At 43.1% G+C, this 144,179-nt stretch overlaps 1 long non-coding RNA gene across 2 annotated transcripts; it reads right to left on the bottom strand.

Moving 5' to 3' along the window:
• Positions 1–34,590: 34,590 nt before the first annotated feature.
• On the bottom strand, positions 34,591–119,753 carry LOC130152690 (uncharacterized). 2 transcript variants are annotated; one of them, XR_008823083.1, is made up of 4 exons: positions 119,225–119,753; positions 119,008–119,108; positions 51,326–51,429; positions 34,591–34,816 (listed from the first exon to the last, which is right to left on the bottom strand). It is a non-coding gene; the product is annotated as an uncharacterized LOC130152690 (long non-coding RNA). The 2 variants fall into 2 exon arrangements; XR_008823082.1 differs by lacking the exon at positions 34,591–34,816 and having other exon boundaries at positions 50,651–51,429.
• Positions 119,754–144,179: the final 24,426 nt, after the last annotated feature.

The following is a 144,179-nucleotide window of genomic DNA, read 5'->3' as shown; positions in this document are numbered from 1 at the left end:
AAAGATTGTTGTCCTTCCTATGGGCACAGCCCACCTCCTTCCTGCCTGGAAAAAGAAACCCCTGTTCACTTGGAGTGAACCAAACGGGTTATCCTGGGAAGGTCATAGCTGCTCTGATGTACCTATTACAGGTGTTTATAGCAGATCAAACAGTAATGTCTTATAAAACCACTGTCAGAGGAGATGGGGCTGGTGGGGACTGCAGAAATCACAGGTATTGTCTGCTGGTCTCATGCTAAAAATTCCTTTAATGCTTGATCTAAACTGTGCCATAACTTCTTGAACTTCAAAACATGCTGCAAAGCTCTTGTTTTGGGGGTTGCAGTGGTTTTTTTGGCTTTTCCCAAAGGGTTGGAACAGGGTGAATGACAGGAAGATGATTTTGTTTATGGGTGTGATGCTAATTTTGTGGCTGGAAAGCGTAGCTGGTTATCAACAGTCTAGATAGTGAAGCTGGCTGCCAGCCTGTCATTACATGTTGATTAGTGTTTTTAAAGACAGCTTAAAAATAAAGTGCCCAGAGCTGCTATTTATTTATTTACATTGGGCTTACATTTGTAAAGGAGTAAATAACATGTCTTCCCATGAGCTGAGAAAGGCAGCTTATTGCAACACACCCAGAGTGAACACAAGTGCAAGACGTTTGGACCAAAAATTACCTCTCCCCCTGCAAAGTACAATGAATGTGTTGCTCTGTCTTTGTATGTGTATGCATGTAAGAGATTTGCAAGGAACCAAAACAAAAGGTTGCCGTGTGGCCTTGCTCCTTTGCCTGCCTGCTGCCGCTTCATTTAAAAATGGCAAGACAGCATGTCCTCTCCTGGTCACACAGGGCAGCTTGTCCCACCCTGCGAGGCAGCCAGCTTCTAATATGGTGCTTGAGACTGACCAGATATTTGGAATATATACCTTGATAGAAGTTTCTTATCTTGCTTTTGGGGTGGGGGCAGTGTTTGCCTTCCCCAGGGCTTCTTGGAGTACCCGTAGGATGTGAACTAGGTTTCAACTTGGCTCTTTGTAGATTAATCAGTGCCTATAAACATTCCTTTTCAGATCCCATTATTTATGAGAGAAGATTCCTCCCCCCCTCCTCCTTCCTCCCCACCCCTCTCTCAGGCTTCAAATCTTATTGCTGTGCCATCTAGTTTAATTTAACCCACAGCAATTAATGTCCTTGACTGGCAGTGTTTAAACAGCAAACAATTTCATCCTGTAAATGGTAGCTTGCTGTCTGGAATACGAACAGATCGTTAACAATTACATCAGACTATATTTCCCCATGGCAGCTGTAAATAAAACACTTGCTATATTTTGATGCTACATGTAGCAAAAGCCACCTGTGACATAAACATCATTCACACGGTCGTTTGAGGAATTGACAAAATTGGGTTCTCTACTGTCTGGTGCTTGGCTTTACATTCCTGTGCCTGGTATTGCTTCTTCAGCATAGTGTGGTGATGGAGCCTGACTCTGACCCCTTATTGCCAAGAAGGTGTGGGTCATGCCAAGGAAAAGCTGAGCTGCTGGGAAGGACACACATGTGACACGTGCATCCACACCACATGGAAACTATACATGGGCTGCTGCTTTGCTTGCTTCTTTGGGTCCCCAGCCTGAGAGATTGAGGAGAAAGGGTCAGTGTTAGCTCTCAGTCTCTGGTTTCTCAGCAGAGATCCCCAGTCAGGAGCTAAGAGCATTGCTGCTGCTCAGGGTTTTTGTTTTGAGTAGTTGTCTGGTGGTGTGCTTGCTAGCATCACTCAAGTCACAGCAGTAATTGTGCTGTAGCCACCTTCAGATATAATCAGCCGTGGCCTGGTTTGAACAAGCAATTCTATGTATCTTATTGTACCTGTAGCTCTCAAGCATTTTCCCTCCAGAAACTTCCAGGAATGAATCTTTAAAAATGCATCATACCTGGCTTTCAAATGTTAATCTTCCAGCTAAAGCAAAGATGGGGGAAAGGCTGATTTAGAAGAATGAGGCCTCAGCAGGCTGAGGGGACTGAGGCGCCCTTACGGAAGGTGCTATTCTGGGGACAACTGACAGAAGCACCAGTAGTGTCTCTCAAAGCATACCATCCAAGTCCCGAGATGGCAAATGCATTTGAGGAATGCTAATTACCAGCCCCGAGCAAATGAACCTATTTACTGTTGGGGCTGCGCTTTCCTCTGAGAAAGTCCTTGAGAAATGCTGATCCCTTCAGAAGCTTGATCCTCAGTGAGAAGTCAAGGCTGAAGCTATCGTGGAGAGGTTGCCTGAAGTTCACGGGTAGGGGATTTTAGGACATGGAGTTTCCATTATCCAGATTAACAGTTAACATTTTCCTACATCAGATTAAAAAATATAGGCTCATTTATTATTTATTATCTTACTCTTCTGATATTTCAGCTGCTGCCACATCTGATAAGCACCAGCGTAGCCTCCCAGGGGGCTTTTATCATAGAAGCAGATGATACCCATATTGCCTTAGATAGATGGGAAGGCGGATAAATAATCCTTCATAGTCTTTCAGGATGGTGAAACTATGACTGAAATCTCAGGGTAGACTCCTTCAACAGAAAAAGGTGCATTTTCTATCCTTTGATACCACCTTTTACTACTGCTTGAAACAAAGTAGACATAAAAGGAAAATGTTTTAACACTCTAAGGTCTTTAGCATAGTTCTGAACTAACCAGAAATCAGAAAGCAGTCACTTTTTTTTCAAGAAATGCACAGATGAAGTAAAGGTTCTGTTTTGAAGTCATACCATGTGTTTGTAGCATGTTCAAAATACAAAGCCATACTGCAGAATTAAAAAAAGAAAAATACCCATGTCTTATCAATAGAAGGTTGCTTAAAAAATATTTAGGATACCCTTTCTGTGACACATGGGCAAACATTTTTACACTCCTTTATTCACCCCTTTGTATACACATCTTCACAGAAACCCACGCTCACCCATGCCTAGCAATAAAAATGACTGGAAAGCTGTTTCACTTAGGACACTGAATAGCCAGTAAGTTACAGGGTCCTGTGTACTGCCACTTATTTCTTGACAAATTGTCATACTGAATCAGAAAATGGTTTGGGTCAGAAGTTGCCTTAAAGACCATCTAGTTCCAATCCCCCCTGCCATGGGCAGGGACACCTTCCACTGGACCAGGGTGCTCCAAGAACCATCCAGCTTGGCCTTGAAATTTCTAGGCTTTTTTTTTTTTTTTTTTTTAATGCACACATAGTGATGAAGGGCAGATAAAACACACATGAGAGTAGAGATGGGGCTTTGGCACATAAACCTCATGTACTTAGACTCATTTTTATATAGTTATAAATAATTAACGCTGCAGAGCAGTGACAACACTGCAAAAGCCAGTCAATAGAACTTTCTTTCTCAAAAGGTCAGGTGGATTAAAAAATAAAAAGGGAGAAAAGCAGCATTAAGACAACACTTCTTAGAAATATATTGTTGAGGAAGGGGCTGGTTTTGCATAGCATTTCCAGCAGCTCTGCCTAAATTGGGAGGTATGCTTGAATTCCAGTGAAACTACCACAGATCTGCATGTTGAACAGTGAAGCATCTAGCTGCAGGGTTTTCCTGGGTAGGGACAAGGTTTGGGCCATGCGTGTCTCCCTGGGTACGGATGGAGGGGCTGAGCACCAAGGCTGTGCTGCTCCAGCTGCGCTGCGGTTCTTGCTGTGCCTGCTCTTTTTTTTTCCATGGCACAGCCTAGCTCTGCAGAAATGCAATGTGCCTCCACTGCCGTGCCACAGCAGGAAGCCATGGTTTTGCCAGTCCTAAAAGCTGCTGAACTTTGAAACCTGGCAGCACATGCCTGGTCGTGGCGCCAGCAGCTCAACAGCTTAATGCCTCTCCACATCGCTGAACACCATCATTCCCGTCCTAATTATGACCTGGTCATTGTACAGAGAAAGAAAGCACAGTCAGACACAGTCCAGTTGTAATCCCTTAACTGCTGCTCAAATGAGCTGTCCTTGCACTGTTGCCAGATTATGGTAGGCAGGCAAAAAAATGGAAAATTATCAATCTTTATGCACCCTATAGAAAAATACTGCATATTTACATTACCCCCGCGGGATAACTCTGCTCTCTCAAAATGGTTCAGACCCATCACTTTTTGGAAAGTGGGCAGGTCAATCTTTTGATGTGCTCCTTTTCTGCTATAACCCACAGGTTTATAAACTCAAGCAATATGCATGGGATGGCACAGGGGGATGGCTGGTGCTCGGCTGTCTCGGAGCGTGCTAGCGCAGGAAGGATGCAGCCCAGTACCAGGGCTTTCAGGGACAGCTGCTGGCAGGTTGGCTCCTTAGCACCTGAGGTTTGGGTGTACTCACTGAGGGACAACTTAAATGGTGACCTTCCTAGCAGTGCTGACCTGACAGGCTTTTACAGCCTCCTCAGAGCAAGCAAAAGTAAAGCCTTTCTAAGAAAAGTGGAACAGGGCATGAATTTTATCCCCGAGAATATCACATCTTATATTTTCTTTGCAAGAGTGAACATTTCTGCCCTCCAGAAAGTACTTTCTCTCTCCCAAACTCCCTCAGCTCACATAATAGTTGGCAAAATGGGTTAAGGATCCTAAATTTCTCTGACAGTTAAAATACAAGAACCTGAATAATTTATGCAGCTCCACCCCAAGCTAAGAGGCAAACATCAGCCAGTGCGCAGCAGCCACCACGTTCCTTGAAATACGGGCGCAGCCTTGGGTGTTGGGTTTATTTTATTCAAGAAACACAAAAAGAGAAGAAGAGGCACATAAACAAGCATACCTGAAATCTCTTCTAATTGAAGCTGACATAAGCTGAAATAATCATGAATTCCAGCACCTCTGTTGGGTGCATTGTCCTGTTATGCCTCGGGTGTTCTGCACACCCCCCCAACTCCTGCTAAAGCACTTCAGTCCACGCTTCTATACCAGAAGAATCAAAACCTTGGTTGTACTGTGCAAATTACTCCCTAGTGTGATCTTAAATATTAATCTGCTTCAAGTTATTAATCATCTGGAAGGCAAGAAATCTGTTTAGGCCATGCAGTAGAATGGGGACTCTCTTTTGTCATCTGTGATGGAGGTGGTGGCCGTGGGCCCAAGGTGATCATCTCGCTCTGTATCTTCTTTGCACCTTTCTGCCTGCAGCCAGAGCTCTTCCGAAGGGGCTGTGCATGTTGCCTCAGATGGAATAGCTAGGGGCAGAAACTGGGCCGGGGCCAGCAGGTAAGGGCGTATTTCAGACTTTGCTTCTAGGGTACAAGTAAAAAACCCATCAGGCTCACAGCGAGGTGAGCCTCAGTAACCCTTGTGTGAGCCTGCTTTCCCCTTCCCCTGCTGCAGCAATTTACAAGCCACAGTCATGTCAGACATGGGATATGCTCACATCATATTCTATGCATAGCATCCCTGGAACTCTTAAAGATTAAAAATGTAGCAAACCATAAATATTTGAAATCCCCTGGAGCTGGCATATGTACTGTCTTTAAGCAGACCTTTTTGATCTGGTATCTGTTTTTTCTGTAAGAGCAACATGCTTTTCACAAGCTTCTTTCTTTTCTTTTCTTTTCTTTTTTTTTTTTTTTTTTTCCCTACCCCTCCCCTTTCCCTTCTCTGGCAGCAGAAAGTTTCACGATGCTCTGGCACAGCAGCAACAGCATCACGAATGCCACTGCCCAGCTGCACAGGCAGGAGCTGAGACTGCAGCCTCTTCTGGCCCCCCTGTCACCTCTTTCTGCTTTTCTTGTGTGATGATCTGATGGCATGAAGGACTGCTAAGCAGTGGGGTCACCTTCTGCATCTGAGCAGGAACAGGTCTAAAATGGGGAGACTTCTTTTTGCTAAGCACTCAGGAGATGTGGGACAGCATACATTACCTGCAGTGCAAGATAAGGACCAGATTCTGCCTGGCTGATCTGCTCTGAGCTGCAGGCTGTGACTCCTGGGCTAGTCTGCTCCTAGGTCCTACTGAAGGATATGGGAATCTCCTCCCCTGAACAGCATTTAATCTAAGGAATTCTGGTGGGGGTTGTGGTGGGAGAAGCACTGCTTAGATCTGCCATTCCTTCGATTACTGGAGACAAGCGGTATATGTTGCAGTGTTACTCGAAGCACTGTTTGAGCTTATGTTCTTGAACAGCCTGGGAAGATTGGCAAACGTTTCACTGCAGGGTGGACAGACATTTACTTGAATGTTCTCTGACTAACACTGGGAATGTGATCAGGCTATCTCTTATGTTCTCTGCATCTGCTCTAATAAGCACTCCCCTGTCTGTCGAAGAGAAGAGCCAGGAACAGCACCAAAAGAAATTCCCACTTGCGTCCAAATGAGTGTTGCCTGGGGGAAGAAAGAACATATTTCTTTTCTCGACTTATAACGAGAGGAAAGAAACAAATCAGAGTTTTGCAGTGAAGCAACACAATTTTTAGCAACACAGGATTCCTTCAGTTACCCTGTATGACTATATCTGACTTTACCCCAGGGTGTCCCAGCATTGTCCTCCCACGGTGATTCTCCCTCTGGAATTGAACTGCACACTTCGCTCTGGAGGTGTCTCTCTGGAGCCGGAGACTGGCAGCTGTACTAATCCTCATTAGTAGATTCATTAGCCTCGGATATGGATCACCCTGTAGGGGGAGATAGCGGTTCTCCCTGGTAAAACATCTTATGTGATCAAAGGCGAGGAGTATCTCACCCTCTTTTCCTTACAGTTAAGCTGAAATGCAATTATGTTCTTCCTGAGGCCAGGGAATAGATAGATAATAGCAAGCACTGACTTCCCCCTGATGAACTTCTTTTCTGAGCAGATTTTCAGAAGGATTTCCCCACCCACCTTTGCTTCCGTGATGCCACAGACAGACCTCTTCAGGGCATAACTCAGGGCATCTCATAGTTCGGTGCTTTCTTAGTCTATTGCTATTTTTAGCTTGGTTCCCCAAGAAACTAAGAATTCATAACTATATGCTCCCTCACCTTTGGTCTGTCAGCCCCTCAGTCTTCCTCTAATGGTCTGTGAATTAATTGACCAATTTCAGCCATTTTGGACAGGGGAAATTATGTCCCTTTGAGCAGAATAGGCAGCAAGATTTTACATGTTTCTGCTAAATGGGGACTGCCATGAGAGTTACCTGTGCTGGCTCAATCTAGATGGCTGGTCAGCACGTGTGCAGGACTGACACAGCTGCAACATGGGGGTCTTCTTGCCTTATACAAATGACATGGAAAAGAAATGGAAGTTGGGGGAGAACTTCAGGGATGAGATAGGATTATTATATGTGAGAGAGAATCATGAGTGAGAACTGGGCTTCTTAAGGACAGCAGAGATACAGGGCGCTGATCCACTGGAGCTTGCTTTCTTTCCTAGCTCAACTGCGCTGCTGATGGTGGTAGGAAGGATTTCTGTTGTTAAATGATGTCCTAAAGACATTGTTTGATGTCACACTGGGCACCAAAGACACCAGAGGCACTCCCCCTTTAACTCTCCCTTGGAAGAACCTAGCTAGGAGGCAGACCTCCACTTACCATCATCAGCTCAGCTCTCTCAGAGGCTTATCTAAATTTTATCTCCTGTAATTCCCAAACTTCTCTTGCAGACACCTATTGAGCAGGTCTTCAGATACCCTCCGTTGAGCCATGTACAGCTCTGCACTTTACTTGCATTGCTAACAGAGACAGCTCTCATCCACAGACTAGTAAATTGTGTTGAACCACACACCAATGAGAAATGAATTCTCTTTCTTGTCTCTCCTTAGAAAGCTAGGGATGTGCCTTCAACTATGTCCTCCGTTCAACTTGCACTTTTTTAACCTTCTAATAGCTTTTGTAATCAAGACCTAATTTTGGCTCAGGGCTTATTTGAAGTTGCAAACCTCTTTGAGTATGTTGAGAAGTTATGGTACTTCAAGGAGACAAGTGTTGCTGTTTCTTTGGCCTTTTGAAGTACTGCTAATAGAAGAGTTATCTGACTCCATCACACACAGCGAGTTAATTGAAAACCTGGCTGTCTGCTATTGGCCATGATGACAGGCTGAATAGCATGTCATTCAGTCAGAGCATCCTGAGCCCTCTCCTGCTGCTTCTTACCCCCATCAGTTTGGATTACCAAGATAGCAATTGGAGGGAAGACAAAATTTTCATGTCCTTGGGCAACAAATACAATATTCATTTTGCATGGTTTTATTATTTGTCTGGAAAACGTATCCCTCCCACATTCATTGTATAACAAAGCTGGCCAGTATTGATGGTGCCTCGCTGTACTATGCACTGGTGATAGTCACTGGGAGCAGTATCGCCAGATGTACTGGCAGAAAACCAACCACTCTCTCTAAGTGGCCAAATGCTCCGGCTTGCACGCTGCATTGCAGTGTGTTGATGTTTTTGAGTAACCACAAGATGTTCCACTGTAACAGCATCAGCAACCATTGTGTCCCAGGTGACCAGGAGCTGCTTAAATCAGGGCATTGAAATTCTATGTTGTGGTTCATAACAATGAACTTTATCGATCCTGTCTACACTGAGGACCCGATCCAGCAAGGCATCTGAGCGTGTACGTTGCTCTGAGGCAGCAAAGTGTGTACTTTCTCTTTGCTTTGCTCCGGTTTGAAATGAAAAGTACATTCTCAGTACAAATCTCAGTTATTTGTATAGAAGGGGAATGGCACTCCCCTCAGAGTGCCAACTGCAGCGACATCATGTCAGTGCGACACGGCATCGACGTATCCCAAGGGAAGGGACTCGAGCTGGGCAGACTGACTCTGGACTGAAACAACTGAGGAGTGCCTGCACAATCTGTTGCAACGTTTCAGTCAAAGGGAGGTGGGAGTGGGGATGAAGCCAGCCTCCCACTGGTGGGTGATGATATTCAGCTATGGGTGATCATTTCTGATCTTGCAGGGACATGCTGATTGTGCTGGAGGCAGCTCCATGGCTGTCCTGATTCAGGTTGTTAGTTGTATCCAACAGGCGTGATCTTTGCCAGGCTCTGAGCACGATACAGTTGAAAATGGGATTTGCAGCGTCCTGAACCTGCTCCCCACCTCCATATGCAGCAGTGTGGGTCATCAGAACCCCCTGTTAATTTAGTCTCATTTACAGCCCTCTGGGGGGTAGTTGTAAATGATTGTGGAGCACATGATAAGGCAGGAACCTTTTCTGCAAGTGTGAGGAAATACTCAATTTACAGCTGCGTGGGATATTTATAAGGTTGTGTGTAGCTTTTGAGTGTTACTCCAGTGGACATTCTAATTAGGCTAAATCTGTCTGGGAACCTTGTGCTGAGACACTCCTGTCACTGCAGGTTAGGGTCTCTGCCATTAACTGCAGCTGGGAAAGGAAGGAATACACTGTTAAGAAAACCTGTTCATTTTAGGAAAAGAGTATTTGACAATACCTGAGAGGTGAGGCAGTGGGCAGGCACATCCAGACCCTCCTGCATGTCTAGTGGCACAGCCCAACCTAATGCATTACTGGGCAAGCAGCTTTGTGCTGGCGTTAACTACAGAAGGGGATGTGCTTTGGTGATCTCTAATCTGAAGTGTCACACGACACAGCAACATCTGTAACATTGACAAGTGCGTTTTGCTCTGCTTTTATACCAGGCTGCACTTTGAATTGCAATTGTGTTTTATGGGGATCTGTGTGTTGTGTTGTGACCACTCCACATGTAGTTTTTGAGCTCTAATTTGAAGCTGTCTCTTTCCCTGGCTCCTATTCCACTCGTTGTCACACCTGCTTTGATGTATTAAGCCATCACTTGTTGTGTGCGTGCTTTTTAATCCTTTTAATTTCTTTGATTGCTGGATGTTTAAAGACAAAAGGAATAAATAACTGGAATAAAGACTGAAATGTGTGCTCGGAGTGAGTTTTCCTCCTCCTGAAGTTGAGGTTGGTTTGCTTTTCCTCACAGAATTATTCCAGTTCACTTAATCACCTTTTTTAAATGGGAGATGAGCAAAAGTTGGGATTGTCTTAAGTGAGGTTCAGCAGCTGAGGTGTTCAGGGAACTGGCTAGACTCTTGCCTGCCTTTAAGCTTCTTAATTTACTTGGTAATTAAAAAGATTTCAAAGCACTCCCCACAAAAATCAAGTCAGGGTTTTTCTTCTTTATATACAGGGGAAAACTGTTTTTTCCTTCGGTGAAAGAAACCTGTCTGGGCAGCTATTGCTTTGAATACTGACTAGAGACTCTGTCTCATCCAAATGTAAGACACATTCAAGAGGAAACATTATTTTAATCAGTCACCTCTGCTTCGCTTCCTCTTCCCTCTCAATCACAGCCCCAGCAGGACCCCGTGATCCCTTACCTTCCCTGGCTCCCTTTCTCCGTGCTCCTTCCCTTTCTCAATCCTTCATCGCCTGCCTCAGTGGCTCACCTCTCTCAGACCCTTGCTGCTGATCTGTTCATATCATCCTGCATCTTTTTCCCAGTCAGGCATACTGAACTCTATGGGGCATCATAAAGCAGAAGCCTAGGAGACACCTGAAACAAGACCATGAAGGTGTTTGGGATGTTCATGCAGAGTTCATTAGGTTTGTTGTCCCCTTAATCCTTTGTGCAAGGCTGTCACTGCTTTCCCTGGGCCCTTTTTGATAACTGCTCAGCCTAGGAAAGCAAAGCAGCCTCCTGTCCCTCCCAACGCTCTCCATACCTGTTCAGACTGATGGTACTGAGGGACTCCAGCTGGGGGGTGACCATGCTCTGCCACTTGCACTCAGACATGTACAGAGAGCTGCTGGCTAGCCCAGGCTGGAACAGCGTGGCGTAATTGAAGTGAATTTGTGATGTGCCATACAGACTGAGGGCTCTGGGACCAGAACAGGCTCAAAACTCAGAAGATGAGTGAAGAGGAGCTTTCTCATCCCAGGGGTCCTGTTGATCAGCAAGATTTACAGTTTGCTGTTAAGAATCTGAAGTCGACGATCATCAGATAATAACACATTGACAATTACTTATTGCCTGCATGTGGCTTGGGCTGGTTTTGCCCCTTTTCCCATCTGCAAAGCCCTGGGTCCCCTCAGCAGGGTGATGTACACTGCTGCAGCTCCCTGCATTTCTCTCCTGAAAATCGAAAGGGATTATTTTCCTATGCTTTCAAACGTTTCTAATTTTCTTGCCTGCTCCTGGGGCCTTAGCTTTGTTAACATTTTGGAAATGAAGCTGTGCCTCCTGAAAAAGCTTTTCATACAAAAAAAAAAAAAAAAAAAAAGCATTCAAGCAATCAGCTCTGAGAAACCAAAGTGCTGTAACTTCAGACTAACTGTGTTGCCTAGTTCATTTCTTCCATTTAATGACACTGCCTCCCCTGCTCACCTCACATGCTTACTTCAGGAGGAATAGTCAAGTGGGAGCTCCAAAACTCAGATTATGGATTTGTCCCTTTGTTCATTTTGGAGAGAAGTAGAAAAGGCTAGGCTGTGAAATTTTAAGACTACATTTTTGTCTTACTTAGGAATGTATTTTTTACCTCACGTCTCAATCTCTCAGTTGCTTTACTGAGTGCCAACCTATATCAAGGATCACAGCAATAAGACGAGGGTATCCATTTTCCATCCTGTATTTTGAAATGAGTGTCAGACCATCAATTGAAGAGGAACATTTGTGATCTAGGACCCAGAGGAGCTCAGGACTAGCATGGTCTAGGAGATGCTCCCAGCTTCCTGCTCCTTCCAGGAGCAGCAATGACATCCCACTTTTGCATGTGACTTGCCTGGATCACTGTTTGCAATGAATACTGGGCTGAGTGGCACCTTTGAGACACTGACAAGGCAGGACATTTCCTTCTTGTGGAACAAAGTCTGAGCTGTGCTGGGGTCAGACTTCAAATTTGGCCATGAGTCCGCGCCTCCTGCCACAAGGCATTTATGAACAACGGAAACATCAACTCCAGACATCTCCAAGGCAAACATCAGACCGGCTCCTGCGCATGTACCAACCTGAATCCTTCTGTCATCTTTTCCTGTCATAAAAAAGCCAAAGGGATGTCCAATGACTCTGTAGGTGTGCAACAGAAAGTGCTGCCATTCTATTTAGCCATTGAAGCTAGTTTACAGCCAGATACACACCAGCTGCAGCCTGGCTGTGGGGCAGTGCCTTCTGGGGTGCAGCAGAAAGAGCCTTGTACCTCAGCCTAGCAGCTTAACGCTGCCTTGAATCCTATAAGTGTGCTGGATGCAAGTGATGGCAGTCATGAAATGTCATAAACTTTAGACCTTTAGAGAAATAGAACATCAGATCTTTCAAAAAGAGGCATGTTGGGTCCAGCTAGGAGAAGGAATTTATCACCCAGGGAGGACAGGGAAAACCTCTTACTGGAATGTTGTATTAAAAGCAGCAAACATACATAAACCAGAAGTTCCCTTAATAAAAGATCATTTATTTCTCAACAGTTGAGTCAGCAATGCTTAACGTCTCCTGCGAGGGGAAGAGATGGCTGTCTGCTTCAGAAGTCAGAAGGAGCTGTTTTTATTTCTGCAGGGCTTGGCCATGGAACAAAGAACAGCATTAGGAATGATGTCTTTCTCACTTCTCTAACAGAGTAGTACTCCACCATTTTTTGATGTAAGCGCTTCCACAGCCTTTGGTCTAAATGTCACATGGGTTAGAAAGGGTTGTGTTTTGTGTGAGACAACTGAGAAACTTCCATTTCCCACAGGAAAGGTGACAGAGACGTTTCTGAAGAGCAAGTCATTAGGAGGAAAAGTCATAATTGTTGGTTCCATCCCCAAAGTCATTTCCATCAGTGCCACACACATCCTCTTACCCTATCTTGTCACAGCACCGCCACGTGGCTTTGCATAGCAAATATTGGGATTGTGTGCAGGAGGTTAAAATTGAAGTCCTTTCAGGTGCAACTGCAATCTAGTCTTCCAGCTGGTGTCTCAGTCCTGCTTCTACAGAAATACCCCAACCATCCCTCCAATCAAACCTGGTGCAAATAGTGAGAATCAATATTAGTTTTCTAAATTCACACACACACTCAAAAACTATTCTTGCAGTTTATTCTGAATGTGAGCTAGGAACCTTTTCAGGTACATGCTCAACCCCGAATGCTTGTTAGAATCTCCCTGATTCGTGTGGTATTTTTGCTTTTCTCATGTTGGTATTTTTTTTTCAGGCCAAAAGGTACAAGTTCTGCAAGGTATCAACCTTGTTTCTTCAAGCGAGTCAATAGCCTGGATGCCAGGCATGGAGAGCTGGTCCCTGTATGGTTCTGTAGGTTAAGTTTGACTCTAGGGGTAAATATTTAACATTTTGGGTTTGTTCAGTCATAATTTAATAGGCAAATGACAACACAAGAGGAATAACAACATCTTTGATATTAGAAAGAGTTGCTGCACTCTGTTCAGTAAAGACATAAACATTTTTAATTAATAAAGTGTTCTTCAAAAATGCATTATTTACTTGTTTGAATAGTAATGAGAAAACAATTTATCTTATTTAATGAACCATTTTAAAACATTTTTGACAGAAAGAGCAACAGCCTGTTCCCTTTGGCATTTTTTTTCTCCTCCTGTTGATACTCGATTACATATACAAACAAATACAATAGGATGATGAAACAGTGTAAGGATGATGAAACTGTAAAGCTCCTTTCAGAATTTAGGCCATGAAGTCAGGTTTAGCCCACCTCAGTATCAACGGCTGTTATGAGCTCTTTATTCCTGATGTGTCTGGGGAATGCATTAGTACATCCCAGACCAAGCTCTATCGAAGTGTATTACTGCAGAAATAAGAACAGTTGCCATTGTTGAAATGTCACCTCTTGGTCACCTCAGTTTATTCAGGGAACAAAATGATCTCTAAGTACAAATCTGGCCTGATAGTCTCTGGAGAAATCCCTCTGTAAGACTATTTAAAGGTTATCTGAAATTTGGCTGGAAAATAGACTCAAAGCTGTTAACATGACTCTGTCATTGTACAATTCCAGAAAGCTCAAGGTGTTTCTGAGTTGTCAAGTGCAGAGATTTTGGCCCGCTTAGAGCTACGCCAGAATTTAGAAATTTATTGATCAGGATGAGTAAGAGGAAAAGAATAAAAACACAACATGAAGCATCCTGAAACTGAAATGCAAAGATCAAGCACAAAAATATAATCAAAACTTATCTAACACCGTTTCTGACACTAAAATATATATTAATTAGTGTATGTTAATTCTGTCAAGTGTTTTTTCACTCTCAGGATGAAAATGTTAGATTGTTGCTGAATTTGGATTCATTATTGATCTTACATGTCTTTTTTTTTTTTTTTTTTTTTTTTTTTTTGATAAAATATGTGTATGTGAAGTGGAACAAAGCTGAGCCAGTGAAATGGGAAAAATGATGATTTTCTTGATGTTTGCAAAATAGTCAGCAGCCAGTCTGTCCCAAGTGAGTGTTCAGATGGGTATGAGGAAGCCACAGAGACTATTTCCCTTGTCTGGGCACCTGTGTTGATGTTTTGTTCAGATCTGTCTCATGCATCTTTCCTTCTCATCTTCTCCATGATAGACTTGCTCAGCCTGGTCATGCTGGGATGTGTGGGATGGGTCATCTCAGGCAAAGATAAAGGGAAAAAATGGGAAGAAAATGCGAGCAGGATGAGGTACCTGAGAAGGGGAGGGCAGAGCAGACCCACATATGTGAGGCTGGGAGATTCTTGCTTCAGCACAGTGACCAGCTAGTGAGTGAATCGAACTTTTAAAGGGAGACTACAGAAAAGACAGAGCCAAACTCTTCTCAGAGGTGCATAATAAATGGACAAGAGCTGGTGGATACAAGTTGTGGCAAAGGAATTTCTGACTGTATATAAGGAAAAAAAATGTGATATGAGTTTTTTGTAGAACAGAATCAGGGGGCCCAGAAAGGTGTGGCTCTTCATCCCTGGGGCTTTCAAGATGCGACTACAAAAGAGCTTCAGCAGCCTGAACTTGCTTTGAAGTTAGCTCTGCAGGCACTTGTACTAGGTGACCTCCAGAAGTCCCTCCCAACCTAGATTATTCTGTAATTCTAAGAAAATGAAGCTTATGTTTTATGAATAGGCACTGTATGGTACAGCAAACAAATACAACAAAGGAATGAAAAGTTTTTTGGTGGTGGTGGGGTTTTTTTGTTTGTTTGTTTTTGAGGGGGGTGGGTTGTTGGTTTGTTTTTGTGTTTTTTTGTTTAAATTAAGCATTTATTTTCCCTTGCCAAGATTTGGGTACAAGATTTCCTTAGCAACAGCAGAATGTGTTTTTTGGCAGGGAAGGGGTGATGCAAAAGTACTGTTCCGGCACAGTGTAGGTGATTGGACCATCAGCAGGTGCAGTGTGAAAAGACAGATCTCTGAACCCTAAGTTTGGCAGGTTTAAGTTTAGAAAAAAATAAGAAGAAGAAAAAGAAAAGGAAACCATCTGTACCTTGAGCTCTGCTGAAGCAGTATTTGGAGTTAAGCAATGAAAGAAAATTACCTTTGAAACAGTCACCTGAGGTTTTTCTTTTCATTTGAATGTTGCCAAGGACTAAGAATAATGTTATACCAAATGTTCTTGAGAAAATGGAGAAAATATCTGTGGTCGAGCACCATAAAGCACCTGACCAGCATTTCAAATGCACCTTCTTCCCCTTCCTCCTTTGGTCAGCAGCCTCTAGAAAATGAGATACAATCATTTTCGTGTTGGTTTCCCCAGTGGGCAGCCTTGCCTGTAAGCAATTTGTCATTCAGCGCAGTTAAATGAGAGATCATGTTTGGGTTTCTTCCCCCCCGCCCCCCCTTACCCAAGCTGTGATCCCGCTGCTCTTGCAGCAGTAAATGTTCGCCCCTCCCTCTCCCCTCTGTACCTGCCAAGCACGCACAGAAACACTAGATCTGTCTGGCTGTACGTAATGGTGTGGCATCCTGCTGTAGTTTACAGCATGAAATAGCCAGGGAATAATCGAGCCCTGGGAACGGCTCCAGCATTGGCTGAGCTGAAGAAAATAAGGGGAGACAAGGAAAATGGCGTGAAGCGAAGCCCAGCAGCACTGGTGCTCTGGAGTCCCATGCTGTCTGTGACTGTCACCTCGGAAATAGCCTCTTTCTCTCTTCCACAGGGTGGGGGTGAATGGCACCAGCCCTTCTCCCTCAGGAAGGGCTGCATAGTGCTGTGAGCTGGTTGCATAAGGAACAATTAGGCCAGACTTGCAATCGAGGGATGGCTTCTTTGAGCCTCTCAGGAGCAGTAAACAAGTCAAAACAGAGTGAGCAGATGCCCTAAATTTGGGGTTGTCCCTCCAGTGATGGCTGGGACTAAGAGATAACTGCCCGGCTCTAGCTGGTGGCTTCTGTCTGTGATGAGAGGGGAAGCTGACTGATAACTGTTCTCCCTTGATGTGTGGTCCAGGTGAAGTTCTGCATGTGGGGATAAGAGCTCATACCAGCGGCAGTTCCATTTAGCACAGGGGCCTGAATTAGTCTTGGAAAGCTGTACACATATCTCCAAACCTGTATGGTCTTACTTTCTTGTGCAAAAGGATTATTGTCACTGTGGAGGTCTACCTGAAGACAGATATTACAGCTCTTTACCAGCTACTTTAGACAAATCATAAACCTGTTCTACTTATTTTCCCTTTCTGTCACCATATGCCTGCATATGTACAATAAATAAACAAATAAAAAAAAAAGAATATGGCTGTTAGTCAAAAGAAAGCATCAAGGAGGTGAGAACATCTCTCTCTAGAATGACTAGTGCCTGGAAAATGAGCCTTGAGGGGAAAAAAATGAAGGGAAGCCATGGAAATGAACAACAGGAGAGTGCTACAAAACGTTGTTGCTTCTCAGTAGAATTTTACCCATCAGCTTTGACATAAGTACCATATTCCGGCTGTAAAACATAATTAGAGCAGTGAATCAGAAAGGAGCTGTCCATCGAATAGCACAGTGTGTTCTCAGCCAAGGAGAGGGATGTGAAACTCATGCAAATAAGACTGAGTTCCCCTGCCTCCTCCTTGGGAAACTGGGTGTGACACAATCAGCAAAAACGCTTGCAGTGAACTGCAAATTTCACATGCTCTTTGGAGCCAGAATTTGCTGTTGAGCTCTGCACTGAGTCGAGTGAGCTGCCTCCCTCCATCAGCTCCTGCTCTCAGAGCTCCCCTTGCAAAGTGCAAGTGTTCCACAGCGCTGCTCCTCGGCTCTTTTGTGGGAGAAAGCAATGCCCAAACCCAACAGATCTGTGTGTGATCAAAGCCCGGATGGTGTTCTAGGATGTGGCAAAGCAAGTCTTCCAGCTCGCTGGTCTGGGTTTTCCAGATGTTTGCCAGGCTTGATCCAATAATCCATCACTTTATCAACTATGTTGGCTCTGTGCACAGAGAACTCACAAGCTGGATCATTTAAAGGGCCCTTTCAGAAAATCAGACTCTCTCTGGTTTTATTCCTTTAGGGGTTTATTTGTGCATTTTTCATGCAAAGGTATGGGTTTACCCCTGGAGTCCCAGGGTATCCTCAGCCTGGGTGCAGCACACGATCAGCAGTTTCCCTATCCTTCCATCTGCTGCCTCTTACCATGGCAAGCCCTGAACAGTACCCTCAGATCAGGCTTCTGTTTTCCTACAAGTGCAAAATAAGAAAAGAACCATGACCAGACCGGCCAAGGGTGATCTGTTTGCCAGGAGCTGGTTGTTCAGTCACTCCTCTGAGGGAACTGTGCAACTGTTTTGCAGTGGTCCCAAACAATCGCAACTTATATGGATACTATACTTAATTGTCATATCTTCTTCCTTTGGGTGTCCTGTAGCCCCTTCAGATACCATTTGGCTTTTTCACTCCCTTTTGGGGCAGGGAGTACGAACATGTTCCTTCCTCAGGTAACTTCCCAATCCAAAAGCTGGTGATCACCTTGGAACCACAATGCCAGGACAGGTTGTAGTGTTATTCCTACTGCTTTTTCTCTTCTGGGAATGATTTCTTCTTCAGTCATAGTAGGGTTAGTATTAATTTTGCGTTTCACAATGCTATGTCTTAAAAGTTGCCCTGCTCTTCTACAGCCTTGTAGTCTGTGTCTATACTATTATGTGCTATAATGTTATTTAGTGCTATGCTCCTGATCCTTAGCACTGCCTTTGTATTGCATCACACTCTATTGTCTGGACCTACTGAATCTGTTCTCCAGGCTGGGAAGTTTCGACACTAGGATAGTCATGGCTTATACCCAAACACTGCCCCTACAGCCAACTTGCACACATGGTTCAAGTCATATTCTTCTGCAAGCTAAACTTTCATTTGATTCTAGTTATTTGGAACAGAGCAGACCTGACCATAAGTCCGAGTGCATTATGCATCCAGCTAAACAGATCGAGCCTTATAATGGCTTTTGACTGCTTAATGTTGCATTGATTTTGGAGGCACAACAGTAACACAAGTAACACAATCGGCTCTGTGTTGTTGCTGGAATTTCACTACTTGCACATTTCCTACAACAAGGACTTTCTCCCTGAGGAGTTCCGGAATCCAACAAAAAATGTTTATCCTGGTTAGTATTTAAAAATATTTAAAATGAAACACCCTCCCTGCCAGAATCTGTGATGAGAAACATCTCTTGCCCGGTTGCCAAGCTCACAGGGATGTTTGTCCCTGAGGAATCCAGCGTCCCTTTCATTCATGCAAGGGAAAATTAATTGCACACTAAATGCAGAATTCACCTTAGAGAAGTGCAGCTGGTAGCAGCGGCCTTTTCAAGTGCATCCAGCTCTCCAAAGACAGCTGATTCAGAGCTACACATGATGGTTGCTACCTTGTACTGTGAGGATCTGTACTGTAACTCAGCTGCAAAGTCTGGGTTTCTCTTGGGTACTTACAGAGTGTGTGGCCACCACTGAGCTGTGGTGTATAACAAGCGGGACTTGTCTATCAGCTTCATGTCATTTCGGCAGCCCAGAAAGGATCATTCTTTGATATGGAGCAGCCAAGGCTCTGCTGACTGGTGATAACCAAGTTGGACTGGGCACTTGCCAAAACTATTGCACACTTCAGCTGTACCTCATCAGACCCTTTGTCTTCAAGTTTCTTGGCTCAGGGATTAAATTTTCTTTTGAAAGTAAATGTCCCCCTTACATAACTGATAGAAAGCCACCGACATTTTGAGACAAAACCAGATATCTGAACATAGCTGTGGCATGCTAGGTGCCCAAGGGCAGCAGAGGCTGGCAGGTATATCCAGGACCCAGTGGACACCTTCAACTTTTTGAAACTGTTAGCCAAATGCCAGGCAGCACATCCTACAGGTGTCTTAAGGCGTTTTGGACATGATTTTTTTGCAGCTGGATCTTTCCCCTTTCAACCTCATGAGTCTTCCCATCAGGTATCGGGGTCCTTGTGAAAAAAACTTCTTGACTTTATCTTCACTAACTTGCTTCACCCAAGAAGGAGCAACAGCAAGGGCAAAATGACAGTAGAAGCAATAAATAGTATCGAATCTTTGTGAAGGACACAAATCTTTGAGCATCTGCAATTACTATTAACATCAAATGTCAACATGAGTTGGTAAACACCACAGAGACGCAAAAAGACCTCTGCCAGACCAAACAGATGTCTCAGAGATCCTACTGAAAGGAATGACCGCTGGGCTCCAAGTGCCCAGGAACACCTCCCAGAGCTTCTGTCTTTGCCTGAACTGAGATCATGGTAAAGAATGTATTTAAACAAGTAATCTTTCCTATGCTTTGATCAAGAATCTATCTTTTGCTTATGGTGGCTTCTTTCTTTCTGTGAAGTTAGAGATCCCACATTGCTCTGTCTTTCCCAAGTCACTTTTACTCTCTGCTCCCATTCTGTAACTCACAGTGGCTGACCAGTAGCGATACTGGATTGCTGTTGTGTTGCCCATTCAGGTTCATTTCATAGCATCAGACTCCTGGGCTCCAGTTAACACGCAGTTGTTTAGGAATGTAATGATGGGTTGTTCTTTCTGTCCTCCTCTTTCAATCTAACAAATGCAGGAATGTTGTCCTAACTAAGTGGAACATCCCTGAGCCTCACTGGGTGAATGAATTGAAGAAATGAGCACATTTCTAGGTTTTAACATCAAATGTATCATTTTCAGTGTAACGGCATCCCTGCTATTAACTTAGCAAGAAAAGAAGGACCTGCTGGGAATCACTTTTCCATTTTCATTTTAATCAAGAAATCAGTAAATTAATATTAGCTCTATGAAAGCAGCACAGCCTTTTTGTTTTCCCTGGTGAATATTTATTCAAGCTTTTAAACAAGTTCTCATCATCCACTTCTTATGTTTTCCACAAATTTTGAGTTTTACTGCCAGTAAGTTTCAACTAGAGCTTATAGCAGTGTTGCTTGAATGCCAGCTCCTGAAAATCTGGTACAGTAGTCAGAAATGTCCTGATCCGATTTATGTTGGGAAGCAAAGAAACCTCAACTGACTTATCAAAGCAGACTAATTTGAAATCAAGAGATGTAATAAAGCAAAATCCAGCCAAAAATAAAGGTGGAATTCATTCTTCAATTTGTTTTTCAGAAGCCAAACCAAAACCTTCAATCGATAGCAAGGCATCGAGCACTTTCGAAGAATTAATTCTTTTTTTTTCCCCTACCACAATAATTACAGAAAGTCCTTCTCATGCATGCAGCTGTGTTGTTCAAGAAACTTTTCCATTTATGTTAACAGAGTGTCAATATTCAAAGACACCAAGGGTTTATGCTGGCGGAAGTTAGAAAAGAGCAAGAGGGTAAAGCAGCTTTTCCAAGGCTGTGCAGTAAAGCCAAGAAGAATGTGTGAGTCTCCTGAAGTGTCAGTGGAGAGTTCCAGTCACTGGACGAGCGATGGTCTTTCATTGCAAACATAATTCTCATTGATAATATTGTTCTGCTTGCAGAGCAAAATACTGTCTCTTCTACTGTCTGTTTTGACTTCTGTAGCTCAGCAGCACTGTTGTACTGAAAAAAACCACATGGTTTTCTGAGAATAGCACTGACTTGGAGAAAAATGTCTGCTGAGGGACCTTCCCAGAAAAGTACCCCTTCCCCTGTGAAATCCAGTTGTTTAATGTTTTGGTTTGGGGTTGGTTTTTTTCTGGGTTGTTTTTTTTTGGTTGTTTGCTTGCATTTATTCTTTTTTTTTGGCTGTGAGTCCAGTAGTAATTATCTTTGCATCTGAAATACTCTTGCTGTGTGGCAGTGTCCATGCTGCTCACCACACAGAGCCTCAGTCAGCACGCTTTCTCTGCTCCCTCTGACACGTATCTCCATCCCAGTTTCTGGGATTAGTATTTCTTCCTGTTTGAGGATTAAACAACAAAAATAAAAATCTCCCTAGAACACAAATGCTTTGGTTGAAACCTGGAGCATGCATCTTCTCTGCTCACCTGCAAAGAGTAAAAAAGAGGAGGTAAAGAGAGAGAAGTGTTCTTAATGCTTGTGATATATGAATCACATATGGTTTACACTGCTCAGGATCAAGTCAGCACTACCAAAAACATCCCCCACCATGTCCCCCAGCCAGAAGTGCTAAACTCTTGGCTTAGATGAAGCAGTTTGTGTAGCAAAGGAGTGGCTGCAGTTCCCCTTCCAGCAAGGCAATGAGGATTCAGTGCCATGTTGCTGCTTCTTTATTTTCCTTTTTAATTATGACAGCATAAACTGACTGCTGTGATTGAGCTGAAAAATTGATCCTCCCATCCCTGTGCCCTCTTCCCACTCCCTGAGTGTCCTGCTTCTCTGTTCCAAGATACATAAGTAATAGGCAATGACCATTCCTAGGAGACCATCCATAAAGCCAAGTCCTTTCTGTGACATAATTTTGCAGGTGGCCGGCATCAGCCAACGAGTAGGTCATGCATGACATACATGCGAGGTCTGATCCATCTCCTCCTTCAAGATCTTACAGACCACATGCTTGAAGGTACATGGAGCGCAACACATGCTGAGAAACATGATTACATAGAACTGAGGCCAGAAAGACATTGCAGTTGAACGCAGACGTGATAAACTGAGCTCTCTGTCCCACCTTTTGTCCATTTGGGCATTCATTAATGTAGATGTACTCTGCTGAGATCTGTGGCGCTGATTAGGTTACCCAGCCAGCCCTTCCAATGCACCACGTCTGCATCAGTGATTTCTCCCCCTCAGAGCAGGAGCATCTCCACTTGCAGGATATTTATGTGTATGTCTGGGTGATTTTCTAGTCTGTCACAAAAATCTCTATTACTTGTACATATAATTAATAACTATAATGATCCAGCTGAAGAGCACCAGTCTAGCTCTATCATGGTGAAGGGAGGGGAAAGACAGACACCTGAGAGTGTGGTTAGGTCAGGCAGAATACTGCTGGGGGAAAAGGGCTCTCGCAGAAGCTTGAAGACAGGCAGAGTTTTGAATAGAGCAAGAAGATGGTTCAGATCTTTTGATTTCAGAATTAAAATTGGGAGCACGGGAATTGAACTGGGCTCTCAGCAGGCATTTCACAGTTTTCTGGCAATCTCTGCCTTTGCCTGTGATGTGAAAATGCAGATAGTGAGTGAATCTTGATAATTCCCAACTCACCTAATCAGATTACTTCATCACCTGAATGAGAAGTGACAAGTGAAAGGTAGAACAGGAAGGCTTGAACTGTCTCGACCATGACTCTTTACCTTTTCCAAAGCTGTGGGAGTGGTGATGGGGATATGCTGGATTTGTAGAGTTTGTGGTGTATCCCAATGGGCAGGGAATTCACCTGGGAGACAGGAAACAACTGTTTTTTTCCTAGTTTTTCCTCATCTGCTGGATGACTGTGTGGTGAGAGGTTAGGCTGCCTTGTCTCTATCCTTGAGGATCCTTTGTACAACATTAGAAGAAAAAGAGGAGCATAGATGAAACAAGCTTTACCACTGCAGATGCTGAGGCCACAGGTTCTTCTGGTCACTGTGATGAGCCAGGCTTTTGCCATCTTGCTTAGGGAGAAAAAAATCACTGCAATGAGCTCTAGAGATAGCACCAAGTAACAGTGCTGTCTCCGCAACCTCCGCCAAACAGCTGGCAATGCTGCCAGCAGAGCTGGGTTTGTTCTTTTCCCTTTTTCTTCTTTCCCCTTATTTCTTCTCCAACCTATCCCTATCTTTGCTTTGCCTTGTTAAAAAAAAAAAAAAAAGAAAAAAGAAAAAAAAAGAAAAAAGCTTAAAACAAGATTGCATCTGTGCGAGAACACCACAAAACAACAATGAATACAAAGGCAGCCAAAACCAGTATCTTAAAAATCCAGCAGTGGTAGGATTTTGCCCAGATTCTGAGAGGTTAAGGTGACCAAGATTTCAGCTGCCCTTTTCCAGCACTGGGGTCTCATTATTTGCTATCTTTCTTGCTCTTTTCTCTTGCATCACATTTCCTCATCTGGCTGATCTCGTTTTGTTTTTAAGGAAAAAATCTTGGCTCTAAAAACAGGGGCAAGAACACGAGTTTCACAATGCTTTATTCCTTTCCCCATAAATGCTACCTTTAAATCTATCTAAAAGATTGACTAAAGGGGTTATCTTACACAACTGAAGCTGTTGCTAAAGAAATAGGGAATCAGAGATCTTTTAAAATGTAAGTTTTGCATGATTTTCTACACTACAAAGACTCTTTGTGGAGATTTCTTCACTGTTTTGCATATTTAATAAAAGTATTAAATGATTTTTAATTGTGATTGCTTGCCACTAGAGCTTGTCATTGCTTACTAAACTCTAACAAACAAAAAAAGAAAGCTTCTGAAGTTCATTCAGGAATTTTTAGTGTTTTGCTTGCTTTGGATATGTTACTATCTTTGATCTTTTGTGCCCATTTATTCCATCAAAATTAGCATAGCCAATTCTTACCAATAAAGTAAAATAAAATAACGATTGTCCCTTTCTACTATTTTTGTTGCTGTAGAAGTGCAATACAGGGCTCTGTTTTCATCTTTTACTTTCCAGGGCTTTTGTAGTACAACTATAAAATTAGGGGTTTGTCCCACAAAATAATTCAAGTCCTTCAAAAGTACTTCTGTTCCACATTTTTGGAGGAAAAATCACACCTCAATGTGTTTTTTGAGACAAAATCTGAAAGAAATCTTTTGTTTGGATATTTTTTAAATTTTTTTGCAAGAGCCTGAAACATCTTGTCTTACACACAGTGATCTATTTTTTACCCTTACTAACCCACTAGCTAAGTAATGAAAACCAGGGCTTTTTGGCAAAAAATAATAAAAAACCACAAACAAATAAACCAAAGAGCCAACCCAAAAAACTCTCATGTGCAAAAGATCTTCTGAAATATTTTGAACAAAGAAATTCATCGAAACTAATCCTTTTCATGATGATTTCTTTTTTTTCCTTATATAGCTCATTTTTTTAAAGGACACGGTAAATGATCTTCAAAAAAAATATTTACCAGCTCTAAATCTAAGTCTAGAGCATACAAAAACTGGGATGAAGGATGAGCTCTCAGTCTGGTGCCTGCTATAACAGACTCATTTAAAAATAAAAACTAGAAAAAGATGCAAATATGAGCCTCAAATCCAACCTAATTCTTTGCCTGGCAGGGAAATGAACCAGGTGGCTTAATTGGTCTTTTCTGTTTTGACTGTATTTTCTAGCACTGCCTTAGAATTGCCAGGTTGTGGCGGGTGTTTTGTACTCATCTGGGGTGAGAAGTTGCAAGGATTTAATACACCATATGACTGCAGCCTGCAGCACTCCGAGGTGTGCCTTTTCTATGGCAACTGAGGGAGCAAATTTGCAGTGAAGCATGTTGTGCCAGTTGTGTGATACTGATGCCACATTTATGTATCACAGTAACTTGCCCAGAATGGTGAAGGATGCTCTGTGTGCTCCTTTGTGAAGAAGGATGGACACCCACCTGCAAAATTCAAAGCCTCTCAGTTAATATATGTGACTGAAAAACTGAAGAAGGCAGTCCTGCTTTTAGCTCTGGAAAAAATTCCTGGATGTATGATGATGTTTTTACAAAGTTCAGGTGCCCTCTCCAGTCTGAGGGTGGGCCCTGGGGGCCACCTGCTGATGTTCATGTGCCTGCTGTGCACATGCTTGACTTGTTTAACTTGCAAGAAGCAAATGGCTTGAGTACATACAGCAAATCCAGTACCCTGGGCAGAGTGTGCATGAGCACAGACCCTCTGACATCTGTGCAGTCAGCCCTGGGCTTGTCGCATGTGCTCTCCAGCGTTCCCCAGTGCAGGCTGGTCCCTGCTGCAGTAAGCTTCAGCAGCATGTACCAGACATTCAATCTCAGGCTCTCAGAAACAGACCCATCTTCAAAATCTATAATGCAATTCACAGAGCCAATTTTTCATCTGGTCTTCCATATCTGAGGTGAGCCAAGTTTTTTAAGAGTTGCAGTCTGGGTTGGGGTTTTTTATTTTGCCTTCCTGTTTTGTTTGGGTTTATTTTGGGGTTTTTTTTCCCCCGTTGCGCTCTCAGACAACTAATGTGAGTCATTGACTGGCTTTTCTGATTCTCTGCTGATTTGATTGGCTTTGTAAGGCCAAAATGAAGCCAGTCACTTGTGGAACTATTTGAAGGCCTTTGCTGATTCAATTAACTCTAAACTACTTTCTTTGTGGGAGGAAGAAATTCTGCCTGCTTAAGCTTCAGTTAGCTGTGGCACTGCACTGACCCATTTCACAAACATCCCTGAGAATGGGAGAGTCCAGGAGCGGTGCGGGGTTTAATTCTGAGACCAGTAAGGGACTATTTAGCTGTTTGAGGCATAGGACTAGGAAGGGACCAGTTCAAGTCAGCGAACCCTGTCCTTTCCATCAGAGGCAGCCATACAGGAGACACGTGTCTGAGAAATATTTGCAGAACAGCTGCTGTACCTGCCGTCAAATAACATGTCCCATCGCCCTCTGCCCCACGTCAGTGACCTGGAATGAAAAATGAAAAAAAAAAACCAAAAACAAACCCAAACCCATACCTAATCTTCACAAGAGAAGGCAGCAGGAGAGACAGAGGATGTCTCTCATGTCCTAGATTTACCAGTAGTGGTGTGGCTGTTACATCAAACTTCTAGGTGAGCTGATCAGGCAGACCATGCAGCATACCAGCAGGGACAGGAAAGCTTAGCTGACATCAGAGGAAAGTTCCACCTGATCTCACACAAAGAAAAATAACCACAACCCAAACTATGTGTCTGGCAAAATAACCAGTTTTTCTCCAGACCAGAGAAAGCCTCAGTCCTCCCCGTGGAGCTCTGTAGTTGCCTGCACAGAAATACGTGACTGGTCTAGTATGTTACTCGGTTTAGTGGTGGATGAAGAAGCTGAGCAGAGAGACCTGGATGTCATCATTTGGTCTGCAGAAGGAAAACCTGCATTTCGAAGTCTGCTCCCTCTCTGGCTGAGGGGAGATGAGGGGCTCCGCAGCAGCCCTGGCTGGGGCACTGCTTGCTATCTTCATGCTGTTTGCTGAACCGAGGAAATGGGCAGCACAGGGAAATGTTCCCAGATCAGATGACCCATTTTACTTGAGTTAAATTGAAACAATTTGCATTTCATTTTTTAGCTTTGGTTTAACCTTTAAAGGAAAAATCTGTTCATCTTCCAAAACGGGGCCTCAAAAGGTTTTGTTTAAAAGAAAAACAGAAATGAAGCACTGAGAATCTCCTAGATTTCTTCATACTACCTCTCCAGAAAAGCTGTTTGGGTGCTGACACACTGCTCACAGCATCCTTTTTTGCCCACCTTTGAGCAATATTATTATGAGCATCAAACGCTGAAGAGTCACCTGCCTAGCAATGTAGTGAGCTCCTGTCCCTCCTCTCCAGCTGAACCTGTCACATCTACCAACGCAGGGAGTTCAAAAAAGCGCCTCTGTGGTTTAAATAGCTCCCTTCAAGCTGATGCATCCTCTCCTAATCACTGGGAAGCCTTTGCTATCCAAGTTCATTGTCTATTTTCTTCCCACATGGTTCTTCCATCAGTCAATCCGGAGAGGTTTGAGTTTCAACCAGAATCATTCATGAAGGGACAGTAAAAGCACTAGTGGATTAGAAGATGCTGTGCTGTTGTTACTGTTTTAAATCTGATGTCTTTACTAAGGGAAAACATTTCCAGGTTTGCACAGTTAATGAAGATCTAAGACAAGTGAACAGAAGAAAGAAAGTGGGAGGAAGGTTTTGAAAAAACTTAGGGTGGGGGTGGGGGGGTGGAGCTGGGAGGGAAGTCAGCACGAAATGGAAGTTAAAATGAGAGCGCAATGATTTTAGAAAAGATGCTAGCTGCTTTCTTCTCTCCCTTGCCTTGCCTTTCTTCCCTGATAAACATATGGATGGTAGAGCTGAAAAAGATTTAGAGTAGAAATGCTAATGAGGTTTACATGAAGCAGCATCTTGTCTGTTCTTGCAGGGACCTGGATCCCTCCCAAGTTCCCAGGCAGCGGTTTGCTAAGGTACAGCAAGAGCAGCAGGTGCCTCCAGGCTTCACAGGCATGGACCATCCGCTCACGCAGCGAGGGTTTTGCTCTGCCAGGTGGAGTGGATTAGGAGGTAGAAAAACAGGCCTGATCCAAACTTGTGCTCGATGTGCTTTCAATTCTCAGTGACTTAGTGGCCCTTGAGGGTATCTGGTTGCTCACATGTTGTGCTCAGCATCTCATAGAAACAGGCTAAAGTTCACTAAAGCTTTGACATTGCTCCATTACTCTGTGCCTTGCCTTTACTTGGACTGTGTGCCATGCAAGCTAGGCATCCAAAATGTATGTCAAAGAGGCTTCTTGCTATGTTACCCACACCTAAAAACTTCTCCTGCATAAATTTCAGTAGAATGACTGTAGTGTCTGAGGTTTTTTAATAGTCCGAATGGCATCTTCCTCAAATCTGTGTGCAAGCTCAAATTGCCCTCACTTAGTGCTTAATGTCTAACTGGGGCAGATGGTAGCAAACTAAATCGCTCCCTGGAGGTCTTTTCACTGACTATAGAGGAGGTTACAGTTAGAGGCTAGAGTAATTTGATTGACTTGGATAAATCTGGGCTAATCTTCCCTCACAACCTGCTCTGGGCAACATCCTTTCCTTTCCAGGATGCCATACACCCCTTCCCAATGGTCCTGTGTCCATGCTTTTGAGTGAAGAGACCAAAACACGGGTGGGGAAGAAATAGGACTTGACGACAAACTTTTTGGTTTAGGGGCTTGAAAGTGGTCACATAAGCCTGACTTCATTCCCCAGGTTGGAAATGTTGTGAGCTGGTATTTAGCACAATGCTCTCTTCTCAGTGACTAAATCTCTCGTTGGTTTGGGGTGTGGGATGTGAGGGGGATGGCTGTTGTCAAAACGAAACGTTATGAAACAGGTAGATCTCAGGATTTAAAACTTCCATGTAACTTCTTGGCATTTCTTCTTAACTCTTAGAAGGACCAGATTTAATGATACACCTATCCATTGTGTGCTTGACCTCATGTCTGGTCTCCCCAGGGTGGCTCAAAAAAAATCAATGATAAGATTTTAATCAGCTGTAATAAGTTCATGGAAGAGAATCATTTACCAAGGCCCCTCTGTTGTATGCATTTGAGCCGTGGTTCCAATTGATTATTTGTGCCAATTACTAACTATGAATCAGGATTGGAAGGAAAATAATCTGTGCTTGGTCGACTTAATTCTGTCTGAGATTTTCAGATAAAATCAGCAGCCCCCTCTGCCCCTTACCCTTCTATTGCACCATTTAATTGCTGTGTTTCCCTCCTAAATAATCTGTGGTGAGTTTTTTTCTCTAGTTTTCGTAAAGTAAAGCAAAAACATGCAGTGGTTGGAGGAAACAAAAGGTCTTTTATTAATTGTGACTCCAAGGAACTTCAACCCAGACTTGGGGGCTAGAAAGTAGCTTGGATGATTTGTGCATAGATTAGAGGCAGCTTTCATACATTTCTGAAGTAAACAATTTAAAAATGAAAGTGAAAAAAACCATGGGGTATTTTTCCGGCTCCTGCAAATCTTTTGCTTGCAAGAACCTCTGGGACCTAGTAGCAGATTGTGTCCTGTGCAGGTCTCCTAAAAAGCCATAGTTTAAGGGAGAAGATAATAATAACAAATGATGCTAATAATTATCCTTAGCTCTGCTGCTCCTGGGAGTATTCGGGAGGCAGCAAAGTGTGCTCAGCCCATGGAAGAATTACTGATACTCTGTAAAGTGAAAGTCATACATTAATCTCAGTCCCCCTAAAGTTGTTATGGCAAATGTGAAAAAGGGGCTTTTGTGTGTTGCCACTCTGCAGAAGGAACTCATCTTTTGCTGAAATGAAAAAAAGTACTGCTTGGGCAAAGGATTAGGTCACTTCCAATTTTCCTAGGCTGATAGCACTGCTGAAACAAAGAAAAAAAACCCCACACTTCTCATACCCCTGCAGTTTCCTACTTCCTTGCAGTTTCCTGCAGTTTCTTGCTTTAGAGCTTTCTCTAGCAGTCCCACCACAGGCAAAGTTTCTCCTTCCCCTCGCTCCTCTGGTCACTTAGCTAAACACGCTTCACCAAATGACAAGCAGACTGTGAGAAACAGGCGGCTGGACCTTACAGTTTCTTAGTAAGCTGGGTATTTCCAGCTAGCTCAAAAATAGGAGCTACTGTGCCAGACTTCAGACCCTGATGATGCTTAGAAACACAGGTTGTACCTCTGAGAGCTTACAGGTACCAGCAGTGACATGACCATCTTGAGCCACAAGCTACGATGGTGATTCCAGATCAGCAGAGAAAGCTCTTGATGTCCGTGGACAGCCAACGACATTGTGAAAGCCCATCACAACCATTTCCATGGCAACTGGCTTTGATGGACTGCAGGGCAGTAGGAAACCAAAGAATAAGTTGGCTTAGGGCAGGGGAAATAAAACTCTGCTTATAAATACCATGTAAGTGCATGCGGGCCATATATCTGTGCTGCGGGTGTGTGTGGAGGTATTCACACATGTAAGGGTAGTAAGGTGGAACTTACCAAAGCCATTGCCCAGGGTATTTGTCTCAGTCAGGACCCAGCTTTTGCCTGCTGCCAAGCATGTGAGGCTTTATTTTCATTGGTGGCTGCTGCTTCACCGCTTCTATCACTTTAGGAAAACAAACGATAAAAATCCATAAAAAAAGACTGTATGCCAGGAGTTTCCCACCTTACCATGGCCTTGGAGTCTTCTGTGAATATTGGACCTTGGGAAGTCAACAGGACAATTCTCCATAGCTATGAGCTTTGGAGTGTACAGATCAGGGATGCACTGTCGATGGGCTTGCAAAAAAACAAGCCCCAAATAAAACATCTTTGTGAATCTGTGGCAAAACCTATATACCAGCAGTGCATACTCATGCAAAGTGAGCAGGTCAGGTGCTGGGAGAGGATTGTACTGATTTATTTTCCTGTGAACGTCACACTCAAGAGGGAGAAGCAGTGCTACATGGCACACAAGCATGGATTAAGCGCAGCTTCTATTCTGTTCCTGAAAACAGCTCTTGGTGTACTGGTGATTTAAGGCTAATTGGAGAGGGCTTGTAGTGGTCCCATTAGAGGCAGAAAAATGATTCAGTCACTCCTGCTGAGCGGAGTCAAATGCTTCCAGCTTTTGGGTTACGCTCCAAGAGACAGGATGCTTGGCCAGGATTAGTAGTTGTACTGTGAGCATCAGGGAGCAAAGACAAACAGGGAAGCTTATTCCTCAAAGAAAGTAAGTTTCTCACACGCGGCTTTTGAAGAACAGCTGCTCAGGATGGAGCAGAGCCCAGACAAGCTTTGTTCTTGCCTTGTCTTCTCCATCGAGATCAGCCTAAACCCCAAAGCTCAAGCATGAACACGCTGAGCCCTGTGCCTCAGTGAGCCAAATCTGGATGCATGCACTGACTTGGAGGCTTAGGCTTATTCTCTGATGAGAAGGAAAAGGTGCTCTTGTAACTAAGAATTCAGAAATGAAAAAGTGGGTCAGAGCCACAGAGCCTGTGAACCCATACAGCACCTCGAATACCTGATTTTCATCAGACAGGACCTGTGCTACCAACATGGACTTGTTGGAGGCTCTTTCTGTCGGGGCTCTTTAGCATCGCTAAATCAGTCACTGCCCTGCCACTCGCCTTCTCATGCAGTTGCCTCTGGCTCAGGGTTTATCATTCCCATCCCCACCCCTTTCTGTTTGGCATTCTGGAGTTATTTATTTATACCAGGAGAGACAATTGCAGTGTTTCACCGGTGGCCGCAGTGGAATGCTAAACAGGCAGGACCAGGTCCCGCAGGTACTGCGGGATATGGAGTTGATTTGGCCGTTTCTACGTGACTAATATTAAATATCACCATATGGAGCTGAAATCTTCCCCAGGAGTTTATCACTAATTCATCTAAGGGTGACTTTTGTTGTCAGTGTTAAAGTAACACTGGGGTTTTCTTTCTTTTTTCTGTGTTGCTACACTGCCTTCCCCCCCCCCCCCCCCCCCCCCCGCCTCCCAGTTTCTGTGAACTACTCAAGGCAAACAGAAATATTAATTAAACTCTTAAAAAAATAATGTCTGCAGAAAGGTTATTCTTGCACCTAGATGTGTGAATGGAAAGCATGTAATTTGGTCACAGGGGGAAAAAGAGCTCACTTCCCACCCTTCTCTTGCGAAATCAGTCGCTTAGCTATGAGCCCTTATTCTTAGCAGAGATGGAGAATTTATTCCATGTAAACAGTATCATCTATCAATGGATTTTTTTTTCTTGTTTGCAAAAGTGTTTCATGAGTTTATATTTGCCAGCTGGACTATTCAGCTGGCAGTTTTATGGGAATCAATTCAAGCCTTCAACACATGGTGAGAACTGTTCACCTTGACCCTTTGCTTCTTACAAACAATTACTGGATTCCTGAAGTTGTGTACACACACTTCAGCTCCCTGATCAAATGAATGGCATGCCTGACCAGTTATAATTAACCAGATCTCTTTCTCAAGTCAGGATCCCCAGGCGATCATGGAAATAAAGGCTACCTGCCCTGGTCTTCCCAATGAGCTCCTTATCTTGCTCCCTCCTCAAACCAATCACTTTTATTCCTATTTATTTCCACAATCCCATTGTGCTGGAGACTGTGAAAACACAGAAGCAGATCTGATCCTAGACTGCTTACAGCCAAAGCATGTCTCTAATGCATCAGATCAGCCTTCCAAATCAAGAGGTGCCTCCTGCCTGAAAACGTGCAGATCCCTCTGCTTTCTCTGTTGGCCCTCCCATAGACATTTTTGTTTTCTGTTGCCCAGCCCAGAATCCCTTCTTCCCTCTTGCCCAATCCCAAGGTTTTTCTCCACTGTGGGAAATGCTCTTGCGAAAATACCCTCCCTCTTTGAGAAAATCCCTCTCTGAGCACTGGAGAAGCAGCTCAGGGTCAGGAATTACAGCCAGGGCAAGTGGCTCTATTCGATGCTTGTTCCTCTCAATTGCTGCATAGCGTGAGAGTGATGAGGGGAAGATTGATGTAGTGGCAAGCACAGTTCAGGTTGCACGCCGCTTGCTCCCTGAGAGCCCATTAAAGAGAAGATTTAGATGCAGCAGTAGTAGTTGGGATGAGTGGAGAGTTAATTCCACGTGGAGGACAATTAACAGTTCCTAGTGAAGCAGAACCTTCTGCGTGGTGCACGCTGTCATGCACAGTGTTTCTTTCCCTGCCCTTCGGAGGCTTTTACTTCACCCGAACCACCTTCTCCCTCACTGCCTGATGCCGTGCAGCCGGTTAGATCCGAGTGCCTGCTCCAGCCCTGCATGCAAGGTTGCTAATGCTTTGCACTGAATAAAACCAGGTTATTTTTAGGTGGGGACTGCTTCTCCACTGTGTAGGCATACGTAGAGAAAAAGGTACGAGGGGAAATGGATTCAATAGGCCAAGGCAAAAAAAGAAAGAGAAAAAAAAAAAGGAAAATTAAAAATACAGCAGCCCAAAGCAGATCCTCCTTTAGCTGTATTCTTTTTGACCATCATGGACAAAGCTCTTTTGCTCCAGTGCTCAGATGTCACATGAAGAAGCACTGAGCCATCCTAGCCTGGCCACTGTCACGCCATGAAATAAGAAAGTGGTTACACTTAACAGATACTCAATATCATCACCTTCTAAGTGTTGGTCTTTAAAAACTCATTCAATTATGTTTCACACATTCTCACCCCAGTATAAGCACTGCAGACAGCGTTGAGATCTCTTATCACCTTTACTTTTCATACTTGAATGTAAAATTATTTTTTTTCTTTTCAGCGTAATAAATCTGAACCAGGTTTTGCAAGATTTGGTTTGGGGGCTAATTGCAGTCTCTTTCAAAAAGTTTTCACCTGTACATTACACACATGATGCAATTTAAACTCCACTTTAACTTCATTTTTGTCTAGCAAAGCTTTTCAATTTTATCTCTGTTTTCCCTTAACTATCAGAAATGTCATACAAGACTGGGAAAGAAACCCAAGGAGACTGTTATTAGATAATAGTGCTACAGATTAGCAGTTATATAGAATCTGCCTTAAATTGTATTTTTTAAAATTCATTTTAAGGGCAGATTTTCATATTGAATTTCAGTCTTTGTAAGTCTACACATATACTAGAGAAACTAAAAACCTCTTTTAATATATCACATTGTAAGAACTTGCTTGATTTGGTTTTCTTTCGTGGGCACAACTAGTCCATAGACTTTGCAGGTTGCAAACCACGGCTCTGAGATAGCTGCCGGCAAACACCGACAACTGGCACTTACTGCCTGATTTGCATTGGCAGAGCTGCCAAAACATACCAGTGTCCCAACATTCACACTTTCCCCATTTGCTCTGAACTAGATTTCCCTTGGTTGTCAACCAGAAGAATGTTGGTAACCTCCATAAAATTACACAAGCTCAGATACAGTCATTAACTTAATCTATTTAAATATAACTAGGCTGCAAGTTCTTGATTTACGTGAGTTTGTATTTCCAGTCTTCTCAAACCATTTGGAACAAAGAGGAAATCATCTTAGATGCTGCTCTTCTTTGAAGGGACTGAATTCATGATTTATTTTATTTCATAAACAAATTAATTTACTTGTACATCTTCAGAAACTTCACTGCATACTCAAAGGGTAAGAGTTATAATTTTAAGGATGGAAAGCTTTATCCTTTGTATATCTTTAAGAAATAAAATCCTGCTTAGGCACAGAAGAAAGTGATGGACTTTTGATTTTTGTCTGGGAATATGATAACGTGATTGAAAAAATCTGAACTTCCATGGCCTAATGATTTCTTCCCCTTAGTCAGCTGCTTGGCTACTACTTAACATCTGTGATAACCTATCTTGGGGTATGCAATCCCACTTTTTGTACTGATCAATGTTTTGGCCACGTCTAACTACACACTAGCTGGCCAAATAGCTACATAATCCTCCCATTGGTACTCTCATCTCTCAAAACCTAACTTCTATACCACTATTTTGCAATGTTCATCTCTTTTCAACTTGAAGAGACACTGTGGCTAGTCTATACTCATGGATGGTACACTCATGGGAGTATGTTTCTATAAAATTTGATGTTACAGGATTTATGTCTTTCCATTGCGATTTACCTCAGCTTCTAAGATGCTTTATTATAAACAGTCGTAATTATGAGTAATACTAAAGCAGCAAATGAATCCCAAAAAAGTCTGGAAATTAAACTGTCAGCCACCAGTTTGTTCAAACATTACCCAAACCACGCTTGCCGTAAGATGTCCAATAGCAGTTCTGCACAGAAGGGACATTGCCTTAATTCACTGACATTTAGGTTATTCTTGAGACCATTTTTTTCTCTCCTTGTGACTAGAGTTAATATTCAGCTGAAATGTTCTGTTGCTTAGGAACCATCTCGTAATGTTGAATTCATTAATGCTTTTTCCAGTTTGCTCCCAGGAACCTTGTTAGATAGCGTTTCCCACTTTCATCCTAATTAACAGGTACCTAGCAAAAAAAAATGAAAATAAAACGTACTTCAGTAGAGAGCATTTCTGCTTATCCTTTGCCAGTCTTTTTCCTTCAGCCTGTAAAGGAACTGTAGTATTTGTGACATCAAGCTTCTAATTCTTTCTCATTAAATTGCAACATGTTTTGAGCAAAGCAAATATAATTCTCCAACCGCTCCTGACTTTGCTGACTGCCAAGATGATTGGGTGGGCTCTTCCCCCAGGCACTGGTAAGTTCACCAGCTGATTTCAACCCAGGTTGGTGTTTCGCCCAGGTTTTTTGTCAGTGCTGCACAAAGTGAATGGGATGGCAGGCTGGGGCTTGTGCCACTGAGTGTGGCACAGAGATGCGCCAGTAAGGCTGAGCGGTGGCAGGCACAGAGCTCGCAGGCTGTAGAAACCCAGCACTTCCCCACGGTTCATACCCACGGGAGAAGAGACATGTCTGAAAGTTGGCCAAATGGTCCCATCTTTTCCTCTGCCTAGCAGAACTCCTCCTGAACACCTCTGAAGTTATCCCTAAGGGACTCATCTCCTGCCACATAGACATCTTTTAGCTGGTTCACACTGCGGTGTGCTTGCCACGCGGTTCCAGTTTTCCTCTGCTTACGGGTGCCAGAAAGCCAAAGGGGAGCACGGTCAGGTGCTTGTGTTAAGAAAATGGGTATTCCTGATCTGAGCAGCAATCTCATTTGCACCAGTAGGTAAAGCAGGACAAACCTGATACCATTAAACTGTCTGCATATTGTAAGCAAAGAATGAGAGCTCTGAAGTCTGTGATGATGTGGAGGCTCTGCTTTCAATAGGCTTATTTAAGTATTGCTCATCAAGATTTTTTTTTTTCCTGTGTTGACACTGCAGCAGTATTTGCCCCAGTGGTATACCGAAATTCAATGGCTGGGAAAGGACAAACTATGAATCTCCTTTATTTTTTTCCCCCAATCCTTTTACTTAACTTCTAAAGCAAGGCTCTTTTCTGATTCAAAAAGGGGGGGGCGGAGGGGAGTGTGGTTAACTTAAAATATACATGTTGATTGCTGCTGCTCCTCCCACTCCCATTCGGCATGCAGAGTGCAGAAATGCCAAGGCAAAGGTGTCTCCATGGTGTTTACCACTCAGACCTCTACAGTCAATATCCTGCCCCGGTAATAGCAAAGGGCATGTTAGCATGTGATTTTCAGCCAAGATCTGCAGACTAAGAAGTGCTGAGAATATTAGCCAAGGATCTGAATAAAGAACTGAATTCCTGGATGCTTGTGCAAGCCTCCCATGTTCCCAAGATACCAGTGTCTCCACTGCTGATAAAAAGCCTTGCTTTTTCCATGTTGAGTGTTCAGGCAGAACTGCTGATGTCACAAACATTTTATTTATTGCCAGCTCTGATTAGGTTTACCAATACTCAGCAGCCAGACAGGGAATTAAGTGGTCAGATCCTATTAAAAATTTGTCTTTGATGTTGCCCTATTAATTGCTTTATTCTGCTCTAAGAAGCTGATTCAAATTCTTCTAAAATTCTGTTAAATAAGGAAGATGGTATGCTGCCTGGTTTGTGAAAGCTGACAGCAATGTTCAGGCAACATAAAAAATTCAAAGAAGTTATTTATGTCCCAAACCAAACTAGAGCAAATTTTGGCAAATCATTCACCTTAGTTATTTTAATGACAATCTGAATAAAGCAGTAAGACTGTGATGGCGTCAGAAAGTTTTTTCTGATAGGGTTGGATCTCTGTATGAAAGGTGTTTTGGGTGTGTGTGTGTGTGTAGGTTTGTTTGTTTGTTTCTTAAACAGTAAATACAGCTTGGTCAATTTAGTCCAGACATTTCATTAATGTTGGTCAATTCAGTCAGTCATTTTAACTCAAGAAAGTGAAGGTTTTGGAAAAGAAAAAAAAAGGCATGAGTATTTTGGGATATATTTCCAAAAAAATATCAAAAGCTAAAAGAAACTTTGTTTTTAGTTCACCATAAATCTTTCAACTGAACCACTCCAATTTACAAGTTTACCTTTTGTTTGTTGAGAACATTTTTTAAAATGTGTATTTGGAAAATCAATGTCCTTTCTGATCATCCAGCACTGGAAAAAAAGAATCCCTTACACACGCACCTCTGCTAGTGAGGCAGTCTGTCTCTGACAGCACGCTTTCACAGATGCTAGAACTTCAGATGGCTCGATAAGATTCAGAGAGATGTCCAGGCAGATGAATCTTCACCGATACTTTTTGAGGTTCACTATCAGTAACATTTATCACTAGATATTATTTTCACTGTGTTAGCATGCTCAAAGCTATGATTAGTAAGATCACACACACACACACACAAAAAAAAAAACCTGACAGGTGACATATATGTCTAATATTTTGCTTCATGCCTCTTTCCATGTCCCCCAAACATGGTTTGCAAATGAGAGAGAGAGGAAAGACTGGAGGAAGTGGCAGGTGTATGAATTTGTATCTGCTCAAAAGACCACTTATATCCCCAGTTTCAAAAAATGGCCAGCTGGTAAGATGATGGGTGACCATGTTCTAATTTTGCTTGGATAGCAAGAGACAGCTCAGATCCATCAGGCACCACGCTTTAAAGACAATCTCCATCTCATTGCAACCAGAACATAAAACATGCTCTGTCCTTATGCTGCTTTTCTCGTCTAAAGGAAATGAGAAGATGGAAAAAGTGTGATGGTAAAGATGGACAGAAAGAATGAGAGCAAATCCACTCCTTGGCATGGCGGGAGGGGATATGAGCACGTCTGACAAAGCCGTCTCTAGTGGATGGAGGTTAGAAAACACTGGCACGGAGCTACTTCCATGTGTGACTTGTATTAAAAGTCATCATTAAATGAAGTGTGGCTGACTTGTGTGGTTCGTGTGGACAGTCACTATTTAGGTGAAGTGGAAGATGGAACCTGAGGGATTAATTGCCAGTTTTTCCAAGGGCCTTCTCTGATCCTCCAGCTTGCTGAAGGTATTTCCGAGTGAGCAGCACTGGGAGACTCATGAGAAAGGCTGGTCCTCTGAGTTGGCCAGCCCTGTTTTGCAGAACAGCTGAACACCGGTTGAGCATTTGTACAGGGAAGGAAGATAGTCTACAGGGAAAGAAACTGATTTTGTGGCTTAAGTGTTGCAATAGGCCCCGGGAGATGCAGATTTAAGACCAATTTCTGTTGCAGGCTCACTAAAGAGGTGTGATTTAGTTGCTTGCCTCAGCTGCCTATCTGTTACACTGGAAGAATAATACTTCCTATTACTCCTTTCCTGTCTTATTCAGATCATATTCCCTCCTGGGGAGGAAATATATCTCAGTTGGTAGTGACAGAATGCCGAAACCAAGGAGCCCCAGCCACAAGTGATGCCTCTACATGTTCATATTATTGCATTCCTCTATGTCAACCTCTACTTCATTCACATTACCCTTGCCAGTATGAGGGGCTCACAGTGCCTGGGGCAGAGCTAGCGAAGTCAGGACATGGCCCATTTTGCATCCCATCTCTCCTTCGTTTTTTCAGGATTGCCACCTGATTTACCTCTGGATCCTGGTGGGAACCTGTCTGGAAATAAGTCCCTAGGACACTCTGCTGGTCTAATGAAAGGTGCATAAAAGCCACTTATTGCCAGGTTGCTACCTTTGAGGTTCTGCTGCTTTTCCTGAGATTGTAATAAACAAGTCTGAATTATTTGTCATACAACATCGGGCTTCTTTTTTAACAGAATACGTCAGAAAAAAGAAAACAACACTTTTCTTCACTGTGGCAAGATCAGTGTTCCATTGCTCAGATGATTACCTATGATCATTCATACTTACTCTTGGTACACAACTTCATGCAGCCTCAGTGGCACCCCAAGATAATGGGCATCAATGCTGAAGGGTTCTGAGGTCCTGTGGAAAAGTTGGAGATGATCTCTCCTGATGAGGGGATGCTCACCATGCTCCCCAGGTGACTGAACTCCTCCACAGCCACCCCAAAGAGACAATTATGCTCTCCCCTGCACAGATAACTTAATATGTTCTTCCTGACTTTTATTTCATAAATAAAAACAAAAGCTCATATAAAGTCTCCTTGAAAAAGTGAGCGGTGCTTCATTTGACGTCGCTGGCAGGTATTTGGATTGCTGCAGCAGCACAGCTCCAGCCAAGAGACTATGGATTGATTCATGCCTGTCCCTCTACCTATGGCATTGGGGATCTGCTGACCCAGCTAATGTATGAGCTGCAGAGCTCAGGAAACAGCCTTACACCTTCTAAGCACAAGCTGTTGTTGGCAAGAGCAAAAAGGCAGTGGCAGAAGATCCGAGGAACCCCAGAGGTGCCGTGTTCGGATGGGCCCCTTTTCCCCTTATACAACCAATCTTCAGGTTCTTGCTTTGATTGATATCTGCACTAAGGAGGAACACACAGCTGGAAGAGAGACTACAGAGCCAGACCTGGGTCTGGGACAGAAGAAAGCCGCCTCCCTGCAATGCAAATGCTTGGTTTCTGGCAACATTGCACAGGGCACAGAGCTCATGGCCTCACTAATCCATAGCAAGCAAATCTTTCAGCGAATTCCCATCTTGGGCTCCTTCTCAATCCTGCTGCTCACTCACCTTCTCCCCCTCCAGCCCAGGTAGGTCTTGCCCTGGCTGGAGGGATGGTTTCTCCAGAGGTAGACATATGGCCAGGCAGATCCATAATTGATCAGAGACAGAAAGAAGGTGACTGACAACCTACCCTGAAAAACTAATTAGAGAAGCACAATCAACAAGTGTTTGCTGGAGCTGCTACGTAATGAGGGGACGGAATGCATGCAGCACACGCAATAACTGTCTGTGAGCTGCTACGCAGACCTGTCCAGCCATCTGCAGATGTGGCACTCACCAGATCAAAACGAAAGTGGTTTGCAGTGTTTTCACAACCCAGTGACGAGCCCTGTGCTAAACCTGCAGCTTGTTGCATTTCATATATTTTGAAACCTAGAGCCGATTCGACCAGAAAACTGATTTTCTTGTTTAAATCAGACATGCAGTTCATTGCTGTTACAGAAGAGTCATATTTTCATGTCCTGACAGAGCCCTTTACTTTGCCGTTGACTCTCTCTGCTAACAGTGACATTCAGGGAAGGGCTGTGGCTGTACTGGTGAGGGCTGGGGACCCAGGCAGAACAGGGTTAGGGAAATTGCTTTGGTTTTCCTAAGCCCTGCTCATTGCTGAGCCAGGCAGTGTGAATTGTCCCATGCCAGGCTCCAAGCTCCACCTCGGGATACCCCCACTCTGGCCATTCTCTAGTGAGGATGCCTGGTTTATGTCTGGTGTTTGTGGCCCTGTGGTGACAGGTGAAACAAGAGGAAGATGTAGTATGCACACTGTGCTTTGTACACACAAGTGACTAATTTGGCCACCCACAACTCAGAACAATAACCCTGTCCCAAACACAGCAAACAAAAAACGGGCTATCAAAAAAACAGGCAACCGGAATTGCACTGTGGGAGCAAATACTTCAATAAAGGGAGCATTTGGATTCAGAGCTTCTGTTCCATAATACAAATACTTATGGAAAGATTTACTTTTTTTTTCATAAATAGGCTGAGGATTTTTTTAATTACTGGTTGATTCATTTTTGTTCTTCTATTAGAGAAAAGGTAAAGGCACACTCACACACAGACCCACACACTGGGTCTGTCACGCATGCTTCCTTGCATGTCTATTAGCAGCTCCTAGCCAGTTCTCTTTGTGCCACTTGCACAGCACATTGCCTCACCCAGACCCATATGGTAAGTCCCCGTGATTAAATATTCCCCAGGCTTTCCATTTATACCTTGTGCTGTAGATCTGCTGGACATTAGTGTGTGTATACAGACATATATATTCGATTTATGGAAACTATAATGACCTTCAACGAGATAATCTCACCTGTCTCCAGAGTGTTAATCTTCATTTCCCACAGCCACTTTCTCTTAAATCTGCCTGAAGGCTATTGGGTCTGGCAGGAGAACAACAGTAGCCTTCTCCTGCTCTGAGATAAAAAGAGTGGAGCCCAGAAAGCGAGAACGATGCTGACAAGTTAAAGAACCCTGTATAAATTACACCGCCGTTGTCCAGGTTTCATGGAAGCTAATCCTATTTGTGTTTTGCTCTGTGTTTCTCACTAGCCGGGTTCCTGCTGTAATTACACCTGGACCCTTTTCTTTCTTCAGCTGCTTTTTTAGCATTCAGGTCCAAGGTCATGCTGCAGAGCTCCAGGTTAACCAAGCAGCGACTTGAGATTTTAAGTGCAACAGGTCTCATGTTTTTCTGTACGTGAGTGCACTGCAACTATTATTTGAACGGATTTGCAAGCAATTCAATGTCATGGCTGAGGGTTCTGATAAGACTGAAAGGAAACATTTTCAGAAGATTTTGGTTCATGAAAATAAAAATGCAATGTTTTAACTTGTTGTCCTGGTTCGTGATTAAAACAACCAGAGAAATCTTGTCCTTCCCCACAAGATGGAAATTCCATTTTCTGATGAGCCACGGGAATAATTCCCCATTCCCAGAATGCTGGTGGACAACAGCAGTATTCCTGGCACACTGCAGCCCTGTATCTCTCTGAGATGAACACACGCTCATTAAAGCACAGATGAGGGCACCCGTAGTCTGTTCCCAGATGCACTTCTGGCTTATTAAATCCCTTCTGCACCTTAGTGACACCAGATGGACAGTGTCTTGGCGAAAGCTTGTCTTAGGCTAATAACAGCCTTGACATATTAATGGAATAATGTGTGTAGCATGTTTTTAATTCCTGGCTGGAAAGGTGCTATTTAAGCACATTAATGTGTGCATATTTTTATATATGTTAAGTAGGGGGCCAGTAAAAGGGAATCCCATTGATCCCAGAAATAATTTATCATCATGAATAAGAGAACCCGAGAGGTTCTCATGTTAGAACTGTTGATTATAAAATAAACAGCACTTTTTATTGAGTAGCCTTGCCTATTCCCCAGTGTCTGAAGACACATTGCTTACACCGCTCCAAGCTCACCATGAAGCCAGTCAGTCAGCAGTGTAAATCTTTCTTCTCCTCAGGTCATCACAGAACACTTCAGCTGCATTTTTTTTCCTTCTGTTTCCTTTGCATTGTTTATAAACCTGCCAACATCTGAAGAAGGTACTTATGTTTGTCCCAGAGGTCACGTATTATACAACTCATTTGCTGGTTCAGTTACAGACACCATAAGCTGTCTTGCCTTCAGTTTGCAGGCTGGAATCACTTTCCTTTCGTAATTGAACCCGGCTGGTTCCCACATGTGCGGTGAGACTTGTTAGGCACTGTATCTTTGTCTGATCATGCTCAAGTGTTACAGAAACAAATTGAGATATCTGGAAAAGAAGTTTGGGTCGTAAGGAACTGGATAGATCCCAGGATGCCGTTTTGTTCTGGGATTTCCACACCCAGCAAGTGTTCCAGGGGTGATGTTCAGTAGAAAAAAGGGAGCTTGGGAACACCTTTGTCTTTCACAAAAATTGTTGTGGGCAAGATGAGATAATGGACCATACCGAGTTTCCTAAAGAGGAAAGAGCTGATTAAAAAAAAAAAAAAAAAAGAAATATCAAAAAAAGAAAGAAAGAAAATCCCCCATGGAGCTTCTGAATCAGAGCAAGGTGCACAGCCATTGAAGCATTTAGTTGTGGTTAGTCTCTTCAGCCTGGTGCACAGCAATGCACATGGGGACGACTGTCATGAAACACCAGAATGAGTTGCTGATGGATACAGGATGAAAACCCCGGAGTGGATAAGGAGCTTAACACAAACGTGGGAAGGGTTTCTGGCCTTTATGCTACCTCAGGGACAAGTGTTAAACCTAAGGAGGACTGAGAAAAGAAAAGAGAAAAGAGGGAAGGTGGTGTACAACAGCTTCAAAGTGCAAGAAAAGATGAGACTGGCCCTTTCTCAAGAGCTTAGAAGCAAAATTGGCATCCTGGAGAGAGAACATAAGAAATCTGGCAACCTAAATATATTTAAAGGGCTTACAGCTCCCCAGGGAAAATTTTGAGGCTATTGAAGTGGAAAAAAACCATTTGCTAAGATTAAACAGGCTTTTTTCCCCAGAAAAAAAACAAAACAAAACACCAACAAAAAACAAAACGGGAAAAAAACCTGACAAAGCAGACAAATGTTTGGCAGGAGACCCAGAAAAGAAAAAAAGAAAAAAAAAATAACAAACCACAACCTGGCAATAACAACAACATGATGTGGGAAATCTGGGCAGGGGAGAGGTCCAGCCCACTTCTCCTTTGTCTTCCACAAAGGCTGTAATGGGAAAGTGAGATATTAGTCCATGTAGAATTTCCTAAAGAGCCAAATTTGCAAAAAAGAAAAAAAAATCTTGAAAAGCCAGAAGAGAGCCTTTCCAAGCAGAAATTTAAAAATTTAAGGTCAATGAGAACCCTTGCAGTGTTAATGTTGAACAGGCCTTAATACCTGGTGCGTGATAAGGAATGACGATTGCTGCTTGACCTTGGGCTTGAGCCTAATGTCGAGAACAGGCATGGTCACAGTGAGCGGCTCATGTGATGAAATGTCAGGTGCTGAATGATTTTGGCTAATTTGATTGCTCATTTTGAAGAAATTAGATGTGACAATATTAGTGTGAAACAGTGCCTGTTCAGGGCCTCTATCCCTCTGTCCTTGAAGCAAGGGACATGCCGTTGAGATGTATCTATTCTTCTTGGTTTCTCATGATCTCCAACCTTGCAGCCCATGGAAAGCTGGACAGCACATGTGTGGCACCTCAGCTCTTACCGTGGCAGCAAGTTGTTGACCTGGGATTGAAGCTTTGCCCCAGGGAGAAGCAGAATCAGGGAGGGAGTAAAGTCCCTATTGAAACTGTCCATAAACCTTGGCAATATTTGTGAAGTGGATGGCAGGTCATGCAGAACACGCATACACTTAAAGTGGGTAAAGGTGAAAACCCTCCAATCATGTCAGTACAATTATACTCCAGAATCCAAAGGAATAATCAGGCTTATGGGAGAAATACCTTTCCATTTCCACGGCCAGCTAGGTGTGAAGGACCCTAGAAGAAGGGCGGCATTAACCTGCCTTGTTAATACTGTGAGCTGAGATGTCAAGCTTATCAGCCCTTCCCTCCCACAAGTATGCAAGATGGATGTAGGTTCTCAGCGAGTATATTCCCCTAAGATCAATGACCTGGTTAAGGCTAATTATCACACACTCTCACTCTAAATTAAAAAGGACCTTAGTAACTGAAAGCCCTTGTATGATTAAGTGGCTCCAAAGATTAACTGTGATAAGAGTGGTATGGTGCTTCCAGGTTTCCTCAGTGCTACATATTTGTCACTCTCTGGACCCACCACACGGACCTTGGAGCTCTGTTTCAAAAGGTCTGCAAAGTGAATTAGTGGTCATTTATCAGTTGGGAGTGGACAAACCAAAGAATGCTTTTGAGCACCAGCTTTGTCTATGCAACAGAAGTTTGATGCCTGGAGTGTTAGCTGAGCTAGTCAGCCTGGCGCACTTCCATCAGCACCCACCTTGTGCCTATTGCCCGGGCTGTCACCCATGAGCTGATCCCCGGGCAGCCTTTAGGAGATTTCCGCCCAGACCCTGACTTTGCGTGAATGCTGAAGGCACAAACGGCTCCAGGTTTATACAGTGGGCAGGTGCAGAATGCAGCACCAGCGAGACCCCCCACTGCCTACCTTTGGTCCTGGCTTACACAGGAGGTTCCCTGTAGAGGCAGCAGCTTTGCACCCCTACAGCTGCTCCTACGCAACGGGTGAAAGGAAGTGGCCTTGGAGAAACAAGGCTGGCAGCTATTGGAAATTATTTCTGCACAGTCCTACAACAGGGAAGATAATAGCCTAAGAACAACCCGCTAGTCTCAGAGCGAACGTCCAGCTGGAGCAGAATAGTCTTTCTGTCCATGGCTAGTAGTGGGTGCTTAGAAATTAATATAAGAAAGAGAAAAAGCAAAGAAAGCAAATTCCCTGCCAATGCCCCTCCTCATTTTTCAGTAATCTGCAGTTTAAAGAGTCCCAGATTGGAGCTTGGATCCACTTCACTGTGCTTAATAAGCCCTTGATGTACTTTTCTTCCATGAATTTGTCTAATTGCTTTTTGAACCCATTTATACTTTGGGCAATGAGCTCTACGGTTTGATTATGCTTTGTGTGTAGAAAAGGACTTCCTTTTGTTTGTTTAAGTCTATGGCCTGATCGGTTTATTTCGTGCCACTTATTTCTGCCTTACAAGAAACAGTGAATAATTGTTTGCAGTCGCTTCCTCCACGCTATTTATGATTTTATATAACCATACATACACCCCTCGCTCATTTTTTTTCCATTTCGATGAACCCTAGCCTTTTGATTTCTGTGCGCAGGACCTGCTCCATACCCATCCAGTTGTACTTGCCAGCCATCTCTGGGCTCCTTCTATTTCTACAGCAATGTTGTCTGAGATGGCACACCCAGAACAACCGGGATGTAAGCCATTTGAAGCATAATGACTTTTTTTCTTTTGCAGTCTAGATCTTTCCTAATTACTACTAACATACTCTGTGTGCCTCTTTGACCTCTGCTGAACATTGAACTGAAAATTTATGATTCCAAGGTAACTCCAGAGAGACACTAGCTAATTTGGAACCCGTTTCTATGTATTTACAATTGAAATTGATTTTCCTCATGTGCATCACTTTACATTTATCAGCACAGAATATCTTCTGGTCTGGAAGGGCTGTTACCATTTACTTTGTAAAAAACTGTTCTGGAAGTTTTTCTACTAGCATTTCAAATAAAGAATGCTTCAGATTCATTTCTCTTAAAGTACTGACCTCCTCCCTGGTGAACTCCGATAAAAGAATTTATTAGGCTTTTCCACTGTAGCCTTTTCTTCCTTGAGCACCCATTACACCCTAATCATGAACTGCCAGTGTAAAATATCTGACAAGTTTCTTATTTCTGATGCGCTTGAGTTGTTACTTCAATTGCCTCTTAAGAGTTGTTTCTGAAAATCTTTTTTGCCCTGCCATATGACAAATTTTATATTGAACTTGGCCAAGTTTTCTCTTTTTTGTTTTCCTCTTTTTGGTCCATCCACTGCTCTTCAGTGGATGTCTTCTACTTGAAGTATCTTTTTTTAAATCTGCAGCTGAAGCAAACAGCCCTTTTCCTTGTACTCGTTCCTTCTGCAATTTTTGATGCTATAAATTTTAGTGAGCATCTAATGTGAACTTTTAAATAATTTTCATGCCACAGAAAAAGTTTTTACCCTCTTAGCTGTTGATATTCTGCCTCATTTTTTATGAAGTTGGCTTTCCTCAAGATAAATGCTAATGCCACTGAAGTGAAGGTTTAGTTTGTTTCTCAGTCCTACAAAGACTGTTGAATTGAATTAGATTGTGCTTATTATTACGGACTGTTTCTTGAATAGCTGTCTCTCAAATCCAGAACTGAATGAGGAGTTGTTTCTCCTCCTGCAGGATCTCAGAACTCTGTATCCAGACTTTCCATGTTCATTGGGTTCCTGCATTAACAGGACTGCAGAGCTATGCCTAGCTGGGACATGGTTTCTTTTCAGGATAAAACAGCTCAAATGCTGAATAACTGCGTTAGCATATAGGCAGTCTGAGATCTTCCTTGGGGTGTTTTGGGTTGATTTTTTTGTTCCGCAATTTTGTTTTTTTCTTTATTAGTAATTCACAGGACTAGGTTTCCAGAAGAAGATGCATATATTGCATATCTCCATGCTGTGTTCTTGCCACAGCTTACATAGAAGAAATGGATTCTCAGTGTACTGATGCCCATTTTTTTTCTAAAATTAGATGTAGCAGCATTTCTTAAGACACTCAGAAAATCACCGACCGCTTCTGAGTGTCTGTAGTTACATTGTCCATGTCTTTTCTTTCTGATTTCCTTAAGAACTTCCCACAATTCTGCCACTCTATAGATGGTATTTTTTAAATCCCCAAATGTACGAGGCTTGTGTCGTCTATACCAGTGTTCCCTTAAAGTTGGCTCTACTATCTGATGCAACAAATATTGCTCAGAACTACCAAGACTATAAATCACTAGGAGAATGGCCTGAACCCAGTAGCAAATTATCACAGGCAAACTTATAAATCTGTAAAGACTTACATGTTGTACTTGAGCTCAAATTCAAACCTTTAATATGTGGGCCCCTGTACATGGCATCAGCTGGAAAGCAGAACCTTTCTCTGTAACCCTTTAATAAATCAATTCCTTTATTTTTAGTAGCAGCTTTAACTGCCAACAGTTATCTGTCATGCATGGCCTGTCTGGTCTTCTTCGCTGTCATACCAGAGCACTCATATTAAATAATATACTGGCATCATGTTTTTGTAAGAGGATTTTGATAAGAAATAAGGGGAGAGTGATAGCACTGCCATGAAACTCCTTTAAGAAGAGCTGCATTTACCCATTATGTACCAGAATTAGCTTTGCCAGCGTGTTTCCAAGAACAGCTGCTATTTGTGGCTATGGCAGCCCTACATCCCTGGAGCATTCAGCAACTGCCCCTTCTCTCTGCACTGTAGCACTACCTGCTATTCAGGTGGTGAGTCCTCACACAGGCATCCAGCAGCACTGTCCGCTGTTGTATTCCTGCTATCTCCTTCTTTGCGCAGTGCTGGGCAAGAAAAATGGTGGGATATTTCATGCCATTGACAAATGGTGCCAGGATTCAGCTGGCTGAGCTCATTTCCACTCTAGCCTTGAGCTGGTTTGAACCTCCGTCTCCGGTATGGAGAGTTTTAGCATATCTGCTGCCCTTTGCTACCTGCTCCAAGGTCAGACCTACTAAAGAAAGGATCTGCATTAATTGTCATGGGAAAAAAGGGGATTTCAAAGTAACTGTCAAGAAATGAAAAGGCTGGAAACACAAAGCAAATAAATTAGACTACTTTCAACTACCCACTTAATGTTTCTATACTGCCCGTGTGCCGGGGAAGGGCTCCTGGGCTGTGCCTTGCCAGTCCCCGGACTCTGAAAGGCCAGAGGGAGTGGCACACAGAAGCACATAAAAAACATAATTGTTTTCAATTTTCTCTTTTCAAGTGGAATTTTATGATCAGGGTGCAGGGTGATCTGCAAGGCAAGTTGGCAGTGGTTCTGGGCCAAACATAATTTGGGATGGCTGCCCCAGAAATACTGGAAGCAGACGGAGACATAAAAACACTCTGCATGCAGGTCGAAAACTAAGCACAACGTTTGTTATTCTGTCTGTCGTAGTCTGGCGAGATGCTGGGATAATAAGAGGTGGGAAAGCATTGTTTCTGCTATTGATACAGCACGATTACTTTTTCTTAGAATGTTTCTCTTTAGAAAAGATGTATAAAATTGACAAAGGCAATCTATGCATTCTCAGCTAAGGTCTGCAAAATTACGGGCTGCAACCTAAAAGGTGGCGTAGCAGAAATGCAGTGGGATTGGCTCTAGCAGTGACATATGATATCCCACCAGCAGAATTCTGATGGTAGCGAGTGAGAAGGACAGGAGGAGGGATGCACTGCCTAGGATGAGAGAGCTGCTATTTATGCACAAAATACATTAATAATCAACAATGATGAGAAATGAAACAGAAAACTCACATGGCAGTTTAATAGGATTTTGGTAACATCTGATGTACTTATGAAGTTTTGCACGAATCCGACAAGGACTCCAACAAATTCCTTTTCTTGTTTTAATGGAGGTTAAACAGATTTAAGCAAATCTTAGGGCAGATTTATTAAATATTATGTAGATTTTTACAAACCCACTGGAGATTCAATAACAGTTATTTTTGAGTTAGCAAATCTTTCCTTGTGCTTGTTAGAGATCTTGGTAGATTAAACAAGGAGCCAGGTCTAGCAAATGTTGAAATTTAATATTTAGAGTCAGACTGAATAAACCATGGGTGGATTTTGCAATGACGTGTTCAAGATTTAACAAATATTGTCTCATCTCAAGAAAATAAATGTTAAATAAGGATGAAGCTAATAAGGTTCAGCAAGACAAGAGCTCCATTTACAAATCTTTTATGTATTTAATAAATACATTTATTAAATGAAGTGCAGTGCTCATTGGAGATCGTATCGATGTAAGAAATTCATCCCCAGTACAACTTAGTCAGACTAATTCCCTATTTATTAAATGTTCTTGAGATTTAGAGAGTCCACATCAAGCTTAATGTGCATCTGGGAGGCTTGGTAAAGCATTTGTAAGAAATGGCAGACAGTGGCAGCCTTCAGGTTAGGAAGCATCTTTATCTTTTTTACTTACGCAGCATCCCAGGAAAGGGACATCTGAAGGAAGGAAGGAAGAGTCATTTTGAAATGAAAGGGGTTCTAATATTAATTTTGTGTGGAAGAGAAGCTTCTGAAGAAGCTTCATGGGAGAAAGGGAAGCTCATATCCAAAAGCAGGAGCACAATGAAGTAACTGGAGGTGTGGTAGCTGTGAGATTATATGAACTTGGCACACTGGGACAGACACCAGCAAGTATCTGGGACACTGAATATTCAGCATTTTTACCATCAGGGAAAAGATATATCCTGTAGATTGCAGTGGACTGACCCCTTAGCCGTAGTGCAGGTGGAACAGCAGGGCAAACATCTGTTAGTCATTTGTCTTCCTCTTGCTTTAACTGCGATTTCTGTTCCTGGCCCACTCAGCTCTTGGCCGCCTTGCTGAGGCCAACAGAGAGGTGGTGAACTCTTCTGGCCATTTTACTTGTGGACATCTATCCCCTGGGAGCTGGAGTGAAGCTCTCAGGTCATGTTTGGGGTCCCTGGAGAGCCGATAGATGGTGCCAGGGCTCAGCTGCTGCCGCTCTGCTGTGTACTGCTCCTTGAAGGACATGCATAAATTAGAGCTACATTCCCACTGATGACCCCAGGCATGGTTTGGTGTCTCAAAATTCACACTGCCCGATGTCACCATGCTCTTCTCTATGGCATTGCAGCAGCACACGCACTGTTCCCAGAGCACTAACACTTTCATGGTGCTTTCAAAGCTTGCCTACATGAACACATATATTTGTGGTGTGATTTGATAGGCCTGGGACAAATGTATTTGACCTATTTTCACATCTAGCAAATGTCCTTTGGAATAAAAATTTTAGCGGTGATGTTTGTGAAGTGGAAATCTTGAATTCTGCTTGGCATAGGTAGTTCAAAAGATAGTGTAAATTAACGGAACAGAACAAAACCACATCATTTGCAGTCAGCAACCTGCACTGGGACATTCCAGGTTTCTTGGAGACTAGAGGGCATCACTTCATGGCTTGACAGCGGCATCATCCTTTTTACAAATGACTTAAATGGAGCAGCAATGCATAGTCCATTTCGCCTGGGTTCCCCTTGCCTGTGCCGGTACCAGGTCTCAGCACACACACAACTGGTCCCACCACTTCCCAGCCTTGCAGTGCCCATCTCACAGAGGAGGTGCTGTTCCTGACTGTTTCACAAGAGAGTGTTTTTGGCAGAGCGTGTGGAGTGTGGAATCCTTGCTGCCTGCAGCCCATCTTGAGAGAGTCTCCACCATCTCTCATAGAGGGGGGCAAAGCCAGGAGACCTCAGTAAAACGGGGAGTCCAGCCGGAATGCACACTTAATACAAACAGGACTTCTGTTTCAGAGCAGATCAGCGAAAGAGATTTCCCAACAGCAGAAAATATATCTCTCAGAGGAGATAATCATTATAATTGAAATCAGAAAACCCTCAAGTATCTTTGTGCATACAGTAATAACACAACATTTAGAATCACAGTGGGATTAATAATGGGGGAGCACCGTTCCGCCACTTGTGGTCTGTTTTGTTCGGGGGGGACCGGGGGGGTGAGTTGCACTGCCATTGCAGCAGTCCCAGACCCTTTGCTGGGGGTGAAGGTGGGGTGGCAACTGGTTTCCCATTCAGTGGAAGAATGACTAGAGAACATGCTGCAACCCCTGGCATGATGGAAACAAAGCTATTTAGCATTCTGTCACTCCACGTGGGAAGAAAAGAAAAAGCACAAGAAATCTGGGCTGGGATTCAGCTCACACTAACCTTTGCAGGGACAATTATAAAATGCAAATACTATGGACACTTTCTTAACTCAGCAAATCTATGTATTACCTGCCTCTTGTTCTTTTATCAAGCATCTATTTAAAGAGAAAATTCATCTCCATTTCTTTTTTCTTTCGCCTCCCACACTCCATGATGTTAATACAAGTTGTCCATCAGGTTCCTCATCAGGTTCCACCATGGCAAAGCAATATGACTCCTAAACGCTTACTGTGTCACGTCTGATAACTACAATGACACTGCTGGGCAAATCCTTGTTTTGAGCAGCTTTTTACAACATGAGGGTTTGTGGCAGGTGAGGACTCCTCATTTTACAGCAGGAACAGAGAGAAATCCACACATTTTGCCAGAGCAACTCCCACGTGTTGGCAGGGAGCCACCAACTAGATTATCCCATACCCATTCAACAAGCAAGCAAGATGTCCTAAAGAAGCAAATGTCTCTTGAGACGGTCACTTTTATTTCTAAACCAACCTTGCCCTGGGTTTACATCAGCTCTGACTACAGCATCACCTGCTGCTGATCCCTTCGTTCTTGGCCAGAGTCTGAGGGAAGCTCAGTCCTGTCCAGTTCAGAGCCTGCAATAGTGAAAAAAAGCTCAGGTTACCAAGATGCTAAACAAATATTAAAAACCAGGCAAAAAGCCCTGAATACCAGGGGAAAAAAGGTATACAGCTGGAAAAAGCCTCTCCTCCCAAACCCAGACAAGATGGGGTCTTTGCTTGCTGTTAAACCTGTTTCATTCGTCACAGTGCGGACAAACTTGACATGACGACCCTCCTGCTAGAAAAGCTGGGACTCCCTTTACCAAGCCGGAGGAGCCAGTTCTTCCAGGTTTTTCAGGAAGATGGCTATGCCAGGCAGTTACGCAGCAGGTGTCAGCAGTGACGCATAAAAGCAGACAAGCGTGTCTCAGTATTCCCTGCCTGCCCGCCCCTCTTCCTCTGCCATTTACATCATGTGTGAATTAGCAGAGTATTTTGCTGCCTTCAACAGCATTTTGAAAATAGATCACCCAAAATTAAGGTCACTTTTCTCTCTTTCTGATTAGCCTTGGGCTGCTACCATATCTCAGGGGTGGAAATAAAATTTAAATGAGGTTCAACAATTAATAGGAAATTTTCTTTAAGATGCTCTTACGTTCTTGCTTCTAAGATCTATTTCCTTGCAGCAATCACCTTTAAGAGTCTCTATTTAATTCAGGTGACAGGTCCAGTGGAGTGAGACATGGGTAAATCTGAAGCTTAAAGTTAGAATAAAACAGAAATCGAATGAAATTGGGTTTTACACTCCGCCTTTCACACTGGGCGCATTGTTATTCACATTTATCACCGTCTATAAAAGATGCAAGAAGAAGAGTAAAAAAGCAGGAAATGAAATGCCAAAAAAATAACTGTCTTTAAATGATGAGCAGCTGAAGAAAACCAGAGAATTCAGACTAAAAAGGACACCCTGAGATAAGGCCCTGAATGCTGGATTTGTTAAAGGGAGAGAGGAGCTGGAAGACATAGTGGGATGTGGGAATTTACAAAATTATACACAGTGAGAATTCAGCTAATTCCTAACTCACTTAATCTGCAGACCCAATTATCTTCGCCCCATCAAAAAGCCCTCCACAACAAGCAAAATAAACCCAGAAAACAACCCACCGTAACATTTCCTTCCCATTTTTTTGCCAGTGTTTAATAGCAGAGTGCTCTGCTGAGATTTCCCAGCACTAAGAATCTATTACTTTTAACTCAATATGCCACAGTACTTTTATGAGTATGCTAACTAGCACTGTAAATAATTGAAAATAAGTGATACTTGTTAAAATAAATGAACAAAGTGTATTATATAATGCAGTATCTTTGATTTTTTTATTGTGTTTGATTGCTAATTTGCAAAATTCTGCACTTCCAAATACATCTCTTAGTCATTAGTGGAACTTGTTCTGACCTGCTTCATGAATAGAAATGACTGTACGGTTTCAATATCAATAAAATAGGGGATTGCATGGCTATGGAATATGTCAGTTAAAGAAGAGGAAAGGACAGGAGTTGCTGTTGTTATGTAGTTTAGAAATATATCACTTTTTCCTCATCCTCCTGAAACAGGAATGCTTTGCAAGTGAGGGCAATGGGAGAAAGAGGGGTTTGCAAAATTCTAGTCAGAGATATTTCTTCTGCATGGGGCACAAATTTGGTTTAAACTCTAACCTCTCTGCTTTTATTTTTGTTGGTGGGGATGGAATGGAAGAACAATGTCATGAGTTATTTTTTTCTGAAGAAAGATTTTTGAAAGAAGTAGCAGGCTGAGCTGTTCCTTCCCTGTGTCAGCAAACACCATCACTGTAACAGAGACACCAGGGCGAATGCCTTCAGCCTGGTCTTGTGATCCATGCTGGCCAAGAGATAATATATAATATCAAGTCAAGTGTACCAGAAACCAGTTTATGGCTGCGCCAGCAGCCACCCCTCAGCCTGAGGAACTGCTGGGACCCTGCCCCAGCAGTGCGCTGCACAAGCAGGCACCACGCTGCAAGCAGCAGCTCCTGCCTGGGGTAAAGGATCTGTATGTACTGACTCAGTTCCTTAACCAGGGTCCTTTTTTGTGTGCCTGCATTTACATCCAATGTCCATCGCTACTCACGTTGCATATGCTCATGTCTTCCGTTTCAAAACCTGCTTGTTATTTTAGAGCCTTACTGCTGATATCAAACAGGAAGGTTTTGTCTCCTGTGCAATTACGGACATCACATTTGGAACAGACTTCAGCAGAGCAGCAGAACCATCCCATTGCCCCAGAGCAAGATGAACTCTCCTTATGTCATCCCTGACAGATGTCTGTCCCATTTAAAGACTACCAGGGACAGGAACTCTACTGTATTCCTGGTGCTCTGCTCTCTTCATCACTTGAAAGCTTTTCCTGATATCTGTTCTGAGTCTTTCCTGTTGCAATTGATTCCTATTTCTACTTACCCTACTAACTCTGAAAGCGGAGAACAGATTATAGCCTTCCTAAGTGCCTTTTTAATGTTATTCAAAACTTAAGTTCCCCACTGAATTTTCTCTTCTTTCCACTGAACCATCCCAGGCTGTTCAGTCTTTGCTTGCAGGTCATGTTCCGGAGACTTTTGATCTTCCTGCTTTCCTTTGGTCTCTCCCCAGTCACTCTGCCTGTCCCTTGAAGTGTGCATTAAAACCTTACGCCAATTGCCTAGGAAAGCCTCCGATACACCAGGTTTTTTTGCTGCTTAAAAGAGAGCAAAGTCATATCTCGTAGCCTAAGATTTCTATTCCAGGCTTCCACATTTTGAGCAAGCAGGTACAATGAAACCATCTCTATAGCATCCAGCCTGGCCACCTTCAGTTGCTCACTTTAGTCAGAATAAAAGTTGGCTACACTCAGTCAAGCCCAACCAGTTTGAGCAGACCATGTTATTAAGGACTCCAAGATTTGACCCTGTGTCCTAGATCATGTGAGCGACCTCAAGATGTACCAGAAAACAGCCTATTAGCTAAACTGCCTCATCTGCGTTTTTTAATAAAGGAGCGTTTCACGGTGAAAGAACTCCAGCAGTGTGTCAAATATTTTTTCCCTATATATGAATTTCTATGAGCCGTATGGAAAGGAAGAGGGGGAGTGCACCAAATCTCCATATAAAGCCTCTTTGCTGTGATAACAAGGATTCAAAATTCCCTTTGCAGACAGAATCTAAAAGGTTAAATGTGCCAGTGGAGCTGCCACTGTCACCCCCCCCCAGTTTCCCCCCAAAACAGCTCATTTTTTCGACAAAGCCAATTATCTGAAAATGACAGGAAATGATTAGTCATGTTAATTAAAAATAATTTTCTTTCCCACTCCTAAAAAGGTCAGATCGTCAGCTGTATGGAAAATTGAGCCTTCATGCAGTTTCATTTGATTTCCCATTCAAAGTCTAATTAGTTACAATTTGTTGTTAAAAGAGATTTTTATTTTTTTTTTGATAAAGACCACAATTTTTGTCCTCTCCCTAGTCATTATGAGGCTGATATTATTGTACTGGATGTCTATATGATTTCATTGTGGCTAGCCCAGAAAATAATGAACAAAAGCTCACCCAGAGAGGTGTATTTGAGACCGTTTCTGTGCCTCTGTGATGTCCTCCAGCCTGAGAGGGTTCTCCAGCTGGATCTGTGACTGGGAGAAACCAGGCAGGCCCCCTGGGACACTCGGCAGCTTGTCCCTGTTTTGAACTTCTGGAGAAGTTAAAAGATAAAGATGATACTACAAAACAGAGGCCATCCTGCAGGAAACCGAATGGGGAGAGCAACATCTGGGTGGGGGAAATATGGTTCTTGTCCTAGTCCTGACTTGGTTTTCCATGTGTCACCGTTGGTGAAGAATAAGCAGTATTGGGTAGAGTTCAGCCAGTTTTTGAGGTTATTGCCCGGCAGCTGCCTGCTGCCTTGAGTCGATGCTTCCAGCCCCTCCTGTTATTTTTCAGTGTCTTGTCTGGGTGACAAGAGCCACGTGGCTCCGACAGGCTTTTGCTAGCACATTTGCTCAGTCAGGAGGAGTCAAAGTGCATCATCCACAGGCAGTTTCCTCATCATTAGATTTTCTTATTCCTCCAGCACTAACGATCTCACTGGCAAACACCAGTGCTGGTTATTTTAACTAAGTGATGCAGAGGAGGCAGCCCTCAGGCGAGGCAAATTGGCAGTCCCATCCCCATCCCAATCATTACTGGCCACTGTTGCTGTGCCTGAGGACACTAGACCAGGAGCCCCATGCCTCATCATGCTATCGCTGTACAGGCGTATAAAAACAGCTTTTTATTATGGGCACAGAGGGAAAAGACAGGGTGGAACTGGTGAATGAGTAGGGGAGGAGAGAAAGTGCAAAGGCTTGTGGTCATCTCCAACCAACAAGAACTGGAACACGAGGCACTTGCACCAAAAGCCTCACAGTCAGAGGGTTTCCTGACTGTGCTTACTTCCAAAAAAAAAGGTTTGGAAATACCATTAGGGCTACACCTCCTGTTGTTCTTCAAGACCGCTGAATACAGAGCTGAGGCAAGAGACCAACTGGATAAAGCAGCAGCAGAGAATGGTGGAGAAAGTTCATTTTAATTTCTCTGGTAGAGGGGACAGGGAAATTCCTGGGCTGACTGACTGGCTCTGCCCTTTGCTCATTCAGCCTGTAACTGCACTCCCCCCACAGCGGGTGAGCTAACTGGTGCCTCTGGCTCCTGTGTGCCAGGCACACCGCTGGCTGCTCCCAACCTTTCTGGGATAGAGATGCGTCCAGTGAAAAATGCATGTTCTTCTGTCTTCCATGGACAGTTTTCTTCAGATCATTCTTGCTTTTTTTCCCCCTCCCCATTCCTTTCAAGAAAATAAATCACATGACTGGTGACATATATGGAAAATAACACTGAAAAATAAGCACTCAAGTGTTTGGTTTTGTACAAACTCTACACAGACAACGCTGATAGAAGTGAACATTTACAACACTCAGCTGTAAAACACTGAGGCACTCTCTAGTCTCATAGGGACTACCCGACAGGCTGTGAGTGATAAATACCATTTTGGGAAACTCGTCAACAGGAGAATTGATTTATTTAAAGATTTCCAGTCTCAGCTTGTCTTATACTGGAACCAGTGCTCTGTCCCTTTCCAGTCGCCTTGAAGTAGCTTACTTCCAAAGAAAATTGCTTTTCCTTTTAATGAGAATTTGTGCCTCTACATCTCCTCCCCCCTCCTGTGGGTGCGGCGAACCTGGGGAACAAATAGGAGTGTTATTACTGAAAATAACAGCTTAGAAGAGTTTCAGACTAACTCCCAGTGTCTTAATAGAGCCCGTCAACATGGAAAGACCATTGAGTAGCACAAGTCAAATGCGAAACCACTTAGCAGCGCAGCAGTGTGGGAGATTAAAATGCCTCTTTGCAGAATATAAAGGTCAGTGAGGCAGTAAACTCCTTAAAGGGGAAGACAATACATTTCATGCATGAAGGACCAAGCCTGGAAAGATATGTGTCAGCCACGTGTGTCAATAATCCATTCTAAAGGAAAATATATTTATAGATACTATTTAGGGACTTAATGGCATGCAAAGGCAACGGCAGTCCTATGGCCAGCCACGGGCTCCCCAGCTGGGAAGAAAATGCTCAGAGGCAGAGAGCTATACCTGTTTTTCTGTGCCCTGCTATAAACCTACTGCTGACACCTGAGAGAGCAGCTCCTGCCGTGAGACACCAACCCATCCTGCCCCACTCCCATCTCCACTGCCCTCAGTCATCCAGGCTTAGCCACCTAATGGGATTGCTCATCGAACGGGCACATAAGCATGCGTGTATGTGCTAACATCCATCCTAAAGACTTTTAAATTGCACTTGTCCACCAGATATTTGAATAAATCTGTGCAGCCAGCAAGTGGCGATGGCCTCGTCACACTGTGTGAGTCCACCTTGCTTAGCTAATTGGAGTGCTGTCGAGCTCGCCTCAGTCCAGACACCTCCCTCTCCCGCACATTGGTGCTACCTTTATATCCTATCCAACTGGGAAAAAGCAAAACAGGAGCATTAAGGAGTTAGTTTTGATGTCACACCAAGCAGTGGTAGCATGTGAGCAAGTTCACCAAGGAGCTGAGGAATGCGCTGAGCACACCTAGTGTACTCACAAACAGAAACACGGAGGCAAAGAAAGGTGGAGAGTAGTTTGTAGAGGTGAATTCTCCTCTCGTTTGTGACCCTGTGAATCCAAAATGACATTACTAGTAAACATAGAAAGTTGTAGCAGAATTTATCCTTCTGCCTCTGTTTTCCAGCTCCATTTCCTCTGCATATTATTGATGATAATAATAACAATAATAATACCCAGCTCTTAAAGCTTTTCCAGAAAAAGCTGATGCCTCTAAGCCTGCTGCCAGCAGGGGATATGGAACAGCTTACTATGAGAAAATGCTGATTCTGAAAATCTGAATGTTTCAAGGGACAGTATCAATTTCATCTGACTTTTATTTAACATTCTGCTTGGGTAAGGTTGAAGTAGTTTGTTTCAGCCTCATCATGTTGGCTCTCATATGAATTATATTATACACCAACAAACGTTGCAATGAGGCAATTTTCAAAAGCAGTTTGGGGAAGGGAAACTTCATTTCATGAGAAATTTAAAAATGCCAGGGTCCTTTTTCAGAATTTGCTCAGTCTTTTCTGAAATTTCTCTGGGATGGAAAGAACAGAAACTGCAATATTTGGGGAGCACTAGGTGGAAGCCAGCAGCTTGATAAAGACAGTGATTTTGAGAGTGAACTAGCCTATTCTAAAAGCCACAAGGGGGGGAAAAAAAAAAAAAGGCGGCTGAGGCTCCTGTGAAATACAGGTATCAGCTTTCCTGAGGACAGCTATGTCTATGACTGTGTTTTTCACCGTCTTTTTCAAGAACAAAACAGCCTTTTAGAAGTGGCTCGACATCTCTCAGCAGATTGGGCAGGACTGAGCACTGCCATCCCATGGACAGAGCACTGGACTAGCAGAAGGATCACAGAGGAGGCAGCGTGCTTGGAAAGGATGCCCAGAGCAGGGCTCAGGATCTCTCCCAGCATGGGAGGCACAGTCATCCAAGCTTCCTGGACCTGTGCAGCTGGGAAATGCACTTTGCTGCCTGAAAAACGCTATGTCAACACCTAGCATCACCCCTGAAGGTACTGCCGTCAGGACACTATTACCAGCTCAATGCATGCAGGCTGACATCTATACCACTGGCCTGCTCTGCATCCCTTAACAAATCGTTTCATCTCTGCCTTCTAACCACCTTCCTCTGGTTTTGTCCAATTTAGTTCTCCCTGAGGGCAAGAACTCCAGGTGGCTTTTTAGTGTCTAACACAACCTTGGTTAGCACTTCTAGGCAGGAATGCGTTACAGATAATAAACTTTAGCGCTTGGATGATGAAAATAGCCTGGAGTCTTCATTCAACATTGCACTCAACATGAGCGTATACGAGATCAGATCTTGCATTAGCTTGATCTTTGAAGTGGGTTTTGTGGCACTAAGAACTCAATGAAAACCATAAAACTAAGACATGAAATGCGCTGCCTGCCTCCATCCAGTCTTTGATTTGGATGTGAAACCACATGGAGACTGCACACTCGTCGTAAATACATTAGAGAGGCAAAGCAGAAAACATCTCGAGGAAATGGTAAATGGGAAAAGGCTTCTGAATTTTTTTAATAACGCATGCTCTGTTTGAAGGATTTGCTGAGGATCTTGTTTATAACCCTGCTGCAAATAAAGTACTCCAAAATAAAAGCTGTTTGGTCCTTTCAAGCTAACAGCCCTTTGTTCGCAACACATTAGTGGAACAATTTTAAAATAATGACTTAATTTCTTTTTTCTCTTGAAAGATGCTTTTTTGCAGTCAGAGGCTGGTTCTTTATTTTCTCAGTCTGCACTCTGATTCATTAGTACTAGTTGCATCTAACTTGTAGAGGTTTATTTGTTCAGCTAGAAATGGGACATTAACATTTTAAGAGAATGATGCATAGCTTTTAGAGATAATATTCTCTCTTCCTATTCTGCTGATGCTCTCCTAGAAAGTGCAGAATGCCACATTCTCTCCCTCCAAAATGATGAGTTTATTATAAACAGTTTAGCACTTGGGGCATAATTTTCTATTTTTTCCGTTTTTCCCCCCACTTTTTTTCTAATAAAAACACTTAACATTTTCTGCATGCATTTACTGGGCTGAAAAGCTGGAGACTGACAGTATTATTCAGACTCCAGAAAAAGGCACGCAGATCATGAGCTTTATCATCCATCCTACCCCTGGAGCCTTTCTAAAGGCAAGCCAGGGTCCCTTGCCACTCCTGCCTGTGCACGTTGACCGTGGTCGGGAGCAGTCACTTATGAGCACATCTGATATCCCATACCTGTGTCAGCAGCCACTGTGGCTCCAGAACACCTGAGTAGGAGTTCAGCATCTAAATCACTCTAAGATACTGTCCCACTGAGGGACGAGTGGAGTCCTGCAGTATGTGCAAAACACTGCACTGAAAGGGTGTTAAGGCTGTAGAAGCAAGTGTTTGCAAATTAAGCCATGCCATAATTACAAGCTCTACAGTCTGGAACTACAAGTGCTGCGACAGTCCATGTGCTTCTTGTTGTCTCTTTTACAGTTTGTGACTTGGCTGAAAGAAGGTAGGTGAGATACAGGCAAAACCTTATGCTTCTGATACAGGATGATCTCCTCACCATCCGATTACATTCCTGCCTCTGTTGCAGAGTATGTGGACTGTAGAATTTTCCCATAAAATTACTGCTAGAATTTCTTAACATCAGTAAAGCAAAAAGATTCTACCACTTCAGATACTAATAAATGACTGAACATTGTGAAAAGTAAAAGTTAAAAAACAGACAAACAAACAACCCAGAATCCAAAACGAAAAAGGCAAGATCATCTGGCATACAATCAGGCACCTAAACAGTTTGCATTAAGCTATGCCATAAGCCTGTAGCTTATGCAACTATAGCACAACCTACCTGTGCCTTTTTAACTTAAATATTTACCAAAATACAAGTATTTCTAGCTCCTGTAGGCCTCTTGCAGAAATACATTTTCTTTTTGCCTCTGGCTGCAGCCCAGACAGCACTCAAACCTCGGAAATCTGCCGGCAGTGGCAAATGCACAGCTCCTTGCCCCGACCTGTGCTGCATCGTGTGCTCCCAAGGCAAGCTGCACCGTCCAGGCTGCTTGCTTCCATCTCCCAGGCACTGGCTTTCCACCCTCCAGCTTCCTAATCTCAAATACACAGTTGCATCTGCCAGGGTTAATTTTTGCAGCACCTTGAACCATCTGATTTCAAGAGGGGAAGCAGGGGCCTGTGACCAAATTGTCAGAGCTGGTAAAACATGGGGTGATTTAGGTCTGAGAATTGATCCTATGGTCGGGGTCGAGAGACATCAGCTCCACTCCCTGAGCTGCCGGCATGAGCTTGCATGTCCTGGGTAAACCACATTTTTCTGTAGAATCTTTCTCTTAGCACTTTGGTCATGGGGTAGTGTCCACCTGGCTTTGAAATCCACTGGAAAAAATGTTGCTGTATTTCCTACCGCAATGGCCACAGGCACATATCGACTATTCTGTGACTGCGCTTCACGTCCAGAAGTCACAGCTGGCCATTTCTTAAAACAAAAGGACATGAGACTTGTACTCTAGGTTTGAGAATGATCTGGCAGAGAACGAGGAGCACAGCATTATTGCTGTGAGTAAATGTAGTATTTAAATGCATGTTTATTCAGAGTGGTTCAACGGCAAATAAACCTGAACACACTGGCTCCCTGGCAGCAAAGGGACATTGGAGGTGCACAGAGACTGGATTTGTCAGACTGGACAGATTCAGGCAGAGTAACAAGAATAAAAATGTGATTCTCATGAATTTCCTGGCTTTTATCAGTTTGTGTCATGCATAGTGCTGGTATTAACTGAATCTACATTTGTATCTGTTATTATCTATTTGGATGACCGAGACTAGCAATTAATAATAACAGCAACAGGAATAACACTGCTTTCTGAGATGAAAAATATCTGACACTGATTAAACTGCAAATCTAAATAATTGATATTAATTACATGAAGTTTTTAGCAATAATCTGCACAAAAGAACTCTGAAATTAGAGGATTAGAAACCAGAGATAATTCTCAGCAGCTGGTCCAGCAGCATTATGCAGACATGTAGGTGACATAAAACCAAGGACTGTTATTCAGAGAGCTCTTCATCTTCCTTTACCCATGTTAAACTGGCATTTTCTGAAGTAAGATGTCCAGGCTGGCAGAGAAGGGATTACTTGGTCCCTGACAAATTAAAAATAAAATAATTTTAACTTTCTGTCTTTGAACAAGCCAGCATTCCCAGAAGATTTGCAGTAAAAAGGTCTTATTTTACTATTTTGGACCCTTCTTTCCACTCCCAATTTGCAATCTCAGGACAATGTATACACAATCAAAAAACACATCCACAGAGATGTGACAGGGCAGTGAATCCAGATGTCATGGACAGAGCTCAGATCTCAAAATCCACAACAATTTTTTTTAATATTTATCTTCCCTGGAAATACAGTGATTTATGCTAAAGCTGCAGCAGTGGGAACCTGGTGGATAGATGTCAGACACCATCTGAGCATCTGGCCCCTTATTGTATTTTAAATGATACACATTTATAACTGTAAGGCAGACCGACAAGCGATACTGTCTAACATCACCATCACTAATAGCTCTAATAGCTCATGTATCCGCAGGCTGCTTCATCCTGTCCCATCTCAAAGCAATTTTGAGACAATGGGCCCAGCTCTTCCCAGATAGATATAAATGAGATGTATAGAAAAGGCACAATCCCCTCCATAACAATTAAATGATGCCGATCCCCTTTCCAGTCTGAGCCACCAGTCACCTAGTTGTACCCCAGAGAGGCAAATGACATGTAGAGATCCAGGGGAATTTTTCCATTTCTTTAAAACTCATTACTCTCGCCTTAGCAAATGGTTTAACACTTTAATTTTTTTTAGGGGTGCAGTCTTTTTAAGGAAAAAATGCTGAAATGTGCAAATGTGGAGAACAAGCCTATGCAGATCCATCATCTGCTGAGCCTTCCTGGTGAGGGTGCAATTCCCCTTGAAGTCAGCATCAAGAACCACCTTTCTCATAGGGAAAAATCCCGGGGTGCAGGCAGTATTAGCACGTCTTTACCAAATACCTGCTAAGGCAGCCTTAGCACTTACAATTTTGAAAGCCACATTATAGCTTATAAAGGGAGCTATGCAGACTTTGGATTTGATAGCTCCTAAAAAGCCTGTGCTCTGCCAGCATCCAGCTTCGTACCTATATGTGCTCCAGAAAGGGATGTACCAGTGCATCCCTTTCTTCTTGGGCTGTGAGTGATGGGACACTGGAATTGGCCTCCTCCCAACAAAGCAGAGGCCTAGAAATGCTCCTCTGGAAGGGAAAGGGAGGAAAAAGAAATGGGGCCAAACTAATAAGCACTGGGAACCCATGATATGACATGTTTTGGCTCTTTCCAAACTTAATGCAGTTTTTATATGTAGACATAAAAGCAAACATTTTCTGACTCCCCCCAAATAATCACCTGATAAACCCCCACTTTTGGAATTGGTCCGAGCCATCCATTACACCACTGCCATGAACTTTATTTCATACCACACCAGGGAGGAGACAGAGCAGTTGGAGTGCTCAGACATTACATGTAATAACTGGTCATAAAAATCAATGTAAAATTTAATGCAAAAGGTCTGTGGGCACCCAACCATTGGAATCCAGTGATAAGGCAGATGGAGAGCAGCACTGTGCTTCCCAGCAAGTAGTATATTTTCTTTAATGTTCCTGAATTATATGTATTACCGTTGCTGTTTTGTTCATCTACATACTAGTTAAATGTGTTGCAGCCACGATATTTATGTCTCTGGGTGGTTTTCGGTTGCAGTTTCCCGGACACAGGGTGTGTTTTGTATTCTGGATGGATCACATGGCAGGACCTGGGAGGGAGAGGAGAAATGTCTTTCTGCTGTTTTCTCTGGTGCTCCCTGATTGATATGCAGCTAATAGTCCTCTGTGTCCTACTCTTCATGGAGGGGCTGGGAACAAAGTTGTCGTCAACCGTGTGTGCCTGACCTAGACTGTCCTAAAGAGCAAAGGTTGCATTTACATGCAAGCTCAGTGTCACGTGTATCACTCAGATGGTCTTCAATGAAGTTTTGGTGCTCAGATGAATAATTTTATTTGAAATAATGTTTCTTGTCAGCCAGAGGATACTTCCTAACACACTGGCTGCTTCACAATGTGCAGGGGAGAAAGGAGGGAAACGGAGCCTTGAACCCATCTGAAATAAATATTAGAAAAGAAAATATAATAGAAAAGACTAGCGGGTCATTGACCTTTGCTTCCAGCCTCACATGAACAGGCAATGGGCTGCTGAAGTCGAAGCAAAGGGCCATGTCTCTTCAGTTCCTCTCTGTCCTTGCCACTCAACATACAACTTTTCACATGCATTCCCACAGGAATGAAGAAAAGAAGAAAGAGATTGTTTGGTTATATCTATTTTAGCATGCACAGGTGTTCAGATATTAAGAACTGAGACCAGAGAGATAGTTGATGCTCAGATGTATCCATAAAGTCAAAGAAATGGGAGTCCTATTTAATTGTAATGCTAGAGAATTACATTGTTCCTAAGCATTTGAGCAACAGGCTCATTTCAAATGACAGTAACCTGTAGAATGAGTCATTCTATTACATTCCTTTTAGATATACAGCTGCAGTGGCTGTGCATGAAGTGTAAGTCTGGGGCATTTTCTCTTAGTTCTGGGAGCTGCTATTGATTTTACCCTGATAGATACTTGGCTCCAACATATGATGAAAAATCATTTAAAAGAGAAAGAGAAAAGAATTTGCAACTCCTCACATTTGTGATTCAAAATGCTCCTGTTTGGATGTCACAGCAAAATTCCAAGGGGGGGAAAAAAAAAAAAAAAAAGGTGGCCAAAAGGGTGGGGGTCATTGCAGACAGACAGACTGGGAGAAGCTGAAACAAAATTTTGTGAAGCCATTTTACAGTGCAGCTAAAGTGCTCTGAAGTATTTATTAAAGCAAACAATTATGCTATCCTGTACTGTTTAAGGTTATTATAAAACTTGTATTAGAAGAGTAATTGCCTCTGGATGAGCACATGGCTTCATCTGCTGGTAAAAAAGAGAGTATTTTCATAGGCTAATGATTTCTGTGTAAGAACTGGACTGCAGTGATTCAGTGAATGCAATAGCTGAATTTTCAGGCATAATCAGAAAGTCGTTAGATAAAAGTCTGCCTCATACGGAAATATGAATGTGAGGTATACAACATTTGCTTTTGGATACAGCACATGAGGGTGTGTCACACATATTAATACATATATATGTCAATGCCACCTGTGCATATATGCATTAATGGAGAGGGCCTGTCCTGCAGGTGCAGATGCCTTACCAGGCTTTTCCCACAGTACCCAAGCAAAATGTTAAGTTCTGCATCTTGGAAAACGTGCCCCCCTCAGCATATCCTGCTGGTGCTGCTTGTAAAAAAGAGCAGTTCAGCAAGTTCCACCCTGCCATAATAACGCTTTGCACTCTAAGATGAATTGAGGCCTCTTTGAAGGTACCCCTGAAATCATGAGATCAGTTCAGACCACCTCATCTGACTAACGCAGGGCTCAGCAGAGATATTGAATACTCTCACAAACACTCATTCCATCACCTGGATGTGTTTGGGACTTTGGGGTGCCAGGAGGGTTGTTTATAGTGGATCAAGCTGCCATGGTTCTGTATAAAGGACTCCATGGTTCTGTTCCATTGCTTCACAATCCACAACAGGCAAGGAATCAGTGAAGCTGGTGGGAAAGCAGCAGAGTGGTGAGTGGTAGTGGAGAGGTGGATAAAGACAAGCATCTGGTGCAAGTGGTATTGAAACTCCCTTCTGAGGTGTTTTAAACATGACTTAACAACTGGAGACATTAAGCCTGGAGCTGTCTAGCACGATAAGCAAATGATATCCCCATTTCACAGCAAGGTAAACTCACACTCGAAGGAGCTGACTGGGCTGCTGGTTATTGCACAGCAAGATAGCAGTAGAACTAGAAAAGTATGTGGAGAGCAACCTACAAACTCCCCCAAGACCTCCCTGGCTGGGGCAGCAGAGAGGGAGGAAGCGAGCAGTGAGGAGGAGAGCAGAAGGATAGTAAAGAAAGCAAAGCACCATCTAACTTCCTAAATTGTGTTTGGCACTCAGGCATGTCGCTAAATGTCATGGCTACCTCAAGAACACTGTGTGACCAGTACGTCGGGGTCACTGCCTCGGAAGAGGCTGAAGTGTTGAAAACTCACTGGAGGGCTGCAGATAGAGGGAAGCGTTGGGACAGAAGCCAGCACCTCAGGCGCTGGAAAGCTGGAGGCTGTCCAAGTGACGTGTACGGGTAGAGCCAGCGGGTGTCCTGTTCATGGGGCTATTTGTCACACTAAAGTAGATTATGAGAAAATAAAAGTCCAGCCTACATGTTTATAAATCCTTCCACATCCCAGCCACAGTGCTCTGGATGTGATGTGCAGGTAGCTGGCAATGAGGTTTCTGATTCATGACAGAGGACTCTAGTCTTTCCCCATCCAGAGAAGGGAAAGTATTTTGGGGGCTGAAGGCTCCTCGTGGCTGAGCTCGCCTTTACACATCCATGCCCTTCTCTTCTCAGCCAAGCAGTGTTCGTCTTGTTGGCTGCAGTGTTTCGCATACATGAGCTGTGAACCTGCAGAAGTCAGGGCTGTTCATCTCTGCCATTGAGCCTCCCTCCCACTGCAGGCACTGCCACACACACAGGCAAATAATCATCACTATTATCGGCTACCATTATTAGTGTTAAGGACAGTTAAACAGGCTGCACAGCATATAATCATTTCAATTGATGCTGAATTTGAAGTTTCCAATGTTAAATCAGCATAGAATCATTTGATTCTGGTTTAGATTCTGTTTTCATTCGCACAGCAAAGAACCAAAGTTGATATGGAAAGAGCCAGGTAATTCTGGAGTGCATGTTCTGGAGTTATTTCTGTGAGCCTAAGACCCTCAGCTGAGGGTGTCCTTCCACGGATATCTCTGGGGAGCACTCTAAGGACCCAAAGCAGAGATAACAGTGCAAAGCCAAGACATCTTTGTGGCTGGGGCTCTGCTTCTCAGATAAAACCAAAACCGGGAGAAAAAAATAGAGTAATGGCCAGGAAACAGTAGAAAAATTATCGTAAGTCAGGGCAAACCACTGGTTGCTACTGGGTGGTGGCTCCGCTCTTGTTCCTGTGTTCCACCAACTGCCTTCTGCACCCACTAAAAACTAACTAAAACTTAGATTTTGCATAACATCCAACCTACTTCCGCCAGATCTCTCTGAATGGGAAGTGACGGGCTGGTGTGAGCAGAGGGACCGCGCATCTTGCGTACTGAACTCAATTCATTACTCTGCAATACAGCCAGCGGAGTCACACGGGGATAGAAAACACGGCGATGAATCAGGCCCAGCGTTTGCTGCAAATTTAAACTGCTGTCTGGTTGGCAAATAGCTCTGAAACCAGTCCCAGTGCTGTGTAAGTAGCTTCATTACTCTTAAGTGCTATATTTACTCAATAATTTGGACTGATCATTTTCAGGTTCGTTAGTCCCAATTGTTCACTTTTCACGTGGCTTGATTGGTTTTTCAAACCACGTGGTTTTGGTTTTTCTCCAAAACTGAGAGTAATGGGTAGAAAAATGCTAATAACAAAAAATACACCTTCTGGAAAGTTGGGGGTTTTGTTCTTTTTTAACTGAATAATGACCCGAACAAAAGCTCATTAAGCTCTAGGGGTTTGAGAACACTGTCTGGATACACTGGAGCTCTCTGGGTATTTGGGGAAAGCAAAACTAGAAACCCAAGTTAAACTGAAGATAATTAATTCTTTCAGGACCACTTCAGATCATATTTAGCAGTCTTGAACCTCAACCATCAGCTGCGCTTGAAGAACACGGATGCAAATGACTCTGGAGGATGCAAATGCTCTTGTTCTGAAGAAGTGTGGCCCTCTTCTGTGGATAGCCTGAAGAAGAGTTCTGAAGAAGAGTGGCCCTCTTCTGTGGATAGCCTGATTCCAGGATAGCTGCACCTACACAGATATCGTAAATGGCTGGGGTTGTCCTGGCCATCAGAATCAGTTGCTGATCTCCCTGTTACACACCCTTGTACTTCAAATCTAGCCAAGAACAAAACCATGCCAAGACTTGCTATTTTACAATATGAGGTTAAAACCTCCATTCTCAACCGCAGTTTCTCCAACTGGCTCCTTAATCAGTCACCCAATCTGCTTCTTCATTTACTCGTCTGTCTGTTCTCCTCCTCACCCCTTTGCCTCATTCATTTGCTTCTCTCCACTGGGACAGTTCTTCCATTCTATTTTTGCTTTAGGTCTAGCAGCTAAATGATAAAAAATGGCACACAGCAAATAAGTGCTTTATCCAGAGGCTGGAGGATGGTTAAAGACTAAATGAAAACAATCTGTAATAAAAGCTCCAAATCTACTGCCATTTAACAAGAAGTTGAAACAAATGATCTCCATAAATCATGCTAAGATTTATTAAGGATTTTCAAGCTACATGTATTGCTTAATTACAGAACCATAATATGCAAGGAAAATGCTGATGATAACTTTTCAAAATATATCCTTGAATGTCACACTAGGCTTCTTGGGGGTAGTTTCAATCACCTGTGTGTTTTTGTACAATGAAGAGGAGATAAAAATCAGCCATGTGGTTAAGGGAAATAGTTCTCAGCACAAACTGCAGGTTAAAATAATGTATTGAACCAATAACACGATATCACGAGCGTACCAATATCAGAACCATTAGCTTTGCAGACTAAGCACTGGCAAGTCAGGGATTTTGACTTTGAAAGGGGCTACAGAGCTGATTGCCCGTATAACCCTGACCAGAGATCCTACACAGACATCTGTGTATGAAGTCCATCTAACTCATACCCTGCAGCAGATGTCTAACGGTCTCTGAGGAGGGCAAGTGGCTCAGAGTAAAGGAAGCAGAGGGGGGACTCAAAGTGAGCTCCCAATGAAGGTACAAAATGTTTAGGGCCTTCTATTTTAAAAGCCAGAGCCTGGTTTGTAAAGGATGGCAAAGTCCACCAGTAATGAGGAAGCCCTCATATCCCTACCACGAGCAGCAATGACTGAGGATGCTGTGGCATCTTGTATGAGTTTTATCTGAGCAGAGGTTGCGTATTCATACCGAGCCCCACAGAGGGGAGTCAAGCAGACTGTTCTCACAAAGCAACAGTACACCTTTGTCCTCAGTGCGGATGGATTTCAATGGAAAGTTTCATTGCTTGGACTGCAGATTTCTTTAGGGTTTGTTTGGGGTGTTTTCTCTTAGGTTGCTCTTCTTTCCATCTGCTTTATCTGGGTTTGGAGCTTGGGAAAGGCTCCTAGTAAAACCAGACTTATTTTCTTTAGGACAGCAACACAAGATTTTTACCCAACATTAGGGTGAGTGGTAGTATTGGACAAAGATGGTTGAAAGCTTGCATCGTAAGGGACTGTATTATGCCTGAGCCAGCAAAAGGATTTCCATTTTCAGGAGTGCTAGACTAAACCAAACTTCTCCCAACCCCAAGTCCTCCTGAAATGAGTAAAGAAATAAACAAATTAGCTAATGTGATGATTTATCTTGTACCATTTGGAATTTTCCCCCTTGAGTAAGCAAATTCATCAGCCAAACTTCAGCAGTAAGTAGTAAGGCTTAAGGGCTGCTACAAACCTTGTGCTCCAGCACACCCAGAATGAAACTTCAGGCTTCCAGCTCTCTGAGAAATAATCCCAGAAAAGCCAGTTGACCTGTCAGAGGCTGTGCACGTAACACTGAAATTCATGATATTAATGAAGCAGTGGAACTGTCACAAATAGTAGGAACCACTGTAAAATAAGCAGGGAGGAACTGATCCATTGCATTACAGTTGCTGTGAAAGTAGCTGGATTTCACTCCTACCCTTTAATTCCTCCATCTTAATCAGACCTTGTCAAGGTTTCCATCCGAGATATAAAGCAGAGGAAGTCTGGAGAGCCACATCCACTACCTGATGTAATGGTGTAACACAGCCCTGAAGTGGCAGCTGTGAAAACCAGAACAGCCAGACAAATACGGTAATGCAAGTTTGTACGGCCAGGAGTGTCTGGAGGAACCGGCTTCAAAGATCGGACAAAAAGGCAGAGAAGGCAAGTTTTAGGTTCTCACTTTGGCTTGCAACGTTGCAAAGCAAACTGTCCTCAAGTCCTCTGGAAGGACTTTCTGTGCTACAATTATCCAGCTCTTTGTGTCTGAATCGGGATTAGTGCATGTGAGCTTGGAAAGGTTCAGAGAAATATCCAAAAGTTCTGTCATTCAAGACTTCAGAATATGATCTCACAATTAGCAGAGTCCACCTAACACCTTCCTCCAGAAGCAGGGCAAACTAGCCTCCGTATCCTGCTTAACTCGTGTGTTCGGTGAATTTGCTCCATCCAGCATCCCTTCCCATTCCCTTTCCAGCTGCAGAAAACATGCTTAATAATTCCACTCCAGTCCCAGGGACCTGGAATCCATTGCACTGGTTCACCTCAGAAGACAGCCTAATTCAGGTGTATTTCATTGTCACAGAGGTATGCCAAGGCACTTAATCTCAATTAGTCATTAGCACAAACAAGTTTTCACAGAAAACATTGGCTAGTGGCACCTGCTGCGCTCAAGGCAGCCCTGAAAATGACCTCTCTCGTATGCCCTTCAAAATAATACTGAGCTGACAGAAAACCCCCATTCCTCCTCCCACTTCCAGACCACCATAAGCCCATGAAGAACTCTCAAGTGGCCGGTGGTCCCTGGGCAATCAGAGGACACTGCTCTCCCAGGTGGGCACACCTGAGGCGGTACCCGGTGCCACCGGAGCGATGCACTCACAGCACAGTCCTTGCAGAGGCTGGGGTGGCTCCTGACAACACTAGCCCAGTAAAAGGCACTCTGTCCCACACCTTGAGGTCTTCTGCTTGGCCTTTGAGCCAAAAGGCAAGCAGCTCCTCTCGTGACCTCCACAAAACTGCCTCCCAGTGCAACCCTGACACTGTTTCCCCATGTTTCATTCCACTAAGTTCACTTCCAAACCCTGACTCCCGGCTCATGGCATCACGGATAGTTTGATGAAGGTAAGGGAGAGCCAAGATGGGATGGTACCTGTTCAGAGTGGTAAAATGGGTAGAAAATGATCAGAAGGAAGAAAAGATTAAAATGAAGCTTCCAATGATGCAGTTCCCATGGCAACTACCCTTCCACCTACAGTTTTAATCCACTTTTTCAGGCAGCCATGCCAGGAAGTGCAGGGAACCACAGAACAGCTGCACATACCCTATTTCTAACACAACTCCTAATTGAAGTAATTATTCCATATATAGCAATTGTCCTGAGTGGCAGTGGCTGAAGGTTTTGGGTAGCCTGGGGGATGTGTTTTCTCACAGCACTAGATGCTTTCTGAAATAGCACATGTGGATGCAAATCCTCACATTTGCTGGAGACAAGAGTGAAGGAAGCACATCTCAAATGTATTGAAATGGAATAAGTCCCATTGTCCCTACAGGGCATGTGCCACTATGTCCTGTGTATGGCAACCTGTTGTGGATGTATTCAAAACTAGTCTTGTCTGTGCCACAGCCTCTTGCTGAGACCTTATTTTATCAGAAGTAGCAGGGACCAAGTTTAAAACCAGGACGCATGACTTGCTGTCACACATCACGTTCAGCCTTCATAAAGATCTATGACATCCCCAGAGCCACCCTTACATTCAAATTGTCATTTTAAGAGTGCTAACTGATGAAGTATTTTGTAGGTGAATCGTTTCTGTAAACCTAACGGGACTACATGATGATTGCAACACTGTGATCCTCTGTGGGAATTATGTGGACTGAAATCAGAGGACTGGGAATCACCTTTGTAGTCCTGAGGATGTTATTTCCCATTGTCATTGTTATTGTTACCTCTTCTCTAGTTGCTAAAGGCTCCTGCAAAGATTCATGTTCCCTTCTGCTAAATAACACGACAGGATGAGATGGAGGCTATATCTAAGAGCTTGTAACTTACACCAACATGGTAGAAAAAGAGTTGAAAGAAAGCAAATTTCTTGACAGGTAGAGAGTTAAGGAATAGGGAGATTAAATGGTTTTCTTAAGGTCACACACTGAGTTTGTGGCCAGAGCTGAGTGCAGATCCCTGGATTGCCACCCAGCTCTTTTATCAGTGTGATGGCTCTTCCCTTCCTGCTCCCCCAGGCTGTCAGTCTCATTTGTCCCACAGAAATATCAAGATAGTTCTGGCAGATGCATTACCTAAAGAAGAAAATGTCTGAAATTACCCTTTCTTCACTCCAAGGAGTGCCAGGGGAAATCTGCATTTCTGCAGAGTAACGATGTTAACCACTTAATTCCAAAGGAAGCAGATAGCAGGAAGATATTATTGTGGGAATGAGCAAGTAAACAAAAGAATATTTCTCCCCAATAAACCTCGATACTCTGGGAATTATTTTTAAAGTCTACAACGTTAGATTACGACAGAGTCTGCCAGAACAGGTAATGAATATACTTAAGAGAGAGGCAATTCTCCTAGAAAACTTATATACTATGGTTACAGTGCTGGAAACAAGAATTTAGCCCGTATGGGGGGATTTCTGGGTAACAGCATCTCCACTAAGGGCTTCAGAACAAACTTCAGTACTTCTTAGCATTTAATATTTAAACAGTAAGGGCTAATTTATGAGTTCTTGACTTTTTTGGCTTAGCACCTACTCACACAAGTAGTTCCTGTGCCTTGAAGAGGCCAGGAAAGGCTGAAAAAGTCGCTCTAAAATCCAGTGGAATGATGTTAAAATTTAATGTTAAGAGATAAGGCGTCTCCCTTTCTCCAAAACCACTTAGGTTGATGCCGAGTATTTAGCAATAGTGAAAATTAGAACAACACCATGTTTTCAGCAGAGCTGGTCCATGTTTATGAGACTTCCTGGCTTCACAGGGATGGGCAAGGCTGTAGTATCATATTTGAATGAGATGGGCAATGACCAAGAAGATGCTTGTGGGTAGGGAATACCAGAGGTGGGATGGTAGCTATTGTAGGGTGATAAATAAAGGAAATTTGGGTGCATTTTTGTCTAGCAGCAGTTCAGCTGTGTGTGAGACAGAGGTGTGGAGGATGGCTGCTGGCTGAACGTGACTCCACAGAGTTATTTGTCAAATACAACGCATAGAGAAGGAAAACTTATCTTGTGCTTTCCAGTGTCCCTATTTTATAAATATAACACATTAATATTCATTATACCACATGCATTATCATTTTGGAAGGAGATTACTGGGGATTCACTGTTTTCTTTCCATCATATTTTCCAATTAGGATCTCCTCTTTTGCAAATAATAAGCTTTTTGTTGCCAGAGGCTTTGCAGCAAAGTTCCAGTCAGGGCTTCGGAGCTCTGCTTAGGCTCCATTTAAGAAAGAAGTGCAAACTGAAGAACAATTATATTTTTAATGACAGGTTAATCTTGCTGTATTAAATATGATTAGAGAATCGTCTGGCTAGTGTCAGGGAATACAAGAGTGTTAGGAGTTGTTTTCAAAAAAATCCAGGGGGATGGCTAAGGATGATTCCTTACAAATGCACTGCTGAGTCAACAGGGGCTGATGAGACAAACTTGACAGACTTTGGGGTTCTTGGAGGACAAACAAGAGGATAAGAGTGGAGCAGCAAAGAAAAAGGGGTAACCCAAGTCCTTGTTCCCCACAACACGAACAACCTGAACAAGTCTTTTTGCTCTGTGGTTTTGCACACATGAGCAAAAGCATTCAAGGACTAGCAAGAAAAGTGTTTGGGGATGGGTTTGATGTACACTGCTGAACTGTGCCAGTCAGGGGAAGACCAGGACATCATTTTTTGGCAATGGCCCCAGGTTCCTCTGTACCCAAGTCCTTCCCCTTAGTCTCCTTTGTGTAGAAAAGGCTGACCCAAACACTATCATTCTTCAACGGGGGAAGAAACGGTGAGGAAAGATACAATAAAGACTCTTGGATGCCTAAATGCCAGAAGCCTGGACACCAAACAACGCTTGAGATAAACACTGAGATCCCACCTAAGGCCACTGTGTGGCTACCTATGCAGCCAGAAGTGCATCACGCTTCTGGAGAGTGCATTACAAGCAAAGGGAAAGAGGAAAGAATGGAAACGCTACTTAAAGTGTACTGGAATGCCAGCAAACCCTTTCCCTTCCTGGTGCTCCACTGCCTCACCTCTCTGTTCAGTCATTGCAAGATTTTCTGCCTCATTCATGTGCGGTAGAATGAGGTGTCTCCATGTGAACCTGCCCTAAAGCTTTGAGGGTAAGCAAGCATGTAATGCCTACAGTCCTTCATGCCCATGCGGACCAGGATCAAAGTTCTCCAACCTCATTGACTCTGATTAGCTGGGCTCTAGATTTCACCTTCAATTATCACAAATTTTTAAAGGAGGGAAAAAACCCCACAACAAAACCACAACAAATCCTACAAAGAAACCCCAATCGAAACCACAAGAAATACAAATTTACAGTCAGCTTTGAGAAGCTAACTATTCCCCACACACACATACACATGCTAGTAAAACAGCCCTTTAAAGTTGTTGGTGTTGTCAGTTACAAGAGCAGCATTTAACATTTAATGGTTGTTTTTGGTCAGAGCTGTTACTTTTCATTGTTTGCTAGATTTGTTCCTTAAATTTGCTTGGCTCTGTGCCATACACTTCCTCTAGTTTTGCTTTATATTGTACTTGGGGTTGAAGGTTTTGGGGTTTTTTTTCCCTTTGAAGGCACATTATGAAATTATTTTCACTTTTCTTGCCCAGTGCATTGTCTTGTCACGTCTGATATTTATCCAGAGGGCACAGATGTCCCCTTACAAGCCCTCTAAAAGTGCCAGCTTGTTTTCAGTCTCCTCCTAGAATAAAGTCACCAATTGTAGCAGTCACAAGGATCCCTAAGAAAACTGTTGTGTTAATTAGATTGGGCAGAAGACTTCAGAAAAAATGGTACCTGGTCTGTCAATGCTGTAGCTCTTATAAAGGTCTGGGGAAAAAGCAAGGTAAAGAGATACAAAGAAGATGACTGGAATAAGTGTTTTGCCTCTACTTATTTTCCATGATAATAGGCTGGATTAGCTGTTCAATTACAACAAAAGCAAAGCAAGGAAATCTTGCTGTGCATCTTGACCTTTTTTATAAACTGGTATTCATTTCTGTGAATCGACCCATTGTTTGCCAGGTCCGTATTAACCAAAAATTCAGGCAGTGAGGAGAGGTTTACACACCTATTTTCCAAAGACCCTTCTGCACTTCGGAAATTGGGACCAGTCATCAAAGCCGCATGGTCCTGTTGTCCCCTGATGTGGGTGATTGAAATCTTTACAGCAAGATTTTAAAGTCATGGCAAGAGGGTCTAGTCATTAGGGTTCATTTCCAGCCGAGAAGGTGCACAATATCTTTTCACAACCCCCAGCAGATTGCACCCAGCAAACTGACCCTGCAGACACCGAGGCCACAATCTTTACCTTCCTGTACATTGAGTGTCTTTCCTCTACCTAGCCAGATATTTCCTCAGCTAAACAATATTGATCTATAGGTTTTTGAGTTCAATTTCCACTCCTATTACTTGTTTCCTGGCATGTTTATAGGGTTTCTAATTAATTATTTGTAATTGCCTGTGTTTTTTGCCCCTTTCTTGTGTGTTTGTTTCTCGTTTCCCTCCCAGCCTTTGGAACAAGATGTTGCATCTCTTGAGGCTACAAGGGTAAAAGCCTATTAATAAATAATTAAGTGGTTAGGCTCCAGCTTTGTGGAGTCACGTCTTGCCATCACATGGCTGTAGTCACCATGGCGACTCGCCAGCGCGTGGACTGAAATAATCTCTATGGCAAGAGGAGGTTATACAGGGCAAAAATGTGTAAGGTTTAATTATATTTGAAAAAAAAATAATAAAGGCACCATTACACTGGTTAGTTCCCTAAATAATCTGGAAAGAGGGAAACCTCATATTAGCTCCATTCCATCAGCATCCCTCACTTCTGACTGCCACTGTCCTGTGTTTTTGTTCTGGTTCAGAGCCTCCAGCACTGAGGCTTTTCCATCCTGTGGAGGCTCCTCTCTGCCAAGCAGCATTTTCCCTGTACCCAGTGCCCCTCTGACCTTCCCGACCTGCAGCAATCCTGCCACCAAACTCCACAGCCTCAATCCTGATGATGAGAGTGACTGATGTCCAAGAACAGTGAGCATTGGATAGTTAGTCATGTGTCACCAAACTGAATCTTAAGGCCTGGATTCCAGAGGTTCCTGCTTCTCTGCTCCTCTGTGTTCTCATTCCGTACCACAATAATATGTTGCCTTTCCCCTGGAGCCACCCTGCAACCTACATTTGCGCAAAATTCACACCTGCTCCTCATTACAGCCAGATTTTGAGAAGCTTTTGCTGTGCTTTTCTCCTTTTCTGGCAATACTCGAGGCAGTTTCATGTGCTGGCACATGAAGTAGCCCTTCTATTTTTTCCCATCGCATAATCCACCTCTAAGTATAGCAAAGACATTTCTTGCCCATTCAAAGCAGTAGTTTTCAAATGAAAAGCACTTAAGTCAGCAGTGCCAGCATCTGTAAAAGCATGTCCTTGTGCGGCAGCGTGATCTGAAACCCCCTTAGCCTGTTATCAGCTTTCCATCTGTGTTACCAGCTACACTATTCACAAGCATCCTGATCCATGTATTTCAGCCAATACAACTTTCCCAAACCCCCACCTCTCCAATAACGTTTCATGGGAACACGAGAAATTTTAAGCTCCTTGTAATGCCAAGGATGTAAATCACACTAATTGTCTCCCAGATTTCAGAAACATCCTGGGCTTTCATTTCCTCTGCAAACTTCTGGAGCATTTACATTAACTTTTGGCAGGTGAATGGTAGGGGGCCCAAACCGTCCATCATGTAAAACTGCATTGAAAACACATCAAGTTAGGAGTCATGACAGGTAGGTAGGTCTCCGCTCTGAGGGAAGGAAGGTTTTGATATCACAGCTCCCTTCTTGCAGCAGGACGTGATGCACAAGCTCAGGAGCCTCGCTTTTCCCACACACTGCCAGGGACCACCGTTTGCTGGCTGCCTGGCGTTCACAGCCCCACATGGAAGCAGCACCCAGTGGCAAGACCACCAGCCTCACATTACTGACAGTTCTCTTTAAGCTTCTAGGACAGGATCTGCTCGGCAAAGGGTGGTTCTGGCCTTGCAGAGCTGAAATCTGCTGCAAACTGGGTCTTCATTAAGTGTACAGCCTAAAGCTCAGCCTGCAAATGGGTCCGTTCCTTTTTGATACCACCAAATTTCTGGGAAAGACTGAAACAGAAAAATCTCTTGCCATCCCTCTTCATTGGCCTGTTTTTCCCCTTTTCTTTTGTGGCAGAATCTAATAAGGAGGTGAAAGATGGTTTGAGTGAGGTTATCACAGGGATAAAACAATACTTCAAGGAGTTTCAGAACTGTTTTCATGCTGTTCTCCTGCAGCCACCGCACAGGTTTTCAGAAATTGTCTCCCTGCCCTTTTCACCTTCACACTCCTCTCCTCCCAACAGACTGAAGCCAGAGGATAAGAGGAAAATGGATTAATAATTTTTTTCTTCAGGAATCTGGCATTCTGTCTTTGCTTGCACACTTTTGATATTCACCAGCACCAGTGGAAAAAAAAATGCAAGCAATATGAAATTCAGAGCTTGTTAGGCAAAACAAAGAACAACTATGTCAATTATGTGATTCTAAGGATAAATATTTCCTTTTTTTTTTTTTTTGAAGACTGCCTATGGATTCTAACACTGACGGGGGATTTAAAATAGTTCATCTATTTTTAAATGGTGTTGGCAACCTAATTTTGACTCAATAGTTCCATGATGCTGAAGGAAAAAGAGAAAAAGAATAATTGCAAAACACAAAATAAGCAGAAATGGTTGCAGTGAGGTGTTTTGATCACCCCCGTGAGCTGTTTTCTTGCTGTGTTGTGCGTGACTGAAAATCAAAAAGTGAATCTGCCTATTAACAAATGGGAAGCTGACCAAACCAGTTTCATCAGACTGCAGTAAAAATAGAGAGCAAGGGGAAAATAAACTTAGGTGATTAGAATTATTTCCATACTGACAAAAAGACTTCATGAATGATACAGGAAAGGCTTCCTGATAAAGAAATCCACAATTCAAATTCGAATCCTCCAAATGGGGGAAAGTTAAACAGATTCCTACAGGGGTGTGATGGACCGTCAGTGAAGGAATGGCCTTTGGGTCTGTTCCCAGGGCACTCCCCGAGAAGGGACCCCATCTCTACTCTGAACCATAATCTGGTCTCTCTGTATGCCACTGCTTGCTTTTGAAGTAAATTGCAAACCTGCACAAGGAGTTGAATAAACAAATTACTGCCTGCGCATGTGTGTTCATTAGAAAAAAAAACATGCTGATTACTTGGCCGCCTGGTATTTCATAATATCACAAAGGGTTCTGAGATATGAACAGCTACAGCAAAGCCTCTGTGGAAACCAGTATCTCCACCTGTGGGAAATGCAAAGATAACAGGCAATTGTGACTAAAAATGCAATTACTACAAGAGAAAAAGATTCACTTTCCTCCATGTGCATAGAAATCATGAAAAGATGTTTTCATCCTAAGCCAAGAAGGCCTGAAGCTGGGTTTTATTCTGCACTTAGAACCAGTAATCATCGCTTTCACCTATTATGCATCTTACTGAAAAAAAATTATTATTCTCCATCTCACCTAGAACAGTCTCCACTTCTAGGCAATTATTTTATCAGATGCAGAGAAATAAGATAGAGAAAGTAAATAGTTGACTTTGAGCTTTTAAAATTCCTGTTCTCTGTTTTTTTTCTTTCTTTCTTTCCAGATCAGATTTCTATTGCAATGTGAATGTGGACAAGACAGAGCTTTCCAAGTTTTAAACCAAATCATCATACATTTTAACGACAAGCAAAATTTAAGAGAAGCACAGGACCGCGCAGTGCAGGAAACAAGGCACGTTCATCCTGTGCATCGTGGGATGGTTGGAGCTGGCAAAACCCTACAAGAACAGCAGCAAAATGTCGTCTCTGTCACACTGCATTTGCTGTTGCATCCCTTGACCTGGCAGCTGATTGCTCTTGCTTTAGGTAAAGAAGCTCAACCTCCTCTAAGAGTGTAAATTTTCTGTCTTTCCCAACCAGAGACCAAAATATTCACACTCAGGACCCACACACACTGGGTAAGCTGGATGCAGGGGAGCTTCAGGAGTGGTGTGTGATGGTTGGTGCTCTGCTGGGCAAGTCCGCTGCAGGACAAGGAACTGTCTTTCAAAAAGCAGCCACGGAAGACAGACCTGCTCATGATCCACATGCAACTGAAGAGCCACAGCGTGGCCAATTGTCACTCTTGCCAGCCATTTACTCCTGTGTGTTACCCATTCAACTTCAGCTTTTCACTAGTATCTCCAAACCCATAGACTGCATTTAGGTTTATTTGCAGCAAATGTAAATTAACTTCTGCTTCACCCAGCTTCCATTTGCACCCAGCAATTGGAATTGCAAAGGTGTACTTTGGAAACAAGCCCAGACCATAAAGATGACTCAAAGAAGCAAGGGGAAGAGGAATCAAATTTCTATTCCCTAATTTTGGATTTGTGACCATGCAAAGCATGAATATATATCCCAGAGTTTTGCAGTCAGACCTTTGTAGATAGATCCTCTGCACCATGCACATTTCCAATGGCTTAGGGGGGAATTGCCCAGGAATGAGGAGCTATGTTCATGGCCCTAGGTTTAGCACAGAAGCCTGAGGGCTCTCTTGCATTATCTTTTTGCTGCAATTCCTTCGAATTCAACATGCTGGCCTCCAAACACAGCACGGCCTTCTGTTTGCAAGCCAAAGTACAATGTTAACCACCTATGGCTGTCCTGTGAGCGGGGTCAGCTAAGGAACACCTCCTTAAGGTTAAGTTGATAGAGGCCCACATGTGGCAGAAGGGACAAGGACTCCATGCAGCACACACATTCTTGTCACACAGAGCGTTGCTCCTGCACAAGAGAGATAGAGAGTGCTTCAGGGTTCCTGAAAAGCCTTTTTGTTAAGAAGAAAATGGCTTAAGAATTGAAACTGTTGCCCAAATCCATCGCTGAATCAAATACAGAGAATTAAGCTATTGAAAAATGGGCTATTTCTGTCACCTGAGTCTTTTAGCGTGAAGCTGAGCTCCACCAGAGGTGAGGAGCATCGCCAGTGTGTGAATCAGCTGGCAGCTGGGATCGGCTCCCTAAGGTTTCCTTGGATGCTTTCAGGGTCAGCAATGGGCCAAGCAGAGAGGACAGAGCGATCGGGGCATGGCAGGTGGATTAAAAGAACCAATCTTCCAATCTATTTTTAAGGTATTATATTAGCTGGAGTAGCAGGTACAGCTCAGCAAAACCCCATGACCACACCTCTGGTGGGTTGTGAATAACAGATTATCATCATTTTACAACAGCTACAAATCATGGCTGTGCCATTACATTTAGTGGGAAAACACAGCTGCTTTCTGAGCAAATAACGACCCATTGATAGGCAACGCTCTGACTTTGGAGAGGTTTGACAGTGTATAAAGCCTTTCAGCAAGGAAACTGCTGTAAATCTTGCCCAGGCAGGCTGAAGTATCCGAAAAAATACTTATACCTCACTGATCATCAAGCCTTAGATTTGTAATAAGACAGAAATCATTGCCATCTGACCTGCTAGCCTGTGAGATATGAATCGGAGAGTCTATGCCCTGTCCAGAAATGACAAGATGTTTCAACATTACAAAAAAATCATCGGTCTGACACCTCTGTTGGCAGCCTCAGAGGAAAAAATGAAAGGGTGACAAAGTCTGGGCTGCCCTCTGGTTCCTCCAGGGCAAAGCTGAACCTGGCTGGCAAGGTGAGGAAACCCCTGCTACTGATACCCTGCTGAACCAGATGTCTTTAATTCCAATGAAAAAAAAATTAAAAAAATACACCTATCTGAATTCAGTAGCATCATCCCCATCAGGTAAGTGCTTTGCACAAAAATCAGGCAGACTGCTTCTGCCTTTGACACCATCAGCCCCAGCTAGTGGGGTTGTAAAGTCTGAGTAAAGAAACCCCAATTTTATGCTCTCGATAAAAATTACAAAACAACCTTCCCAGGATAAGATCTTTGAGTACACAGTAACTTTCGGTTCACCTTTCACACCAAAACCAGTGCATGCAACTATACAAAGCAAACACAGCCCTTTCTGGTGTGTTTTGAAGTAAGTTTTCATCCACACTTAAACATATTGCACCATACTACATGTCCCCAGGGCCCCTGATGTTGTTACTATCCTGACAGAAACAGCCGCCTCCCAAATTACACTTATTCTGACCTTACACACACTGACACAGAAATGCCTTTAAGACAATGTTTTATCTGAGAGGTGCTGCGCATTCACACATACGCACAAAATTATGTCAGCCATTTAAGTAATCCTTGCTCCGCTGTCTCTTAAAATGCCTCTTTCGTCTTTCTGTAACCAAGGGCTTTAATATTCAAATGTTCATGAGCACCAGCTTTATTAAAATTAGAGCTTGGGGAAATGGTTTCAAAAAGGAGAAACGAATATTACCCAACCACTTAAAAGATGCTAATTAATGGAGTTCTAAAGCCCAGGGAGGCCATTTGACGAAGCAGAGATTCTTCTACTAGACAGATTTGTAACTTAGCGATTCGAGTGGCAGAGGTGGAAATAAGAGATGAATAAAATAAAATGCAAGTAGGTTAAGAAGAACAATCCTCCAGGTATTATGAAGGCTCCAGAGTTTAGTTCTGTGCCAGAGTTTTGAGTTGTCTGCCTACAAGCTATATGCATGAAGATTTTTCTTTTCCCGGCCCTGACACAAAACGGAGTGTGTGTCTCTTCCCTGCTGGAGCTGCCCCGTGCTGGGAAGAAGGATGCACAATCCAGGCACATCCAGCCCTGGCCAGCCGGGAGTGGCAGCTGCCAGCGAGCTGCAGGACTCACTGGGGGATTCATTCGAAGACAAACCTGATCTCCAGGGTACGTAGGCATATTCATACACGAGTGCACAAGGAAAGAACTTTGCACTGGGAGTAGCAGAGACACGCCAGAACGGTCAGAGACTTCCATGTAGGCTTTTTTATGGCTATTTCACCTGCTTGTGTAAAATCAGGGGAACCTCAGCAGCCCCCACTGTCATACTGCCCTAAATCAATTAATTCATATTTATAATCATATTTATAACTGTACCACTGAGCATAGATACTACTGTCCTATTTTTTTTTCTCTCTGTCTCCTGCTCCGCACTCCTCTCCTCTTCTTCTGTACGCAGATGTAACCCTGGGTCAAGAACTGAAAATACTCCACGGACTAGATGAATAGATTCTTTTGGTGAGACACACACACACGCGTCTACTCCAGCTCCATAGTAGAAAAGACATCTCTGAAGTGTGACAGTGATTTGTAGCTGGAATTTCAGTCAAAGGATCTTTTTTACTGATGCAATTCTTGCCAGGTCACTTGTAGTATAAAAGCAAGGGTGGACTGGTGATTCAAAACTCATGATCCAAGAAGGAAACCGTGAAAGGAAAGGTAGCAAGAGGCACAGATGCTGGGCAAAACTTCCTCTCCAGCCTACTCCAGCATGCAGGTGTCATGGGAGGAAGGAACACTGCATCCCAGAAGCACAACTGCCCTCCACAGCTGTTGCTGATCTGAGCGATGACTTTTACAGGAAGAGTTTGCTGACCCTGTTCTGCTGTATTTAATCCATCATTAGGACCTCAGGGCTCCAAGATATGCCAATTCAGCAAGTAGATGAAAGAAGATACCTGCATTCTTCCAGGTGGGAGCTCTATCCTTGTCCTCCTTACCTACTTTTTTTCTCCCATGAACTCACTTGCGGAGCCAGGCAGGTTACGTTGAATGTGGCTGTCTCCCACATCCAGGTAATTGTGTTACAGTAGTGCCAGGAGGTGCTGCAGAGAGCAAAACATTTGTATGCTGTTCACCAGGCAACTTTAGAGGAAAAAGGACAATTTCTTAAACAGATATAATCCCAGCCAGGAGAAAATAATAGGAAGGAACGGGACAAATGAGAGAATCAATAGGCAGCTAACCATAATCTCAACCAACTAGACATTTACTTGCCTTTTTCTTTCATTTGCTATTCTATAAATAATACAGAGAGCAAATATCAGCCCTCGCACTTCCAGTTCCATCATCTTCTCATAGATGGAAGTTAACGTGGTCTTCCCCATTTCCCCAACCTGTTTTCAAGGCCTGGGGCTGAAGCTAGACAACTTCACCCTGGCTGGCCCCAGATTTCAGCAGGGACAAGAAAGGGAAGCTTTGAAAAGAGTCCTGGAGGTTACAGCTTCCAGAAGGCTGGTTGGGATATAACTCTCAGAAACATTCCCATCATTAATTCCATCCCTGGCAACTGCTGAGAGCTGTTGGCATGATGCCAAAGCAGAAGGAGCAGAAGGCAATCTGAAGTGGGAGCACAGAGATAGGCAGCTTTCCAGATATACAATAAATTAAGCCCTCCTTGTCTCTCTCTACTCAACCAATGCTCAGGTTCTCTTCTCACATAGTTTAGCTCTCCAAGGTAAGCACTAATCCCACCATCCTGCCCCATCTACAGGAAGACTCCAGCCTCTGAGGTCCAACCTGGCTTTCTGGAGGAAATTAGGGCAACCACCACCACAGTGCAGCAATCTATAGCAGTGTACAACTGGAGCTCAGAGGGGCTCAACCCTCTCAGGTGAGACTGTTGCTGCCTAATGAACTCATTCATGATTGATTTTCCACTTTCAAGCTCTCCTTTTCTCTTTCTGTTTAATTCTCAAACTAAATACACCAGGTTCAAAGTAAATTCCCTACATTTTCCTGGTTCTTTAAAAGCCTCCAGAGTGCCATTCGCTGAAGAGGGCACCCTGAACAAGTACAGAGCAAAGGCCATTTAAGTCCGTAAAAATCCCTTGATGTTTGGGAGGAGGCTGAAATCCAGGCTTTTCAATTGTGCAGCTGAGGCCTCTTTTTGACCCAGCTGTGAATTAAGGTTTAGGTGTTTGGCCTCTGCTTGAAGATTTGAGTCTGTCCTGTGGCACATTGTCTCCTTGTGTTGGTGGTATTGAGCTGCAGACCCCATATTAGCTCAGTGCAATCTGTTTTCATTACGTTAATCCGCACTGGGGGTGGTGTGCCACTGCTGCCTTTCCCTGATGAACATTGGCTGAAGAATCTCTTTTGGCTGATGTGGTAAAAGCTTAAGATATTTGAAGCAAGAAGATCTGAGGGCTTGGATAAAGCATCGGGTCATGGAGACTTAATGTGTTATTGCACATCAGCAGACCAAACGTACCTGTCCATACATATGCCTTTTGCCTGGAGCTAATGCAAAATAATATGATGTAGCTTCACTTTGTTTCACTGTCAGCTAAGTTAAATTGCATTATTACATCCTCGTCACAAGCCAAGAATGTATGCCCAGACTGCTACCTCAGCTCTTCTGATGTTTGGTAACTTGTTAAGTTGCTCTCACTTGATCATATGTCAGAGCCTGAAGTCCTTCACAGCTGTCATGAAGTCCTTGGGAGTCCTGGTTTTGTTACCCTGGGATGTATTCTTATTTGCAAGGGCTTGTGGCTGCACGTAGTACAGATTTTTTATCTAGATTTTTTTTACATGGACTATGACAGATTGCTTTTTATTGATCAGGAAAACAAGTGTACACCTCCCAAGAGACCAGCACTTTCTGATTCAAGCCCCTTCAAGTCCTTTTACAAAAATTAAAAATAAAAAAAAAATGAAAACTGAAAAGGGATTTTAAAGAAGAAAAAGGTTCTGTCAAATCTCTGATATCTGCAAAGCTATAAATAGATACTTATTAAGTTCATAGAACTTCATAGCTTTCAGAAAGCTATTGGGAGGAACAGCATGAAAAAATGGTGTTTGTTTCTCTAGTAGACTATAGATTGACCCTCCTAAATGAAGACAGTTGGCAAGAATGATATGATCTGAGACAGAAAAACAGCAAAAATTCAGGGTTTATATAAATTTATCTTTTTAACTTATGTCTCAACTCCAGCAGCCTGCCATAAAGAAAATGAAATGCAAACTGGAAATACAGGCTTGTTCTAATAAATGCAGGGGGGTAGAATAAAACTAACAAATATATTTGTTTCCCTACTAATCCCTCTTCATTATAGGACATAGCTGTTTTGCTTAATGGTCACAAATGAATCCAATATGAACTCAAACAAAAGGAGGTTTCTTTTCTGTTTGTAGATTAAATCATTTGTAAAAATATTTCAAGTGGAGTCATCATCGACAAAGTCAAATAAAAACTGTCTCACAGAGGCAAAAATTTACCATAGCGGGTATCTTTCTATGGCAACTGGTAAGAGGTAATTTTTCCCTGGAGCCTACTTCCATTGGATCAGTAATGCTCCGGTCTATAGCAGAGTTTGCGTTAGGATCCATGTACCAGCACGCATAATAATGAATCGCACCCTACATTGATTTAGTAAACCAATAGGTTTTATTAACTCAACAATGAGATTAAAATGGATTAAAACAGGAGAGGGGCTCTATCATTGCACTGGTAATTTACCCCTGATTCTACAGCAATTGCAATTCACTTTGGTTTTAATACCTGATTAGACTCCTCTCAGCACTGCTGAGATGTTTTCTCCGGTGGGGAAAGCGCAGCAGATACAGGCAAACCTCGTACCCGCAAGTAACTGCAGAGAGGGCAAGCAAACAAGCCACCTTTAATCAGAGTTGGGACTTCTCAGCGTTATCCCAGACAAAGTCATCAATGATTTTTCTTGGCAGGGACTTCTGAAGCCTCCTGAGCTAAAGCACATGGAAAAGGCCCCCGGGACTGCCAGGGAAACAGCGGCTCAGCCCTGATGCTCACTGCACCTTCTCTGCCCTCCCTGCCGGGACAGGCAGCGCCCGCAGTGCCCGCCAGTGGCTGGGTCGCAAACCGGCTTTAAACCGTGTGGTTCTGGCAGCGCCACGGTACCGAGCAGCACCACTGAGCTGTAAGATCTGCCTGAGAATAAAGCAAATTCTGCCAAGCAGAGCTGCATTGTAACCAGTACCCAAGCAGGCAGTTTTAAAGCCATGAATCCTTCTCCACTCTGTTACCTCCAGCGCAGATCTGTGCCTGTCCCTTCAGTTCCAGCCCGCTCAGGGTGCTACACCACCCTTCTGCAGGTCTTCTTTGGGAGTCCTTTGGTGCAAAGCAGTGGGTTTTGACCCGCTGACCCAAGGATGCCTGAGGATCTCTGGCCTAAAGGACCTGCAGTGGGCAGCTATAATCTTGCAGAGCTGTAAAGCTACTGGCAGTAGGTTGAGAATTGCTGGACGGGGCTTACACATAGAAAGCAAGTAGGTTTTAGAGGCCAGCAAACTGGAAAAGGTTGAGAAACACTCGCATATAACTTCTTCTAGAGCCTAGGGAGAGTGTACAAGAGCCTCCCATTTTTCCTGGCCAAGCCACCTACCCAAATGCTCTTTGGACTTAAAATGGATCTTAATGGAAATTCCTGTTGCTGCCCAGGTGGCTCTGAGCCCAGCCCAGTAAAGGTCCATTTTGTATGGGCTGGCCTGTGGGTATAGAAGCACAGAAGTCAGGGCTGGAGGAGACCCTGAGGAAGTATCTAGTCCTCCTCCTGAGCCAGGAAAACTAACACAATGAGTATTTAATTGGTTTCGTATGTTGGGGTTTAAGTGGGTTTTTTTATAAATTGTGTGTAATCATCAAGTTATGCCATACATATGCAATAAAATTAAGAAAATATTCAGTGTCTCCTCACAGAAAAAGCTAAAATAAACCTAACTCTCCCTTCCTGAGTTAATCCACCATGAACAACTCAATCAATAACCATCCTTCTAAGCTATCATCCACCCACCTCACTCCTTCCCACCTCCCCCTGTTTTCTGGGAGAGGTTTGAATCAAATTGCCAATAACTATTCTCACGATCACTGTAATTATGACATTCAATATTATTGCTATTTGTTATTAGATCAGTGAAGTAAATGCTTTTTCTATCTGTGGGAATTTGCAAGATTTTGAAATGGTTTTCCCTGTTCTGGATTCATCAGCATGAATCTGAAAAAGAAGTACAGATCAGATCAATGCACAATTCATTTAGATACCTTGAAAATATTTCATTTAGATGGTGTTGAGCTTTCTGAAATAAAAACATAATTAACTTAGCTGTTGAAAATGAGGAAATAGGATGTTTTTGCCGTTTAAAAAAATTATGGTTTCTTCAAATGGGGAAATTAATTTAAACTGAACTTCTCTACAAACAGTTTGTATTGACCTACTGACACTACCAACCGGAAAAAAAAAATTAATCTGAAAATTGTCAGCTTGCCATTTACTATTAAAAGTTTATATAATACATACAAAGTTTCATAAAAAGTTATTACTGGTGTTCTCAAAAAGGAAAAAATAACGGCCTACAGGAGTTAGGCACAATCAGGGATTTAGAGTCTGAAACTTCTCAGATATTTTTGATACCATCTCAGCCTTCAGGTCACATGGAAATAACCTTTAATTCTGCAGCTTTAGAAGAGCTTCCCAGGGCTCTCAGAATTTTATTCCAGGTTATATAAGTTTATTTTTGTACAATTATAAAATAATCGCCAAACCGTTATCCATCCTTTTAACTTCTTGAAGGTGCTTATTTAGAATAAATCTGATCTTATTACATCTAACCTAGTTTCACCAGTTTTAGGTAAGTGCTGTTCATCTCAGATATTTCACACCCAGCCTCTCTCAAGCATGGGCAGCTGATACAGGCTTGACTTGTCACCGAGTTCAGCCTGGGAACTTGGCAACTGCCTGAGCAAGTGACTCATGCCCCAGTTCGTGCTTCTCTCTTAGCTCAGACACATTTGTCTTGAGAAGAGCTGTAGAAATAATTGTTTTTTGGGGGTTGGTGGCAATTCTGATTTTATAAGTATACTATAAATCACAGTCAAAACCTGATGCCAGCTTGCTTTACCATCGTGCTTTAAAAAGGTTACATCTAAAGAGGTTTTCTGCTCATTTCCAGCATCTTGAACTTCTCTGACCCTTTGTCTTTGTCTTTTCACCCTAAAACCTTTGGGCATGTAAAGCTTTTATGGCATTAGCTGTCATTCCTCCACGAATGCCCCAACTGCGTTACCTGTGCCTGGTCTAGCTCCAGCCAGATGATTTTGTCTGTACAAAGTAGTGATGCTGAGGCTCAGCAGGTCCTTACTATGAGCCTCAGAAACAGTAGCAGCTCTGGGAGGAGAGCCTACAGACCAAGTCACTTGTTTAACCACCCACACAGGTATGTAGTGATGGCTGCACCAGCAGCTCCAAGCAGCAGCAAAAACTCCCTTGTCTTGAAGAATATTTATGAGCCCTGGAGATTTAAGGATGCCTGTGGCAAATTGCCTCAGTTCCTGCCTTTGTAAAAAGCAGGGGACCCACTAAAGAAAGAGGGTGGCAATCACCTCTAGTGATTTCTCTAGTGGGTGACCACTAGAGAAAGAGGGTGGCAATCAGCAGATATCTTCTTCTGGAGGCACTGGGGACAGTCTCTATGACATTACTGGCTCTAGCCTGTCATGGAGTTGGGCACGGGTGAGCAAGCTCCTTGTGACTGTGTGAGAAAGTCAGTAGCACATAAGACATCTCCCTGACTCAAAGGAAGGACTGTGGCTGAAAAATAATATATTGCAAGGAAAAGCCATATAACTTAAACTGAGACATAAAGAAGCTCATAAAATACGGTTCCCAAAGAAATTATGTAAGTCAAGAAAAAAAATTATATAAAACTCCAGCCTGACCATTTCCTTATCCTGGTACCCTGCTATAATGTTAACATGGCATTCAACATAGCACTCTGTGGAAGCATTTGCCCCAGGTGAAGAACAGCAATTAGAGTATTTCCGACATGCCATCTATTTCTCCTTAAGCTATCTGAATTGTCCTCTGTTGAATAAAAAAAGACCAGTCACATAAAAAGGTCTTTCACCCTGCCCCAAGCGAGAAGAGGGAAGGGGAACATTTCTGAACATACCCACAAAGTTAGTGGGAACAGCCTGGGGAAAATCGTTCCAACAAATATCTGGTTCATAGCTAGGTTCTCCAGATGGCATCAATATATCATAAAGAGTCAAAGAGAGCCTTTCTGAATGCAAATTGCTATTCACATTTTACCTAATTTATGCAAATTAGCTCATTCAGTCTTCCACCTAATCCTCTCTGGAGTTACTCCAAGGTTTGAAAGGAAAGATATTCTTCTCGCAAAATATATATATAATCCATATTAATTGCTTTTGATTGAGATGAGTGGGATGGACAGCTATTCCAGCAGTTAATACTTTATTCACTTCACCTCAGCAGCAGCCCTGCCTCAAGTGAGCAGACCCTGACTATCTGTCCCCATTGCTAACATAAACCATAGATGGTTGTGTACTGAGATGCTCCTGGGGGGAAACTGTCATGCAGGCAGACTTTGAGAAGAAACCGAGCATCACTGAGCAGGGTTGAGGAGAGCGCTGGTGTGGGGGCAGATCCAATAGGCAGCAGCCCAAACCAGCTTGGCTACTCAAGCTGTGAAGAGGGCTGCAGGAGCTGAGTGAGGCTCAGTGATGGACCTGCACAGAATGCCCCAGGGGTAGAATCCTATAATTATTTATGCATCGCCCAGCATCTATAGTCCTGGGTTAACAGCTGGACTTGATGATCTCAAAGGTCTTTTCCATCATCAAGTCCAACTGTTAACCCAGGACTACAGATGCTGGGCATTGCACAGGGAGGCAGTGGCAGAGCTGGAGGCAAGACCAGGTGGAACCATGATGAGAAGTGCAGAAACGCACCTTTTCAACCCTCTGAGGAAGGTGGAGAGGCAACGATGGCAGAGGAGAAAGGAAGGGGTCAGCATCTCTACTGGGCTATGCCAGAGGCATGGGAATACACTGGGACCCATCTTGTCAATGGACTCCAATGCATCCCCAATCCAGCCAGCATAAGCAAGAGGCACTAGTGTGCTCCAGCAACTTTTCCCACCCTGTCCTGAACTAGGAACAGAGGATTTTTAGAAGAACGGATGGAAAAAGTAGAAGATAATTGAGTTATGAAGTCTTTCAAAAATTTCCACTTATTAAGAAGTGATTAAAATATGCTTGGGCATATTGACTCCACTCTGTCCTTGTTTAAATGGTGTGTGTTATCTTGAATAGCTGTTCCTTTAACCACACACTGATACTTATGGATTTCTTATACCTGTCACTTGTGTCTGGATGGCTGTGATCAGTACAGAGATAAAATAGAAGACTAATTCTGAAACCAATGAATTAGAGATTTAATACATTGATATTTCATCACTTTTCTCTGTAGAGAGAAGAGATTAATATGCAAGCAGTAAAATGTACTGTGCCTCTTTGTTGTACCTGACAGATCTCAGATTAACTCACAGATTGGGATTTTTCAGGATCATCTGAGAGCTCATGGCAACCTCTTACAGCTGTACCAAAACCCACCCAAATCTGAGTGCCAGAAGTATATGTTAGGTTCAACAGGGAAAATTGGGCCTCGCTTAGATGTACTTTACTGATATTGGCCAAACCTGTAATTCACTTGGCCCAACAGTGGACCTATATCAAATCACACAATCCTTTTGCATTATCTGCTTCCCAGACCAAGGCAAAGGCTTTGGCCAATGTTTTTCAGCAGATATTTTTTTTTCTTATAGCACTGTCAGTAAGGAGTCTGCTTTTGCCAGTCAGGAAAACTTGTCTCTGAATCATTTTGAACTGACATTTCAAATACATATTTTTTTTTATGTAAGGTCTGGAGGAAAACACTGAAGCAATTGATTGGTGACTTTCAAGAAATGTATTTTTTTTTTCCTCCTCTGTAGGAAAGACATGGTATTTTCTGACAAGCCCTAGGGACAGGGATATCACTGCACTGCACTGCACAGCTGTATTTATACAACCTGAGTGATGTTGCCTGCTACATTTCAGAGGGATCCATAAGATTACAAAGTGCAAGAAGATGGGAAGAACCTTCTTTTGCCTCCAACTACATGTAATGGTGGTTGTTTGGTTGTTTTGGTGTTTGGTTTTTTTAATGTAACTAATAGTAGCACATACATTACAGTAATGTAATTTCCAGGTTATATCACCTGAAATGGAGGTTTGACCACAATAGGTTGATCACTTTGATGTAAAAAATGGCTATAAAGTATGTAATTTGTATAAAACCTCAGCAAGCTGACTTTACTTGTTCAGACCTCCTCTTCAGCAAAGTGATTACTGATGTGTGTCCAGGGACAAATCTCACATTTTTCAGCACAATCCGTTACTCATTGCAGATGCCTACAGGAGCTCAGCAAATCATTCACTAACTGATCTCGGTCAGTCAGAGCAAGCCCCACGTTTAAACTGCTTGGAGAGCACCTCTCATCAAATTAGCTTTAAGGAGACTTAGAAAGGAGCCTTGAAAGTAAGATGCTTAAGTGGATCTTCATCAATTTCTAAACTGATTTACTTGAATCAATACAATTTTTGACTGCCGCCAAACCACACTGCTTTAGAAGCTGTGGACACTTGCACAAAACAGACCTCAGCACCTCCCCTTTCCAGGGCTTAGGGCTCTGTCCAACAAATCACTTAAGCTTGGACTTAACTTTAAGTACATGAATATCTCATTAACATCAAGGAAACTATGTTAACTAAAGAATATGTGTAAAGTGCTTTGCTGGACTGGCGATGTAGACAATGCAGTCATCGTTGTTGGGTAAAAATATAAGCCAGACAAAGTGTTACAGCGAGAGGATAGTATGATCTTGAGAATTACTCAACAACAGTAAACTGAGAGCAGGAAGATGATTGACTGATTATTTTTCCAATTCATGGCAACCCACAGGAGAATCTAAATCAACTCCTGAATGCTGCAGGGTGACTTCAGACCAGCGATTAGAGTTGAGTGAAGTGTTTTGATTGAGAATAAATTAATTCAAAAGTACTGTTTTGGCTAAATGGAAATCTTTTCCTGACCTATTTTGATTTCATCTAATTTTCCATTTCCAAAGAAAAATCCCAAATGGAATTTTTTTAGACTAAAAACATCCATAAAGCTTAATGTGTACTTTTTTTTTTTTTTTTTTTTTTGGGGGGGGGGCAGTGGGGATAATCTTACTTAAACGAAAACACTGTGGAAAAAAATCCAAACAAAAGAACACATGCTTTCAATTTGAGTAATATCCCATCAGGAAAAAAAGATTTTAAAAATTGTGGGTTTTAACTGAAAGATTGTGTATTACTTCTTTTCTTTTAGGAAATACAATGAATAATATTTTTTTTTAATAAACAAAGACTGGTTTAGATCTGGCAAGTTTTCATCAAGAAAAGAAAAAGAAATTGAGTCAAATGAAGGACAAAGTGCCTCTGTTCTACATCTACACAAAATAAACTGTTTTATTCTCTACTAGCTCTTGCAGTTATGTAAAGCTACTGAACTGGGAACTCTCACCTTCAAAGAACTGCAAGGAGACAACAATTTGCAAATGAAGGGTTTCTTCCTGTCCCATATTAAAAGGGAGGGGGTTTTTCATAGATTCAAATAGCTTTATGATCAAACTTTTTTTTTTTTTCAAAATCACAGAATAACCAGTTTCTGTTATCAGAGCATGATTATATTTTATGCCTCAAAGAGATAAGGAAATAACATCTAGACTGACATCACTACAAGCATATCTTGGAGAGACTTTTTCCTTTCAAGCACTATTTCCCCAGAAAGTCAATGAACCAAAGAACAGTCTTACCCCACAGTATTCCTGTCTGAAGATGGACCACAGCAATATTCCCCTCGCTTGCCTTATGTTCACATTCACGTAAGAAGTCGCTGCTCATGGTGACACCTTCATTTCCTAAAGACAGAACTCATCCTCACCTCTGCTCAGCTCCAACTACCCCAGCACTATTCGAACAACCAGCATTGCATCTTGTTGCTTCTAATTGAATTATATTGAATTTTAATGAGTTTAATTGATTGTGATTGTCTCAGGGGCTGCACTGACAGCTTTTTGTCAGGGGCTTGATTGTGTTGTAGAGTTGGAGGGCACACAAGTGGTTAATGAAAGGCCACACAAGTTAATGGGGAACTGGAAAACCAAAGGGAGACCTAAAATGAATACCTATGGAAGGAGCCAATGATGAATAAAAGCAAACAATTTATTTGACTTGAAACAGGTTATAAAGGACAATAATTGTTTTAAATAGAAAGCTGTTGAATTATAATTGGAAGTAATTGAAACTCACTGAAATATTGAATAAAACATTAGATATTTTAAATGGTATTATCTTTACAGTTATCATTGGAAATAATTGCAGTGAAGCCCATGAACTGTTGTGAGAGGAAGGGAGTCACCCAGGGCCCATTGTTTTTCACAGTCATTACCCAGAGTGTTTAATCGGGAGGTATTTATTAATAAGTGGCAGCATTTGTTTCCAATCTGGCATTTCACAAGTGAATGCCAGTCCTACTAAGGGTGAAAAGGGAGGGAAGTAAGGAGAAAGAAGGAAGTACCTGCTCTGTTTCAGAGCCATTGTTTCAGAAATTAGCCAAGAAGATGCACCTCCCTGGAAGCCTTCCTGCCTTGTTTCTTGGATTTGGAGGTTTAAAGACACACTTTCATGGCTGTGCATTGTCATCCTGAAATGCTTTTCCTGAACACTTTCAGGACAACATGTACACGTTGTCCTTTTTCAGCTAGCAGAACTGCTTAAAAACAAGGAACAGTTTTCAGGGGAGAAAAAAAAAAAAAAAGCATTCATTTGTCACAGCATTCAAAGGTTGTCACATCAACATATCTATTTTTGGTTCCATGTCAAAAGTTTTAACTGCCTTAACTTGCTGGCTTCAAATACAGTTGTTTCACAGCAGAATTCATCGCAGATGCATTACACAGCACCTCAGCTCTGACCTGGGTGTCTGCCTAGGGATGGCCATGCACTGCTCTCTCCCGAGGGGGAAGGTTTGAATAACCACTTTGTAGCAGACTACGGTTTCATGATGCATGACATCCTGACAGAGTTGCAGGGTGATTAATATAATTATTACACTGGGCTTGATGAATTTCGAGACAGCAATCATGGTAGGAGCAAAGGAGCATTTCATCCACAGAAACATCTCCACAGATTCTGATCAATTCATGCACAAAAATTACCTTCCTAATTGTCATGGGCCAAATTTTCCAAAGCAGGCACACAGCAGGCAAGGAATTGAATTACAATGTTTTCAGGTTATTTTTGGTCCCATGGAAGTTAACTATTTTCCATCCCCTTGGTATAGAACTAGATGTTAGATATTAGCCTATTAATGCTACATTTACTATGGACTGTAACTGAGAAAAGTGAAGGAATATCATTGAAAGGTCAGTTGGGGAAAATTGCTGGAGTGGCAGATGAAGATGATGGCTTTATCTATAAGGAGGGAAAGAGAAGGGTGAATATGGAACATGCACAGAGGAAAAAGCAGCTGAGCTTCAAGAGACTAACATAAGCTACAGCAATCTGCTGATATTCCTGAAGGATCTATTAACAACGGGATGATTTCTTCCCAGATGATCATCTGTTCTGTCTTAGACCAATATCTAACAAAGTCATATGCTGGGCATCTGGCTTGTTTGTGCTTCTTCTCTTGAAGGACAGAGTAGAAGGGAGATTTTGCTTTCTAATACAGCTTACAAAACCTTTCATGTTCCAGACACACAGAGGGAGCAAATGAGATGCAGCTGAAGGGAGAAGGACTGATTCTGCAATACCCTGGGCCATGCCTACGCTCCACTGCATGGTGTAAGGACCTGAGCAGACTACTGAGGAAGGTTCAGCATAGATGGACAACTCCTGGTGTTCTTTCAGGATACAGTGACACATCAGCGTTATTGGTCATAAGCTTGAACCCTGTGCTCTGTGTAACACCCAAATGTAATACATCTGAGGGGGGACAAATGCTGAGGTGAGGCCAACAGATCCCCTTTTTGCCACAAGCTTTTCCACTGATGTGCCTGTGCAATTTCACAGCTCTATGTCTAGAGGTGTATCTCTTCCCACAATCCCACCTTGACTATTTAGTCTAGGGTAGATGGCCCTCTCATTACTAGTAACACACACCTACATTCACATGATGTGATGGCTTCTCTAAAAGATGACATATACTTTCCTCATCATTGGAGCTCTTTCACTGTGACAGAAAAATAACAGCAAGCGGGTGAGGAGCTGATACCATTTATTTGGATCTGCAATGGTTCTGCAGTGAAAGATCTGATTTATCTTCCTTGGGAGACTGGGAGGCGAGGACCAGAATCTGATGCAAGAAGCCCTCGCTGATGCAAGTGATGCAAAACTGATGCAAGGATCCATCAGCAAGTGAAGAATCTGGGACATCATGGCTGATTGTCATGGTGCAATTTCCAGGCTCCTCTGAGCTTGTCTTCATTCTTTTTTTGATTGTAAAGTGCTGTGTGACGTATCTGTCTGGAGATTGTGCAAGGCAAAGGGGGTGGAGCATGCAAATATAAATTATAAGAACTAGTAGGAAAGGAAAGAGGCACTTGCTAAAGATGTCTAGACACCATAAAGAGCAATTAGCCAGGTCTAAAATTCTGCCAACAAGTATACACGGCAGGAAACACAAACATAAGGAGAGCAAGAGCCACCAGGCTTTACTTGGCTTCTACCACTTCATCAGGGCTAATTAGTGTGTTCTTCCGTGAGTCCTTAAAGAAATCGACTATGACAGCAACCAATTTCAAGTGAGATGCACTAGTCTAAAGTGAGGGGGGGGGAAGGAACAGGAACGTAGAAAACTGCATTGTCAACTCCCGTCCTGATAGGCTCAGCAGAGAACATTCAAAGCCGAGCGAAGCAAGGCCGAAGACAAGGCAAATGGATGCTCCCAAGTTAATTTGTGATGCCATACTCCTTGCCACAGCTGGGGTGGAAAAGTCTCAACTGTCTGCAAGATCCTAGCCGTGCTCATGTCACTGCCTACACGCTGGTGTTTTACAGCCGCATGATGCAATCACGAATCATATTTGCCACATGTTCCTCAGCACATCTGGATGTAAGAAGATGCATGTACGCATGCATTGTGGCCAGGCAAGCAGCGTGGTAGTAATGCTTTTAAGCAAGTGCATGCACATCTGTACAGGTACTGAAGGTGGAGGCTTCTTCTCCAGTCATTTTCATTGCCCTGTCCATCTTTCCATTGTTTCCATAATGACATTACCCTGTCTTCTAGCACTCTGGGAGAAGGATCACAGGGCATTGGTGATTTGAAAGCTACAGTCACACTCATGTCATGAAATATGATATGCAATTCCAGGTGCATGAAAGAGGCAAATGAAGTTTGAACAGACTGTCCTACACTTTCTGAAGTTTCCACTTTGTAGCCAAAAAATGCAAATATGCATGTGTATAATATAGATACATCAAAACTAAAGTCACATCTTGGGCCAAAATCAGGTTGGCAGCTTCCCTTTAAACAGTTTTATGGATCATTAAGTACCCCATAGGAGGATGACTACACCAACTACATTTTATTGATAGTCAAGAGTTTCAGGCCTGAGACAAAACAATTATTCATGTTAACTAGAGGCTGGAATAACCTGCCCCAGACCAATGTCCCCTCAGAACACACGCGCGCTCAAAATCCAGTGTCAGATTTGTTTCTTGATGTATTTTTTCTGTTCACCCAGGATTAAAATATGCTGGTGGATGCTTTCTTTAAACAGATTAGCACAACTGTTTTCCTGAGAAGGTCTTTGGCAGGCAAATAGACAGAATTTTTTACGTGTGCTCCAACAAAATGTCAGCATCTTCATGTAAGTACTACATACTCCTCTAATAAAATCAATGAAAATGAATTTATCTTACCAGCAGAGCCAGCCTTCACAGTCCTGTGTGTCACACTTTCACATGAAGTTCTATGTTCAGGGGCAAGGGGAATCATGTGCGGTATTTCTGTTTACTGCCTTCCATCTCAGATAACTAATACATCAGTGAAATTTTGGTTATTCAGTGTTACAAATTCCGAAGAAGCCCTTTAACTATGGTAAATGCAAATATGAGCTAATGCACATAAAAAGTGTTAATTCACTCAGTACTTAGCTCATCACTGAACACTTCATCGTCTCCCATAAGACCCACCTCCCTCAGGCTGCTGGGCAATCCTATTCATCCCTAGTCCACAGGTGATGTACAATATGATGAAGGATCCACGGCTTTCCAAAGACCCCAATATCCTCAGTCAGTAGATGGTGAAACAAACTGGAATATCTGCCTTTAAGTGCTGCAGTGGGAGCTTAAGCAACTCTGAATGCGGTTCTCATATGCAGGACCTCTCACAGTCCTGCAAGACTTGACCAGTATTGCAGAGGAAAGCGAGGTAGCTGCACAGCGGAGGAGACAGCTGAACCTGGGTCTGCCAAAATCATGACCTGATCATTAGACCAGCAGATGACCAAACAATTTTAATGCTCACTGCAGTAGCAGCTCATTTTAAAAACCTGGTCTTGTCATTCGGCCAATGCTAATCTGCTACCACCAAAACATAAAATAGTCATCCAGCCCCCAAAATTCTCATATTACTTGCAGTTTGTTGTTCCAGTGGAATATATGTGGGATTTATTACACCACTACCACATTCCTCACTAACCAAGGGCAAAATCAGAAAAAATCCTGGACAGGTAAGTTAAACGTACACAAAGCTCCCTTCAACTCAGCCAGATCTTCATATTTTTCTCTTGGTATGGAAGTCTTCATGTAAAGAAGCTAAATCTGGGAACCTTGTGAAGTGATAAATCAGTTATGAAATGGGAACCTCCATTACAGGCTGTCTACTTAATTATTTGACAAGTTAATTAATCTCCTAAGCAACTGTAGAACTGCTGTTTCCTTGGTAAGAGATGGAAACAAACTTTGGCAGATCCCATAGGTCTTGGCACAATAGTGTCAATAAGACTCTAGAAAGTTATGTATAACAGACACTAAGTGAGGTCAAACTGCCTCCGTAGGGGTAAGTGGAGTTGCTTATTGCCTGAAGGTGTTTATGTTGCTAATTATTTTGCTGCAGCTAATTATGGTTTACCTGTTCAGTTACAGCTAAGTTTTCAAAAGATGCCTTTATAACCTTCAGGAAGATATCGGATCATGATAAGAAAAGACAGAGCCTCCTGCCTCGTTAGAACAATGGCATCGTCTGCCTCTCCTCAACAGACAACACAATTACAGATGACACACTAATTGATGCTGAAGTTTTCCAGTGAGAAAGATGGACACACATTATTATCCCATCAATCTTGTTCCACATGGTGTCTTGTATCTCTGTTTTTTCCTACTGTGGCGGCAAATTGACTGAGGCACACTGAACAGTCTGTCTGTGTTCCCAAGGGTACCCCGTGATGGAGTGAGGGCATCTTGCAGGGCACGAGGAAAAAGGTGAGCCCAGAGAAAAGATCACTCAGTGTGCACTGAAGCCAAATTTACTTCCACCACCTTCTTTACCTGCTTATTTCTCCATTACATAGTATTCATTTCAAAGGAAACATAGGAAGGTCCAATGCCTACTTACTACATGTGCATTGCGTTACACTGAGCAACTGTTTGACCATTAAGAGCAACTGTCCCTCGTTCACACGCAGTTCTATCTGAGTTTAAACACAGACACCGATAGGATATCTGCCAGGTCTGTAAGTACATGTAAACCCCAATGTGAATGAGTTATGTATCTATTTGACAACTTTCCAGTCATCTAATCTAAGTTACAGTTTTGCCCAATTTATAATAGCATTTGGCACTTATGTGTATTTACTACCTTTCATGTGCTTCATAATCTCTACATCCAAATCATGGAGTTGAGCTTAGTCCAAACCCCATATGTTTTCCATCTCTTGTTGAAAACAATTTCTGTTCATATCTGACAGATGCCTGACTTCTACCTGTCCACTATTTTTCCCAATAGCTGAGCAGAAAATTATTTATTCAGCTAATGATAATAATACCATTAGTCTAGAAATATAATTGCATATTCTGTTTAAAAAAAAAAAAAAAACCACTAAAATATAGTGTTTGGCACAGCAGTATTATTCCTGTAATGAATAATCACTAAAGATATTATTGTGGATGCAGTTACCATGCAGCAATGTGAATAAAATGCTTTTGATGGAAAATTGTACTTCAAGAAAATGTATGCAATAGTACAAATGTATTACTGCCCATTAATATGTATTAATTCAATGAAAAATGCCTGACTGAGCTGGTTTACATAGATTAGGATGGCAGGCAGTGAAAGGAAACACTTGGACTTGGTTAAATGGGCTGTGAAGATAGGAGGAACTCTAATCCAAAGCACAGAAGCGAACCACCAGGATAGGCTGTCCAGTTATGCTGGTATGGTTTGTTCCTTCTCTTATTCATATCAGTGGTTTTATTATGGTGAAGAATCAGCATTCAGCATTCCTGGTGCATTAGGTCTACTCAGTCCTCTGGAATCTCTAAAAGCTTTTCATTTAAAAATAATAAAAACAAGACAATTCTTCCCAAGGTAGCTACTTAGCAGGAATCATCTCATTTGCTTTAGTGTCTCCAGGACGCAGAATCTGAACTCTTGACATGCTTGTCATTGTCAAGACAAGCTTATCTGTGCCTAAAATACTCAAGTAATTCAGTCATTACTTTCACTTTGTGCACATCATGCAGGGTTTGTTCCAACTCCCCAGACTGCACCCAGTAGGGTATTCCCATAGCCTTGAGGGGGAACTTTCACGGAGACACATCACTGTTTCGAATTATTCCAAAAGCATCCTTCTGTCCGGGCATGGTTAGTTACACACAGAAAAACCAACAATTTCACTCTCCCTTCTGGCTAACAATCTTGTTATGAGACAAACTGTTATGGTAGTCATATGCTCAGAGTAAGATGTAGCTTTTCCCGAGTTTATTTAAAAAACACACAGTACAAGTCGTAAAATAATCCATCACTTGGTGGTTCTCTCAGCCCTACAGCCTGCACAAAGCCCTGCTTTTGGTGTGGGGCTGGTTGACACCCTCACTCCCCTCTGCCTGTGCAAGAGGGAAGGTAATGTTGGAGAAGGTTTAAGTGAGGAAAGATGGAATACTGACTCCAGAGTAGCCTTTTTGGAAGGACAAGGTGGCCTAGTGTGGATCAAGTCACCAGGGATGCTGTATGAGGAAGGAAGAAGAACCAGAAGAATCTGGGGGTCTCTAGACTCAGGATTATGGGAATATCAACAAACAGCAGATGTCTGGAGGCAAAATATGCACATGATGGGGTTTGAGGACACACAGATGTATCCTGCAGTGTACATGGATTTTTTTCATACTTCTCAGTGTCAGGGTACAGGTTAGTTACTACCAGGAATGACCCTTGGAGATTTTTACTAGCAAAGTAAGAAACATCCCAAGCAAAATCAAAACTCTTCTGTGAAACACCCATGCTCAAAGCAAGATCAGATCAGGATGGGGCAAGAACCTAGAAGCAAAACTCTAGTGCACCTTAAGGGACAAAGTTACAGCAGCTCTAGGCTTAGTTTAGAGATCCCTGTTTACAGTGATAATAATATTTGTCCCAAGAGACACCTATTGCTCTTCCATGCACTGGGTAAAGCTTTAGGATGGGAGACAACTGTTGACCTACAGACTGGAGCTAAGCACATTGAACCTGGCCTGCTATTCTCATGTAATACTTGTGAGGTTCCAGCAACTTTAGTGAGTCCCTTCCTCCAAAAGAAGAGGATTTATATCAGTTTGAGGCCAGCGCCAGCCTTTGTGAAAGCAGGAAGAAGAGGTCTATCTCTTGTAGACATGATAGCTACTAATTCTGCACAGACAAGGCGGATGAAGCTAAAAAATATGAAACAGCTCTGCCTTGGAACAGCACCATGTGTGACCTTCATTTAATCCATTTTGTATGTGAAGTCCCCCAGATATGACCAGTAAAAGAACTGATATTTCAGCAGTTTTTATTTGCATAAACCAACTTAATTTTGACACTCAGAACTTGTTCCACAGCACTTTCATATTGGGGCACCAGGATATAAGCATGCCTGAAAGACAGAAAGACAAAAAAGGAGGAACTTATGTTCAGAAAAAGATCTTTATATATGACCTTGCTAGGACACAAAGGTTACCCAAACCAGTGAAAAATTAGATTATAAATTACTACAAAAGATGTACTATCTTCTTAGCCCAAACAGCCTGATAAATTGTATGTCTAATCCCCAGTCTTACCCACATCCTCATCCAATTTCATCTGCCTTGCGTAAAACCTAGTAACCTCTCAATAAACACAGCTGACCAACATGAGAGCAAAGAGTAGGGTCCCTGTAATACCTTAAATCCCTTCCCTCCAATAAAATCTGATGGGATCTTTAATGACCACTTCTTATCTAAGAATTTTTGAAATGATGGAACTTGGATCATTCTTTCCACCTCTGTTTTTATGCACATTGTTCCCAGGGCTCTAGTGACATTCTAATAAGTGTATTGAATTTTGAGCTATTAAAGGGATTTTGTATATTATTTATGAGAATGGATTGATTTGTCTCTTATGTGAGGGAATATACGTAAAATTGAGTTTTGTTGTGGTTGTTTCTTTGCTCAATGTCTCTGATATGATCATGGCTTCATAACAATTTCAATATATTATTGCCAGAGGTACTATAAAATAGGGAGACATTATCCTTCATGCCATAATTCTTTCTCTGCTGAATAAACTCAAAAGCTTTCTTTTGTTTGTTTATTGACCCTTTCTTTGGAACATAGTAAATTAAGTGAATGCTGTTAAACAAGAGGCCAAATTACCTTGTAGTTTCACCAAAATGGACTTCAATTAGCTATGTTTCTATGACTGTGCTATTATGCTATTCATAGGCAGGTTATGACATTGACAACAAATCAGTGAAACTTAAGTCCTGTTATTATTGTCTCGAGCTAAAAAATACCTATTTATTGTGCATATGCCTTGTTCCCTGTATAATGGGAGCTTCAGCCAATATGGTCAGAAATAAAACTGACATGAAACACCTGCAAGTTACATTGGCTTTGTAAAGCAGATCATTCTCAAAATAAGTGTAGGAAATGGAAGGAAGGAAAAAAAAAAAAAGCAGCAAACACAGGGTCTTTGGGATGTCCTAATTTCTGCCATCTCACTGTTCCAGCTGTGCAGAAAGGGATATTTGTGATCCAGGTCTGACATGCCCTCAAAGTCTGACATGCCAGAGGATGTTGTGGTCGAAATTAGATACTTGGACACACCAGAAGATTGTTTCCTTCTGCTGTTACTTCACTGTAGAAAATATAAACAGGAAATTGTCATGCACTGGCTCTTTCAATAAGAGAATGACAGGTTATCAAATAAATTTAGTTGATGGCAAGTTCAAAAAATACATCAGGAGATTGCTCTGCACACAATGCGGTTTTGAACCCCTTGTCATGGGATGTTTGGGATGCTAAATTTCTTGTATGGGTTTAAAAAGTGGTTGGATAAATATGGAGAGAAAATTATGTAAGGGATTATTAAATAGAAGGATATCACCTCTAGTGCAGGAAGTCCCTCATCTGTAAGCTGTCTTTCAGAATGAAAGGTCCTCTGACACTGTTCACAGCCAATTTGCTGCTAATGGTCAAGCTTAAAGAGCTCTTGATAGAAATAACATCTCAGCTAATCTTTAAATAACTTCTAAAACCCTAATAGCAGGGACTGCGAGTAGAGAAGTTTACACCTTCCTGATGAAAGGCTGAAGTTGCTCCAGAATGCAGCTGTGTTGACATTACCGTGATGTCTTGATCTGTTCATGCATGCAGCAGGGACAGAGCCCCACAGGGCTGTGCAGTGTGTAATCCCTGTCACAGCCGTGCTGTTTGCAAACTCCCAGCGAAACATGCTGCTTTAACTCTACTTGGTTTTACTCTGTTTTTGCATTTACACTGCTTGCTTTGCATTATCCTCATGTCTACTAAATGGATTCCCAGTCCAGGGTGTTGAATTGGTGTTTTATGGATAGTACAGAGCATGAATTCTCAAGTTTACTCTATATAGTCATCCCTATTTATCTTGCTGATGCCAACCTCACCTCTTGTCCCCTACCACTCAAAAAAGATGCCCTTTAAAGTTTTACCCTACTCCGAAATATTTTGTTGCAATTCAAAGATTATTCCCTTGTCTTGCCTTTTTTTAATTTTCTTCAACTAATAGCTAAACAGCTGCAGCAGCATGCAACTTCAGAGCACCCTGCTGCTGTTCTCAAAAACGAAACAATCTGTACTTAAACCAATTTGCTTGTAAACCCCTGCTTTCCTGCCTCCAGACTGCTAAACTGTTCATGCCCATCATGTCAATCTGTTTTTCCAATGCAGAGATCACTCTATCAGTGCCAACTAACCCAGTACAAACTAAGCCTGCAGGCTTTGCCTAGGGAAGAAAAAATAATGTCTCTGACCTCATCACCTAACTACATTTTATAGGAGCAATACAATTTAGATTGACCACTGAGGTCTGGATGAAAGGCAAGGTCATTTTAAAAGGTGAATAATATGTCCCTGTCGTTGGGGTGCAGGATTTACCTCTCGAATCCATATTAAAGGGAATCTCACAGCTATCAGGGAGTTGTGAATATTGTATTTCAGTCTGAGCTCAATGCACCTAACTGCAATGCAAAAATATGTGCTAGAAATCAACTTGAACTGTTAAGATATGAGACACTGAGAATGAACACAAATAATTCTAAGCCAAGGCACCAGCAGGGGACTGATAGAACATATAACCAGGAGACTGGCTGTTTGTTTCTTTATTCATACTGTTTTATGATTTCATTTCTCTGTGCTGATTAAAAAGGGACTGAAAAACAGTGTTGGAGACTGAATATTTTGGGCATATGCTGTTCAAGTCTCCCCAAAACAGCTCTGCCACAATCAATCCCTTTCCATCTTTAAATTAGCAGGCTTTCTTAAAAAGCATTTCTCCTAACTGGTGTTCAGTATTCTGGTGGAAGGAGATCGTCTTCTGAAATCTAAGCTAATCATGCTTGTTAATACCTTTTACCAACAGGTATCTTCTTGTCCTTTAGGTTAAAGTGGTTTTGCCCTCTCCTGGTGTTTACAGCACTACGTAGTTATCTCAGTCTTCAAAATTTTAGGCTGTACAAGCCAAGTCTTCCTAGCTTTTCTGGTAGGACTACTTCTCCATTCTCTCGGTCACATTGTCCTGTTCCACAACTGCTCCATTTCAAATCCATCCTTCTGGACTGTCAAATCTCAGGTCAGGAGGTCTGATCTTGCACAACAGCATCAACACTTTTCTATTTCAAGAACAATACCAACTGCTATACTTAAACCCCACAATGACTTTTTAATGGTGACATCATATTGGTGGCTCACAGATACCTTGTTATCAACCGTTACACCTGTGTTTTTCTCCTTTTATGTCATTGCCAATTGACAGATCCACAGATCATAGTAAAAAATATTGCTACTGTAACCTAAATACATGATCTAGTGGTCTACACTAGTAGATCCCATCCTGTTTCTGTTACTGGAACTCTAAGAATCTTCTAACTCTTCTTACAATATTCCAGCACTTCCCATTTACCATGTTTTCCAGGTTGATATCTACAGGTACAAATGTAATATGGACTTTTTATACACCAAGTATTCATGGATGAGACTCCAGGAAGCCCCTTTAGTTCTGCCATTTCTACCCTTCTTTCCACCTGATGCTTCTTCCTTTAAAAAAAAAAAAAAAAAACAAAACTATTGCTCTTTCCCCTTCAGCTGCTTCCTTGTTTGCCTTATAGTCCCTGTGTTAAACCCCATATTCACCAACAAAACTAATAATTTCTCATGCAGCACCATATCGAATGCTTTACTGAAATCCAGATAGATTAGATCTACTGCATTTCCTTTGTCTAGAAAATCAATTATTTTATCAAAGAAGGATATCGAGTTAGTCTGGCACTCTCTGTGTCTTTGGTAAATCTATCTAAATTTTATCCTGGTTTACATTTAATTCCATGTCTCCAATTATTCTTTCCTTAAGAATTTAGTCTAAAGCCTTTGTGTAGTCATCTCTATTTGTGATCCAAGTGGCTTTGACCTTAGTTTGCAGGGACCCTACACAATGAGGTTCATTGTTCGGATTCAAGATTTAGATGCAAATGCCTGTACAGTATCATGATGTGCACTCAGAAGTATCTGTGCACAGGGAGTGCAACAGGAGAACTAGAGCAATGAAGAGCTAAGACCATCAGACATTCAGGAAGATGTAAGGAAAGGATCATAAATTCTTGCCCTATTTTTAAGCTCTTTTTTAGACCCCTGCCAAGACAGCTGCCCCTGTGCAGCTATTTTTTTCTGATGAGGATGTTCTGAGTCTACTGCTTCCACGAGTGTACATTGCACTAACAGAAAAGAGTCTCAGAGGGTGAAGGTTCCGGCACGAATCAGCATCTGCAAATCTACTGAGACAGACTGAATTACGTCCTTTCATCTGTTCTGGTTTTGGTGTCCTATCCAAGTCTCAAAGGGAAATCCAGGTGTTACAAAAGCATCTTCTGCACCATTATTTGATATTTTGCTCACCATTTCACATCCTTCAGAAGAACAGAACCAGTAATTGGTTTTTCTGGGGGAACCCTCAGAGATAAATATTGTTCTTTTCTTTTTCTCTTTTCTCTTCTTGCTCTCTCCTGTCCTATGAAATATACTATCCTCGTCCTGCTGAAGCTGCTATAAATGAAAGACTGTCAGTGCTGCCATTATAAGCCTCATTTTTAAACACTTCATCATTCAAAGGCAAAGATTCCTTTTCTCTCCTTGCCACATCTGATGCTGGGTGAAAAAGGTCAGGCACAGGCTACTGCCTAAAATACAGTTCCTCCGGATTTTTAAACACAACCATAAGCGTTGTTGAGCAGAGATGGGCTAGCAAGACTCCAATATAAAGAGACACCAGCATTTTGCCCTATGAAGCCAGGTGCAACGCTGGAGTGGAAACCTGAGTCTAAAATAATGAATATTGTAATTATCCTTTATCCTGCAAACAGTCTTAACTGGATTCCCACAGTCAGGCTCCTTCAAAGTTTGGGAGATATGTGAACCAGATCTGGTTTTGTAATCTGTACTTACAATAAAAAAAAAAAAAAACCCAAACAAATCCCAGCTCTTTCTAAAGCAGGCAGAAATAGCAGAATTTCCAGGAACCACAGGAAGACAAAAAGCAGAACAGAGTGTCAATAACTCCACATAAATTTAAACCTCTGCATAAGCTTTGGGATTCTATTGGGATGTACAGGCAAGAGAGAACGATCCAGGAATGAAAGAGAGAAATTTGACCTGCATCGTAGATGAATGGTCTGTTGGTAGAAGAGTAAATGTAGGATAGTCCAATGGCATTTAACCTCCCTGTGTCCGGATTTCTCATCCGTAAAATGATAATAATGATACTTGCCTTTGCGAAGTACTTTGATATCTGTGGTTGAAAAGTGAGGTATAAAAGCAGACATTGTTATTTCAAAGGGACTGAGAATAGCAGGTGTCATAGATCTGGAATTACTCAATAGACAATATTGCAGGGAGAACAGTGAGAGTTAGCAATACCCTGTAGTTTGTTGTAGCTTTAATAATGGTGACTTCCCTGTTCAAGTGCAGTATTTCAGGTAATTCTTCCATTGCTCGCTTATCAGGTAGGGGATAAGGAACAATTTATTTTGCTGGGAGGACATAACTGGAGCCAAAATGATCTGGTGTGGAACAATTAGCAAATTCACTTTTTGTATGCAGTTTTCCTAGAGAAATTCCCAAACACTCCTGTTCATGTGGAGGATTTACTTATTTTCTCAGCCATCAATGACTTTCTGTAACATGAACACAAGTTGCCCTTTGGGGGAACCACTTTTCCTTCTTTTCCTTCCTCAAAAAATCTACATATTTTCTGTTGAGGATGGCAACTTTCATGTGTTTCCTGATTAGGCTGGATGTTTGCACCAGTATCTCCATCTCACATGTCACTCCCAGGCTGTCCCAGCACACAGTCTTGGGGGAGCCACAGCCCTGTCCTTGCTGAACCCCTGCTGCTGCCAGGGGTCATGCCTGACCTTGCACGATGCCTCCTTTCAGCTTCTCCTGTACTCCAGCCCAGCGCTTACTGAAGGATATCAGCGTGAAATAAAGCTGAGCAGATTAATACCCATCATGAAGGGATGTGGGGAATATGCAGTCATACAACCTGGATGCTTGGCAGCTCCATGTGCAACAGGAGAGGAAAATCAAAGTGAGAAATGCATTCATCGGAGGGACAGCAGCTCTGGACCTTTGATTTGTCTATACGGAGTATGTCTGGAAAAAATCAGGGGCAATTCTTGTCCAAACAGTGGCCACAGCTCACACCAGCACCAACCCCAAGCAAAAGTCATGAGCTGAGCAAAGCTCATGGAAGCTGCCAGGCTGATGGCTCCATGTACAAACACACCTCCCTGCAGACTGCATGGGGGAGGAAAAGTCACTGCAATGTATTCAGTGCAGCGATCTAAGTCCAGAATAACTTCACCAGTGGTAACACGCAGTCTTCTTTATATCCCTGACCTCATGGCTCGAAAAATATTTCAGATGTTTAGGCAACTAAAACTAGGCAGATTTCAACCTCTGAAGTGAAGCTCATGAGTTCATCCACAAGGAGATTAATCATCTTCTCTGTCAAATGCATTCAGAGAGGCCTAGAGGAAAGAGTTTAGCAACGCTGCTTTGCCACAGGTTGCTCTCCAGAGCAGAAAGGAGGAACCCAGGGAACAACAGTGGGAAGGCAAAGAAGGAGCATGCACACAGGCCCACCCCTCGCCTGCCCGAGGGGAGCTGGCATCTCCGCCAGTCGCCTGCTGTCCTGCCGACCGCAATGCAGGGCCCCAGCTGGCAAATTGCCACCTAATGCGTGCACAATCATGGGTATTTCAAGTAACTTTCGAAATCCCCATCTAGATAATGATGGAGCAGGTGCGTCAGGCCAGGCAGTCCAGCTGAGCTAAGTACACGTCTGAAGAATGGTGTTGGGGGTGATGAGGCATCTGAGAAAAGCAGTTCTGCTGGCGTTGTTCAATCGCCTGCAGATAGACCAGCTCATATCAGGTAGTGGCTTCCTCCCTCTATGTGCTCTCAAATCCTAACCCAGGAAAGGCAACATGAGGTGTCCATGATATTGCATGTGTTAGAGAATACTGAGAGCTTGGCTTCTTTCTGTGTATGCCCATAGGTCAGTTGAAGTCTCCATCTCCAGTCTTTTCTTGGCCGTACCCACTGCCAGTATGTTACACACCCAGAAAAGGGCTGGCTGCTGACTGATGACCAGTGGTACTCCCTCTACCCTGCAGACTGGGAGATCAACATCTGCCAATCCTTTCTAACTCATTCCCTGTCCTCCTTTGCAAAACCCGTGTGGCTCTTCCATTCACACAATTGCACTAGTCTGGGAAACTTCTTTAGTCACCCCCTTCTTTCCCTTATGTTTTGCGTAAGAAAGAAAGAAATGCTTGGGATAAAATACAAAACATTCCTGTAAAATTTGTTTCACTCCCTTCAGCCCTTCTCCCCAGAATGAAACTAAACACAGCAAAAGCCAGTCTGCTGGTTGGAACAAACACAAATAAAGGAAGGTATGATAAATCAAGCCCAGGTTGCTCTCATACTATGGTCTGAATGAGGTGACTGTCTTCTGTCTATGATAGCAGTAGCAGGGCATTTTTATGTTCCAAATTACAAGGGATTCGTGATCACTGAACAGAGACATTATTGTAAAGCCTAGGGGTGACTTGCTGAAACTTTAGCTAAAGCAGCTCTGCACTGTGTCCAAGAAACAGCTGCCTGATCTCTTGCATTTGTAGAATCATTTTTAGATCAGCAAGACATTCTGGGATTATTTTCTTCCAGTGGGCAATGCAGATTTGGTAACAGCAACCTTTCGTGATTTTATATTTGCTTCACTGAATCCTTCTCAGAAGCTGGAGGGGGAATTTAGAAACTTCATTTTGACATTGAATTTGTTATTCAAATCTAAATGTTTCATTTTGCCACTTTCAAACAAAATATTTTTCTTTCCTTTGTGAATTTAGTTTGGTTAGAAATTGCCTTCCCTTTTATTTTGAAAGGTGTGCTCAAACCCCAGCTGTTACCTCTTATAAAGGCACAAAAGGAATGTTTTTGCTCAAACTGAGATTTTTTTTCCTTTTACTTTTAGCTTGAAAATAACTGGTCAAAAACAACACAGAAAAGAAGCATTCTTGCTAGTGAACCGAAAATTCAATTACCTGAAAAGCTCTTATTCTCATTTCAGTGCAAGGTCTTGTCTGCAGAGGGAGGTGAGTGTGCAGCACACTCCAGCACACATTTATAACCCGACCTGTTGCATAATACCTCCCCCGTATGGATGCCCTCCATTGAGGACAAACTTAGACCATTAGAATATAAGTTTTCCTGATCAAAGGAAGAATGAAGCTTAAATTCAACCCACTTTCCTTAGCTTACCTAAGGCCTGAATTGCCATCTGGACATGAATGTTTCTCTTCAGTGGGTACCTGGGGATTCTGGGCTGACCTTATACCAATTTAGACACCTTGGTGAAGAAGCTAGAAAGGAAGAATCCCTTCCTTTGGTGCCCATGAAAAATGTCTTCCCAGGACTGGCTGACTACATAAATACACCTTGGCCTAATTCTTCAAGCATCAGTGACCCTAAACCCCCCCCCCCCCCCCCCCCCCCCCAAATCAGCAGATTTTTGCACAACACCCTTCCTATGGGGTAGGCTGCCTCAGGAAGTATATGGAATAGTTTCTCATGAGCTTCTCCAAAGGCTCAAATAATGTTCCTAGACTTGCCATTGGGGTCTTCTGCTGTAGGAAAACGTAATATTGCACTTCAGAATTAACGAGTCCCAGAAAACAAGGGGGTTTAAAATTTCTTAATCCATTTCATGGCCCAAACAATTCCTGTTTGTGTCTGAAATCTTCCTGCCTCTGACTCATCTCCTTTCATGTTCCACCTTGTCCATGGGAGGAAACCTTAGATCCATCAACTCCTGTCATCCAGAATGCAGTCTGACAGTGACGACAAAACCTCCCTGGGGAGGCTGTGAGTGCAAGCAGCTGCTAAAGCCACACAAATGGGACTGTGTGGCAGTCCACAGATCTGGCTTGCATACTGTCAACATTATCACCCTTTAAAACGCACAAGCGATGTGCTTTTGCTGCCCCGATTGATGCACCACTACTGCCTCCCTCTAGCAGAGCTCAGTGCGCAGGGGAATGCAGGGAGGCAAATGTAAAGCTGCTTTCCTCCTTGTTCCCCACCCTATCCAGATCCTGTTTTCCCATCAACAGCAGAGTATGCAGGAGGTGAGGCTGGAGGCTCTCTTCTGTGGGGTGTTATGCTGCTGCATCATCCCCATCAGGCTCAGATGTCAGCAAGGCACAAGGGATTGGCATTTTTGCTGCTGTGATGGGAGTGTGACTTTTGTTTCTCCAGTAGCTCGATCTGCTTTATCCAGGGAAATCACAGCAAGTGCATTGTGCCAAGTCCTGATCCCACTGAAGTCAGTGACACAGCTCCAGCCGACCTCAGTGGGACCAGGATTTAAGTAGCACCATGTAATTCCTATAGGCTTCTTGTGTAGTTTATGAAACATATGTGCTCTCTCTCTCTGCATGCTTATTTGACTTTCACACTCTTGATGGAAATGTGTCTTTATAAATTTACAAATAGCGCAGCAGCTGTGTGTTTATATAACCTCATTTGAGGGCCACATGTATTCTCACCCTTGCGCTATTAATATTTATACTGTCACAACCACATACACACAAATACCTCACACAAATACACACACATGCTGTGGAACAATAAGGAAAACAGATCCAAAATCCTTCTGAGCTGGTCATGCCTTTAAAAAAAAATCCAAAGGCAGATTTCTTGAAAGACATTATGAAGGAACTTTTCACTAGATCTTGGTATCTTTGTGGAAACTTCTATGCTTTTGCACCCTTAGTTTCTGCACAGCAACACCTTTCCCTGAAGTGAAGTGACCTGAGTCTAAAATGCTTTGCAGAGCAAAGTCAGATATTTCAGCCAGTCAGGAGACAATTTATAGGGCAACCAGGGCTTCAAGCACTGCAAACTATTGATGGCAGGGCAAGCAACTCCAGCTGCTGCTGCAGCTTCCCAGCCGATGTAATGACCATTGTTCAGAAGGCCACAATGCAGCTGGGTAACAGCTCTTGATGAAAATTACTTTTTTTTTAGGCAAAAATGCAGAATCAGGCTGCTTTAGTCAATCTGCAAATTACTCAATCTGCTTCAAATGCAAACAGGAAAAAAAAACCTGCAAAACATACAGCTTAGATGTTTTATTTTGACAACTGGGATGAAACATTTTGATTTCCTCATGCTGAAAAGCTTAGCATTCTTGAATTTCCCTCCATTTAATTCTGTCTGTTCCAAAAGATGAAAACTATTTGTCCTATCCTAAATATTAATTATTTTTTAACTTTCTGCTTTGCTAGAAAAATTGGTTTAAATGATGATTTAAGGTTGGCCAAGTGCAATTTCTTCTTTTCCTTCCCTCCACATCGATTTTCCAGCTTAGTCAGTGAACCAGCTCCCTGTAAGGAGCCCGGTCCAGCCTTTCTTCCAAGGTCCTGAGACCAAAGAGCAAATATGTGGAGGTGTGAGTAGGACAGATTTTGTGTACCCATTTGCACAGCATGCACAAGGCAGAGACCAAGCAGCCTTGCTAAGTCTCCTCCTTCCCTTTTACAAGGAAACTTTGCTGTGAGACCACATGGCTGTTCTGATGCCAGCAAGTTCCCTGCAGATGGAGAGAGCAAATAAAAATGTGCATATTTACATTATACATGCAGATTAGATAGTGTGCATTCCTCACAGCCTGTCCCTGAAACACCCTCCAAAAGGAGCGTGGGGGAGAATGCAAAGAAGTTTAGTCCAACTCTGTTCTCTTATTGTCTCACTCCCACACTCCTGCTCTTAAATATGTCCCCCTGGCTGATTAACCCTTTCTAGTGACCTGCATCATGGATAAAACTCTTAGTGCCTGGCAATCTCTACCTTAGTGAAAAAGTGGAAATATCTGCTTTCAGAGTACTCTAAATTCAAAAGCCAGCAGAAGTACCTTCTGGATGGCAGCGGTAATGATGGGGACATAAATTACTGCATTTCTTCACCTTTGCATTACCTGGTGAAAGAAGAGAGCCAGGGGGTGTTTACTTATGTGTGAACATAAGGAGTTACCCTGACATGGAGCCAAAGCATCAAAATGGTGAACTTAAGCCCTGTTGTATTTGCAAAGAGCTTTTGCAACCAGGCTAACTTTCACAGACCATCTCATTTCTGAAGCTCTCTCTCCAAACATCCCTCCTCAGCACCCACAAGCCTGCTCCCTCTCAAAGCCAGTTTCAGCCTCTCCTTGTTCACCTCTCCCCACCTCTCCCCATCCCTCTTTCAGCCTCATCTCCCTGCGCCATTGTGGGGAGCTCCTAATGCCCTCCTGAGCATGAGCATCCCTTCCCCTGGAAGTCCTCCTGTGAGCTCTGTTTTGGGAGAAGTGGATTCATGGTGGCATTAAAGAGCAAGCCTGTGATGGGCCATACAAAGTCTGCTCCTGGAGGAAGTCAAATATAGCTTCTTTGAAAGCAGTACGAGAGCAGTATCAGATCCATCTCTTTCCATACTACACTGAATGATCTTTAGACTCAAAGCTCTTGCCTTCTGGTGAGCTAGGTCCTGGATACCTGCCTGTGGACTGGGCTGCTCAGCTCCATCTGCAATAAGACCACCAAGACAAGAGCTTTGACTCGTGGTGAAACCATCAGCTTGCTTCAGGTGTCCCCTTCTTAAAAGGCCTGGAGCTAGACCCCTGCACATACAAAAAAAAATCTGCCAGGAAAGAAGTCTGGGATCATGCTTCACTGACAGAGCCAGGGTAGCCTGAGAACCTGTGGGCAGTCAGAGACCATTCCCTGGGCTATGAGGAACCACCCCGCTGAGCACACATACCCCCACAACCACCCCTATCTCATCTCTCACACTGCAGCACTCAGGTCTGCCCTCCCAAATGAGGTTCCTCAGGGTGCTTCTTCTTCTGGCTCTTCTTGGAGCAACACACTCATTCACACATGCTCCCCTCGCCCTCCCACGCAGCTCAGCACCGCAGCTCAATTACGAAGCTATGACCCGTTTCTCTCCAGAAAATCCTTGCCAGGCTCTGCCAGCTGCCACCTCACTGACAGATGTTCTGCTTAGGCACACTCTATCTTTTTTACATAGTCGTAGTCTGGTTAAGTATTTCATGCCTCGTGCTAAACCTCTAGTACTCCCAGTCAGAGGGAATGGCATAGCCAAGTCCAGCCTGGCCCATGCATGACTTTGGAGCACTGATCCCTGCACTCTCTGTGGTCTTCTCTGCAAGTGGGTCACAATGCTGCACTTGGGAAGAAGCTTTCCTTTGAAGTGAGGTTGATCCCAGCCTTTTGAGCTGCAAGGAGAACTGCATGCATAGTACCTGCAGCAGGAAAGAGCCTGGCTAAACGTAAGGTATGGAAGAATTCATGGCATGTCCCAGGCAGACAAAGAAATCATACTTTTGGATGTATTTTTAAAGGTGCACTTTCCAATTTATATCCATAATGTATCAGTGCCTTTGACTTCTTTCACATAGAGAAATCAACAAGAAAGCAAGAGGTTATTAGGCATTGCAGAGTGGGATAGGCAAGGTGAATGGCAAAACCCTGAGTGGTGGATTCTGGGGTGGAGTACAAAGCGTGGTCGGATTTCTTGGGGTACTGTGAGTTTCAAGGGATTACGAAAAGTAAGTCTTCTGGTGTTGTGGTGTAAGAAGCCTTCTCAACTCCTTCTCACAGGTTTTATAATATCCTCACTGCTGCGATAGCAATGATCGCAGAGCAAATGAAATATGGCTTAAAATCATAAGAAAGCTAAAACAATTTCCCTGTTTCATGTTGCACATTTTCAGTTTCTTCTTCAAAGACCTCGCACATAGCTATTTTTTTCTGTTCTAAATTGGCTTTCACACCACTTTCACCAGCATTATATCTGGGTGCTTCCAGTATTACACCAAGGAATGTGATTAATATCTCTTACAGGTAGTTTGTGATGGTTCTTCTTTCTCATGAAGGATATTACAGACTGGACCAATGCAGCTGTTTCTGACACTGATTAGCTCATATGGTTGTGTGAGATTAAAACTGTAGCTAAAAAAAAAAAAAAAAAAAAAGAAAAAAGAAAAGGTGCCTGTTTAAGGTCCCAAATCAACCCCTAAATATATATGGAGACTTAGACTTAGGAAATTGCTTTTGCATTTTTAAAGCAGCTGTTTGAACATCTAGCCCTCATTCACTTAACATATACAATATTGCCCATTCAAAGCCTCGGAGTCCAGTTTATTTTAGTGTTACATCAATTTTACTTTCAGGTGCTGTAATTCTCTGATAGGTCAATGCCGATGCTGTTGTGTTCCTTTAAGGTGCAGTGTGTCGGTTCACAGAATGGCAGGTGAAGACTTTAACAATTAGTCCATTGCATATCCTAGAGCATAGGAAAACGTAATGGTGACCCAAGATTTTACTGCAGACAGGGGGCCCCTGATGCACTGCATGAACGGGGCTGACCAGTCACCACATTTACAGCATCTTCAGTGCAGGTCTGGAGTCATTTTGTTTAAAACTGTAGGAAAATAGTAAAGTCAATGTGGCACAAAGTACCACACAAGTGTTATGAATAAAAGCTTCAAAGGGTACTAAAGTGCCATTGATTACCTTTGAGAGGATCTTTAAAATCTCAAGTCCAAGATAAAGAACTTACACTTACACTGTAATGTTAAACCATCATCTCTACGTTTCTAGTAATCACCTTTTCTCCAGTAGATGAATCCAGCCATTAGCATCCTGTCAGGGGGTTCTCATTAAACAAAAGGAAATCACAGCAAGTTACTTTACTGCTGAGTTCAACGGTATTATGCCCTTCAAAAGCCACCAGTGGTCACCTCTGCTCTGGCAGCTAAGATTTTAGGAGGGATTAACATGCTTATTCTTGATGATGGCTTAATATCTTGCATATCTGGAAAGCCAGTCAGAATTCAGAAGTGGCAACACGACAACAAGATGCCTCACTGCATTTCTTTATATTTTTGTTGTACCTCATACCATGGCTTATTTTATAGAAATAGAATCTAATAAACTAAGATCATATATTTTTGAGGAATGGACAGGAGGAGGAAATTAGATGTTTGGTTGATAATTATAAGATTGCCGTATGAAGCGTTTGAATAGATACTGACTGTTATTTTGAGGAGGCATTTACAACAATGCAGGATGACATGACACAGGTGAAGTGGATTTAAAACTGACAGAGTGCAAAATGGAGGTGGGGAATGAAAAGGGAAATAGCTTAGAGTGATTTCCATGTGTAACCTCCAAGACTGGTATTTCTCTTTCTTTCGGGAAGCCATGATCCCCAGAAACACATATCCATGAGTGATTTCAGGTTGGAACATGTGTTCAGTGTCCTCTAAGAATATGGGCTGAAGACAAAGAGAAAGGAGAGTAGGAAAAGCAAGCTGGTATTAACTACAGGCAGGTGTCCACACTGGAAAGCTATGCCATGTGCTGGTTTTCGCAGTTCAAGCAAGCTGTTGGCAAATGAAAGGTGCTTTCAGAAAAAAAAGTATCAGTAATTGTTTCAAAGACAAGAAATCTCCTAAGTCCAAAGACTCAAATCTCTTCCCAAGTACCAAAGACCAGCTGATGGACTTACTTTGGAAACTCTGACACGAGGAACATTGTGGCAATAAGCTCAGCCTGGAAGACAGAAACAGCTAATTAAGTGACTTGAAGTAAGAGCTAGACACTGTGTTTTGGTGCATGTAGCATAAAGAATCTTTCCATTATTACTGCCTATGTCATCCTTCTTCACTAGTACCTTTGTTGCTGTTTCAATCCTTCAACGGTTTCTCTCATTTGCTTTTGACACTTCGGGCTTGTCTTAAGCCAGCTGAGTGATGACTTTCCCTGAGCTGCTTTTCAGGGAGGCGGAGTGAGAGGGAATGACAGCAAGGCATGTTCGGGGAGCACCATCCTCCGACTACAAGACACATGAGCATTTTTAGGGTCAGACTACCCTCCAAGGAAGGAAGCCAGCACCAGAGCCTCACTCTCTCCGCCTGTGTGGCCAGTACCTCTCTGCTGTTAACACATAGGCTGCATGCACTGGGACAGGGAGCAGCTTGTATTTGCAGGGACCTCCAAGGAGAACAGCCTGAAAATGTCAGAACTCCTTTCCTTTACAGGCCCGCTCTTGGGAAGCACGGGAAGACACTCAGTCCGGCCAACAGACTGCGGTAAGGAGGGTGCTGTCATGCAGAAAATCTTGGCAGGAGCCTTAGACTGCTGAACCCTCTCCCAGCACCACACAACCAACCCAGCCAAGCGAGCGACAGCTACTAACAGGCCATCTCCCAGCCTGGCCCAGATCCGACTCACTGTCTGAGCCAATGCTTGCTATTGCTGGGTTGCTTTACCTAGACGGAGCCGGACAGGTGGCATTGGCAAGAAACCAAAAAAAAGCAGTTCATTCCTGGGGAGTAGTCTTCCATCCAAGACGGCACGTGATAGGAGATGTGCTGTGTATTGGCAGCAAGATCAGATGTGCCTTACAACAGTTTCTGAAGCTTTGGAACTAGTTCAGGCTTGAAATTCAGAGGAATTTGGTTAACTTGTTCTGTTTTGTCTGAATAGCACCTTTTTTTTTTCCATGTGGCTTCTGGCTTCAGCTCCTGTTGGGAGTGCTGAAATTCCATCACAAAAGCTGCATCATCACTTAGCTTTTTATTATAGACTTTCAGCACTACATGACTGCTAGTGAATCTACAGCCATGCTGGAAATGAGAAGGAACAACCAACAGCTCTTTAGATAATGCAAAAAGACCGCGTCTTTCTGCCAACGGCCACCTCCATTTGCATTTCCCTTCTCCTCCAGCAACTGATGCTACCACAAGATGGGATTAACTGGAGGTACCCTTTTACCTTCAGGAAGATTATTTGCAGTGGGAGGCATTTTTCAGACTGAGTGACAGTGACAGCACTGTGGTGGGAGGGAGAGAGATCCCTTGAGGGGTCTCTAATACCCCTCCTTGCATTTCCCGTTCCTTAGTAATCTCTTCTCTGCAGGCTTGTCCTACCCAACCTCGCTTGGCTAGTAATTGCTAAAGGAATCAAAACACAAGGTATGGCAGCTGCAGGCATCCAGTGGAAAAAAAATACCCACATGCACACGCACAAGTCTAAAAGAGAGAGAGAAGGAGAGAAAGCACATTAAAGAAAAGACAACATTTGCAGCAGGCTGGTGTGTCCTTGACCGAAGGAGACATCAAAGACAGCTTCAGTGATTTACTCTTTGACAGGCTGGCATCTCAGTGATTCACGGAGCTAATCAATTAGGTGATACATTCCCCCTCCCTGCCACCCCTTTAGTTTTAACAGCTTCTTGCCAAGAGTGAAAATGTTCCAGAACTGAATGGGTACTAACATCCAGCAGGTTGCAAAAGCCAACAAATGCCATCCCAGTGGGTCTGAAAGGGGGTCACGACACTGCTAAAGGGGATTTGCCACAGAGGCAAGGGCAGTTTAGCCCCATCAACAGTGGATGCCACATATTCCTGGGTCATGCAACACAGCTGATGTCACACAGTTGCACAGCCCCTCCATTTAACTGGGCGTAGGCCTATCCCTGCCTCACCCCTTCTATGCCACGTGCCAGCTTTACAAGCTGCCCAGCACCTCAGTCCTTCAGCCATGCACACAGAGCCTTGGCCTACAGAAGCGCACTTCCCTCCGAACATAGATCTGTACTCCTACAAGCAGCAATAGTTACCCTTTCTTAGACCCAAAGCGGATCTTCATAATTCCTCCCTGCTACATTTAGGTGCACAGACATATACATGCACATATAGAGGCACTTCAGGCACCCACATGCATACAGATGCGTCCCTTGATTATGTATATATTGGTGTTCAGTTGCCTGATCCACGCTTTATGCATTTCACACATGCAAGCACTCACCCTTATTTCACACTCTTTGTGGCACATATATATGCACCAACTTTCTGCCAGTGGCTGCTCTGATGACTGTTAATGGGGAAGAAATTAGTAAAAAGCAGCATTCTCATTGTCTGCTTCCTCTAACTCATTCCAGGTGGGATGCAGGAAAACAGAGCATGGTTTTACAACCCAAACCAACAGCATCTGCAATAACAAAACCCTTCAGAACTGCTCAGTTTTGAATCCTTGACATCTAATAGCAATCCTGCATTTTCCAAAGGCTGCATCAGGGGACAGCACACTCCTCTTCATGTGAAAACATCATGTTGGCTGTCCTATTGCAAAATGAGAGACACCGTCACAGCAGAGCAATTCTTAGTGAGGAGCAAGTCCCGGGAGGCACAGAGGCTGGGAAATACACCACAACAGGCTTCTGGGACTGAGAGCTGCAGCTGGCCAAGCACTGCAGAAAGCAGCCTGCATTTAATGTTCGTGCTTCCTCTCCCCTAATGAGAAGCCACAGAAATCTGGTCACAGTTTAGTACAGTCAGGGAGATGAGAGCAGTTTTGGGGGTTCAGGGAGTAAACCCCTCCATGCATGGGATTTTCTGAAGCCCACCATCATCCCAGAACAGAAATCTTCTCAGGGACACACATGGGGGCTAAATAATTTTGACTCATAGCCAGAGTCTGAACGAGCCAGTCAGCACTGGGATGCTGAGCCAGCCATATCATTATTTGCAGTGTTTAAAATTTCATTGAAGATAATATCAGAAGTCTCTAGTCTTTATGGCTGCAAGACTTATCTTCTGAATGTGGCCATTATAGTACTCCGCATATGAATATGCTTATGCACAGCTCAAAGAAGCAGGCATGAGTCTGAGCAGGTACAAAGCACAAGCAGAAAGTAATGGTGCTGCCCTGGTGTAAATCAGGTTCAGAAAAGAGCCCTCAGTTACCCCTGAAAGAAAGGGGGTTTTCCCCTACTTGTCTCAAGACCCATGACCTGTCCTGGTGCTTGACAGGAATGATTTCAGGGTAATCTTCACTACTGATCTTTCTAGGAGAAACAGGATGCTACCAAAGATGAGAGGGCAGTGTTGTGCACCTGCACAGCACCATCAGACAGAGATTTGTTGAGAAGGTGGGAACTCACACAAGTTTTATCCCTGCTTTTTAGCATTGTGAGACATAATGTAGCTGCATGGTGAGGAAATCCTCCCCTCTGGGTTCAGACTGGAGATCTCTCACTCTGGCACATTGGGTTCAGAGAATGCAGACAAAAAAAATGACAGTCTTACCCCATTCTCTCCCTGTCATAGCACAGACTGTCTTGAGCATCCTGGGGCGCACCCAGCTGAGCTCTGGCTCCTGGCTCCCTCTTACTGCTCGGAAGAGTCTCCTGCGAAAACAGAGATGTTGTTGAATATTCTCTGATTTGATCTGGATGAAATCTCTCATCAGATCCTGCTGCTCTTCATGGCAAAATACCCACAGGCAACAGAGTCCAATTTTTACCCGTTCAGCTTCAGGCATAAATTTGCTGTTTTCAAAGTGGAGACAGCATCAGATGGCAGAGCGAAGGGAAAAAAAAAAAGTCCTTCACCAGCTGTGAAAACTGCCCTTTTAATTTTCATGAAAAGATATGAAACAAGAACAAAAGAAATGTTCTGCTGGCTGTTTCATTCCTCACTGGTGTTGTCGACAGCGAGCATTTCCTCTCACCATTCAACTCTTAGATGTCATTAGCTGCTGGATCTCTTTTTAGCTTCCCTCCTTTCCTCTTGGTGAATTAAGTCCTTTTAGATATCGCCTCTTGAATTCACATTCAATTTTGAGGCCAAGTTTTATCTGTTCTGCCTGTGACATAAAAATGGTTGTTTCCTCTTCTCCTACCCAGGTTTCTCTGTTGAGGTAATTCCTCTACCTGTTTCTGTTACTCCACTTTGAGGTCTTGCTTCAGATGTTAGTCTTTCTGCTTTATGTCTACACTGTATCTCATTAAAACTGTGCACCAGTCCAGACTTCTCCTCATTACAACAGGCAGAGCGTATGGGAACACAGTTATAATGAGGGCAAAGAGTATGGCTCAAAACCAACTTCTAATAGCTCATTAGCAAAAAAAAAACAAAAAAAAAAAACCAACACCACACATCAGGCACTGTTGTGGTTTCCTCATTTCTTTTAAAGATCTGAAAGCCATCCCCTTCCCCAGCCCATGGAGGTCAGCAATGTTTCATCTTCAAACTCAAGGCAAAGCTGTTGTCTTCACCGAGGATTGTCTCACAGCCTTAGGAATGTCCTGGACTCCATGTCCTGTGATAATGTCTGCAGATGTTCATGAAGTCACTTAATGTGTTTGTGCAGTGCTCATTTATCACCTTCTCAGTGCTCCTGCTACACCTGGGAAACAGCATGGGGAGCAGCACTACGTACTGGCAACCCAACTGCTGACGCTGTTTCCTCCTTTACATCAAGGTGGATCCAGTCCTGTCTGGTGGTGGCTTTCTGCTATTTTGCTTCTGCTCACTCATAGTTGCTTAGGTTTGCATATTAGCCTGACCCAGATTGGGAGTACAGGTACAATTCCAAATATTTCCCAGAATTTGAAGATCCTAGTCTGGACTGGTGCTGTATTGTACACATGGAGAATGTCAGAGTTCTCCTTTTTTTATGCAAATAGGCAAAATCAGAGGAAGGTGTTCAAGCTTGCAAATAAGCTTTAAAAGACCCCACCATGTATTTTGTCTTCTTCCCCTTCTCGGTAACATCCAGCAGGAGCTGCTATGTACTTGGAAGTGTTACCAAGAGCTAGCAGTTCTTTCAACTGTAAAGGAGCAGAGCTAAAGTCTAGGCTTTACCCTGGCCTTGCTCAGCACGGTGGCTAAACACTATGTAAAAGCTGTGACAACCAAGCAAGGGCCTTAGAATTTATGTGCTCATATTGTTACATTGCCGGGACATCTCTCGGGATGAAGCAATTTACGTTGTAAAATATCAGTGCACTAAAGAGCTGAGGAGGAGCTTCGTTGCATTGACAGCCTGGCTCACGTATTCTTATTAGCTAATCACGGTACCTGTCAGAGAAAAAGACTATCATTGGTGATATTTAATGCTGTACCTTTGGCTCCATTCAGTGCAGGCTCAAAACGCAACATTTTGATAGTCTTACAAGATGCTCTGTCTCCTTTTAAGGGACAGCTGACAAGAAGATGCCTCTTCTGAATGGGTGATGTCTGGCCTTCAGAGCAGTGAAGAGTGATGATGCCACAACTAGAGAGTGTCCCATCTTCTGTAAGAGTGTGGCTGGCATCATCTAGCAGGCTCAAATCCCTGCACTGCAGCTGCAGGGCAGTTAGGGATCTGCTTGTTTTGGGGTTCTGCCTGTGGCTGACAGTGCTGCCCAGCTGAGATAGGAAGGTATCATCTGCCCTGGAGGAATGTGCTCCTCAGAAGTAGGAACACAACTATATTTGAAAGCATTTTATTTTTAGCTTATCATTCATAATTTCACTTGTGTACGTCACAGTGACTCATGCTTTGCTCCCCCTTCCTCAAGCAGGTGCTGGCAGAGGCATGATTCTTTGTTTAATGCATGGTCTCTCTGTTTGAGGGCTTGTTGCAGTGTGGCTTGGCAGTAATAAGGGCTTCTTCTCAACCAAACACTACTAGCTGTGAAATTTTGGATATATGTCTTTTTCTTCCCCCTAAGAAATATGTTTTTGGTAAAACGCAGATGCGGTAAATGCATATGCATTGGCCATATCCGTCTGAAACAGAAAAGGCCTCCAAACGGAAAAGGAGCTATTAACACAATGGAGAAGAGACTGTCCCATGCATCAAATCATGTTCCTCACATCACTGCCAACCCCTTAGCAGATGTTCAGTCCAGATGATTCCCCAGAACATCTGTGCCATATCCTCTACCTGCCGCAAGCCGCAAAACACCTCCCTGCAAGACCTCGCAATAAACTTCAGACCCTGTGTAGAAAAGACAAAACCTGCAAAACTGCAGTGTATTACAGAGAAAAATGGGAGACATCAAAGGCAAAGAAAGGAGCAAACAGTTCCTAATAGTTACCTCATGCTTTCCACATGCACTGGTACTGACTTTTCCTAATGTAAAGCCATGGCACTGTGCTAACAACTAGCATTTTTTGTTACCCTGCAGTTCACAGCTCACCTAAGCTTTCTCTGATCCCTCCAGTGAGCCATTAGTGCACCAACTGTTGTGAGGTTGTTTTAGCAACAGTTTGAAAAGTGATTTTTTATGAGCTGTTTATTACCTTCTCAGATTTATTATGTTCCATTCAGACCGATTATGTGAAATAAAAAAAAAAGAAAACAACACCAACTCTAACAAGAACATGAACTAAAACAAAACAAAACAAAACAAAACAAAAAAGTTATTTATCCTTTATTCCTTTTTTTATCCCCCAACACTTTTGGGATAAATGTCAGGATGAATTTAAGTCAACACTGTCAAAGGCAATCATTGGTTTTGAGATTTTAAAACCTTGAGTATCTAAATGAGGGTTCTTATGAGTGAATTTAGTTGCAGAAGGAGATTTGTGGATCCATTCCCAGTGATTGCAAGGTGATTATCTGCCTCTTCCCCTCTTAGGAAGCTGGGTGTCTTTGGCTGGACATGTACAAGAGGATATACCTTACAGAGCAAAACATATTCAAACTTCCAAACATTTTCAGAGCTTGATGGTGCTGATAGGAACGTCTTCACAGTCCAGACCTGAAGGACCACCGGGTGTTACACCAAGCAGAGGTTGTGGGAAGGATTTCCCCTCCAAGAATATGGGGCTACACAAAATAACGTCAAACCAGTCAGAAGAATCTCAGCTAGATAGCAAAGGGGAGTTCTTCTGCCAACAGCACTAACCTCTGTGGTTGCACTTTGGTTAAAAGCTGGTCTATTGACAAATTAGGGCTTTCTCCCCATTTACCCTGTGTTTTCCTTTAATGGTCCCAGCTGGAGAGCAAAGCCACAAATTTCAGTTTTTCCACAATTTCCAGTTTTGTCATACTTTGGAAGTGATTGTTCAAGCAACTACATGTGCAAAGTAGGTACCTGGCCAGCCAGTCCCCCAGCATGGCTGCAACAAGTCCAGCACTCCTCCATCCCATCCTCAGGGAGTTCCCTACTCAGGGAGTAACCAGGGAGTTACGTTATTCCCCTTGATGCCAGTGGGAGCCGGTCTACTGATTGTAAAAAAAGCTCTGGGAATTGCAAGATGAGGCCCTAGAAAATCCAGTGAGACTGAAAGTTGGACACCTGGCTGAACATTTTCGCTTTCCCCTGACAGTTAATGAGATGAAAGCCCAGGAGGATTCTCTGACAATTACAGCTTATGATGAGAATGTGGCTCCTGTGCAGTGATGAACAGAGCTCAGACAAGCAGCCTCCTGCAATGAGGAGTTAGTGAGTCCTCATAGGAGTAAACATATCCCCTGGTTCTCTGTGAGGCACCAACGTGTCCCTGACACACCACTCCTTGTGGGTTTTGGTTTTTTCTTTTTTTCTGGTCTGTCCATTAACTGAAGAGGCCACAGAGAATGAACTCTCTTTCAGCCCTAAAAAATGGATTATCTCAGGTCTAGCTGAGGCATCAAGATATAAATAAAGATCTTCAGCTTCCACAGCAATTAATACCCATCCATCAGCTTTAAAATCACCTGTGTATAATAAATGCAAGAAGCTAAACATCTTGCTGCTGAGCTTCCGCTAGTTGTCATCCAGGCAAGACAATTTATGACACCTTTGCTGAGCATCCTGTCGAGGGCTCATTCATGTAGTTCCTCTGAAGGCCAGATGCAGCCTTGAGAACATGAGAATTCAGAGATTTGCCCTGCTGCCTTGTTACCCTGCATGATCGTTTCTGGTAAGTGTTCTTCTTTAATCATTTCCCTGCACAAAGCTCAGGGTTCTCTTGTGTTTGTCTATGTCATATTAATAAGGGTCCATTTGGGAGGACGCTGGGGGTGGAAATGATTTGACTGAGGTTAAGTAACAATTGTACAAAATTGTTTTGACATTATGTTAATATCTGCTCTTGTATTATCCCCAATTTAAAGTTAATCACCAAAATTACCATTGCAGTTCCCAAAATCTAATGAAATAAGATTTGTTGAGGTGTGAATAATACAGAAATTGAGAAGTGCACAGTCACTATAAAAAAAATATGGAATAAACTGCTAGTTTTAACTCTCTGAGTGCTCATATAAACTGAGGTGGGTTCACAAACTATATCAGAACTTTAACACTTTGAAATCCTGCCAGTGACTGAGCGAGGTCTGGAACAAAGTGTCCTGCTCATGTGCCTGCATGTGCACACAGGGCTCAGCGCAGCAGGGTCCTGGTCCATGTCCCAGCTGCCAGGGCATGGCCAGACATCTCAAGATAATAAATATGAATTGGTGCTTTAATGTGGGTTCGATCATGACTTGGCTGTGCCAGGATAGACATATATAATTTGGGAAAATAAAGACAGACCATTGCTATCATGAGAAATAATTTGAAAAGACTGATTACCATAAATAAAAATCAAAAAGCTGTGGGGAAATGCTAGCACAAGGAACAAAAAGAGATGGAGGAACCTGCTTGCCTCTTGTATTACCCCAGAATGAATATGAAGAAAATGGAGGAGGAAACATCAGTGTTACATTCAACCCAACAGCCTGGTCCACATCTAGCTGATTAAAAAAATATTTTTTTTTTCCCAAAAAAATCACCTAAATCCTTTCCCACATGGAAGCTTGGTGCAGGAAGAATTCAAAGCAAATGATGTGCTTCTGGGAAGAGGATTTTAATAGCTGTTTCTGTAAAAAAATGGGAAATGGGAAATGATGGTGGATTTGAACCATTACTTCAACCACAACAAGAAAACATGTAGTAGTTAGGCCTGGGAAAGGCCATCCAAACAGCACAGCTACAGGCTTGTTGCCTTGGATATGTGAGTGGAGTATAACCAGAAGGGTGGGAGAGCTGCTGGGCTGTAGGCTTGGCTGAGAAGGAAGTCAGAGACACAGCTGTGATGAGTGTTGGGTGGCTCAGGGTAAGTTTGCAGGGAGAGTGATGCTCTCTGCTTCATCTGTGCCATTTCAGGTCTGGGAAGCACACACAGAAAGTAGGAAACAAGCAACACGTGGCTGTGGCAATGCTGCACAGAGCAAAACACATGGAGCCAGCTGCCCCCAGAAAAAAAGAAGAGAAAGAGAAATGAAAAGGACAAAAGAAAGAAGGAGAAATCAAACTCAAACTTGCAGCAGCTTTCCTTCAGAGTTGCCCTAGGCATAACTAGAGGTTCCCATGAATTACAGAGCTAATAACGTATTCCTATGTCCAGACTGAAGTACAAAAATGACAAAGAATGACTCACTTAAGGTGCTTATACAATCAATACTACAAAGCAGCCATAGATGATCCATTTTTTGATCCTCACTTCACACCTCAAACTGGCTGATTTACTAGGTGAGGCAGTAAGGATCGCAGTTTTTGATAGAAAATTCCAATTTTCACGTGCAAAATGAAACACTCTGCATTTGCATCTAGTTTTCCTGAGGCTGGGTGTGCAGAGATACAGTCCATCACAACCTAACTTGTTCCAGCACAGTAATTGCAGCCAGTTTTGTGGATAACAATTGCAATTTCAAGTGTGGAAACAAGCTTGAAAGAGGCTGAATACCTGATCCTCTGTATGCCTCAAAAAGCTACAGAATAGCTGCATTGTTGGCTTTAATAAATTCCCCATGGAGATTTCATATCCCCTCTAAAGTGGTTCCTCAAAATCTTGTTTTCAGCTACTTCACCTAGCAATATCTGTAAAATGACCCTTGTTCTTCTGGCCACTTCAGTGTTGAGTCTTCTGGTGTGACATCGAAATGAGGATGTTTTGATTCACAAAGGTGAAGAATTAAAGATGCTTGAATTTTTCAGTGATTTTTTTATAGTACAATGGAGCCAAATATCTATCAGGACAAAACTGATAGCAGCTCACAGAAATAAGAGAAAATGTCCCAGGCATAACATACTTTGTGTGTGGACTCTAGCTGTATTTCAGAAACAAAACTAATAGACTGAATTATTCCATAAATTATTGGAGTTTGAAATAAACCCATTGTTACAATGGTTAGGAAGGAGGTAAGTTTTAGAAGTAAAACAGGGATCCTTCCTCCCTGAACTTTCAAGCTCAGGCTCAAAACTCTGTAGCCTTTGTAGACTTCGTCTAATCTCTCTTGCCTTAGAAGTACCACGAGAAAATTGAGATAGGGAACATGACTTCTTCTGATTAAAATGGCATTAATGCCAAGCTATGTGTGACAATGTCACCCTCTTGTAGCCAGGAAAATAACTGCAAGTGTAAGCTTTGTAGTAGCACAACCACCTGTGGTCACATCAGACTGCCAGCAGTCAGTCCAGATCTTGGAAGCCAATTAATCCCAGGCTGGGCTAATACTGGACTGGGAGTGCAAGATGGGATTGCAGGCTCCGAAGGCACAAGCTGCAGACACGAATACAAAGTAAATATTAAACCACAAACCAATTTAAAAATAAAAATAAAACTCTTTGGATCCCATTGCTGTCACTGCTCTGGCAATAGGCAGGGATCAGAAGGAAAGAACCCCACAGTGCTTAGTAAATATTGTGAATTAGCTAAAGGACTGGGTATGTTAGAGGGAGCAGCTTCAGCATAATAAAGGTCAAAACTGTTCTTGTGACCTTAATCCAAAGACCACAAACAGACATCAGGAATAGTCTAGTAGATTTATTATTTAAACTGCCCTCATTTTCTGTGTCACACCAGAACTATCCCAATGCAGCCAAATATATTTCATGGGCTGACACCTAAGTTCACTGGGGAAGAGCTAGGCTCTTCCAAAATGAACTACTAGTCTAGTTAAATCTTTCTGTTGCATGATCTCTTGGAATAGTTTCCATTTCTAATATGGTTTTGTTAACATAGAGTTTTCCAAACTTATCCAAATCCAAATGCTCACTGGTTCTTAGCAATTGCTAATTAGACAAAATTTAGTATCTTGGGAACCCTTTGCTTTACCCTTACCATGACAACTTTGCTTTTAATTGGAGAAGTCTTTGTAGACAGACTGGTACCTGCTCAGCCATAATTTTTTTGTCCTCTGATTAACAATCTCAGCACCATCTGCATGAACAAGAGCTCAAAGTTCATTGACACTTTTACTTTCTTGCAGAGGCTTCTGGAAGGTTACTGAGAAGCAGCATTTCTGTAAGGCTGTGTTATGATAGTATCCAACATACACAAGATGATTTAATTAATTAAATTTATTTAGTATGTTTATAACTAAAATTAAAAGCTCTACCTTCTATATACAGCTGATTGCTCTTAAAGTTTGTCAACAGGCAGTTACAGCATTTGCCTGAGCAATGCCGAACTTCTCACAACTTGGAAATTATAAGCAAGTGCTGAGGCTTGTTTCAGACCCATTTTTCAGAGATGCAGACTTAGCAAAGTGGGAGCCTGAAATTCTCATGTAGACCCCTAAGAACTGAAATTACAGCTCACACTGCTCTTTCCTCTGGGAGCTGGCTGTTAGCTGGGGCCCATTTGCACATAACCTCGGTCTGCAGATACCTCCTATACTTCTGAGACACAAGTAATTTCATTTCAGCTTGTGATGATGATCCTTTAGAAACCACAAGGAGAAACTTCTGCTCACAGGTCTTAGCCATCTCTCCAAGTTACTTCCCAAGCTTTATGGCTTCTTCAGAGACACTGAGCTGCTTTACTAATAGTTTCCATCAGCAGCCAGCCTGAGAGCTGCCCAAATCACTGTCCAGTCCCCTGCATACAAGGATTAAATAGTGCATTTGCTCTGCCCTAGTACTGCGATGCTCTCTTGGGCTCTGTGCTCTCTTTTTCACCCTGTCCGGGGCCCCCCTTGAAACTGTTTGTGTTTTGTCTGCAGGACCAAGGTCCTTCTGAATCTGCAATCATAAGGCACTGAGCACCTTAAAACCACGGGAACGCACCAGCCAGGAGAATGTACAGGTTCAGCCCCTACACAATGAGCCAGAGATGTGGCAGAGACGGGCAAGTTGGACGGAAGAAGGGAACTTGGAAACATCATTAGGTTTTAAGGTGAGTCCTGCTTTGTGTTGTTGGCCTAGTACTCTGCTCAGGGACAAAACCAAATTATTCCTGATATAAATCTACAATCAACAGTGAAAGACTCTTCATGTTTGATTTATGAATCCATTTTCCCTTGGTCATTCTACTCCAGGCTTTCTAAACAAGAGAGCTGTGTTGCTTGGCTGGCTGTGAGGAAGAGTCTTCAGGAAACTGGACTACACAAGGTTCTGCAATTAGACAATTTCTTTGTAGCATAACGTAGGCGCCAAGATGACCTCAGAGGACTTTTTTGCTGTTGTAGAAACATATTGGACAAGTTTTCTGAGCAGCTGTGCATTAGTGTTCTGTATTAAATGGGCTGATTATAAATTACAACAGCTATCCTAAGAACTTCCCATCACTTTGGAGTTCTTCATGGCAACTTTCTTTCGTTCCTTCTTTTCCCTTGCCTCCAAGGGCTGCTTTGCAAATACATGCCATCTGGTGGGAAAGCAGATGGGGGGATAAGAAAAGTTATGGTTTATGGATTCATACAAAGATTGCTCTGTCCTTTCTCCCCCCAAAAAAGTACTTGCCTCATACTTCTTTTCAGGAAAAGAAGTTTCAGGCTAGCAGTGCAGGACTCATAGCCATAGAAAAGATGGAGGTGTGTGTACACCACAGTGTCTGAAGAAAGATTTATTTTTTTTCTCCAGAGCTCATGATAAAGGTGGATTTTTATTGACATTGTTTTGCTGCACCTTAGGCTTTTTATTTATATTCCGGTTAATCCCTCCCACCTGTACTATCTGCCTTTACACAGAAGCAAGTTCAATATATGATATATTTCTGCTTGCTGGAGTGAAGAGCTCATGGAAGAAATTTGGGGGGAAAGGGCTAATCATAGCCCTCTTGGCTGCCTGGGAGAGGGCACACAGCTGCTCAACTGAGTGCAGGCACTTCCAGGCTAGCAAAGCGGCCCAGCTGCTGGGCATCAGTTTGTCACCCACCTCAATTTCCTCTGCACACTGAAAAGACCCATGAAGGAGGACCTGTGTTTTAGAGTTAGTGGGGTCAGGAGAAGGGGCTTTGTTAACTGGAGAATTTTGGTATCTTGCCTGCCCCGCCTCCCCTCCAACTTTAGCTGGAAGATTGTTGCTAGCTCTGATCTTTTTTAAAAAACTTTCTTCTGTGTTGTCTGTGATGTTTTCCTTTCTCTCTAGTGTTGTTTTGGGGGGAAGTTATGCTAGAGAGCTGCTGGTCTGCTGTGGGCAACTAGCAAAAACTATGTTCTGTTTAGACATGTTTATTTTTCCAGTTGCTTTCTGGAGATAGTTGGAATGCCCATGCTTTCTTAATTGAGGTGTGATTTTTTTTTTATTTTTTCTTCCCCTCACTGAGAAGCAGATGCTCTTTGATATGGAGGAAAAGGACCACAAGCTGCTTTTCAGCTGTGGTGTTGTACCCATGTCCTGTAGTCAATGTGTCTTATCCCCACTTACAATGTGGCTCCCAAAACTTTTTGAGTGGCATGATGGATTTTCTTGTAAGGATTTATGACGGTTTGCTCTCTTAACTACCTGTTATGAACTCTTAGAAGTTGTCTGTGGATCCCAGGTGTCCTTAAGCAGCATATTGAAAACATGGTTTGCAACTGTTTGTGAGCTAAGCTCAGAACTGAAGTATTTTGGCTGACTTCTGAGCTTTGTCTCTTTCTCTTTTCTTCCATTCTCCCCAATGTGCGTATCCATCTCAAGGGACCTCGAGACTCCCAGTCTAATTTCAAGCAGCTAAACTGAACTGAATGTTTTTACAATGGTGTCACAAGCTTTTTGGAGCCTGAAACACAGCAGGAGGTTTAAGCTAATACAAACCAAAAGCACATTTCCTAACCTGGCCTTCATGCTTAATGCATGTAAAAGAGCTGTCAGGATGAGGTCAGTGGCACATAGCACCTCTGAGTTGGCTGAGATGCAAGGGCTTGAAAGCAGCCACTAGGGACAGGCATGGAGTGGGGCTCTTCAAGCAGAAAAACATCAAAAAGCCCAGTTCCTCAAGCTGGGACTGATGATGAACCAGTATATTTTAGAGTTGCTGTATATCTGTTATGTGTGTTCTGCTCTAAAACTGGCATACTGCATAGATGGTAGGAGTAGCTTGTTCACAGTTCAGGGGAAAATACACAACAATACCAAATGTTAAGAGGCTTTTTAGACAAGTGGAGAAAGGAATGTAACAAGATCCAATATCTGTGTTTGTCTAACATTGATTTCCAATTGTGAAATGAGGTGGATGTTTTTAACAACGGGATGATGAACCCCTGGAGCGGTTGCCTAAGGGATGCAGTACGCTCTCTGTTACTTAAATCCAATATATCAAGTTCAGATCACTTTTCTGAAGGAGGCAATCCAGCTCAACCAGAAGTTCCTCAGCTCAGTAAAGGACCACCGGGTGAATTTATACATCCACAGGTAAGTGGGAGGTCAGATTAGATGACCATAATAGTCTTTTTTTACCTTCAGAGTTGAAATTCTTTATAAAAGTGAAATCAAAAAGATGAGAAAGGTCTTAAAGCCAAATATTGCCTGCCAAACCCAATTATCAGGACTGCAGTTCAAAGTGATCTGTGCCCTTGCTGGGCCAGAAGCATTTGACCACTGATTTTTATAGCAAAGGATGTAAGTGCTTGGAGAAGCAAGAGGGATGCAAGAAAAGGGTTTCCAACATCAGGAAACCTGCTCTTTCCCCACATAGATAAAAACTGGAGAGAAATGTGAATTGCCTTTAGGCTAAGCTAATGTCTACATTTCAGAAGAGGACCTCCCAGAAGGGTGCAGGACCCAATGTGTTCAGTGTGGCTGCAGGGAACAGAAGAAGCAGGAGCTGTGAGAAAGCCACAAGGATGGCTCTGAGCATGAGCGAGGATGAAATGAGAGTTGGGCAGCTAGTGCCAAAATTATGATGTGCCTCAAAGCCCCTGCTTCCTATCCTACCACAGCAGCCATTGTGCAGGTGGGCAGAAAATAGGTATCCTCACACCTTCAGTGTTTCCCTGCAATCCCTTGTAAGACAGCGAGAAGAGCCCTTGTTTTGCAGTGCAGCAAGGAGGGAGCTGCCAGCTCCATCAACGAACGTTTGCAGCCAAGCCTCTTGTATCCGATGCACTGCATGCGTACAGGTTATGAATAATTTCTTTCCTAAGAAATGAGCCCAGGTTAAAAATAGCCTCTACATTTAGCTGCCTCCTTCCTGCTTGCTGGGGCCGGAGATCTGTTGGAAATGCTGGTAGTCATATTTAATGTGGAAATGTTTAGAAGCCAAAACTGTCTGGCACCTCTTGCCAATATGGGGAGCCCCGAGAACGGTTGTAGGGCAGACAGTGGAGTTTGGTTTTTCTCCTTACCCTGGCCTGGAAGGGGATGGTAAGAAGTTCACTCTGGAGACAGCTTCTCCATTGTCCCGTTCCAGCCAGCCTTGACCCTCTGTGGAGGTTGCTAAGAAAGGGCTAGTTAACACTAAGTGGTTTTGCAATGTGGTACCTGGGGCTGGATTAAGATATATTTTAAAGCTGCTACACAGACAAATTGAGCTTGATAGTCTGCCTAGTATAGGGGACAGCCCTCTGTGTGTAACACCAGCTCCCTGTTACTGTCTATGGTGAACTTGTAAAACAAGGCATGTGTTTGGAGGGCATATGGTAACACTTTCACTTGTATATCCCTGTTCCTCTTCTGTGGGATTATATCTGCAAGGAGTGTACAAAGCTGGAAGGGTTGCAAGTTTAGGACCTAAATTATGCTGATGCTTTCTCATTAATCCTCAGCTCTAGGCTTGCAGGAGTTTGTCATCACATGAGAAGTAAGGGCATAGAAAGCTGGTAACACATGAGGATTCCCTTTATCACCTGCTGACCTGAAGGACTGAGTAATAGCCTAGAATGGCACTGTAAATAATGATAGGTTCTTGCAGTTTGCAATGAAATAATCAGGATTAAGCCTAAAGACATGATTAAAACTACGCAGCTCACACTGTGGTGAAGAGGATAAAAACAGTCAGGTATTTACTTACTGAACAGTTAATGCAGTGGGTTTTACTCTGACTAATCAAAGCTCTTGGGGTGGGCAGGGTTTAGCAGATCTTGCCTGAAGAAGAGGTAGAGACTTCTGGTCTCTGTGCTTAGGAGAGAAGGATGTGGGAATGCAGGAATATAAAGTGTCTCCTGGCACCTCAGATATCAGAAACTCTGTAAGAGATGTCCTGTTTGAGTTTCCAGCACACAGATCCTAACATAGACAAGATCAGTCATTGACGGATGGTGCTAGGAGAGTGAGAAATTTTGATTTATGCTGTCTACAGAAAGGTCTACTCTAGGTACCAGTTACTGAGACTGCGTAATTGGAGCCTGAAGGGAACTGAGAAGCTGTGACTCTCCATCCATATTACCAAGGCCACAGCCACATGATAGTGCAGGAGCTGTCACCAAGTAAACCCCTTCCCCCAGCACTCTGAAAGGATGCCATGGTTGTCTTGATTTTGGACCCTTTCAGCCTGAAGTTTGGCCCACCAGTGCAAACTTGAATAGTTCCCTGATCATCAAATGCAGCTATGTCTTTTCTGTGGTGGCATCCCAGAGCATCCTTTCTATGGACGTCACTTCTTCCTTTCCTCAGCTGCCAGAGCAGTGTGTGCCCTTAAGTCTCACTCAGCTCTTCTCCCTTGTTTTGTGGCTACACCTTGTCTGCTCCCCGCCTCAGAGATTCATTATAAAAAATGATCCAGTTTTCTGAAATCACAAGGTTCTGTGTCTTCCACTTATTGTTTTATTTTAATAAGCAATTATGTTTTGAAGGCACCTCAGGGCTCCAGGCATTAACCACTTATCACCTGCTGAGTGATTTAAAACTAGTGAAGCACATCCCATTTGCAGGTTGGAATAAGGCCTGAATCCTATCAGCAGACAAATGAGTTCAGAAATACTCCATGTTTGTAAGTCATTGCTTATGGTTTCATCTCCTGGTCCTCAGAGAGGGGCCAGTTATGTGCTGGAGGGATGTCTGTTCCCTTCCTGTTCTGATAAGAAGCAAAGGGCTCGTTAGAGGCTGTGAAAGGGAGACTGTCTGTTGGCTGTTCTGTACTATTTATTTGCCAAGTATCTTCCACAAGTGTCTCTCCACTACAAAACCCTAGCTGCTAAATCAATCCACAGTTCAGGTACCCCTCGTGTGAGAGATGCAAATCTCCTCCAAGATGATACTGTTGTAAAGGCAGGAAGCCAATGACTCAGCTCTAGAACTAATATGGAAAATAAATGTTGTCTCACAGTGCTGAGATATTAGGTACAGTTATTGGTTAGTCTTCAGGACTTGTTATTCCCTACCAAGAGGCAATTTCTTGAGCCCACTCCAAGAGCATGAAACTCCCTGGCTGTAGCAATTTGCAGGAATAAACTGTGAGCATTTCCATAGATTGCAGGGTGCTCTGAGCACCGGCACCTTGGAGAGCAAGAGACCTGGGTTAGCATATGCTAGCTGGCTTTCTACTGGAGCTTTTATGACCTACTGGTTTGGGTTTTGTCCTACCACATCTCCTTGACTGCCAGGTGGCACAGTTGGAAGCCTATTTGAAAACAGAAACCCATTACGTCATCTCTATTTTTGTCACACATTGAAAATATGACACAGCAGCCGGGCCTGCATTGAACTCCTCGGTTGGAAGGCTGAGCAGCGCAGGTCATGTGTGCTGTGGAGCGTTATTATTGACATTATCTACAGTGTTAGTCAGCAGATATGCCATATGCTCCAAGGTGTATGTCCTCCACATATTGACTGAGTCATTTAAAGACTCAGGGGAATCTTTAAACGCATTTAAATCTCAGGGGAGATTTAAAGGTGGTATAACTAATGCTACTCCCCAGCCACTGAGGCGAGCAGCTCCGGTGCTGGCATGATTCATGGTGGTGCGCTCCAGCACCGTGAATGGGGGATTCCCGGTCTGGGGAACCTCAGGGGAGCCAAGAGACCTTCCAGGAGTCAGCAGCTCGCATGACAGCAGCTGAGGAGAGGGCCAGGAGCGATGGCGGCCAAGCCCCCCACACCTATAAAAGCCCTTGGGGAGCACTGGCAGACGGGGCCTGGCGGGGCGGCTGGCATGGGAGGGTGTGCAGGAAGGGCTGGGGCTCTGCCAGCTCCACCAGGGAGCAATGGCATCCACCCAGCAGAAAGCCACGGCCCCTGTAAACTCTGCACCCGCAGCAACTGAGGTGGCCGCCCAGGCAGGGCTGCGGTGGGAGCAGGCGGCCGCCCCGGTGCGGGCTGCAGGCCGTGCCCGGTGCTCCCAGCGGTGCCAGCGGCAGCAGCCCGTGCTCCTGGGGGTGCGCTGGGGAGAGCTAGAGCACCAGGGAGGTGTGTAGGTTGAGGAGGATCAGGGAGAGCAAAAACCAGACTACTGGGCTCACACCCTACTTACCCTGAGACAGGCCCAACAGGCAGACAGGCCCATGATCCAGAGGATTCCCTATCCTGTTTCCACATGGCTGAACACAGCGACTGAAGGGACAAGGAGGAATGGTGACAGGTTCCTGCCTGGCATGGTAGGCATGTCTCTCCATGACTGCCCCACCTGCCCACGTGAGGCTCTGCAAGTGGAACCAAATGATAACGAGGACAATGGTTCATCTGTTGTGGGGCGATTGCCAAGGTGAAGCTGGCCTATGGGCTGCATCAAAACTGCTCCGTAAAGGAAAAAAAGATGGGTCGTCATAGAACACCCCTGTCTGAAGGAACAGAAGGGCCAATATGCAGGCCAGACCTGCATCTTAGGGAAGTCTGCTGTCTCCCTGGGGTCCAGGTTAAAGACATGAAGAGAAAGCTTCCTGCCCTGGTCCAGCCACCGGATTATTATCCATTATTGATTTTTCAGGTAGGCAGCAATGAAGTTGCAACAAGAAGCCCAAAGAAAATGAAGAGAGACTTCAGGGCCTTGGGACAACTTGTGATCAGGAGCACAAGTAGTGTTCTCCTTTGTCCTTCCAGTTGCAGACAATGATAAGAGAAGAAATAGGAAGAGCCAGCAGATCAATATCTGACTCCAAATCTGGTGTCACTGGCAGAATTTTGGATTTTTTAATCATAGGTCTGTTTATATGACAGCAGGCCTGCTGCCAGCAGACAGGGCACACCTGTCTCAAAGGGTGAAAAGGTTCTTTGCACAGGAGTTAGCAGGGCTCATTGAAAGTGCTTTAAACTAAATTTGAAGGGGTAAAGGGATAAAACCAGGCCCACTAGAGATAAGCTTGGGGGCAGCATGCCAGTATTTAAGGGATAGTGTGCTAGCGAGGTCCTTTGGTCCACTGTCTCAATGGAGGTAGGGGATGGAGATCCATGCTGAAGATGCTTATTTAAAACTGCAGTTGCTCTGAATTAAGTAGGGGGCAGATGTCCCTGGTGAAGGGTGCTGTTGCTCATAAATACGTCCCCTGAGGTGACCTGAGCTGTTTTGGTGTTGTTCCAAAGCTCCAAGCTCTTGGCCTATGTAGGTAGGTAGTGCCTCCTGACCACTCTCTTCTCCACACTGTCCATTTTTCCAGACATACAGAAATGAGGATATCAGCCGCCTTTCTGGTGAAACACAGCCATTTCTCAGCAACAGCCAGTCTGAATTACATGTCAGAGGAGCCCTTGTCATGTTCCCACCTGTGCATCATCAGAATGGGCCCAATAAAAAGCCTCGTTTCTCTTTATTTCCTTGTGATTTTACCTCCCCTGTCTGTTTGACCTTCTATTGTCATCCTCTATTTCTTTCTGGCCCTATGTCTGCTCTTAGACTGATGGTTCCAGCATAGCTCTCAACATAGAGAGCAGGATTTCCAGAAGAGTCTCTGTGTCAGTGTCCAGAAATGTGGAGCTTGCAGGGGCTGTTCCAGCCCTCCTTTCCCATGCGAGGTATGCGCAGTACTTGCTCTGTGTCTGTCTCATCCCCTTCCAGTCTCAGGCTCCCTGGACCTGGGCCAGGATGCCTTAGTTTTCTTCTGCGGCCCTTTTGGTGTTCTCAGCTTGGATTTGGGGCACAGCTCAGCAATGTTTACTTGTCACATCCCCACCAGGCTAGGGACAGCAATGCTAATATTGCAACAAATTTAGCAGAGCTCAGTGGTAGGATTTGACCCAAATTGCAGAGGGGAAAAAGAAGCAGCTCTGTAAAAACTGAAATTCCTCTGGATGATAAATTCTATTAGAAGCAAATAAATAAAAAAGCCAGGTATGAAAGGGGCACATTCTGGTTTTTCTCTCGTCTTAGTGTGATTTGAACATAATTTGTTTGGGCTCAGCTAAGCAAGCAATGCAGAGACCCTGAGGAATGGGGCTATATTTGCTGAGAAGTCAACACCATGCTTCCACAGCAGTAGGAGAAGAGGTGTGAATGAGATTGCATAGAATCAGATCCTTCTCTCCCTGTTGGAAGCTTAAAGTGATTAGAAATGCACTTGAAACCAAATAGACATAGCTGGACTTGCAGATTGAGTCAGAATTTTGATTTTCCTTGCCCTTCCCCAGGGCAGAGCTCAATAAAGAGAGCAATAAAGATGCCCTGGGACAGACTTTTGAAGATAGGACTGGGCTCTAAATCAGTGTACAGACCTGCCAGAAGGAGATGATTTGGGGCAAAAAGAAGGTAAGAAAATAATGGACGAACTCAGTTAAAGTTGAGAAGTACCAAGAGTTTCTTGGGTGAAGATATGCAGCTGCTCATTATCAATACTTGGCATATAATCTATCAATATTTATAGACACATGCCTGCTTGATGTAGGGTCTGTGCATTCCCTCCAGTCTAGTTATTTTGTTTCCTTGCAACTAGAAAGCAAGGTTTCTTTGAAACGACGTTTTTCAGACAGCTGAGGGGACTCCCTTGCTGCCCAGCCCTCAGGGTGAGAGTGAAATATTTAAAATTCAACCGGACATGCTTTTAGGGCTGCATTAAGAAGCAGCAACCACTTCCTAAGTGTGGAACAATTATACAGATATCAGTTTATGCTTGAAGAGCCTGAACTTGCATTTGTAAGCTAGATAGAGATATAGGTCTTGGCCTGAGCAGTGATGGCAAAAGATGCATTTCTGAGTTGCACCAGAGCATGGTTCAAAGGACATTGAAGGATGTGACCCTTTAGAATTGTAAAATGAGAATATTAGAACTGGAGGTGAACTGCCTTGAGGTCTTATGATGGTGACGACTCCTTGCACTTGTTCTGCGGAGGCAATACAAATATATTTCCTAGAATATTTCCTCAAGTGTTTGTGTGGGTTTTTTTCCTGTTGCTGTTGAAGTGAGGTGACAGTCTTCATACATAGTCTTGGTGGATATGCCTGAGGCAATGCTGAAACATAAGTTCTCCAGCTCATCTGTCTCCATTGCTTCTATACAAGGCTTGGGCTGGGGGATGAGCAGCTACCAGTAGTGTATCCAAGCCACAGGAGAATGGCTGGTGAAACAGGAGGGACACCTTTATAGAAGAGCCATTTGCAGGAATATTAATTACCAGGCAGCTAGTTCTGGACAATTGAATCTCAACTCCAGATGTTCCCACTCTGACTAAGTGCTTTAGCAAAATGCTTAATTGATTACTATCTTGTGAGCTCTGTGTGTATGATAAAATCCAAGACTGTTGAGCTAGAGGGATTGTCTATTGATAGCAGTACAGTGCAGTGAGTGTTTTTTCACCTTTTTCAACTTATCCTTTTTTATCACAGGGAAACCAGGCCAGGTTTCAAAAATGTTCTTTAATTTATAATCTTTATTGTAGTGTCATGGTGTTGATTAAAGTCACTGAAGACCCCACTATATAAGAATGAATTGAAATAATCACATCTGTGTTTGGTCTGAAAGGCTTCTGAGCCTTGTTTAATGAGGGAGTGCTGATTTAAGGCTTTCTTTATTTCTATATGTTTATATGACAGGTGCAAGGATAGGGGTCAGATTAAAGAAGAAATAGGCCATTGGGATAAAATTAAATCAAACAGAGGTTTTACTCCAGGCTGTAATTGAACCAGAGCTTAAGTTCAAATAAGAAATTATTTTCCTTTTTTTTTTTTTTTTTTTCCCCTGGTCTTTGAGCTCTAACCAAGCTCAGGAATGTCAAACAAGTGCAAGGCTGTGCTAGCTGATATCTTTGGCAGGGGTGGACTCATAAGCACCATGAGGTAGGGGAAGATGTATAACAGGTAAAGTGGTACTTTGCAATGAGATTGTAAGGTCCCAGAGATTTGACTTGTATTCCTGTAGCTGGATGGAAAGAAGTTTTTGTTGCAGAACAGATCCAGCTTCTGGTGAAATCCCAGATACTTTTCATTTATGTTCAGTGGAAGCTGGCATGACCCTAATGGAGGTGGTTGCCACAAAAAGGTTCTTTCCATGGTGATTAGTAGACTATGTGATTCCTCACTGCGGGTAAACCCACAGATTTCAATGGAAACTTCCCTGGCTTTTAGGTCTCATTCCTTTTCCATACTACAAAAGCAAAACTGAAAGTAGTAGAAGAACAAAATTAGTTTCATGCTTCTGAAAATATGAATGCTTTTGCTAAAAGTATGAAATATACTTAATGGACAAGACTTCTGTACAAAACAGCCATATTGCTACACAACACTAACGTGTTGTGCTGACAGAGCAATTTTATATTTTATTTTTGCCTTTTCTTTCCAGAGTTCCAGGGCATGAAATTCTTCTGTGTTAAAAACTGCTATGAAGACCTCAGTGCTGCCCATGACCATTAAAAAGGATAGATTTAACAAGGGGAAGTGATCTGAATTTGATTTGCTGAAATACCGAACTACTAATTCCTTGGCGTTTGGTTATGCTGAATGCTTTTGTTCCAGTCGGGGTTGCTCATCTGTGAGCAATAAACTGATGGCACAAGTCTCTGCACACAAACTTCATGCCTCTCCATCTGTGGCTTAAGAAGGTTCACAGACCACTTAATTTGCAGGCACTGTCTGGATATGCCAGTTTCTGTCATCATTGATGTGTGTGGAAACAGGTAAATGAAGGTGAAAAGCCAATTTGGGGGCAGCTGTAAAGTAGAGACTTAATAGTTCTAGTACGCAGAATTTTAGGAATTATTAGTTTGTTCTTTCAAAAAAATAGCCTCTATTTTTAGCTCACAAAGGGGGTTGTTTTCTAGGGATTAGTGACAGGCTGTGCTGCCAAGGTGTGTAGGCTGATTTTGGAGAAGCATCCAGCCAGCTTGCATGGAGGCTGATGTCTTGCAGACTCCTGAGAGCACACTGGCAACAGGAGACTTCCTATTAGACTTGGGCTATAAAAATTATAGCTGAACTGTTTCTTTTTACATACAGTCCTAATCCAGCCAGCTCAAAGGGAACAGCAAATCTGAAGGAATCCAAGATGCCTTGGCTTCCCTTCTCAATGACAAACCGAGTATGTGTCCTTCCGAGAATTCTGCTGCAGGCAAGGCAGGGCATCCTGGCAGCAGGACTTATGGAACAGTGGCTGTTTTATGTACAAAACATAAGAAAGGAATGTGAGTTTGCTTTTTGTCTGCATACAGTTACCTGATCCCATTTCAGATGCCTTGTATCCTCAGCAGAAATTGTAACCTTCTAGGACATGAACCAACTGGCAAGAGCCACAGTCTGTCATGGCTCACATGGGGATAGAATTCAAATACCCAGAATGCACATACTGAGATGCAGGCATCAAATTCAAGCCTCTGGCAAGGAGATAACAAATCCTGGGCTGAACCTCTTCTAGTCTGATAGTTCCCAAGCTCAAAATTACAGACGGTTCCTACAGCTAACAAACTGCTGCTCCAAGAGAAGAGATCAGTGGGAGCAGTTGAACTTTGATAAGCAAAGGCTAAGAGTCTGCTCCACGATGTTTAGAGCTTTGTGATAATAATTAGATCTTAAAATGTGTCAGTTCTGCATGAGACAAATCATTAGCATAGGCCATGAGCATGTTTCCATGGGAGTGTGAGCGTATGTGTGTCTGTGTGATTTGCGCAAAAGCTAGCTAATGCAGCTGTGACCCTGCATATCCATATCCCAGTTTGTAGACTATAGGAGTGGGATGGAAATGATGAGACAGGCAGAGACTCTTGCTACCCTAATTTCCACTGCATTCATGACTACTGAGTTTCATAAAATCTTCCCCCACAGAGCTGCAGCCAGCATTGCTGCTGTAAAGGCAGTAAGGAGCACAGACAGGGTAAAGGTTATTTAAATAACAGCTTTCCTTTCCCATCAGAAAAGCTGTTGGCTATAAATTGCCATTTGAGTGTTTTGAGAGAACAAAAGTGTTATGTCTGTATTGTTTCAGTTTCTGCTTCTTCTCTTATCTCAAAGGTTTTCACGCTCTGAGAATGGAGGATGTTCCTCCTAGGGAAGAGGAGGTGAAAAGAGATGACTGCAGAAGCAGGGAAAGAAGGGATGGTCACATGAAGTGGATTCGCTGTTCTGAACCATTGCAGTGTTCTGAAGTCATGCTGTCCCCCTATATCCGTGACATGTATCCGAGTCATTCAGGAGCACCATGGACAGCAACCTCACCTGGTCACCTCTGGCTTCTGCAGACCAGTAATGACCGGAGAAATTCCTTCTGCCCATCATCTCCACCTTCTCAGGACCGAATCAATCTTCTATATTCAATAGGCTGAAAAGGATTTGCCGATACCTTTGGGTCTTTCGAGGGTCTATGACACAAAATTGCATCTTGTTTTCAAGACAACTGTAATTTTTTACCTTCTAGACCCTTTTCTCCCCTCTGGTCTTCCCAATGTTGCCTACATGGAGTATCCACAAACCTTTCTTTTCATTTATGCTTGGTGAGAACTGGCTCAGGATCCATTTCCTGTCCCCTTGGGTTTAGATCTTGGGCAGGTGCAAGATGCAACTCACTCATCCCATTTGGAAACGTTCTCCTTTAGGATCTGGTATAGCAGCTTTATAGATCTGGGCATGAATTCTGCACTCTGCTTTTCTGAACATGACCACTGCCATCTGCCAAATGGGTAGGCTCATGCAGAGTCTATTGCTGTTGGTTGTGAGACCAACATTGCCATGCTTGGACCTGTCTCTTTTGAAGGGGTTGGTGTGACTACAAATCTTTACCTCTCTTTTCTAAGCCCTTAACTTCAGGCTAACCTTTCAAATGGAAGGCAGTATAGCTGCTCTTGCACAACCCTTGATGCACCAGCATGACCTCACTGAGAATTAGGTCAAAGCTAATGCAAAATAGGTGAAACCCTGCAGAGCAGAGAATAGCCAGGGGGGCTCCAGGCTCAATGTGCTTTGTCATCATATTAAATCAAATCCACAACACAGCTAGTTTATGGAAGCATGCAGGCTGCAGAGGCTTTGGAAGATGGGAGAGCAAGGTGAGAAGGGACCTGAGGAGATACTCATTTTATTTGTGTGCAGTAAGTATTTTTTTCCCACACCTGTAGAGAAAGACGAAATGCTTACAGCTTATGGAGCCAGAGGTTGCTGAATTTCACATGGATTTGAATGCCAGCCTTATAACTTTGTCTTGGGAACTCATTAGGTCTCATAACACAAGAAAATATGTTGATTCTCAGTGCTGGAAAAGTGAACTGAACAAATGAGCATCCCACAGAAACAATAGTTATATCTTACCTGACCCCTGCCACAGCAGTGCCAGAACCACTACTTCCACTTTGGAGTCAATGATGTGTGGAGGGAACCTACCAAGCCAGAGAGGGGAAGATGCATTTTCTTTCAGTATCTTGGCTGGATTGCAAAGCAGAAAATCTTGTTCGGTCATGCAAAATTCCCTCTTTGTTTCTTTTATCTGTGAGAGCTACTGTCTTCTCTTCTGGCATGCCAACTGCTTTGGGGGCTGTACTGGTCTCTACTGACCACCAATTTCTAATATTGGAGAGGGATGTGTTTCAAGGATGAAATCAAGTAATTCCTCTGTCAGCTCATTGTGAGATGTCTCTGGCTAAAAGCCTGGGAAACAATTTTCTTATGACCTACTGTCTGATGATAGTGGACTGTATTATGCTGCTGTGGTCTCCCCCACATGCTTGGCGTTGAGTAATAAAACTCAGCTGAGAGAGAAAAAAACTGACAATCTACATTGCTGCTGCTGGCAAAGGCCAGAGCACTGCATGGGGCCCCTGAAGAGGGACGAGAATCTATCTGTTGATTGAGCCTGATTTAATTCATCTTATAAAGCATCTTGGCAGCTGACTAGATCTGACAGGTTGATAATAAGACTTTCCCTCAATGCAAAAAGGAAAGTAATTTACATTGGCTTCACACCTCTGGCAAGCAGGAAGATCCTGCCCTACCTTAGCGTGAATGGAGAGCAGACGTGAGAATGAGAGCAGGCAGCATCAGGGGGAAAAGGCTTGCTCTGTGCTTGAGCACGCACAAGAAAATGCCATTTGGAAAATGCCAATGGGTGAGAGAGCTGTGCTTGGAATCAGAATTCTGTCCATGACAGCAGTTTGGAGCAGCTTTCCAGACAAATCCTGAAGGATCACTTTCTTACAAGGAACAGCAGCACCACCTGATTTCATTTTGCTCCATTTAGCCCAGCACTTCTGCTGATACGCTGCTTACTTTCCCTTATAACAGGAACACGAGCACCAGCACCAAGCTGCCCTAAGATTTTTTTGTTTTGTTTATCATTTGCTGATTTCAAGCATTGGAACAGGCTGCCCAGCTATGTGGTGGGATCACCACCCCTGGAACTGTTTAAAAATCATGTAGATGTGGTTCTTAGGGATATGGTTTAGTGGTGGACTTGTCAGTCTTGGGTTAATGGTTGGACTTGATGGTCTTAAAGGTCTTTTCCAACCTAAAGGGTTCTATGATTCTATAAGCAGCTGATAGCCTCTAGGGATAGACCATGGCACTCACTGTGCAGAGAAGGTCTCTCCAAGTGGTGCAAGAATGCAATTACCCAGCCTCTAACTCCCCTACTACCAATACAGCCATCCCCAAGAGGACTGACAAGACAACTCTTAACCTGTATTATGCTCCGCTTTAAAACTGCTGTCACACCAGTTCTGGTTCTAAGTTTAGTGCCCCTTGTAAGCTGGGCTCTCAGCAGCTTTCTTCTGGTGTCATCACTTCCAAAAGGAACAACCTGAGGCAACCCCTCCATGCTTAACACACAGGCTGTACTGTCCTCACACCTCAGTGCACTGCCAAGGGAGGTAACAGTCCTGGGATGTGCTTTGAAATCCTCAGGTGAAAGCATGCCAGGACAGTGTCATGTCCTTCAGGGAAAGGTAATTTAGAAAGCTTTGCTCTTCACAACACACCAGCTTTAAAGACCCCTTCCCTTACTGCCAAAATTGAGCTGTGAGGAGGGGAGAGAAGTGGAATTATGTCAAAACAAACAAAAGTGAGTGGGTGGTGAAAGCATTTAATTTGCTTGTTCCCCACACACTGGGATCATGCTCTGTTAAAAGGCATTGGCTGAGCTCTAGGGCTCTTTCTCCTGGAGAACCCTCTGTTGCAGAGATGGTTTTTTGAGACCTTGATCTTGAACGTACTCAGACTGGGGCAGTGCCAGCTGGGAGACTCCTGAGAACTTTTCAATGCCCCTGGCCAACCTTTATGGAGCTGTGAAGGAGGACACCCAGATGCAGAGAACTACTGAAGTCTGCTAGGAAGCAGAGCAGAAGAGGACTTTGTGCTGTAGGGACACAATAACCAGAAGGTAAGTTTGTTTTCTGACTCCTTATTTAACCTGTCCTTAGAGAAACCTGTGCTAAAGTTTGCATTAGTGTATTCCAGCTTTGGACAGTGTCATGTGGCTGCCTCAAGGAAAGTGGAGGTCCTGCCTCAAGGCTGCGCCTGATTTAGAGTGTTGGCAGGAATGAGTAAGGCCATAGAGTAGGGAAAAGCGTCATGTGGTAGATGGCAAGGTTTAGGTGGTTGGAGAAGAGGTCTGAAAGGCAGATCTTGTGGAATATCATTGGATGATGTTGTGGTAGAAGGTTGCTCAAGAGAAGTTACGTGATCTCTTTTGGGGGAAGTAGTCTTTAAAATCAGGGCTATGAGAACTTTACCTGAATAGTAGTTGGAAGAGAAATGTAACTAGTTGTAGAGATTGCATCCATTTCCTGGCTAAGGTGTGCTGGAGGGCAGTGTGCTTATGCAGTGGGTACGTCGTAGTCTTGTTGTCTGGAGGTCTTAAATACTGCCTGTCATTGTGGCAGGTAAATATGGGACCCTGTTAGGAAAGCTCAGCACTTACAACAATCTTTACAAATGAGAGATCTTGCCTGAAAGCAAAAAAGATGAAATTAAGACAAGTGCAAAGCACTCCTCTTAGGCACGAAAAGCAGAATACACAAACACAAAACCGGGAATGCACAATG

Source organism: Falco biarmicus, chromosome 7 (genome assembly GCF_023638135.1).
Source record: "Falco biarmicus isolate bFalBia1 chromosome 7, bFalBia1.pri, whole genome shotgun sequence".
NCBI classification, from domain to species: Eukaryota; Metazoa; Chordata; class Aves; order Falconiformes; family Falconidae; genus Falco; species Falco biarmicus.
The sequence above is the reverse complement of the archived record's forward strand: the minus strand, read 5'-3'. Positions and strand labels throughout refer to the sequence as shown.